This window comes from Haliotis rufescens, unplaced genomic scaffold (genome assembly GCF_023055435.1).
Source record: "Haliotis rufescens isolate VD_foot unplaced genomic scaffold, xgHalRufe1.0.p SCAF_2, whole genome shotgun sequence".
Taxonomy (NCBI): domain Eukaryota; kingdom Metazoa; phylum Mollusca; class Gastropoda; order Lepetellida; family Haliotidae; genus Haliotis; species Haliotis rufescens.
Window position 1 is genome coordinate 1,596,017 of NW_025963890.1, and position 135,075 is coordinate 1,731,091.

Here is a 135,075-nt window from a genome sequence, read left to right on the forward strand (position 1 = left end):
GACAGGGGTGCGAATTACTCCCTTTTTTCCATCTATATAAATGATGTCATAGACTTTTTAATTATGACGGCCAGCGTGGGGTAACCCTGTGATGTTGGAAATCTTCAGTCTGTTATTAGCGGATGTCATTGTCCTAATGGGTGTAAGTGTTGGGTTACAAAAGCGCCTGAATATATCGGGAACATATTGTGATAAATGGAAGTTAACAGTTAATACTGAAAAAGGTAAAGTAATAATATTCCGAAATGGCGGTAAACTACGAAATCATCAAAAGTTTGAAATAGATAACTCAAACCTTGAACGAAATTATAAATATTTGGGTGTGCAATTATGCTATCTTGAAGCATTCGTATAAATATCAGTATCACAGAGCAGAAAATGGTAAAGTCTGTAAAAATTGCTATTTCTTATCACTTTTAAAAAATATCATACGGAAAATGAAGGCAGTGCTCGTTTCCGGAGCAGAACTCCAAACCCGTTGAATATTTCTGGATTGAATTTGCTATACAGATCAGTCTATTGGTGTCTTTTGATGATTTGGGATTTTGAAAAATGCTGAACAGCATTAACTTGTTCTTCACTGAACTGAAGCTATCCGATGACAATGAATCAAAAAAGAAGAGCCAAACTCCATCTTCGACTTGCACCGGACCGGGGGGTATGCCATCTCCCGATGACGCTTGTTAGATATGGCTTTGGTGAAACTTGGCAGGAACAAAGTGTTAGAAGTAACAATTTATTCATATATCTTTTAAACAGAGATGTTCATAAATTAATTACCAAGTGTGCAATGGTCGTATAAATAATAACTCCAAACTTGAATTTCATTGTGCAATAAAAGATATATGCCTGACTACCAATTTCTCTTCAAACAAATGACGTTAAAACTTACAGAAATTCTTTTATTAGATTTTGTTGTTCAAGTCCTTACCTACTGATAGAAGTAGGAAGAATGTACAATATACCATGATCCAAACGACTTTATCCCTTTTGTGTTTTGCCTTTATCATGTCTGCCTGGACTGCCCCGTTCATTCTAGTTTAAGCGATTCTATTCTTCCCAAATACTATTGCACATCTCCCAGCCATGCAAAGAGTCAAATGCTGAATTCATTTTTCTAGACCTAAAGAAGAGTAGCACTTACTTGAAGAGAGCACCAATACTGCGATACATGTGTATTGCATGCTGTACTAGCTGATACTCTGCGCTCTGTCCAAATGTACTAGGGGGCACGGGTGGCCTTGTCGTCTAAGGCGCCGCGGTTCGCTGTGCAGAGTTGCGTCCCTTTGGCACGCCAGAAACCTATGATTGTGGGTTCGAATCCCAATTATGTTTCTAGGTTTATCAGCACCATACCCGTGCTCGTGGGTTTCATCGAAGTGGTAAACGTCTGAAACCTGCATCGCTTCGGGCTTTCCTCCCACGGCGAAACCGCATTATCGGTGGTTCGAGAAGGGAGCTAACTCCGTTTGCCTAATCGAAAGTTCGAGGTGGGCCCACATTCGAAACTAAACGCACTTGTTGTTGAGAATATATACTACGTAAACAAACCCGCATAACGAACTCATAATTTGTCTATTTAATTTGACTTATAATTGGATTAAAATGTACAAATAAGATGGCAATACAGCAGAACTCACTTCTACGTACATCGCCAAACTAGGTCGTGGGGTTATTAATATTCATGAGTTATTCCTTTTATGGAACAAGTTCTCGGAAACGTCTGAGGCTTGTATCATGTCCGAGATCAATTCAAGTGTAGACAAATGTTCAGGCTTATATCGCCACCAACACTTATGATTAGATTGATGTGTTATACTGGAAAAGGTAGAATGAGTGGTATTGCCTCTGTAATTTTAATTTGAAGTAGATTTAAGTTTCTTGCTTGGTAGCTATTTTTGTAAAACTAGTGTGGTCAGCTATGACGCAGTTATTCAAACTTCAAAGACTTTTGTGCCTTTTATGGAATTAATGTCACACGAAATGATTTATAAAGATATTTCCCATCAATATTACAAAATATGAATAATATAAAATGTCACATAATGACAAACGTGAGCCCAATAGCCTAAATGACTTCGTCAACCTTATGAAACCCAGCGATTTAAAAATGTGGGCCCACCTGTTTCGATCACTATAAGACGGGAACAATGTGGGCCCACATTTTAGAAAATGGTTATAAGTAAGCAAAGCTAATGAAGCTAGCGATTTTTTAATGTGGTCCCTCCTTTTGCAATCACTATGACGGAAGAACGTCTACCCACTAGGCGATATACAAATGTGGGCCCACTTGTTTCGATCACCATATATGACGGGAACAATGTGGGCCCACATTTGAGAAAATGATTATCAATATTTAAGTAGAATTTCGCGATTAATAAATGTGGTCCCTCCTGTTGCAATCAATATGACGGAAGAACGTCTGCCCACATTTAGGGATTGATTATCAGAACTAACGAAACAACCTAACGAAGCTAGGCGAAATACAAATGTGGGCCCACTTGTTTCGATCACCATAGATGACGGGAAAAATGTGGGCCCACATTTTAGAAAATGGTTATCACCACTAAACCAATCTTAGAAGATGTACTGATGGAAACATAAATATATAATGCATTCAAACATTTAATTACCTTAAGTTTTACCTTAGGGATAAGCTGGGCATTTAATAGCTGGACCAACAATGTGCAGCGTGGGTGACGCCATTTCTCGCAAATACGAAAACAACGGAGATAGCTCCCGTTTGAAATTAGAGTGACCTCCCTTTCCCAATATGAACCACTGATAATGCGGTTTCACCCCTCCCACATTAAGCTGATACTCCGCGATATAACTGGACTACTGTTAAAAGCGGCGTTAAACCCAACTCACTCACTCACTCACTCACTCACTCACTCACTCACTCCAAATGTACTGTAATGTTTATGTATAATGGGCCGCCCTTTACGTAAAAAAACATCAATTTAAATTGTTTGATGGGCATTACCTAGAAGTTGATGGATGACATGGAGCTTTACAGATAACAACTTGTTTATTTACTGTAAAGGCGACGTTTCGGTATAGATCCTTGTACCGTTGTCAAGCTTGACACACAAAGCAGTGTTGGTTCTCTGAGTCAAAAACTCGGTAACCAACACTTGTCGCAGGAGTCGACTGGATTGGATCAATCATTCACCATGAACTCGAATGTTTTAAGCATACCGTCTCAGCCATAATGCTATTTTTAGTCCGGGCACCTTGACATCAGTGCCTGTGTGTCATTTTGTCCAGATGATATAGCTTGTTGTGCATGCTTCAGTCACTGGTTTGCCTGGCACGATTTTTGACAGTAAGCCTTGATATTGCTGAAGTATTGCTGACTGCAGCGTTAAACATCTACTCAGTCCTCATTACGAGACCCGTGAAGATCCGGGGTAGAATAGATCTTCAGCAACCCATGCCTGCCGTAAAAGGCTTGTGGTAAGAGGCGACTAACGGGATCGGATGGTCAGGCTCGGTGACTTGGTTGATGCATGTCATCGATTCCAATTGCGTGGATCGATGCTCATGATATCAATCACTGGATTGTCTGGTCCAGAATCGATTATTTACAGACCGCCGTCATATAGCTTGAATATTGCTGAGTGCGGCGTTAAACAACCAACCAACCAACCAACCAACCAACATTGTGCGCATTGTGGTCAAGGAACATACAGTTAACAACCCAGGAACCTGACGGAAACCTGTTGCCCCATGTTATCCATCAATGCTTTGTTGTGTAATTTAAGACGGATTCTGGTGATGTTACACGCCCATAGCAAGTTACGATAGTTCGAGTAATGAGATTTCGCTGTTCGTGATTCAGGCATGAAGACAATCATCTGACCGGATGTAAAGCATGGTGCTCTGAAGAAGATCGCAGAGTCTTTGGTGATAGTCTTCAGTAATATTCTTATCAAGGGTTCAAGTAATGGTTCTCACTGCAGAGGAAGTTTGCTATTCTACAATCCCCTTCACATGGTACCCTCAGGTCAGGACACGCCCATAGATGTCCTCGCTGTCACAGTATTCTTTAGTGCAGTGAGTGAGTGAGTTAGGTTTGACGCCACTTTGAACAGTATTCCAGTTACATCAGGTGTGTCAGCTTAATGTGGGAGGAAGGCCCAAAAGGAAAATTATGGAGGTCAGACGTTTACCACTTTGGTGAAACCCACGAACACGGGTGTGGTGCTGGCCAGCCGAGAAACATAATCGGGACGAGTCGGGATTCGAACCCTTGGTCCTAGGTTTCTGGCGTGCCAAGGGGAACCAACTCTTGCGGTGCCTTAGACGACGGGACCACGTGCCCCTGTATTCATTAGTGGTCTTAGTTGGATTTGTCGCTTCCTGTCTTGATACAGAGACACACCAAAGTCAATGTGCTGATGTTATGTTGTGAGTCTTCCTTAGCACTATTACCCCCAAAAGTATAACCCTATCCACACGCTCATACTCTAATATACCTGAGCTTTTATCATGATCAATCATTCACCATGAACTCGAATGTTTTAAGTACACCGTCTCAGCCATAACGCTATTTTTGGCCGGTACTCAGCCATTTATAGTGGCAATGTCGTATAAGACATGCAGTAGGAGAAGTGGCCATATGGCCTTGGAGTAGAAGGTAAGGGAGCGACCTATTCTAGTGGAGCCTAGGTTTTGTATGGAGACTAGATGGTTTTCAGCTATAGCTAGATGCAAAACCAAATTAAAACTATGAGACTAAATAAACAAAATTAAAGGCATCTTGCAACAATATGATTTTTGTGGTAGACAAAAAAGTTTCAACAATCCGAAGCATATTTTTTCTCCCCAAATATGAAATGGTTGGCCATTTATTTACCGCGAATTCAAACTGATCCCTCCCTTGTTTCCCTACCGGGTACCCAGTTGTTGCTACACTGCTTTCAGGGTATCGTCTTGTATTGAATTTCCTCACACATTTAGCTGACACGCCGTGATATAACTAGAATACTGTCCAAAGCGGCGGTATATCCAACTCACTCGCTTACTCTTGTATTACCATAAAGATATGACGTCACACTTTTGTCTCAACAAAATAATTCTGTAAGGAATGGACAATTTACTCACATTCTTACATAGGTTACTAACATAGTGTCCGACCCGTGAAGATCAGTGTTAGAATAGGTCTTCAGCGACCCATGCTTGCAGTAATAGGCGACTATGCTTGTCTTAAGAGGCTACTAACGGGCTGGTTGGTCAGGCCCGCTGACTTGGTTGATGCATGTCATCGTATCCCAATTGCGTAGATCGATGCTCATGATATCAATTACTGGACTGTCTGGTCCAGACTCGATTGTTTACTGACCGCCGTCATTTAGGTGAAATATTGCTGAGTGCGGCGTTAAACAACACACACACACACGTACTTTCTGTGATCGGATTACAACTATGCAGTAATCGAAGATTATAGATAAACAGCCGACCTGGACTAAAGATATGGTAAATGCCCAGGTAAAATGTCCTATGATTGCTCTGATGAAAAGCAAACGGATACAGTGCAATACATCCTTATGACGACTAATTCAATCCTGCAATGCAAATATTAAGCTTGTGCGTTAATTCTAACAAAAAACATATATCGGAATATGGTCTTTAATTTTCAGCACGTACATTACGAATGTACTGGCTGCAGCGATCAAATCGCACAAAATGCACGTACGAATATACACTATACGGGCTAGTTCAAATTCAGCGCAGATGTCCGAGCACGAACTTTCCGTCCAGCATATTTGTGTTGTATACACATATTATTTATTTATTGACATTCACACTTCCAGGCTGTATTTTATATCTGACTAGCAGTATTTTGGTATTTTGGTGATATATATTAACAATATTTCGGTAAAATCACGGCGTGTCATTATAATATCATTTAAGTCACACAGCTGTTGGAACGACACAACTGGGAGTCAGCGAACAGATAATATCTGGTACTGTCGGATACTAGTTGGGGCAAATGTTACTACTTATGTATAGTAGATGATTGTTGCCATTGCAGGAACAGTTGCTAAATCCCACTATATATGTCTACCAGTAGCCAAATACATATAGCCACACAACACGTCACAATGTATGCCACACTTTCTACACGTGGCCACCCAACAGTCCCTCACACGCCGAGAACTTACCATTATGAGATACCACGCAGGAAACAACCTGTATTCCTTAACGCAAGGTTACATAAAGCCTAACAAATGTATGCATCCTTAAAGTGTTTCATGTTTCATATTTATGTCTTGTCGCCCTAGTTCACTAACACTTCTTACCTTGTTGTACTTATTTTACTGCTGTCCAAAACTGTATTATTCTTACTCATACCCTCTCCAAAAGGAGTAAATGATGATGACGATGATGATGATGATGCATGGCAATGGCAGGCGTGATCGTTGGAGAAGTTTCGGGTTGGGTCAGTTTCATGAAGTCTGGCTGTAACTACACAAGAAGAGCACAGATATATTTGAGACCATTTTCGACGTGACTTGTTTTTATCCTCTTCGAGAAGTACGTTTCTCGTTCAAGACAGGCCCATTTCAAGACAATCAGCAGTGGCAATATTCTGAACATTCATGAGTACACTAACATTAATTCTAGAGCCTGTTACATACCGCTGCTTCCTCGTATCTGACCCATTAGCTTGCCATCGATTTTTTTTATAGATTTTGTGTGGTCACTTACTGATTTCTCAACTTAGTTCTGTGCGAACCTATTTCTGGGTTCACCTCAGCGTTACAGTTGGGAAATCACCTGGTAACGCATGAGACAAGAGACATAGATGTTAAACTAAGGTCTACCCGAAATGTATATGCATCTGACATGCATTTCCCCACACACCGCTTCTAGAAGTGTTAAAGCATTGTACTGTTCTTCGTTCCTGAAAGTCATTTCAGCGCCACGACTAGCCGACATTGTTAAGCAACATACGCCACTGCCGTAGTGCCAAGATGGCTTGTGTTCCGTTAAGGAGTTGGACTGATGCATTATCCCGACAAGCGCACATTCTGACCACTACGCCATCCCATTGAAAGTGTGCCTAAAAAGATGCCTTGGTAACATGAAATATCAACTCGCTCGTTTATTTGAGGGCCAAATGACCGCTGTATTAAAACGCGCAAGTTGGTGGACAAAGTTGTGTCCCTTAGGCATGCCAGGATCCGAGGACAGTGGGTTCGATTCCCATTAGCTCGGGGCTTTCCTCCCACGTTAAACTGGCACGATGTGCTCTTACTGAAATAATGTTCAAAGTAGTGTGAAACCCCACTCACTCACTCACTCACTCACCCAGACCATCATCTTCGTTGTTTATTCAGCAAGGCCACGTAGGCCATCGGCCCATGTCACAGCAGTTGTACATCAGCCATTACTGTACTTGAAGTTTACAACAGCAGTCTTGTCCTTAATGGCATAGACTTATAAATGTGCATAGCCAAATTTCTTATGATATTAAACTTATCACTTGACATCAACCCATTGAATCTATGTAAGCAACAAAGAAGGTACCACGTAACCTCCCTATTAAGGCCATCTGTTAGCATGCATAGTTCAGCGGAGTAAATTTCATATTCACAAATGTCTTTAACTGAGAATGGTTATGCCAACATGATGTCTCTGGCATTAACTCAGACGCTGCGTTGACGAGGCAGGGGGATTAGAGAAAAAGAGCCGTGGGAGTCAGGGAGGCTGCTGTCTTTGTCCATTATCTTAAATACCGCAGAATGCCGTATCTTTTGATGACGATTTCAGCGGAACATTTACACAGGCAGGTCACGTAGTGAATCCTTGGTAATTGTGCGGCGTGCTTGTCACGGGGTCATTATACAGTGGCTGAAATCAAAGGACTTCAACTGAATGTTGATCGCCAAGTCTTCAAGAAGAAATGGCATTGGCAACGGAACCTGTGGCGGTCTTTATGGAGAATCGAAGCCAGCATACCGACGGGTGTCAACTCAGGCAAGGAAACTGCTTCTGACGTGAAATAAATTTCACTGCCTTTAATAAGCATTCCTTCAAATAATACTCTATCTTCTAACTAAAGACGTTTTAAAGTGAAAATCCAATGCGCGGACGTCACAGAATTAGATTCGTAAATATTGGCGAAGTCAGAATGTTTGTCTGTATAGCGGGGTGAACGATATGAAGTGTGGACGAAGGAACGGGCGTGTTTGTATCGATCTGTGAGTTTTGATGGCACGCCGCCGCGCAATGATACAGGCGGTAAGGAGTTCTGTTGGGGGTCGAGTGTAGGGCGAGTTCCCTGCGGAGGGAGATGTTTGTAAGGATGGGGGAGGGAACGCTAGTTTTCATCTCTCTCTTGTGGACTATTGCAGCGGGTAAGTTCCATCATTATGAGTCCAGTATTCCCAACTGGCAAACAAGGCTTCAGTTTACAGTGTTTCTTATCGTACATTCATGGCGCAGATTGACTTACTTTAAACTATTGGAACTACCAATATCTGTATTGATCGACAATTGTATATTTTTAAGTTATTTTGGAAGCTTTATCGACGTTCATGGATTGTCTGGGTTCTGTATTAGGTGATTTTATGATAATGTTGGGAGAACCGGCTCTAACGACATAATAGCGCTATATTATTGTTGTAAAACAAACCCTCACTGAACAACGTATCCCCACGACACAGCCTGTGGTCATGCGTTCTTAGTCATGTTTACATGGTAATGTGTGTATATGTGTTACATTGCTATCACATCATCTATTCTGAGATAACCATTTCTATTAATCCGTCGTTTCAAAAAGATGTTATATTGGATTTTATGAAAAGACAAATCTTAACGACCTTGTTTGAAGAACAGAACTCTTATCCAGAAGCATCTAGAAACAGGCGAGTCAAAGTTATCTCCTTTCAAAACAAAAGTGATATTTTGTGTAATCCCGTTTATTAATGGAGGTTTGATGTTGTAATCAAGAACACTGTCGTAAAGGGGGCGATTGTTAGCATTCAGTCTCGTTATCTTGGCTGAAGGAGATTATTTATTGTTTCTGGGAGTCTTGAAATAGGCCTCATGAAATCATTTCCCCGACCACGTGCCATTACGACCATATGTGAAGAAGAACACAGAGGGCTGTGTCAATTTAGACGAACACCACACAACGGGATGAAAGAAAATGAAGGGCAAGACGGAAGGGGTCCTCTTGCAATCAGTTTAAAAAGATGCGTTTCCCTGTCCATCACGTGTGCAAGACCTTTGGTCCAATTACATTAGGCTTTGGCTGAACAGGGGACAAACAGGGGAAACAGCCACTTGGTATTGATTAAATGGTTTTGATCAGTCCTGCTTGTCATGGGAAGATTTATTTTTAGATCAATTTATTTTCATTTGTTGGGTATTGATATTTCTTAATTTGAAATGTGAAAATGAAAATCTACTTCCTTTAGCAGTTAATCCTGGTACGTCATCAAACATGGGTATATTCAAGTGTAAATTATAATTTTAAGAAGCAACGTTTTTATTTGTTTTCTAAATCGTTTTTGAATGTATTTTGCTTTTCTTTGAAGTTTTCTATGAAGAGAAGTGGTTTGTTGAAAAACGTGCATTTAATGTACTATCTGCTCAAAGGAACGTGTAATTTGTAAAAGGACTAAATGGGATACCAATGCATATGACAACATGTAATGATTGTTTATGCTGGTCGTATAATACATTTTTATTATTCATAATCAGACACCATGAACCTTGGATCGCCATGTTGTGAATCGCAACGTTTTCGCGTACCCATATTCCATACCAGTGTACCGAAACATCGGATAAACATGAAATCAATTCTAACCCCATGGCGTCGTAATCTACAACAGTGTTAATGGTGACAGCAGTAAAAGGATATCATCTTGTGACTTGTGCAAATCGAGAATTTCCTGTGTATAAAAGACATATGGTGTTATTCGTGAATCAGGTTTGTCCCACGACGGCTGCGACGATGGCTGGGTGGCCTTGCACCACCACTGCTACTACTTCGGGGTTCTGGAGGGGGATGTGACACCTGCCATCAGCGCATGCAGTGCGAAGGACGCTCACCTGGCCAGTCTGTGGGGCGGGGAGGAGAGGGACTTTGTAGTGGACAAACTGTGGAAGGTGAGTGCGGAGAGACACAGTGTAAGCGAGTGCTTATGTCAGCCTTCAAGAAAATAACTGTCCCGCGTGCAGCAAGAAGCTGGTGACGTTAAGTTAAAATACTGGACCCTTTAATGTATTACACAAGATTGCAAATGTAAAGATAAAACATCTTATCAGCTAATGCGTGCATTAAACTACATATGTCAAGCTATAGTCTTTTACAGTATCTCTTAGCACTAATCACTAAATGTCTTCAGCTAAAAGATGTCAAAAGCAAACGGCCTATGGGTGTACAGTGTACCAAGTAAACTAGACGTATCAAAATACGAAGGAATGACAAGGAGATTATGCCGTTTGGTCGAGCAACGTGTATCTTACCCTGTGTCCTATCTGAATCTGTATTTACCCAAATGAAAACATATTTCTATAAATTCATGACTGTTTAAACAACTAAAAGCGGTTTCACTAATGATAATGCCCAATCTGTAATTATATTTTTCGAACGCCTGTAAACAAATATTGGAATAAAATGTATTGAAAAGTGAACTCCAGTGAGTGCGACCAGCACGTCTATCTGGAAATGATATTGGTCTCACAGACTGTTGTTTTGCCGTTGGGGTATTCCTCGTCGGTAATCAATAGAAACAGCGCTGTGCCAAACCTCGTTTAAAGTCAGACTCATTCCTTTAACGTCACATATATGATGTCCTCCACCAGAGCATGTATGTGCTCGTATATCAGTCTTCCCTTCTGACGTGAGGGATCGGGTTTGTAAGCTGAGTGGCAGAAGACAAATCATTTCTAATAATATCCTGGAAGTCAGGATTGTAAAGGCATTTAATGGACTGTTGTAACTTAATGAACTGACTACACAGAAATATTAACCTCCATTTCGTGATTTGAAAACAGATTTAACTTGTGTATTGATCTGAACCCCGACTACACTTGGGAGAGTACATTCAGCGAAGTAACAAATCACTGGAAATATTCCCTACTCCGTCATGAGCTGTAGTAACTTGTAACACACATTGTTTTGTCCATTAAAGGTGGATGCGTCTCTGGTTGAACTTGTCAATTAAAACGGGAAAACCTTTAAGGATATTCCTATTCCTCTCTTTTAAATGAAGGAATATGTCCAAACAAAATAGACTCTACAAAGTCATAGAAACATACGCTCTGGTAGCATTGTAAATTTACAAGAAAGACGCTAAACTCTGGTAGCACTGTTAATATACAAGAAAGACGCTAAACTCTGGTAGCATTGTAAAATGTACAAGAAAGACGCTAAACTCTGGTAGCATTGTAAATTTACAAGAAAGACGCTAAACTCTTGTAGCACTGTAAATTTACAAGAAAGACGCTACACTCTGGTAGCATTGTAAATTTACAAGAAAGACGCTAAACTCTTGTAGCACTGTAAATTTACAAGAAAGACGCTACACTCTGGTAGCATTGTAAATTTACAAGAAAGACGCTACACTCTGGGAGGTTTGTAAATTTACAAGAAAGACGCTACACTCTGGTAGCATTGTAAATTTACACACAAGACACGGATCAAGGAGTGCCTGATCGCGTCCTGCTCTACATTTAACACTCGTTTTGAGAGAAGGTTAAGGCCGCTTACGTGGCCCTAAAAAGAGTCTGGGGCTCCTCAGAGATGTGTTTTCCCCTAAGGATGACCTCAGTAGCAAGTCTTTTGGTTAGGTTGTTAATATGAACCATCAGCGCAAGGGAATAACCAGTCTTGATTTTCCGCCGAAGCTGGTTCCATTTAGTTTAAATGGCAAAACAGCTGTGAAAATTATGTGTCAAGTATATATATCCTCATACCATGGGCTATAAGGCGATATATCAAGATAAGGTCGGAAATGCCATTTGAACACTGATAACCCCTGCCAATGCATGGAGATGTAGATGGTCATTTCTCATCCTCATCTCATGAAGGAAATGTCCCATGGGTACAGCAGCGGGACCAGTGAACTACTTCGAAAATGTCTCCTCTGCAAAGAAAATTAATTCCAGAGATTTGAGTAGGTTAGGCCATTTGACATCATGCTTGTCTTAGACCTCCTGTCGAATTAGAGATTATGTTTACCATAAAAGATTTAATCGAATCGAATATAATTTTACCTTTGATCAAACTATTTTCTACCAATCGTTGTTGTAATCATAATCAAAGGAACTGGTTTTATGTACTCACTACGTGTGAGATGTACCCGGGGCTGGGTACTGCTTGGCATGAAGTCATCCATTGTCCTTGGTCCTTGTGTAGACATGCACTACCTGGACTGTTTATACAGGGATCACAGTATGAAGCTGACGCGCTCAACTCAGCTGTGTCTCTCTCTTCCATGTCTGTCTTCACATCAGCAGGTTTAGGTTTAGAGTAGCCTGCAGTGTGAAGTGATGAGCAGTTTCAAAGACAATTTCAATATCGAAAAGTTGTTAAGGACAGGTCTTGAAAAACTGTGAGTATTCAAGAATACTTAGGATATTTTGTGCTTGAAGCGTAAGTTGGTGAAGGAAAGAACTAATAACATGACATTCTACTTGTATTTATGTCGTATTTCAAATGCAGAGACACTCTATAAATAAACTCGGTTTAAAGTCCCCCCCCAAAGGCCGGTACTATGCCTGCTGCAGATGAATGTTTACCCAGCCACGGCTTAGGGCTTGATGCCCACGTCACGATAGCCGGACATCGGGTGATTTGGTTGAGAAAAGGGATTTCCTCTTTAGACGTGATGTTCTCAAATTGTTCCCGTGTTAGACATATTGACTGCACGTATTGACTGGGACTACGGGGCTAGCACTCGTGGCCGACTCTGAAGTAGCGTGTAGGTTGTAGGCTATTCAGTGTAAAGGATTCTCGTACGCCAGTGTCCATCACATACGTACGTCTGGACATGCCATATATGTACTCCGTTAGTTAGCTGGAACATGTACCTCCAGCCCGGTGCAAGTCTCGCAATTGGAACTAATGGATAATCATTTAGTTGACGCAGAATTTGTTTGTGTTGACCATAAAACGTGGAATGGTTTGTGAAGACATGTTGTTCATGCTGTTGATTTTTAGACAAATGTTGAATATAACATGTAGATAGTTTGCCTGTATGCCTTTACTCAGTTTGTATTACAAACTCATGACGTACATCATGTAAAAGTAAGGCGGTCGGGTAGCCTAGTGGTTAAAGCGTTCGCTCGTCACTCCGAAGACCCGGGTTAGAATCCCGACATGGGTATAATGTGTGAAGCCCATTTCTGGTGTCCCCCGCCGTGATATTGATGGAATATTGCTAAAAGCGGCGTAAAATCATACTCACTCACTCATATAAAAGTAGGAACATAATCAATAATCAATTAGTTGACGCAGTGGCCAAGTTTGTGTTAACCATAAAAAGTGGAAAGGTTTGTGGAGACATGTTGTCCAGATGATTTCTAGACAAATGTTACATAGAACATGTAAATAATTAGTCTACATGTCTTTGTTCAGTTTGTATTTCAAACTCATAACGTACATCGTATACAAGTAGGACATCGTCAAAACGACAACATGCCCCCTTAATGCACGTGCATTACACAAATACATACTACATAAAGAAGACTAACAGGGTCGGATGGTCAGGCTCACTGACTTGGTTGATGCATGTCATCGTATCCTAATTGCGATGCTCACTGGATTGTCTGGTCCAGACTCGATTATTTACAGACCGCCGTCATAGAGCTTGAATATTGCTGAGTGCGGCGTTAAACAACAAACAAACTACATAAAGTAAGCGAATACCTCGCCGGTATGATGACATGTACACACTAGTGGTATATGCATCCTGTGTCTTAAACAATAATTGTCACTGCTTCTCTGTCAAAACCGAATGAAGATTGAGTTTAGTCCGTCATGTTTCATTCAGATACAGCCACCATTAAGATTCTCTGTAAGTTATTTAGTGGCCCCTGCAAGAACGATTAGTTGGCCAATTGCCCTACTTGCGGGCAGGAGTCCCCCTAAACAGACGGGAGGGACCAATGAAGGATGATTTGTTTCTGAATCTCAGTCACTTTGGGGAAGCGTTCTCCGCCGTGTACATCGATGTATCGATCTGGCTGACCCACACCGTGGTCAGTGAACTTTAGGATGGGGCAGTGCTCAACTGACTTGAGATATGACAGTACATTGACTGGAACGTGACGAAGTTAATCATGTATTTATATGTATGTATGGTTTTATGTATTTATAACTTTCTCATGTTTATATCTTTGTTATTGGTTGAACGATATAGCTGGGATATCACTTCTTTCACTCACTCACTCACTCACTCACTCACTCACTCACTCACTCACTCACTCACTCTCACTCACTCACTCACTCACTCACTCACTCACTCACTCACGCACTCACTCACTCACTCACTCACTCACTCACTCACTCACTCACTCACATGTACCGTGCGTGTAGTATAAAGTCATCCATTCCCGTCCCCGGATGTGTCAATATTCCGATGTATTATTAAAGTATTATTTATTGTCCGAGGTATATAGAGATTAATGAAGTTCCACGATATATTCATTTTCAGAATTCTCTATCAAATCGTTATGTGTCGACGATTTATCGTTCATGCTTCAGTACAGAAATCAATACAGACGAATGTTCAATATCAACTCGGTAATTCCGTGTGCAGTCTGCATTGTGGGGCTGGTCTGTCGTCGCCGTGTAATATACATATAACACCCTTGACGCTGCCGGTAGTTGCGATAGGTCCAACCCCGTTCAATTCCCCGCTCCAACAGGGGAGCCTCGGTCGAGGAAATGACGTCATGTTTGCTACGGCAATAAACTATACCAGCCCGTCGTTAGGAAAACATTACACTGAGTTATTTCAGTAAATGCTCTCATCAGAAAGGAAAATAGGTTCTGATTTCCGTCACATTAAAGTTGACGATATACTTAGCTTAATGTGCATAGCGCCAACCGGCACGTTAATGTGCCGGTACCCTTAATCTATTGTCTTATATTCTACGGTGACTTGTTATGTATAATAGCATTTAGAGCACAAACAAGAGGGTGGCCAGTGTGAAATACCGTTACCAGAGTCAAGCAATACTTTGTATCGATTAGAATTGTGCTTAATTATTCTATTCAAGTGATTTTTATTCATTTGTTATTTTTTTTAAATGCTTTGAATAGAAAGGGAGAAATACTCTGCATGCATTTGTTCATTTGCCTCCAGAATTTAAACGAAATTATTATTACGTAACTATATTCAATAACATCATTTGGCATATTTTCTGAGACGTAATCGACATCATATCTATTGAATGTTATATTAAGAATATCTTCATTAAATGATGTATAACCTCATTGAAGTAACTTTGTGTAACTTGTGCTTATTTGTTTCATCATTTGGTTTTGCGTGAATATTATAACTTTAGTAAAGTGGTGCCATGTTTTCAGCCTGAGGCCCCCCGGGACGGCTTTGTGTGGCACGGCCTCTACGGCACGGCAGACAACGACTGGGCGTGGCGAGACGGCTCCGACTATAAACCAGGCCACCTTGCTACAGCAGTGTCAGGTACAGCGCTATCACATGCTTTTGTGTTGCCATGGAGACAGTAGTATATCTGAGGAATATATAGATTCGTAAGGGGCCGACTTTTTAATATCCTTGGGGGGTGGGGCTCGGATGTTGTCTATCTGTCACGAGAGATATCTCTGCATGCATCTTCCGTACAACATCCTATCGTCATACTGCCGGATCAGTACAACTCCCTATTGTCATACTGCACTACCAGTACATCATCCTATTGTCATACTGCCACATCAGTACAACACCCTATTGTCATACTGCACCACTAGAACAACATCCTATTGTCATACTGCTACATCAGTACAACATCCTATTGTCATACGGCCACATCAGTACAACTTCCTATTGTCATACTGCACCATCAGTACAACATCCTATTGTCATACTCCACCATCAGTACAACTTCCTATTGTCATACTGCACCACCAGTACATCATCCTATTGTCATACTGCCACATCAGTACAACACCCTATTGTCATACTGCACCACTAGAACAACATCCTATTGTCATACTGCTACATCAGTACAACATCCTATTGTCATACGGCCACATCAGTACAACTTCCTATTGTCATACTGCACCATCAGTACAACATCCTATTGTCATACTCCACCATCAGTACAACTTCCTATTGTCATACTGCTACATCAGTACAACATCCTATTGTCATACTGCTACATCAGTACAACATCCTATTGTCATACTCCACAATCAGTACAACATCCTATTGTCATACTGGTACATCAGTACAACATCCTATTGTCATACTGCACCACCAGTACAACATCCTATTGTCATACTGCACCACCAGTACAACATCCTATTGCCATACTGCACCATAAGTATAACATCCTATTGTCATACTGCACCACCATTACAACATCCTATTGTCATACTGCACCACCAGTACAACATCCTATTGTCATACGGCACCACCAGTACAACATCCTATTGTCATACGGCACCACCAGTACAACATCCTATTGTCATACGGCGCCACCAGTACAACATCCTATTGTCATACTGCACTATCAGTACACAATCCTATTGTCATACAGCCACATCAGAACAACATCCTATTGTCATACTGCACCATAAGTATAACATCCTATTGTCATACTGCACCACCAGTACAACATCCTATTGTCATACGGCACCACCAGTACAACATCCTATAGTCATACTGCACCACCAGTACAACATCCTATTGTCATACTGCACTATCAGTACACAATCCTATTGTCATACAGCCACATCAGTACAACATCCTATTGTCATACTGCACTATCAGTACAACATCCTATTGTCATACTGCACTACCAGTACAACATCCTATTGTCATACAGCACCGTTAGTACAACATCCTATTGTCATGCTGCATACTACGGAAGTTATGTGAAAATAATTATTCCGAGTTCTAGTCCTAGATTAGCTGCTAACAACCTTTCTACAATGTACAATTCTTCGATCCTTTTCCTCCACTGTGATGATTACATGCACATGGCCCGCACTACTACGCCATGCCCCGGCACCCATGCTTAAGGAGCAAGCTACCGGACCCGGGGGTCACAGTGAGACCAGGACGGCCTCGTCGTCTAAGGCCTCATTTCACTGCGCAGATCGAGTGAAGTCCATTAGGTGTACTAAAGCTATGAACGTGGGTTTGAATCCCAGATTCACCCTCATGTTTCTTGGATGAACAGCACCGTGGCGTATCACTTCAGGCGTTACCCAAATCAAGTTGACATGCCACTTGATACATGAAATACTGTCCCACTAAACTCACTCACTCACGTACCAATGTCTCCTGGGTATGTTTCAAAGGCGAATATGCAAGGGGATGCAGAGCTCCAGATAAGCTTTTGGTGTTGTGGGTATTTTACCCATGCATTTTAAAATCATTGGGTATCAGTAGTTCTATCTGGGTTTTCAAATTTCTGTTACCCACTAGTTTTTACACATGTGGGTATTTAAGTTAAATATTTAAAAACACTATTCATCTAGTCCCAGCAAACTAACTGTCATCGTGGAGTTTGGCAAGGTTGACGAAATGTCCGTTTATAATTTCAAAATAAGTTGCTGATTTGCTAATCGAATACGCAGGGTTACTTCACCATATTTTGATGATACGCACAGTTTTTATTTTTGTAGCGAATCTGTAATGTCCGTTGCGTATTTGATACGCTTGGATTTTATTTTACTGCATATTTCTGCATTTTGTATGCGTATTTTACGCAGATACGCAGCTTATCTGGAGCTCTGGGTATGGTTCTCGCACGAGCAAACGCGACGAACTGGAAGGGTATCAATTCTACCCATTTTAAACGAATCCAGTGCCAACTTTGCACAGACAGGGATTATTATGATTGTGAAGTTTGTATTTTGTTTCCATTTTGACGTAATAAAATGGCAAATATCTTCTATAGTGGATGTAAACCTGAATAATGACGATCATCACCGATGTGGTAGTCGTCCATGCAGGCGGCTCTGATTACCCGCGAGCATCAGAGCGTGATTACATTAGTTTCCGGGGATGGAGACGAATCGATGCTGTGGTAAGGGCAGGGAGGGGCCAGTCCCTGTTTGACCCCTGCCAGGAGGACGCACTGACGGATGCTCTTCTGGACTCTGCTCAACGTTATGAATATCTGCAGCTATCCGACATGTCACACTGGGGCCATCATGGGGATGTCTCTATATTTGTAATTGTCCGAGTCGTGCCGATACAAGTTATGTATATGTATTTAACTCCTGTGCAAACGTTTCGACTCCCAGCCAGGAAATCAATAACTCGTTTTGATTCTGTAGACGCTGTATGTTGTGCATATCGCACAAGTCGTACACTAGCTGATGTAAACTGGTGTTTTTCCAGGGCGTTAAAAGTAAGCTTGTAAATAAAACAGTTCGTTTTACAAAAACAACAACAACAACAACAACAACAACAACAACGTAACGCAGAACAGGTGACAATTATTTATCTATAATTACAATGGAAGATAATTATGTCAAGAAAAAGCAGTGAAGTGAATGGACGACTAGATTCCTATGTCGCTGTCAGCAACACTGTCCTTGTGAGGAACTGAACCCGGATTCTTCAACGTCAGGAGAAAGGGCTTTACCCACTGGGCCAGTAATAGTATGACAAACACACATTTACATTCATAACAAATTGGAGTGTTTCGCTCGTTAAAGGATTTTCACATAATGTCAACAAATCTTACATCTGTTCCGTTTTATCGAAGTGGCATGATCAGCTTTAAGAGTTAGTATAAACGTATGAACGTGACGTTACTGCTGCAATTACGGTGTTGGCTACACCAACGACTGTAGGAGGTCGGTGCTGTTCCCGATTTAACTCCCTCCGTGGTCTCGTGGTAGCGCGTCCGCCCGGAGAGCGGAAGGTCCGAGGTTCGATCCCCGGCCGCGTCATACCAAAAGACGTTGAAAGATGGTACTTGTTGTTACCCTGCCTGGCGCTTGGCATTAAGGACCTGAACCAAGGACTGGTCGGTTCGGAGTCAGTATACTGTGTCTGAGTGGGGCATTCATGTTAAACTGCGGTGTGGTATCTCAGTGAGCTTGCACTATGAAGCGGCAGCAGTCCGGATCTAGTACACACACACACACACACACACACACACACACACACACACGTGCTATATAAGTGCAATGGTCTTGGACGCGACGTTACATCCGGTTTCACCTCACCTCACCTCACCTCACCTCACCTCACCTCACCTCACCTCACCTGTTCCCGATTCCGTCACTACAGTCGCGGTACCAGTGGAAACCCAAACACTGCAGCGATACTGTCAGACCTGCTTTTCCACTCGTCTGACCTCTATCCACCAGGTCATTGTGGCTAGCGTTTCACTGGACTCACTTGCTCGATAATAGATTACATACCTTATTTCTATTTCCCATGAAAGAAGGCTCAAAATTCAAATTGTAGGTTCTATATACGGAGCGATCCGTTGTATCACTGTGTACACCGTTGTTACAGCAGTTCGTTACATTGTGGCTTTCTATTGACAGGAAGTTCCGGGAACAAGACCAACAAGTGCGGCGCGTTAAAAGGAATAGGCAACTATGCCTTTCTCGACTGCACCATGGATGCCCAGGCCTATGTCTGTAAGAAAGGTACGTCATCCCAAAATGTTGTCTTTTCCGAATTGACCTATTTGTTTGCAAACAAACTTTAGAATGCAATGTCTTTAGCAACCCATACGGGATCGGGTAGTCAGGCTCGCTGACTTGGTTGATGCATGTTATCCTATGCCGTTTGCGTAGATCGATGCACATGATGTCAATCACTGGATTGTCTGGTCCAGACTCGATTAATTACAGACCGCCGTCATATAGCTGGAATATTGCTGAGTGCGGCGTTAAACAACAAACAAACAAACAACACTGTGCAGATAGCCCAAGAATCGTGATCAGGAGGAATTTATTCGAAACAACATTTTGCAGATCCTGGCAGCTAAGAGACGCAACTCTGACACTCCCTTTGTGGTGCCTTTGATAGCCATCCATTGTACTTACATAAAGATGTAATCTCCCTTTTCACGACATGTCGATAATGGTTTTTAAAACAATAATTGATTATTAGAAAACTGTATTTTTATTCCACAGCTCTATCGATGGTATACTCAACCAGTTCCATCGCAAACCATTCTGCCGTCAGCGACCACTTTCAACTGTTCGAGAGACTTGTACCACCAGTGTTATCTGCCCTTCCCTCGGCGAGTCTTCAGATCGCTCAGATAGATGTCGCCTCGGAAACAGGATGTGCTTACTACTGCTTCACGCTCGAGACGTGTTCAGCCTTTCAGTACACGTGTGTGACAGCGTCGGCGTGCAAGACGTACACGTGTAAACTGCTGCATGGTATGTAGTGGACGAAGCCAGTCATTGAAACCATGGAATAGGGATATGGATTCCATATTTAACATTTGTAATTGTAATACATGAACTTCTCTACCAATATAATGAAATATACCGTGAAGAGTGATCAGAAATTGGCGCGGTTTTGAAAACGATATGCAAATGCGTCGTTAATCCCTTTTTGAAATAGTCTGGCAAAATTCACTTTGCCGATGAGACAAATTCAGATATTCACGAAGTAGATTGATACAAGCGTATATATATTTATTTATTTTTAAAATACATGCTTTTCGTTTCCATAGCAGTTTATTGCTGGTGGTGTTGCTCTTTTTAGTCTTTTTTTCGATTTTTCGGGGTCTTTCTTAAATACAAGCCGTCAGATGTTTCACGTTAGATATATTCTGGACTTTTGGTTTCTCGAGATTGCATTTGAGATCAGGTGGCATTTGTGTATCTGAACACTTATCTCTCTGCCAATAAGGGATTACAACAAACAATAATTGTAACTGTCGAGAATCTAGAAACAGTTAACGTATTATATTCAAATTTGATTTAAACATAACTCATAGAAAGTCTCACACAACGCTCCAGGACGGTTATGCATCACTTCATGTATATTGTCAATATTCCGTCCATACGATCCATGTACATTCATTTGAAATAAACGAAATTTAACTGGCACAATATGTTTTAAACAACCTCGCACACATCCCCCAAATGATGTAGAAAGCAGACATCAGGAGGCCCCTATCTAAATTTGCAGCAACTGCAGTAGTTGAAATATCTGAAACATTACGTTGATGTGGAGAATGGAACTCCATGAAACCATTAGTATTGCACAACCCCACTGTCTAGTGTTGTTATTCAGGATAAAACATGGTTACTGTCGGTTTATGAAGTCTCAATTACTGGGTCGGTCCTATCCACCAAACGAAGGAAGGCCATGTCCTACTGCAACAATTTAGCGAAAGAACGTCATGTACTACTGCAACACTTTACCGAAAGAACGTCATGTCCTACTGCAACACTTTACCGAAAGAACGTCATGTACTACTGCAACACTTTACCGAAAGAACGTCGTGTCCTACTGCAACACTTTACCGAAAGAACGTCATGTACTACTGCAACAATTCACGACATAGAAAGAACGTCATGTCCTACTGCAACAATCCATTTCTATGGACAGGGTTAAACAAAGGCTGGCTATCCTTGATGATTTATTCCTGGTTTGGTCAACAGTGGAATGACAAAAACAAATTTTAATGGAAACAACCTACGAACATGTAGAACTTTCAAGGAAAAACAGCCTGAAGTTTATGCATTAATGTCTATGTCTCGTTTCAAAGAACGTTACTCGCGAAATTTCGATGTAGAAGTTTACCTCTATCTGTATGTATTTTTGGTATGTCACTACACTACAAGGTACAACACCTGTGTCCACGTTTAACTCTAGTACGAGGACTGGTCAAAAAGTTCTAAGCCGAACAAACAAAACCATCTATTGTGAAAGTGTTTTTAATTTTATTTTTGAACACAATCTCCCTGCTTTTCAATACACTTCTCATATCGATAGTGAAGCTTTTCAATTCCAGTAAGGAAGAGGTTTTCTGAAGCCACCCTGAAACAAACATTCACGGCAGCTTTGAGGTCATCGTTGTCGTATTAGCGCTTTCCACGAAGATGTTCTTTCAGTTTAGGAAACAGATGGAAATCACTTGGTGCCTGGTGTGGCGAGTAGTGAGTGTGAGGAAGCTATTCGAACCCACATCGCCTCTGCAAGTCGAGAGGTGTGAGAACAGGCATTGTCACGAAGGAGTACAACTCCAGCAGTCAGCATTCCTCGCCGCTTTTCTTTTATAGAATCCCTCAGGCGATGAAGGAAATCAGCGTAGTAGGCACCGGTAATCGTCTTTTGACTTTCTAAGTAATCAACAAGGATCACACCCTTTACATCCCAGAATACAGTGGCCATGACTTTCTTCACTGATCTTGAAGACTTGGTTGCCAGAGAATTGGATAGGTGTCATTCCATGGATTGACGTTTTGACTCTGGATCATATTGGTAAACCCATGTTACTTATCTCTTTTTTAATTTAATGAAATACCCCTCAATTAGCTCTAAATGTTCTCTGGCAATGTCAGTTCTTTTTCCCTTAAGATCAGAATTTAGAAACGTTGGCACCTAACGAGCAGATATCTTAGGGCACTTATCCCCATACACTTGTAACATGCAGTCATGAATTTCTAGGGGAGTACTTTTCTCTACCCTAATGGTTAAAGCGTTCGCTCGTCACGCCGAAGACTCGGGTTCGAATCCCGACAGAGGTACAATGTGTGAAGCCCATTTCTGGCGTACCCCCGCCTTGATATTGCTGGAATATTGCTAAAAGCGGCGTAAAACCTTACTTACTCACTCACTAAAGTTAAAAACCTTATGACAGCTCGGTACTCTTTCTTTTCCATTTTTGTATCCATTTGGATCCCTTTCACGTTCAACAGGCTGTCACTAATATACAAACTGACTCTACAGACCATATGCACTTCCAGTGAACTTCTCAAACAACACACTGCATTGACTAGTTCACTTTGTTATATTATATATATGTTATATTATATTAGAAAGATAGTCAGGCTTAGAACTTTTTGACCAGCCCCTGTATGGTGTCTGGACGTTAGCCATTACCAGTCACACCGCTACAAGAACATCTGTGTCTATGTCCCAACCATGTGGAAGATGAAGATGGGAGTTCTTCCATTGGCAGCGGTGACAGTGTTAGGCAGCATGACTCCTGAGAGTCTACAGGGCTTTACCTGCCCTACACCGAAGGACATGTGACACATGTGGTGTTTCCGTAGGTAACTTACTTTGTTCGAGATATGCCTTTGTTTACCCAGCAGTGAACGGATATCCGGTATGATTAGATGGCAATGTGACTGTTAACGCACCTAGCGCCTTGATGTGAGCTTTGGGTGTATATTTCACAAGGAGCTGAGAATGAAAGTGCACAGATCCACTGACCAGGGTAATAATAACTTAGCGCCATGAACATTCAATGAGGGAATTTGGCACATTATAATCCCCTTGATTTGTAATGATGTGAGAATATATTTAAGAACAATTAAAGAAATGTTTGGTGGAAGGTCACTGCCTCTTCTTCTATGCAAAAGCACAACCTCTCATACTATTGTTGATTTAGGCAAGCATATGTCAAGTATCCTTAGACGTCTGTTGTAGTTTGACTGTCTTGAAATGTATGGTTGATAATGTCACGGAGCTGTGCTCCAAGGGTCAGGGGGTGTCATTAAACAAGAATAACAAGTAATGAAAACGTGGTAATAGGTTCACAAGTTTATTTATAGCAACTAATTGTATCACTAGGTGACAAAATAGAAGATCAAAAACCCAATCTAATCTGACAGTGATCACTGATCACTGTTTTAATAAATCAGAGCAAATACACAAGCGGCTTAGCTGAACAACTGTATTACAGTAATAATTGGAGAGTAGCTAAAACACTTTGACAAGATACAGGCAATATACAGGCAAGATACATAGGCAGTCAATTAAGTCGGCTGCGACCAATTAACACCTGAGTTAATTAACTCAACACTCAAATGAGTGAATAATGTAGGCTAGGTTAAATAGTGAAATAAACACAGAGGGCCTATCCATAAACTAAGTCACTTGGACAATAAATTAGACGAGAACGTCTGAATATCAATTTAGTCTAACAGACTAAAGACGCAGCCACTTTGACCGAGCAAGGAATTATATAATAACAATTCCCTAAAACCAAGACAATCACGGGAAGATTAGTTATCCTCGGATTACTAGAAAAACGGAGTATGAAAAACCCTAGCTGATTAGTTCAGCTCAATGCAACCATAATTAGTCAGTACAAGATCAAAAGTGCCCTGTAATCACATAATAACGAAACCTGAGTTTCAAATCACCACCCAGTCGCGAGTCGACCTATAAACGAACTAACAAAGCCTGGAGAGATCAAAGACACAAGATCCTGACAAAGGCTTTATACTTGTGCGCGGACCTCGGCGAGAACAATCTCTCCTGGCATGCCGGAGAATCCACTAGTCTGGGACGCTCAGCCAAAGGGTGTTTCCTGACATGGAAAAACACGAATAGCAAACTAACTACAATATCCATACGGAAGATGTAAGTATCAAAAAGAAGCGCTGAGCATAAGCTAACCAACCTTATCACTAAAGATTTACAACAAGCTGTGTACAATTATTGAGGAGACAAAAACGATCATAAATACATTGGAAATATCTGAAACTACATGTATCTTTCCCTAATGTTTGAAAATAGCCACAAGAATATTTTCAACACATGAATAAGGCAGCTAACATATATGATATGACATACATCAAGTCAATACATGGTAAGAGTGTGCCATTAGAGAACAAAATATAAGGGTCGTTAATTCTCTAACAAAGAAAGCAATGACATTGTCCAATGACGACAGCCGGACTTTGCCGAAGGGTGTCGGAAATTGGACAATTAAAGCCAGGGAGTGGTGGGTCAGTAGAACGTGACAATACTAGTTTTATGACACAATGATAATAAACTGAACATATTTTATCTTCAGATTTTCTTATTCTCTTTCGTGTTTCACTTCTGGTATTTCATTTGCGTGGCTTCGCTATCGATGTCCTTTGTCATGATTAGACCAGGCACATCTTGTACATCCGGGTGTCTGACACTCGCCATTTATTTTATCAGTTGAAAACAACCTTGAGCTTTTCTGAAGTTTTTCTTCTTTTATGGCAATTAAAACGAAATATATCTTTAACACCCACATTCAAATTATCCATCTCATGGGTCAAGTCGTTTATATATAAGGAGACCACAGTTGGAGACATGATATGGCCTTGCTTCGGTATTGACATTAACAACGAGTGTCAGGTGATCAATTATTTTAACAGATCTTGTAATGTTCTGATACAGTGAGCAAACATTTCCCCGCTATTTCAGCATTCCGCAACGTCAACATTTCTATCCACGTTTTCGCAGGCTATTTCAAGTTAGTAAAAGCTAGTAAAATGTAAAGTTTGTGAAACCAGTCTTCTTTTTAAAATCGTGTACAAAGAATATAGAAACGTAGAAACAACTTCTTCCTTTCCTGAATCCGTTTTTGGGTATCAGAGATCATATTGCTTGAATCCAGCCACTTTGACATTCATTGATTTAAAATGTCAAAAACTATTCACATGGAACAGATATAAGGGATATCCAACGATAAGATAAGGGTTGCCGTAGGTCTTTCTCATGTTTAGGAATATGATCAATACCAGGTTGTGTCCAACTCCTTGGAGTGTACCTTCGGCAAAACAAAAATTAAAAATCCTGAACAGAATGCCTATACAGTAATCTCATTAAAATCAGATCTTAGTTCTCGCTACCGCTGAACAAAGATCTAAGAACACCCCATTACGGGTCACGTCAGACCGACCTTGCGCGAACTTTGACCGACCAATGACTGACAAGAAATCGACATTAGCCAATCAGAAGGCAGCCTTTCTCGTGCTTTATGGCACTTAATTCAAACTGGCGACTTCGCTTCAAAAAATATTTTGATAAATTCTTGATTAAAATTTTGAAACCTGAACAAAAGAACATTCTGGAATTTAGCGGTAGCGAGAACTAAGATCTGATTTGAATGAGATTGACCAATACAGCTATCATTTTCAATTCTTCCGCTATTAATTTGTTTATACCTCCGGCGTTTCTAATTTAGCTTTCTGTACGGCTCTTGAGACATCATCACACAAGATAGAGCTATAAAGTGTGGTATCTTCATTGGGCTGCTGCAACGCGTGACTGTGACTCCACTGTTCAAGCTCGGGCATCACCTGGGCTTGGTGGGCATCTATCTGAAGCAGACTGAACATCGTTCACAACTGTACCCTCACCAAAGACCACTTCTTCTGGAACATAGACTTTTCTGTTGTTTGATATTTATTTAATTTCCAGAAATGCGTTTTGGCTTCCATTTAACTTCTCGAGTTGATTATTCTGTTCCCCCACCTTTCTCTTGTATTTTTTGTTCATTCTCTCGAAGGTCTATCTCTCTACACAATACAGTTGTTTCAGTCTGGATCTTGTGTCATTCCCATCATTACACTTAAACCAAGTTCTTCTCACTTACAGGTACTATCACTGCCTTTGGTGCTCTACCTTCCAATATGGTTTCCTGAAGATCCTTGTGGTGAAAAACCAGGAACTCTTTCGTCCATTACTCTGTACACAATATCAACATATCCAGAATAGGCTTTAGCAACGTTCTGAGTGTCAGATAAACACTGCTGAGTCGTATTAATAGTAATTTCAACCATAACACTTGAGAGGTTCAGCTGACAACTTTTTACCGCTTCCATCGATCAGAATAGCTTCTGGCTTGGTTACTTGTGTCACATGGCCGAACATAGATAAGTCTAGCGTATGGGACAATAAGGAGTTGGGATCGAAAAAGCGACATTCGCACCATATGTGGCAATAAGGGATGACATTGTTACAACTTTTAGGTTTATGTACAGAGACAGTTGTTTGTGAGATACTAAAACATAATCAACTACTGAGGCCTCAGTTGGGCTAATATATCCAAAATCATTCGAGTTAAAACGATCATTAAACATACACAAATGTATATCAATGAGAAAATGTATAAAATGTTCTCTATGGATATTTAGGATAGTATCCACGTTAGTACGATCATGAGCGGTGTGGACATCTTGCAAATAATCTGCCAGGGTGGCGTTGTACAAAGCGATCTTAGCGCTAAGGTGATCGTAACTCCCACACCATAGACTGACGACAGTCGTAGCGCTGAAGTCGTTTTGTACAACGACACCAAGGTCACCGGCCCTTGCATGAAAGTCCTTTTATAAAACACCCATACCATCTGGGGATCCGTTTGGTGCTACATAGGCGGAATTGTTTTTTTTCTGTATCGATTTGTTTCAGTTCCGTTCTGATATATGCCCATGTATCACATTTGTTTGTGGTAGATCGCTTCCATCCTCTCGACGTAGGCAGTCTCAGGTTGCTGCCACCATCTTGATCCTGGATTATTGGACCAGGTAGCATCCTACCTTCATTAGTGAGTGAGTGAGTTGGGTTTAACGCCGCTTTTAACAGTATTACAGTTATATCGCGGCGTGTCAGCTTAATGTGGGAGGAAAGCCCGAAGTGATGCAGGTCTGAGACGTTTACCACTTCGGTGAAACCCACGAACACGGGTATGGTGCTGACAAACCTAGAAACATAATCGGGGCGAACCAGGATTCGAACCCACAATCATAGATTTCTGGCGTGCCCAAGGGATGCAACTCTGCACAGCAAATCGCGGCGCCTTAGACGAAGGGCCACCCGTGCCCCCTACCTTCATTAACTAATGAGTGACTTAAACCTTTATGGTTCATTAGATCCTCATTATGTCATTTGAGAATAACAACATCAAAATGGGTTTACAAAGCCGTCATTAAACTATCATGAGCTGATGTACAATTTTCATTAACGTGTCATTAAAATTTAGTATTCTTTTAAATTCGTTTCTATGAATCCGTTTTAACAAACAAGCACTTTCTCCTCTCTGTCATCTGCCAAGTGCCATGAGTAGTAGTAGCAGTTCTCTCGACTCGAAAGTTGGAGAAGTGATAATTGTCAAATGCATCACTTCTCACATTCGTTTGTTTATATTCTTTACCTGTTTTTGAGGTTCCAATGCAAACCACAGTTTGTTGTTGACCGCTCAATTTGATCAGTTTGCACATATTTTGGGGCATGTTTAGTTCAGTTACTTGTTAATGGTACTCCCAAACCTCAAGGCTTGTTGATGAAGTTTTGAAGTACTAGGACGTCTTTGATACAGGTTTGATACAACCATAGGTAATGGCACATTAGTTAATGGAGGTTAACACGTAACTGAACATTGAAGTTTGAAAAAACAGGGGTCATGGTAGTTAGAATAAATTTCACCAAATACTCCCGGGTCGCTTTGTGACTGCCTGAAAGCAATTCTTCCTGACATCTTAGTGAATCCCCAAGAAGTTATTCCATAGTTTGACTCCGCTGACCGCCCCAAAAATTGTTCCAGATGGAGGTAGGGACAGTCAGTTTGTAAACGATATAAAAGAGTAAGAAAAAGTAGAATTATTACAGTGGAGATAATCAGTAACTTATCACAGTTCACAATATCTCACATGCATTTGGGGGCACAGGTGGCCCAGTCGTCTAAGCAATTCGATGTACAGAGTGGCGTCCCTTGGGCACGTCAGAAACCTATGATTGTGGGTTTCACCGAAGTGGTAAACGTCTCAGACCTGCATCACTTCGGGATTTTCTCCCACATTAAGCTGACACGCTGTGACATAACTGGAATACTGTTAAAAGCGGCGTTGACACCAACTTACTTACTCACTCATGCAATGAATACATTTCCACCATACTTTGAGGTAGCGTTGTTGTGGGACCCTTGTTTCTTGTTTTACTGTCTGAAAGCAATTTTTTTTCTACACGAGGTTTTACTAAATATGACACGTTGCTTGTCAACATGATCGGCAGTGCTACCCTATTGCATGACTTTTACAGGGAGTTTACCATCTTACACAGTGGCTCTTACTTTAATGGATCGTGGGTCATCCTTGGTGACTTGGTAGACAACGTGGCGTCGTGCGCCGCTGACGTCGATCATTGCTCATGAGAACGTTATCGAACTTTCCCAAACAGGAATAATATCCCCAAATATAAAATGATACATATGATTATAAACACGATCATTGATTTGTAAGCTTGTTTGTTATTGTTCACATATGTTCTCATGATAGGAACTGCCTTCACACCAACAAAAGAATCTGGTGGGTACATTTTCCCTGTGTACTCTTCCTTCCTCTTCCCTTTCTTCATCTTAGTCCCGTGTTTTCCTTTCTGACTTTGTGCCTGTCCCTTGTTATGTTCAGCTGTGGATTTGATAGGTTTGCGTAATTCTATCATTGGACAATATTCAGTATTTAAACCTTTCTTCAATTGATTCTTATGCTCAGCTAACACATCATTCAGAAGATTCTCCATATTTTGTATTTCTTCTGTGTAGTCCAGATGCACTTGATGCTCCCCAGTGATGAAATCTTCTTCCACGTGTTCCAGTAAAGCAAAAAGACCTGGTATCTTCCTCAAAGCACGAACCACAGTTTCTTCTAACAACATTCTGTTGTCTTTCAGTAATTTCTGTCCTTGCAGCAAATCAAGCGTCGATGTTTGTAGTGCTTCGTTGATACTTGCCATCTCTCTCGTAACATCAACATCGGTCAACATGTTAGACACGTGCTGGATTGCATCCATTCTCCTCCTGTGCTCCTGCTTCACCTCATCACATGCGTCTTTGTATGTCTGATGGCGAATATTTGACCTGATGAACATTAAACGTTGTTGGGTTAGATACTCTACATTCTCAGAGATTATATGTAAATGATTTCGTATTTGCAGTTTTTCTTTGATTGCTCTTTCAAATGTTTCAAGTTGTTTTGACAGCTCGGATTTGATTCGAACCAGTTCAGTCTCGATGTACCCGACGTTACAACATTGTCTGTGGTGATTCAAGGCACATGTAACACATCCTAGTATCTGACAGTCATGACACACAACCATGATTGTCCTATGATGATCAGCACACAAGGTCTCACCCGAAGGCTCGGACTTCTCCAGGATGTCCTCAAGCAGGTGATCAGTCTCAAAGTGATTTATCCATTCCTCGCTGGATTTTCCCATCCCCAGATACGCTGTCCGTTTACACAGTGGACAGGGAAAGCTAGATTGAGGACCAGTAGTGGCTGATCTTTCCATTTCGCGTCGAATACACTCTTTACAAAACCTATGAGAGCAGGGCAACAGTTTAGGCTGTGCAAGTTTGTCAAAGCAGATTGGGCACTGAAGAAGCTCCTCCAGGTCGACTCTCAAGGAAACCATGTTGAATGTAGTAACCGCTGGCAACAACCTGTAAATCAATTGTTAACCATGTAACTTGTCTGCCCACGCAAAGTAAAGGTAAGCACACATTCAATGCATCACAGCGAATATATTGATATCTTATATATTTTCGATGGGAGTAAGACCATGGAGTGCTGCCCCATGAAATGATTTATATGTATGACTTCAATGCTTGGACATGCAAAGAGAAGAGAGGACTTCAATGCTTGGACATGCAAAGGGAAGAGGAGACGTCAATGCTTGGACATGTAAAGAGAAGAGGAGACGTCAATGCTTGGACAGGCACAGAGAAGATGAGACTTCAATGCATGGACAGGCAAAGAGGAGAGGAGACTTCAATGCTTGGACAGGCAAAGAGAAAAGGAGACGTCAATGCATGGACAGGCAAAGAGGAGAGGAGACGTCAATGCATGGACAGGCAAAGAGGAGAGGAAACTTCAATGCATGGACAGGCACAGAGAAGAGGAGACTTCAATGCATGGACAGGCAAAGAGGAGAGGAAACTTCATTGCATGGACATGCAAAGAGAAGAGGAGACGTCAATGCATGGACAGGCACAGAGAAGAGGAGACTTCAATGCATGGACAGGCAAAGAGAAGAGGAGACTTCAATGCATGGACAGGCAAAGAGAAGAGGATAATACATTGCATGGACAGGCAAAGAGGAGAGGAGATGTCAATGCTTGGACAGGCAAAGAGAAAAGGAGACGTCAATGCATGGACAGGCAAAGAGGAGAGGAAACTTCAATGCATGGACAGGCACAGAGAAGAGGAGACTTCAATACATGGACAGGCAAAGAGGAGAGGAAACTTCATTACATGGACATGCAAAGAGAAGAGGAGACGTCAATGCATGGACAGAAAAAAGAGAAGAGGAGACTTCAATGCACGGACAGGAACAGAGAAGTGGAGACTTAAATGCATGGACAGGCACAGAGAAGAGGATATTTCAATGCATTGACAGAAAAAGAGAAGAGGATATTTCAATGCATTGACAGAAAAAGAGAAGAGCTAAAAATAAGGCTATCATTCGTCTACAGCCAAAACTCCTTGCAACGTGATCATGCGTTGCTCGTTGGCGTATCATACCAACAGCCTGTATCTTTCTGATATAGGGTTGATCTTAGCATGCTACTGTCAGATGGTTTGGATGTGAATGCACAGTAAATATTTCCTTCATTGACTTACCTTTGCATGTGTTTGTGACGGGTGCGACTGGTGGAGCAAGATACATTCACCTTTTTTGCGAACACCTGGTATCATTACTATTTGATAGTAATTCATAACACATTCTCATGATATAGTCGGAATTGTACAATCGAATCTGCTTTATGCAAAGATTTCTATTGGATATGGAAAGGGTTTTGTCGGTTTGATTAATTATTTTATACCCATATTTTTGTAGGCTGGCGTGCTGTAAGTGCAGCCAAAGATCCACTTCAAACTCAAGTTCCATTGATCTGGGTACTGTAGCACGTTCGTTTCTCAACAAATTGTTTTGGTTGTGTTTGGGCGATTGATTCTCAACCATTTTGTAACACTTCTCAGGGTTTGGACCCAACGTGTCCAAATTTATTTTTTGTAACGTTACTTCGTCAGTTTACATCTGTGCTGTGCTTGAAGTTAATTATTCACTTTCTTCAGCAACAAGTTTGGGCCCAAACATCAGTATGCGATTATATTTCTGCATCTGGGAAAAGTGATAGCATTTAAAAATATGTTCTTAAATGACATGAACGTATCAACAGATACCATAAAATATGTTTCTCCTTTTATATCGTTTTAACGTTTCAATATATCTCTTTGAATTGATATAGTGCTATCATGAAGTAGATGTTTTTATATATTTGAAAAAACACTTTGAAAATAATTAAAAATTATTCTTTTAATATCAAATATGTCAGCATAAATTTAGCCGATAAAAGTTTAAACTCCAAAGATTGATATAAACTGACGGTCAAAAGAAACTTTACCTCTTTAAAAAGAAATTACAAAAAATAAAAACACAAGTTCAAACTAGTTTAATTCCAAATACATCGTCCAAACACAACGATTGGGCAGCTGACACGACACGTGCAATAAGGGTATATAAATGATACGGACGGTATGTCTGGCACTCACACTGATGAAAAACCCCACAGAAATGTGACGACTGTCACACGAATAACGCGAGCGGGCCCTGGGGATGATGCAGATGGGAGCCATCCGTGCCCACATTGCTGGCACGTTTGGTTGCTCCAGTGTCGATGTTACTAACCTTATTTAACGTTACAGACAGACCGGGCATACATTAGACAGGCCAAGAACAGGCCGACCAGGGTAACTACGCCCAAGGAAGACGGGTACTTGCATACTTTGTATCTCCGAAATCGACCCTTGACAGTGACGTCATCAGCGACGAATGTCTAAGGGCATATGGTTAGTCGACAGACAGTGGCCAGGCATACATACCTTAGAGAGGACAGTTACTGACACGGCAACATCGTCGTTAGAGATTGAGATGGGCCCAGACTGTACGTGATTGGCTGAGGGTCGTCTTCACTAATGAAAGCTGGTTCTGTCTGTTCAGAGCTTATAGAAGAGAGCGTGTTTACCGCCGAATGGGAGAACGAACGGCGGCAGGTTGCGTTTAGGGGGTCGTGCCGTATGGTGGAGGGAGGAATTTGTGGCAGCAGAGAACACTGCTGGTCATCGTTGACGGAAATTTGACAGCTCAGCGTTACATGTAAGACATTCTTTGTCCGATTGTCCTACCATTTCTACAACAGCTGCCACGTGGTGTCCTTTATCAGCTTGACAACGCCAGACCATATCGTACAGAAGTTCCTTGCAGCCAACAACGTCAACGTGTTGCCGTGGCCCGCACGCTCCCCTGACATGTCCCTAATTGAACACCCCTGGGATGTCATGGGTGGTCGTGTTCGAAAACGACCACATCCTCCAGCCAACCGACAAGAAGTTATCCGGACCCTCAAAGAAGAATGACGATCGACGTATCTCACGTGACGTCATCAGACGACTGTCTTTTTCTGTGCATACACGCTATGAATGTGACGTGTCATTGAACTTTGGCGAATTTAGATGTTTGTCCATAACGTTGAAGGGAGCGGCGGGATAGCCTAGTGGTTAAAACGTTCGCTTGTCACGCCGATGACCTAGGTTCCTTTACCCACATGGGTACAAATTCTGAAGCCCATTTCTGGTGTTTATAAATCACTATCAAATAGAAATGACACCGGGCGTTCGCGAATAGGTGAGCTTACCCTGCCCCACATGCAAAGGCAAGTCGAATGTTCAACGGAAAAAAACAAAGGAACATTTGCTCAAATTAAGGAATTGCATCGGACATCATTTTTGTCACCGAGGCTTCACATTTGGCAATGTCCCCTACATATCTACCATAAAACCTTTCGAAAGCTCTACTGAGGCCTTGAATGTTGTAACCTTGATCAAACAACTGCTGAGCAAGATCCTTTTGGCGCTCTTTGAAATCTTGGTAGAAAGAGCATGCTCGATTGTTTCTCAAAGCTGAGAAATGTAAACACCAAGGCTGGAGCTGCTGGAATATTGCTCGGCATGAAGGAAGGCCTCGCGTTACTCTCGTCTACTGTTATATATATAGCCATTAGGTATAGCCTGGATTTAAGAAACTGCTAGCCCAAAGCGTAAAGAACAATGTAGTCAATCCCGGAAATAACTGGAAACAATCCTGTAAACACGCTCCTCACAGCGGTGTCAAGCGATGGAAAAGAGTTTAGACTATAAACAACCACAAGGTCACTAACAAGGCTGGATATTGTACGAGCGCCTCAATCAACTTGCTACCACTTACACTCATCAGGAATAAGGCCACAATATATACTACCACATATCAATAATCATAAGAAATCCATTCATAAGACTGTATAATAATAGGAAGAAATCCAGGGTATTGACCCCCTCACACGAAGAATCATGTCAGACAATAGATCCCACCACCCTCGCTCTTCCCTCAATCCCTTATATTTACCAATCATAATGGGAGGGCGTGGTTTGATTAACGTTGGGGCTCCTCATGATAGAATTGTGTGTGCACTTTTGCACGCACATATTTGTCTGATGGTCCTCTTGTGAAACGTGTCAAGACTCATGATGAAAACAAGGCATTCCACAGTTTCCGTAAACGAGGATGTGGGACATAATCTCAATGTCGGTGTTGATTGTGTTGATGGTTCTGTACTGCTGGACGGTAAGAAATGAATGTCAACCAAGAGAAGTACCATATCAAATCGGCCCAGACTCAGTTTTTCAAGGAGAGGCCATCTGGACGACCACTGCATCCAGTTTATGTGCAGTGTGTTGAGGACCACAGGAACCCTGCAGAGTCCTTCACTTTGATGAAGTCAGCTGGCATGAAATGTGAAACCAAAGGGTTTCTGTTTGCTGCTCAGGACCAGTCACTTCCCACTTGAAACCGTCAATGTGTAATTTTGCAACAAAATGTAAATATGAAATGTAGATAATGCAATGAATTTAAAGAGACTGTCCAACACATTGTCAGTGGATGCCCCACATTATCTTAAACGACATGATGGTGTAGCTCGATCATTTTAATTACCATCTTTGCAATGCTTGTGGTTTTGACACAGAGGTCCATCCATGGTATGCCCCGGAATATGTAGAGGGCGTCATGGAAAATGATGAATTCAAAATTCTTTGGAATAGGCCCGTTTACAGCCTTAGACGTATCCAGGCCAACAAACCTGATCTCGTCCTTTTTGATAAATCCAGTGAACTCATTTATATCATTGAATTTTCTGTCCCTTTTGACAGTAATGTGATTGACAAGATTCAGGAAAAACATGGCAAACAGGCGGACCTGGCTTTCGAAATGTCACGCTTGTATCCCAAGTACCAAGTTGTCCAACTCATTGTTCTCGGTGCCTTAGGATTAAAATTTAGAACCTCCCAATCTGTTGACTGACATTGGGAGAGCACCCGGGTTTGTTACCAGGAATTCTGACAATCTGGGTAATGTAGAAGGCTGCAGTGTTGGGGAGTCTTCACATTCTCCGAAAAGTTCTGGGTGTGTTTGGCTAGGCAGAAGTCCCATTCGCTGTCTGGGCTGATGATGAGCCTAACCAGCCTGACTGTGCCAGGATCACCCAAACCCTCTTTGCTGCATTTTGTATTCTAATCTGTAAATAATTATAACAATAGTGATAGGTATAAGCGAAAAGGTCAGCGTATCCTGCCCCATCGGTGACACCCGTTACAAACACATGCAATGGCAAGACAACTTTTGATCTGAATAAATGCGGGAACATATGGCACAAGACAAAACTATGGTGGTCGAGAGGGGACATCTCTTTCTCGCTCTATCGCTTTCTCGCTTTCTCGCTCTATCGTTTTCTCGTTGTTAAGCGATATCCCCTTTTGACCACTATAGGGGCAGCATGTGATGTCTGCTGCAATTGGGAGGGAATGCTGAACTTTTCTCACTATCTACTTAAAACATAATTTAACTGTACAGACGTAGGTGATTTTGAAACAATCCACAGATGTTTGCGTAAAATGTAATTGATTGACTGTTCAGTTGTATGTGACCATCACGCCGAAAGCGCGTGGCAGATCATTGCAATACGCTCTAAATAAATCAGGTTAAAATCTAAATATATACTTTTCAAAAGAAGTTAAGAAGACTATGGTTAATTAGTCATGGCTGATTGTATTGTAAAATACAATCTTATGATTGTGGGTGTTTTATAACTTGTTTTCCGTAGTATATGATGTTACACTGTGTCGTACTATTGTCCGTAAATATTCTTTTTGACATTTGACGTATGATCAACTTGAATTGTGTCTCTTGTCGTGTGCAAAGCTACAAGTAAATGTACATGCATATAGTAATTTGATAAACACCGCTGTGAGTGAGTGAGAATGGTTTTACGTCGCTTTCAACAATAATCCAGTAATATCACGGGGAACACCAGATATGGGCTTCACACAGTGTACCCATGTAAGGAATCAAACTGTGTCTTCGGCTTGACGATCGAACCTTTAACCACCAGGCTACCCGACTGCCCCCATCGCTGTGGCGTTGTCACAGTTGATATGAGTACTTGTGTAAACTACACATATGGAGAGACATACAAATTAGTGTGGCCACATAGTTAATGTTGATAACAATATGAAGTGCATTACAATGATTATCTATAACATATGTTAAATCAGCTATCATTGTAATATTTTATGTATATCTTAAGTATAGTTTTGTCAAAATTATGTATGTATGTGTGTGTTTGTGTGTGTGACTGACTCATTGTCTGTGTAAAAAATGTAGCAGATAACTACATAGCCCACGTCAGAACGCACAATTTTTAATCGTACAGTTTAATAGATAGAGAATTATTTAAAAAATATGTATATTCCTGCTTGAGCCAATACTATAATCGGATATCTAGCAATATTTCTAGAAAATATGATCAGTGACTATACTGTTGTAGTCGGTGAATCTTGCTTTTTTACTACAATACAAGAAAATAAACACGTGTGTATATACAAACTAAACGAGAAAAGATTATGTATGTATTTCTAACATATTTATCTACTGCAAGATGTATTCATGTTATTTATTATAGGAAGGGGGTCATGAAGAAATGGTACATGTATAAGGTTGGGGGCGTAAAGTAACGGTACATTAAGCGGGTTAGTCGGCAAAACACGAGACTGTCCTATAAAAAGCCCCCTCTACCCCCACCCCCTCAACTATATTAATGTTTACGTCCATTTACCTCAAAAGTACATGTGCGTTTTAGCGGTATTCAACTTCAATACAAAAAGAAAGTTACTTCCCCTTTTTTATTTACTGACAGATTTGATATCACTACGTTGTGTAATAATAGTATGCCTATCGGTTTGTGTTTTGAAGGGTTGGTTGTGTTTTGTGCCATGTATATCTTGTTATGTTGAGTTTATGACTAGCTAAACTGTGATTTTTTCAGCGATGGATTTAACTTTAAACAATCTGACTTATATTGTATATTTCGATATGATTGATAGTTAGTGTGTGGGTTGATGAAGCGGCGGTAAAATATCTCTTGAACGCTCTCTTAGGCTAGTAGAAATAAATCAAACTTTGTAAGAATCCGTTTTTCATATATCATAATTGATGAATGTTTTCTGCTGATTATATTTCTGTGTCGGAATGTGTTGTTTATCCTGATATTTCATTTATCCTGATATTTCATTTATCCTAATATTTCATTTATCCTGATACTTCATTTATCCAAGGAGAATAAGGTATTCCAAAGGGGTGATCTTCTGGTGACAATGGTAACGGGATCGGGTGGTCAGTGAGTGAGTGAGTATGGTTTTACGCTGCTTTTAGCAATATTCCAGCAATATCACGGAGTGGACACCAGAAATGGGCTTCACACATTGCACTGATGTCGGGAATCGAACCCGGGTCTTTGGCGTGACGAGTGAACGCTTTAACCACTAGGCTACCCGACCGCCCCTCCGGTGGTCAGGCTGGCTTGGTTGATGTATGTCATCAATCCCAATTGCGTGGATCAATGCTCATGATGTCAGTCACTGGATTGTCTGATCCAGACTTGATTATTTACAGGCCGATGTCATATAGCTGAAATATTGCTGAGTGCGGCATTAACCAACAAACAACAAAACAACATTTGTTACCAAGTTCCAGCATGTTATTTGTGTCCATGGCATGGGCTCTTGCAATGGATGTTTCACTTTAGTTTAGGGAAAATGGGTATATATTATCTATCAAACAATGTCTTATTCTTCATGCTGTACTATTTTATGTTTCATAATACCAAAACAGCATGTCTATATATATCAATTTTAGATGCAGAACAGTGACAATGCTGTGAGGCGCCGACGTCAGAGATCTAGGGTACAGGGTGGATGGGCTTCATATCCCACCCCTACCACCTCCACACCACCCCTGCCCCACCCTACCCCTCACACCCAGAGACCCACACATCCCGCACCCTTCAAACACCAGCCCAGAGATGGAGAGAAACAACGTCCCCAACCTACTGCTTCAAGTCAGGGCCACAGTTGCCAGTTGCCAAACTCCCCTCCCCAGACAGCTGATGGACAAGGCTTGCCACGCCCGCAGGCCCACCCTGAGCTGGCTTCTCACACCGCCCTACAGTGCCCTGCTCAACCACCGCCCTCCACATCACAGTGGCAACATATACAGGTATTTACAGTGGGACTGGATAGGGGTGGTAGGGGTAGTATAGGGTAGGAGGTGGTGTAGGGTAGGTAGGGTAAGATAGGGGCGTTGGGTGGTGTAGGATAGGGTAGTATGGGGTAGGGGCGGTGGGTGGTGTAGCGTATTTTAGGGGCGGTGGGTGGTGTAGCGTATGGTAGGGGCAGTGGGTGGTGTAGGGTTTTGGTAGGGGCGGTGGGTGGTGTTGGATAGGGGTTGTGGGTGGTGTAGGGTAGGGTAGGGAGGTGGGTGGTGTAGGGTAGGGTAGGGGCAGTGGGTGGTATAGGGTTGGGGTAGGGGCAGTGGGTGGTGTAGGGTATGGTAGGGGCAGTGGGTGGTGTAGGGTTGGGGTAGGGGCAGTGGGTGGTGTAGGGTATGGTAGGGGAGGTGGGTGGTGTAGGGTTGGGGTAGGGGAGGTGGGTGGTGTAGGGTATGGTAGGGGCAGTGGGTGGTGTAGGGTTGGGGTAGGGGAGGTGGGTGGTGTAGGGTATGGTAGGGGCAGTGGGTGGTGTAGGGTTGGGGTAGGGGCAGTGGGTGGTGTAGGGTTGGGGTAGGGGCGGTGGGTGGTGTAGGGTATGGTAGGGGCAGTGGGTGGTGTAGGGTAGGGTAGGGGTGGTGTAGGGTAGGGTAGGGGCAGTGGGTGGTGTAGGCTATGGTAGGGGCAGTGGGTGGTGTAGGGTTGGGGTAGGGGCAGTGGGTGGTGTAGGGTTGGGGTAGGGGTGGTGGGTGGTGTAGGGTAGGGTAGGGGCAGTGGGTGGTGTAGGGTTGGGGTAGGGGCAGTGGGTGGTGTAGGGTATGGTAGGGGCAGTGGGTGGTGTAGGGTTGGGGTAGGGGCAGTGGGTGGTGTAAGGTTGGGATAGGGGAGGTGGGTGGTGTAGGGTATGGTAGGGGAGGTGGGTGGTGTAGGGTTGGGGTAGGGGCGGTGGGTGGTGTAGTGTATGGTAGGGGCAGTGGGTGGTGTAGGGTTGGGGTAGGGGCAGTGGGTGGTGTAGGGTTGGGGTAGGGGCGGTGGGTGGTGTAGGGTATGGTAGGGGAGGTGGGTGGTGTAGGGTAGAGTAGGGGCAGTGGGTGGTGTAGGGGAGGGGCTTCGGGTTGTGTAGGGTATGGTAGGGGAGGTGGGTGGTGTAGGGTAGAGTAGGGGCAGTGGGTGGTGGAGTGTTGGGTAGTATACGGTAGGGGCGGTGGGTTGTGTAGGGTAGGGTAGGGGAGGTGGGTTGTGTAGGGTATGGTAGGGGAGGTGGGTAGTGGAGGGTAGGGTAGGGGCGTTGGGGGGTGTAGGGTAGGGTAGTATACAGTAGGGGCGGTGGGTTGTGTAGGGTAGGGTAGGAGCGGTGGGTGGTGTAGGGTAGGGTAGGGGTGGCGGGTGGTGTAGGATAGGGTAGTATGGTGTAGGAGCGGTGGGTTGTGTAGGGAAGGGTAGGGGCGGTGGGTGCTGTAGGGTAGGGTAGTATACGGTAGGGGCGGTGGGTTGTGTAGGATAGGGTAGGGGCAGTGGGTGGTGTAGGGTAGGTGTAGTGGGTGGTGTAGGGTAGGGGCGGTGGGGTGTAGTGGGTGGTGTAGGGTAGGGGCGTTGGGTGGTGTAGGGAAGGGGGTAGGGTAGGGGCGGTGGGTGGGGTAGGGTAGGGGCATTGGGGTGTAGTGGGTGGTGTAGGGTAGGGGCGTTGGGTGGTGTAGGGTTGGGGGAAGGGTAGGGGTGTTGAGGTGTAGTGGTTGGGGGAAGGGTAGGGGTGTTGGGGTGTAGTGGTTGGGGAAAGGGTAGGGGTGTTGGGGTGTAGTGGTTGGGGGAAGGGTAGGGGTGTTTGGGTGTAGTGGTTGGGGAAAGGGTAGGGGCATTGGGGTGTAGTGGTCGGGGAAAGGGTAGGGGCATTGGGGTGTAGTGGTCGGGGAAAGGGTAGGGGCATTGGGGTGTAGTGGTCGGGGAAAGGGTAGGGGCATTGGGGTGTAGTGGTCGGGGAAAGGGTAGGGCCGTTGGGGTGTAGTGGTCGGGTAACTACTACCTGTAAACAGTAAAAGCATCAACACAGCCTCATTACTGATGATACATTCTTTACATGAGTACAATACAGTTACTGCCTCTTTTTTTCTGTTCTGAGAAATATTTCATCATGTCTGTCGTCTGTATATATAGGCAACCTATGAAGCATGACATGCAAGAACCAACCTACTTGCTTTGAAAAAGAGTGTACCTTTGATATAAACCCCGCCAGGTGATACGCACTATAACAACATGGAGTGATTTAAATGTAGTTCTACCAATGCCAGCTGTACTTGCTTGTTGATTGACAGCTGACAAGGTGAGCTGAGAGCCATAAATAGATGATATTAATTCTGTATCTATTATACATTCCGAAACTGTTTAGTATGTCAGTCCAGCCGGATGCAGACTGGCTGCTGATGAGGTGAGCCAAGAGTCATAGTTTGATGAATTCTGTGTGTATTGTCAGTCCACCAGCAGCAAGTAGTGGAGTCTCACTCCACCTAGGTACAGCAACGGGGGTCCACGAAAGGTAGGGAAATTGTGGAAGGCTGTCTGTATCTATATAGCTGATGTACAGGACTGTGCAGATCAATACGGTGTACTGTGCAGATCAATATCCTAGGTACAGGGGGGGACAGGCTACTGTATGTAGTGTGTTATGTCTGTATAGGTTGAGACAGGCTAGTACATGTAGGGTATATCTTATGTACAAGGTGGGACAGGCTAGTATATGAAGGGTATATCTTATGTACAAGGTGGGACAGGCTAGTATATGAAGGGTATATCTTATGTACAGGGTGGGACAGGCTAGTATATGAAGGGTATATCTTATGTACAGGGTGGGACAGGCTAGTATATGTAGGGTATATCTTAGGTACAGGGTGGGACAGGCTAGTATATGAAGGGTATATCTTATGTACAGGGTGGGACAGGCTAGTATATGTAGGGTATATCTTAGGTACAGGGTGGGACAGGCTAGTACATGTAGGGAATATCTTATGTACAGGGTGGGACAGGCTAGTATGTATAGGGTATATCTTATGTACAGGGTGGGACAGGCTAGTATGTATAGGGTATATCTTATGTACAGGGTGGGACAGGCTAGTACATGTAGGGTATATCTTAGGTACAGGGTGGGACATAGTCTGTCATACAGACCCTGATACAAATATATCAACTACAGCCCATGCAAGTCTATAATGTTTGGCAAGTCTAGATTACTGCAGTATCAGGGTCTGAAAATGAAGAGAATCACTGGGCTCCCTTTTTATTATATTTTTTATTAAGATAACTGAACAACTGGTTTTTCTGTACGAGATGTTCATTTCAGAGACTATATGTTAGTCTAGGTGGGACTAGTCTGTCTTACAGACCCTGATACAAATATATCAACTACAGCCCATGCAAGTCTATAATGTTTGGCAAGTCTAGATTACTGCAGTATCAGCGTCTGAAAATGAAGAGAATCACTGGGCTCCCTTTTTATTATATTTTTATTAAGATAATTGAACAACTGTTTTTTCTGTACGATATGTTCATTTCAGAGACTATATGTAAGTCTAGGTGGGAGAGGCTAGTACGTGTAGGGTATATCTTATGTACAGGTTGGGACAGGCTAGTACATATAGGGTATATCTTATGTACAGGGTGGGACAGGCTAGTACATGTAGGGTATATCTTAGGTACAGGTTGGGACAGGCTAGTACATGTAGGGTATATCTTAGGTACAGGGTGGGACAGGCTAGTACATGTAGGGTATATCTTAGGTACAGGATGGGACAGGCTAGTACATGTAGGGTATATCTTATGTACAGGGTGGGACAGGCTAGTATGTATAGGGTATATCTTAGGTTCAGGGTGGTACAGACTAGTATGTGTAGGGTATATCTTAGGTTCAGGGTGGCACAGACTAGTATGTATAGGGTATATCTTAGGTTCAGGGTGGTACAGACTAGTATGTATAGGGTATATCTTAGGTACAGGGTGGGACAGGCTAGTATGTATAGGGTATATCTTAGGTACAGGGTGGTACAGACTAGTATGCATAGGGTATATCTTAGGTTCAGGGTGGTACAGGCTAGTACATGTGGGGTATATCTTAGGTTCAGGGTGGTACAGGCTAGTATGTGTAGGGTATATCTTAGGTTCAGGGTGGCACAGACTAGTATGTGTAGGGTATATCTTAGGTACAGGGTGGGACAGGCTAGTATGTATAGGGTATATCTTAGGTTCAGGGTGGTACAGACTAGTATGTGTAGGGTATATCTTAGGTTCAGGGTGGCACAGACTAGTATGTGTAGGGTATATCTTAGGTACAGGGTGGTACAGACTAGTATGTGTAGGGTATATCTTAGGTACAGGGTGGGACAGGCTAGTATATGTAGGCTATATGTTAGGTACAGGGTGGGACAGGCTAGTATGTATAGGGTATATCTTAGGTTCAGGGTGGTACAGACTAGTATGTGTAGGGTATATCTTAGGTTCAGGGTGGCACAGACTAGTATGTGTAGGGTATATCTTAGGTACAGGGTGGTACAGACTAGTAAGTGTAGGGTATATCTTAGGTACAGGGTGGTACAGGCTGGTATGTGTAGGGTATATCTTAGGTACAGGGTGGGACAGGCTAGTATATGTAGGCTATATGTTAGGTACAGGTTGGGACAGGAGAGTACATGTAGGGTATATCTTAGGTTCAGGGTGGTACAGGCTAGTACATGTAGGGTATATCTTAGGTACAGGGTGGTACAGACTAGTATGTGTAGGGTATATCTTAGGTACAGGGTGGTACAGACTAGTATGTGTAGGGTATATCTTAGGTACAGGGTGGCACAGACTAGTATGTGTAGGGTATATCTTAGGTACAGGGTGGTACAGACTAGTATGTGTAGGGTATATCTTAGGTACAGGGTGGTACAGACTAGTATGTGTAGGGTATATCTTAGGTACAGGATGGCACACACTAGTATGTGTAGGGTATATCTTAGGTACAGGGTGGTACAGACTAGTATGTGTAGGGTATATCTTAGGTACAGGGTGGGACAGGCTAGTACATGTAGGGTATATCATATGTACAGGGTGGGACAGGCTAGTACATGTATATCAATCACAGGATTCTCTGGTCCAGACTTGATTATTTACAGACAGCCGTTATATAGCTGGAATATTGCTGAGTGCGGCATTAAACAACAAACCAACCAACCAACTTTGTCTAACAGAATGTAGCTGAGAACTTTTGCAAGTGGAGGCAACTTTGGAGATAAAACTATGAAATCAATTTAGTGAGGATGCTAGATCAGTTTCCACATCTGTACTTGTAGAGCTCTGCACCTTGGGGTCTTTTCTCCATGTTAAGACAGCTGGTTTTGGCCAAAATTGTGTCACTATTTGGGACATCTGACTGCATTTTGGAATGGTATGACAATGTATGGACCAGGCAGACTCTTAAACAAACGTGAAGTCCAACTGACTTAGCATTGACCTTGTGACACATTATATTTAATGTGCACATGACAGGTATTGGTTTATTCTGCGTGATAATTTCTGTATATTTCATTGTTTAATTTTAAAGTATCATTAATTCCTAGCGTATCCGTTTAAGTACTAGGTAGTAAAATACCAAGTCTGACAGTATATTAATTTGCATGTTATTTCCAGAAAGGTATGGTATCCCAAGTTCCGAGGAGCTTCTCCTGGGTGGAGGAGGGACTGCTATGTGGCCTCGCCTTCCCTGACCGCCCCCAGCAGATACAGTACCTGCTGGAGCGCAATGTCCACCACTTGGTCAACCTCACCCAGGACAGGGTCACGCCCACACACAGCTTCCCAGGTTAGTCAATTGGAGGCCCAGTTTTCAGCGCCATATGTATAGGATAAAACATGCCTCCAAGGTTTTGGTTGAAAATATATGACCTTCAAGCTCGGGAAAAGCCCTCTGGCTTTTCCCTCGTTCCCAGTTTTACATTCTACAAAACCTTGGTGGCATGTTTTATCCAACTTATTGACCGTCTAAATGCAAGAAATACCAGAAAAATAACTGTAAAACCTAGGTATTACAATTGAAACACAAACCTCACAGCAGGTTTAGAAGTGACCCATTTCAAAACCTAGGTTTGGAAAGAGTACCACTTCCAAACCAAGGTTTGGAAGATGAGCTGGTTACTAGGGTTACCAGAGGTTGTCAGGAACCTAAGGCAATAAAGGGTAACACGGTGATAGGTTTATAATATTGTTTATAAACCTATGGCCACTTTTGCCTATTGTATTGTAGGTATCTTTGTATTTCGTAATAATAAGCCTCTTGGGAGGTTTTACTTTTTCCAGGTAAGACCTCATCCGAGCTATGGGGTTTTAGTTTTTGCTGGTGAGACCCGGTATGAGGTTTTACTTTCTCCAAGTAAGACCTGATGAGTTTAGTAGATAAAATTTGTACTTGGTGTTTCAAACGTCCAATGTTCGAAAATCAAAGACAAGAAATGAAAGTTTTCATTATGGATGACAGGAATCAAGGCTGCAACCTCACATATCCTGTTTAGTTTTGTAACTCACTGTTTTCCCACTGAGCCACCAGGCCAGGTGATGAAAAGTTGTTCAATTTTATTTGTCATGACTTCAGTTTGTGCTGCATGCACATGGTTTTTCTCTCGCATGCTTTGATAAAATTCCCTATACACCACGGTACTGTATTGTTTCACTAATAGGAATCCCAATGGTTTTTTATTTTTTCTGGTATTTCTTGCATTTAGACAGTTCATAAGTTGGAAAAAACAGTCCTCCTTGGTTTTGGTTGTCATCACAATCAGCATTCTTGAAAGTTCTAACCAGCCACATGGTATAAAACCAAGACACAAGCACAAACTTCTCATGCACCAACTGCTTTCGCCAACAGTAATATACTTGAACAGGCTTTACAACTGTCTCTTTATGATGTAAATTCAACTTTAAACTTTATTATTGGGGGGGGATCCTGAGGACCCTTCAGGATTTCCCCCTTCTTCATGTTTACATTTCCAGCCAAAACCTCGGAGGCGTGTTCTCTCCTGTACATAACTACTTAGCAGGTATTCAGAGTAACATTTTAAAGCCGGCTAGCATTCAACATTGTGTCAGCATTCAGTTGGATTCATGTTTGTTCATGTCGATAAAGTGAGGAAATGTTTCATATTAGTGCCTACACACCAATACTAACCAATTACTGAATACAAGGTTCACTCAAGTACAATGTTTACTTGCAGATCTGAGAGTTGTAAGAATCAGCATCCACGACTTCACAGCCCCGACCCTGGACCAGATCAAGCAGTTCCTGGAGGTGGTCCATCAGGCCAAGCAGAAGCAGGAGGTGAGATGCAGTTGACACACTACCTGCCACCACCCTCTGCAACCTCCACCAAACTAAACAACCCACCCCATCCTCGACATCTTCCTCCCACCCTCCCTCTGACCCCCCTCCCCCTCCACCATCCACCCCAGCCTCCCAACCCACCCCAGCCTCCACCATCCTCCCCTATCTCCACCATGCTCCCCACCCTCCATCATGCTCCCCTACCTCCACCATCCTCCCCTACCTCCACCATCCTCCCCTACCTCCACCATCCTCCCCTATCTCCACCATGCTCCCCACCCTCCATCATGCTCCCCACCCTCCCCAGCCTCCACCATGCTCCCACCCTCCACCCTTCCCACTCTACACCCCACCCTCACCAACCTCCTCACTCTACTCTCACCTGCTACTACCATCCCCACCCTCTTCACTCTACACCCCACCCTCCTCACTCTATACCCCAACCTCTTCACTCTACCCCAACCCTCCCAACCCTCCTCACTCTACTCCCATCTGCTACTACAATCCCCACCATCCTCACTCTACACCCCACCCTCCTCACTCTACACCCCATCCTCCCCACCCTCATCACTCTACACCCAACCCTCCTCACTCTACACCCCACCCTCCCCAACCTCCTCAGTCTACACCCCACCCTCCCCACCTTCCTCACTCCACATCCCACCCTCCCCACCCTCCTCTTTCTACACCCCACCCTCCCCACCCTCCTCTTTCTACACCCCACCCTCCCCACCCTCCTCTTTCTACACCCCACCCTCCCCACCTTCCTCACTCCACATCCCACCCTCCCCACCCTCCTCACTCTACATCCCACCCTCCTCACTCTACATCCCACCCTCCCCACCCTCCTCACTCTACACCCCACCCTCCCCACCCTCCTCACTCTACATCCCACCCTCCCCACCCTCCTCACTCTACACCCCACCCTCCTCACTCTACACCCCACCCTCCCCACCCTCCTCACTCTACATCCCACCCTCCCCACCCTCCTCACTCTACATCCCACCCTCCCCACCCTCCTCACTCTACATCCCATCCTCCCCACCCTCCTCACTCTACACCCCACCCTCCTCACTCTACATCCCACCCTCCCCACCCTCCTCACTCTACACCCCACCCTCCTCACTCTACACCCCATCCTCCTCACTCTACATCCCATCCTCCCCACCCTCCTCACTCTACATCCCACCCTCCCCACCCTCCTCACTCTACACCCCACCCTCCTCACTCTACATCCCCCCCTCCCCACCCTCCTCACTCTACATCCCACCCTCCCCACCCTCCTCACTCTACACCCCACCCTCCTCACTCTACATCCCACCCTCCCCACCCTCCTCACTCTACATCCCACCCTCCCCACCCTCCTCACTCTACACCCCACCCTCCTCACTCTACACCCCACCCTCCTCACTCTACATCCCCCCCTCCCCACCCTCCTCACTCTACATCCCACCCTCCCCACCCTCCTCACTCTACACCCCACCCTCCTCACTCTACATCCCACCCTCCCCACCCTCCTCACTCTACATCCCACCCTCCCCACCCTCCTCACTCTACATCCCACCCTCCCCACCCTCCTCACTCTACATCCCATCCTCCCCACCCTCCTCACTCTACACCCCACCCTCCTCACTCTACATCCCACCCTCCCCACCCTCCTCACTCTACACCCCACCCTCCTCACTCTACACCCCATCCTCCTCACTCTACATCCCATCCTCCCCACCCTCCTCACTCTACATCCCACCCTCCCCACCCTCCTCACTCTACACCCCACCCTCCTCACTCTACATCCCCCCCTCCCCACCCTCCTCACTCTACATCCCACCCTCCCCACCCTCCTCACTCTACACCCCACCCTCCTCACTCTACATCCCACCCTCCCCACCCTCCTCACTCTACATCCCACCCTCCCCACCCTCCTCACTCTACACCCCACCCTCCTCACTCTACACCCCACCCTCCTCACTCTACATCCCCCCCTCCCCACCCTCCTCACTCTACATCCCACCCTCCCCACCCTCCTCACTCTACACCCCACCCTCCTCACTCTACATCCCACCCTCCCCACCCTCCTCACTCTACATCCCACCCTCCTCACTCTACATCCCACCCTCCCCACCCTCCTCACTCTACATCCCACCCTCCCACCCTCCTCACTCTACACCCCACCCTCCTCACTCTACATCCCACCCTCCCCACCCTCCTCACTCTACACCCCATCCTCCTCACTCTACATCCCCCCCTCCCCACCCTCCTCACTCTACATCCCATCCTCCCCACCCTCCTCACTCTACACCCCATCCTCCTCACTCTACACCCCACCCTCCTCACTCTACACCCCATCCTCCTCACTCTACACCCCACCCTCCCCACCCTCCTCACTCTACATCCCACCCTCCCCACCCTCCTCACTCTACATCCCATCCTCCCCACCCTCCTCACTCTACACCCCACCCTCCTCACTCTACATCCCACCCTCCCCACCCTCCTCACTCTACACCCCACCCTCCCCACCCTCCTCACTCTACATCCCACCCTCCCCACCCTCCTCACTCTACATCCCACCCTCCCCACCCTCCTCACTCTACACCCCACCCTCCTCACTCTACATCCCACCCTCCCCACCCTCCTCACTCTACACCCCACCCTCCCCACCCTCCTCACTCTACATCCCACCCTCCCCACCCTCCTCACTCTACATCCCATCCTCCCCACCCTCCTCACTCTACACCCCACCCTCCTCACTCTACATCCCACCCTCCCCACCCTCCTCACTCTACACCCCATCCTCCTCACTCTACATCCCCCCCTCCCCACCCTCCTCACTCTACATCCCATCCTCCCCACCCTCCTCACTCTACACCCCATCCTCCTCACTCTACACCCCATCCTCCTCACTCTACACCCCACCCTCCCCACCCTCCTCACTCTACATCCCACCCTCCCCACCCTCCTCACTCTACATCCCATCCTCCCCACCCTCCTCACTCTACACCCCACCCTCCTCACTCTACATCCCACCCTCCCCACCCTCCTCACTCTACACCCCATCCTCCTCACTCTACATCCCATCCTCCCCACCCTCCTCACTCTACATCCCACCCTCCCCACCCTCCTCACTCTACATCCCACCCTCCCCACCCTCCTCACTCTACATCCCACCCTCCCCACCCTCCTCACTCTACATCCCACCCTCCCCACCCTCCTCACTCTACATCCCACCCTCCCCACCCTCCTCACTCTACATCCCATCCTCCCCACCCTCCTCACTCTACACCCCACCCTCCCCACCCTCCTCACTCTACACCCCACCCTCCCCACCCTCCTCACTCTACATCCCATCCTCCCCACTCTACACCCCATCCTCCCCACCCTCCTCACTCTACATCCCACCCTCCCCATCCTCCTCACTCTACACCCCACCCTCCTCACTCTACATCCCATCCTCCCCACCCTCCTCACTCTACATCCCACCCTCCCCACCCTCCTCACTCTACATCCCATCCTCCCCACCCTCCTCACTCTACACCCCACCCTCCTCACTCTACATCCCACCCTCCCCACCCTCCTCACTCTACATCCCACCCTCCCCACCCTCCTCACTCTACATCCCACCCTCCCCACCCTCCTCACTCTACATCCCATCCTCCCCACCCTCCTCACTCTACATCCCACCCTTCCCACCCTCCTCACTCTACACCCCACCCTCCCCACCCTCCTCACTCTACATCCCACCCTCCCCACCCTCCTCACTCTACACCCCACCCTCCCCACCCTCCTCACTCTACATCCCACCCTCCCCACCCTCCTAACTCTACATCCCACCCTCCCCACCCTCCTCACTCTACATCCCATCCTCCCCACCCTCCTCACTCTACACCCCACCCTCCCCACCCTCCTCACTCTACACCCCACCCTCCCCACCCTCCTCACTCTACACCCCACCCTCCCCACCCTCCTCACTCTACACCCCATCCTCCTCACTCTACATCCCACCCTCCCCACCCTCCTCACTCTACACCCCACCCTCCTCACTCTACATCCCACCCTCCCCACCCTCCTCACTCTACACCCCACCCTCCTCACTCTACATCCCACCCTCCCCACCCTCCTCACTCTACATCCCACCCTCCCCACCCTCCTCACTCTACATCCCACCCTCCCCACCCTCCTCACTCTACATCCCATCCTCCCCACCCTCCTCACTCTACATCCCACCCTCCCCACCCTCCTCACTCTACATCCCACCCTCCCCACCCTCCTCACTCTACATCCCATCCTCCCCACCCTCCTCACTCTACATCCCACCCTCCCCACCCTCCTCACTCTACATCCCACCCTCCCCACCCTCCTCACCCTACATCCCACCCTCCTCACTCTACATCCCACCCTCCCCACCCTCCTCACTCTACATCCCATCCTCCCCACCCTCCTCACTCTACACCCCACCCTCCTCACTCTACATCCCACCCTCCTCACTCTACATCCCACCCTCCTCACTCTACACCCCACCCTCCTCACTCTACACCCCACCCTCCCCACCCTCCTCACTCTACATCCCACCCTCCCCACCCTCCTCACTCTACATCCCATCCTCCCCACCCTCCTCACTCTACACCCCACCCTCCCCACCCTCCTCACTCTACACCCCACCCTCCCCACCCTCCTCACTCTACACCCCATCCTCCTCACTCTACATCCCACCCTCCCCACCCTCCTCACTCTACACCCCACCCTCCTCACTCTACATCCCACCCTCCCCACCCTCTTCACTCTACACCCCACCCTCCTCACTCTACACCCCACCCTCCCCACCCTCCTCACTCTACATCCCACCCTCCCCACCCTCCTCACTCTACATCCCACCCTCCCCACCCTCCTCACTCTACATCCCACCCTCCCCACCCTCCTCACTCTACATCCCACCCTCCCCACCCTCCTCACTCTACATCCCATCCTCCCCACCCTCCTCACTCTACACCCCACCCTCCTCACTCTACACCCCACCCTCCTCACTCTACATCCCACCCTCCCCACCCTCCTCACTCTACACCCCACCCTCCTCACTCTACACCCCACCCTCCTCACTCTACACCCCACCCTCCTCACTCTACATCCCATCCTCCCCACCCTCCTCACTCTACATCCCATCCTCCCCACCCTCCTCACTCTACACCCCATCCTCCTCACTCTACATCCCATCCTCCCCACCCTCCTCACTCTACATCCCACCCTCCTCACTCTACATCCCATCCTCCCCACCCTCCTCACTCTACACCCCATCCTCCTCACTCTACATCCCATCCTCCCCACCCTCCTCACTCTACACCCCACCCTCCTCACTCTACATCCCATCCTCCCCACCCTCCTCACTCTACACCCCACCCTCCTCACTCTACATCCCATCCTCCCCACCCTCCTCACTCTACATCCCATCCTCCCCACCCTCCTCACTCTACACCCCATCCTCCTCACTCTACATCCCATCCTCCCCACCCTCCTCACTCTACATCCCACCCTCCTCACTCTACATCCCATCCTCCCCACCCTCCTCACTCTACATCCCATCCTCCCCACCCTCCTCACTCTACATCCCACCCTCCTCACTCTACATCCCATCCTCCCCACCCTCCTCACTCTACACCCCACCCTCCTCACTCTACATCCCATCCTCCTCACTCTACATCCCATCCTCCCCACCCTCCTCACTCTACACCCAACCCTCCTCACTCTACATCCCATCCTCCTCACTCTACATCCCATCCTCCTCACTCTACATCCCATCCTCCCCACCCTCCTCACTCTACACCCCACCCTCCTCACTCTACATCCCATCCTCCTCACTCTACACCCCACCCTCCTCACTCTACACCCCACCCTCCTCACTCTACACCCCACCCTCCTCACTCTACATCCCATCCTCCTCACTCTACATCCCATCCTCCCCACCCTCCTCACTCTACACCCCACCCTCCTCACTCTACATCCCATCCTCCTCACTCTACATCCCATCCTCCCCACCCTCCTCACTCTACATCCCATCCTCCCCACCCTCCTCACTCTACACCCCATCCTCCTCACTCTACATCCCATCCTCCCCACCCTCCTCACTCTACATCCCATCCTCCCCACCCTCCTCACTCTACACCCCACCCTCCTCACTCTACACCCCACCCTCCTCACTCTACATCCCATCCTCCCCACCCTCCTCACTCTACATCCCATCCTCCCCACCCTCCTCACTCTACACCCCATCCTCCTCACTCTACATCCCATCCTCCCCACCCTCCTCACTCTACACCCCACCCTCCTCACTCTACATCCCATCCTCCCCACCCTCCTCACTCTACATCCCATCCTCCCCACCTTCCTCACTCTACACCCCACCCTCCTCACTCTACATCCCATCCTCCTCACTCTACATCCCATCCTCCCCACCCTCCTCACTCTACACCCCACCCTCCTCACTCTACATCCCATCCTCCCCATCCTCCTCACTCTACACCCCACCCTCCTCACTCTACATCCCATCCTCCCCATCCTCCTCACTCTACACCCCACCCTCCTCACTCTACATCCCATCCTCCCCACCCTCCTCACTCTACATCCCACCCTCCCCACCCTCCTCACTCTACATCCCACCCTCCCCACCCTCCTCACTCTACATCCCACCCTCCCCACCCTCCTCACTCTACATCCCACCCTCCCCACCCTCCTCACTCTACATCCCATCCTCCCCACCCTCCTCACTCTACACCCCACCCTCCCCACCCTCCTAACTCTACACCCCACCCTCCTTACTCTACATCCCACCCTCCCCACTCTACATCCCACCCTCCCCACCCTCCCCACCCTCCTAACTCTACACCCCACCCTCCTCACTCTACACCCCACCCTCCTCACTCTACATCCCACCCTCCCCACCCTCCTCACTCTACACCCCATCCTCCCCACCCTCCTCACTCTACACCCCACCCTCCCCACCCTCCTAACTCTACACCCCACCCTCCTTACTCTACACCCCATCCTCCCCACCCTCCTCACTCTACACCCCACCCTCCTCACTCTACACCCCACCCTCCTCACTCTACAACCCACCCTCCTGACTCTACACCCAACCCTCCTCACTCTACATCCCACCCTCCTCACTCTACACCCCACCCTCCTCACTCTACAACCCACCCTCCTGACTCTACACCCCACCCTACTCACTCTACACCCCACCCTCCTCACTCTACATCCCACCCTCCCCACCCTCCTCACTCTACACCCCACCCTCCTCACTCTACATCCCCCCCTCCCCACCCTCCTCACTCTACACCCCACCCTCCTCACTCTACATCCCACCCTTCCCACCCTCCTCACTCTACACCCCATCCTCCTCACTCTACATCCCACCCTCCCCACCCTCCTCACTCTACACCCCATCCTCCTCACTCTACATCCCACCCTCCTCACTCTACACCCCACCCTCCCCACCCTCCTCACTCTACATCCCACCCTCCCCACCCTCCTCACTCTACATCCCACCCTCCCCACCCTCCTCACTCTACATCCCACCCTCCCCACCCTCCTCACTCTACATCCCACCCTCCCCATCCTCCTCACTCTACATCCCACCCTCCCCACCCTCCTCACTCTACACCCCACCCTCCCCACCCTCCTCACTCTACACCCCACCCTCCCCACCCTCCTCACTCTACATCCCACCCTCTCCTCTCTACACCCCATCCTCCCCACCCTCCTCACTCTACATCCCACCCTTCCCACCCTCCTCACTCTACATCCCACCCTTCCCACCCTCCTCACTCTACATCCCACCCTTCCCACCCTCCTCACTCTACACCCCATCCTCCCCACCCTCCTCACTCTACATCCCACCCTCCCCACCCTCCTCACTCTACATCCCACCCTCCCCACCCTCCTCACTCTACATCCCACCCTCCCCATCCTCCTCACTCTACATCCCACCCTCCCCACCCTCCTCACTCTACACCCCACCCTCCCCACCCTCCTCACTCTACACCCCACCCTCCCCACCCTCCTCACTCTACATCCCACCCTCTCCTCTCTACACCCCATCCTCCCCACCCTCCTCACTCTACATCCCACCCTTCCCACCCTCCTCACTCTACATCCCACCCTTCCCACCCTCCTCACTCTACATCCCACCCTCCCCACCCTCCTCACTCTACATCCCACCCTTCCCACCCTCCTCACTCTACATCCAACCTTCCCCACCCTCCTCACTCTACATCCCACCCTCTCCACATCCCACCCTCCTCACTCTACACCCCCACCCTCTCCTCTCTACACCCCCCTTCCCACCCTCCTCACTCTACGACCCACCCTCCTCACTCTACACCCCACCCTCTGACCCTCCCCACCCTCTATTATCATCACCACCATCCTCACCCTCTTTCCCCTCCACCAAACCTCCCTCCTCCCACTAGTTAAACACAACCAACCTCCTGCCACTTGTTAAACAAAACAAACCTCCACACCTGCAGATACAAGTACTGTATTATTCCTGAGAGAGAGCCTCAATATTTTGATATACAGATATGCATGGCATGAATTAGAATATTTTGGGAACTCTTGGACTCCTATGATCCCATCCTCAGCTCACAATTGGCATAGATAACTGTAATATTCGCTGTGTGAAATGGATGTAATGGTTGCATGGTGGAGCTATTATATTCCCTGCGTGGTAAGAATAGAATATTCCCTGCATATCGCTGTAATGTCTGCTGTATGAAATAGCTGTACTATTTGTGCATGGTATAGCCATGCCGTTAACAGTGCTGCCTTCTCTGAGTGAGTGACAGTAACAGTGTTGCCTTCTCTCTGTGTGTGTGACAGTAACAGTGTTGCCTTCTCTGTGTGTGTGACAGTAACAGTGTTGCCTTCTCTCTGTGTGTGTAGACAGTAACAGTGTTGCCTTCTCTGTGTGTGTGTGACAGTAACAGTGCTGCCTTCTCTCTGTGTGTGACAGTAACAGTGCTACCATCTCTGTGTGTGACAGTAACAGTGTTGCCTTCTCTGTGTGTGTGACAGTAACAGTGTTGCCTTCTCTCTGTGTGTGTGACAGTAACAGTGTTGCCTTCTCTGTGTGTGTGACAGTAACAGTGTTGCCTTCTCTCTGTGTGTGTAGACAGTAACAGTGTTGCCTTCTCTGTGTGTGTGTGACAGTAACAGTGCTGCCTTCTCTCTGTGTGTGACAGTAACAGTGCTACCTTCTCTGTGTGTGACAGTAACAGTGTTGCCTTCTCTGTGTGTGTGACAGTAAGTGTTGCCTTCTCTGTGTGTGACAGTAACAGTGATGCCTTCTCTGTGTGTGTGACAGTAACAATTCTGCCTTCTCTCTGCGTGTGCGACAGTAACAGTGTTGCCTTCTCTATGTGTGTGACAGTAACAGTGTTGCCTTCTCTCTGTGTGTGTAGACAGTAACAGTGCTGCCTTCTCTCTGTGTGTGTGACAGTAACAGTGATGCCTTCTGTGTGTGTAGACAATAACACAGTAACAGTGCTGCCTTCTCTGTGTGTGTGACAGTAACAGTGCTACCTTCTCTGTGTGTGTGACAGTAACAGTGCTGCCTTCTCTCTGTGTGTGTGACAGTAACAGTGTTGCCTTCTGTGTGTGTAGACAATAACACAGTAACAGTGCTGCCTTCTCTGTGTGTGTGACAGTAACAGTGCTGCCTTCTCTGTGTGTGTGACAGTAACAGTGTTGCCTTCTGTGTGTGTAGACAATAACACAGTAACAGTGCTGCCTTCTCTCTGTGTGTGACAGTAACAGTGTTGCCTTCTGTGTGTGTAGACAATAACACAGTAACAGTGCTGCCTTCTCTGTGTGTGTAGACAGTAACAGTGATGCCTTCTGTGTGTGTAGACAATAACACAGTAACAGTGCTGCCTTCTCTCTGTGTGTGACAGTAACAGTGTTGCCTTCTGTGTGTGTAGACAATAACACAGTAACAGTGCTGCCTTCTCTGTGTGTGTGACAGTAACAGTGCTGCCTTCTCTGTGTGTGTGACAGTAACAGTGTTGCCTTCTCTGTGTGTGTGACAGTAACAGTGATGCCTTCTCTGTCTGTGTGTAGACAATAACACAGTAACAGTGCTGCCTTCTCTGTGTGTGACAGTAACAGTGATGCCTTCTCTGTGTGTGTGACAGTAACAGTGCTGCCTTCTCTCTGCGTGTGCGACAGTAACAGTGTTGCCTTCTCTGTGTGTGTGACAGTAACAGTGTTGCCTTCTCTCTGTGTGTGTAGACAGTAACAGTGCTGCCTTCTCTGTGTGTGTGACAGTAACAGTGCTGCCTTCTCTGTGTGTGTGACAGTAACAGTGCTGCCTTCTCTCTGTGTGTGTCAGTAACAGTGTTGCCTTCTGTGTGTGTAGACAATAACACAGTAACAGTGCTGCCTTCTCTCTGTGTGTGACAGTAACAGTGCTACCTTCTCTGTGTGTGACAGTAACAGTGTTGCCTTCTCTGTGTGTGTGACAGTAAGTGTTGCCTTCTCTGTGTGTGACAGTAACAGTGCTGCCTTCTCTGTGTGTGTGACAGTAACAATTCTGCCTTCTCTCTGCGTGTGCGACAGTAACAGTGTTGCCTTCTCTATGTGTGTGACAGTAACAGTGCTGCCTTCTCTCTGTGTGTGTAGACAGTAACAGTGCTGCCTTCTCTCTGTGTGTGTGACAGTAACAGTGCTGCCTTCTCTCTGTGTGTGTGACAGTAACAGTGATGCCTTCTGTGTGTGTAGACAATAACACAGTAACAGTGCTGCCTTCTCTGTGTGTGTGACAGTAACAGTGCTACCTTCTCTGTGTGTGTGACAGTAACAGTGCTGCCTTCTCTCTGTGTGTGTGACAGTAACAGTGTTGCCTTCTGTGTGTGTAGACAATAACACAGTAACAGTGCTGCCTTCTCTGTGTGTGTGACAGTAACAGTGCTGCCTTCTCTGTGTGTGTGACAGTAACAGTGTTGCCTTCTGTGTGTGTAGACAATAACACAGTAACAGTGCTGCCTTCTCTCTGTGTGTGTAGACAGTAACAGTGATGCCTTCTGTGTGTGTAGACAATAACACAGTAACAGTGCTGCCTTCTCTGTGTGTGTAGACAGTAACAGTGATGCCTTCTGTGTGTGTAGACAATAACACAGTAACAGTGCTGCCTTCTCTCTGTGTGTGACAGTAACAGTGTTGCCTTCTGTGTGTGTAGACAATAACACAGTAACAGTGCTGCCTTCTCTGTGTGTGTGACAGTAACAGTGCTGCCTTCTGTGTGTGTGTGACAGTAACAGTGTTGCCTTCTGTGTGTGTAGACAATAACACAGTAACAGTGCTGCCTTCTCTCTCTGTGTGTAGACAGTAACAGTGATGCCTTCTGTGTGTGTAGACAATAACACAGTAACAGTGCTGCCTTCTCTGTGTGTGTAGACAGTAACAGTGATGCCTTCTGTGTGTGTAGACAATAACACAGTAACAGTGCTGCCTTCTCTGTGTGTGTGACAGTAACAGTGCTACCTTCTCTATGTGTGTTACAGTAACAGTGCTGCCTTCTCTCTGTGTGTGTGACAGTAACAGTGTTTCCTTCTGTGTGTGTAGACAATAACACAGTAACAGTGCTGCCTTCTCTGTGTGTGTGACAGTAACAGTGCTACCTTCTCTGTGTGTGTGACAGTAACAGTGTTGCCTTCTGTGTGTGTAGACAATAACACAGTAACAGTGCTGCCTTCTCTGTTTGTGTGACAGTAACAGTGCTGCCTTCTCTGTGTGTGTAGACAGTAACAGTAACAGTGTTGCCTTCTCTGTGTGTGTAGACAGTAACACAGTAACAGTGCTGCCTTCTCTGTGTGTGTGACAGTAACAGTGTTGCCTTCTCTGTGTGTAGGCTGTGGCTGTTCACTGTAACATGGGCAAGGGGCGCACAGGGACACTGTTAGCTTGCTTCCTTGTGGCCCGCCACAACATCACCACCACACATGCCTTGAGACAACTTAGAACTCTCCGCCCTGGATCTGTACAGACTCTCCAACAACAACACTGTGTTCAGGCATTTGAAGACTATTACAAGACTACTGGAATCTGTGATAATCTCAGAGATTGGACTTAAGGATTTTTTTAAAAATTAATAGAAATAATAAATGGATTTTATATGTTGTATAATTCTGTGTGTGTCTAATCAACCAATAGAAGTGAAATCCAGTCCATGTTTATAATACAAAGTCTTCCTGTTTAGTGTGAAGACTGGAAGTGAGTTTATGTTGTAATGAAAGAAGCTCATTGTAATATATTCTGTCATAAATCTGATGTTCTCATTCCATGCTTTTAAAAATACTCAAACCTGGTGAGAGGTTTCAGATTATATCTCGAGATTTGTGATCAATAAATCATATGTTATATCCCTCAAATATCAAAATCAAATTCTATGACAATCTTACAAGTAAAAATGCTGAACAAATAATGACTTACTCCTTATGTTTTCAAAAAAGTAGATATATCTCCTTGTCGTGATTGAATCAGGAGTGACTATAGGATCATGGAATTGTGGGTAGCCCACTCTCCTACCCAGAGTTCCTTGCATGCAACAGCCCAGCAAGTAGTGATAATTCATCACATCTTACACAAACCATTCAACAAATTACATTTGTTTTTCATCTTTTTCATTTTTTAAAAGTCTACATATGTAGATAAACATGTCATAAAACGGTCAACCTCATTAACATCAGATCTAAGTTCTCGCTGCCGCTAACCAAAGATGTGAGGACATCTCATTACGGGTCACGTCAGAATGACCTTTCGTGTACTTTGACCGACCACTGCAATGACTAACAAGAGTCGACATCAGCCAGTTAGAGTTAGCTTTATGGCACTCGTTTCAACCTGGTGACTTCCATTTCAGACTACTCTGGAAAAAATGTTTACACAGTTCTTGATTTTGAAAACTGAACAAATGAACATTCCGGAATATCTAATATAGGGTTGAGATTGTATAGCAGTGCTTCCCACTTACTGTGCAACGCCTCCTCCGTTCAAATGTTTAACCCACAGAAGTGAGGGACAGATAATAATGTTGACGGAATCAGTCATACGGGCCGTAACTGTCGTTCAGAATACCCTGTGTTTACGATTTCGAGGTTGCATGATTAGAAAACACATTCCAACTGTCACTTTCATGATCTGGTAAGCAACGCTTTGATTGGTCAGATGAAAGGTCGTTCTGACCTGACCCGTAATGGGATGTCCTCAGATCTTTGTTTAGCGATAGCGAGAACTAAGATCTGATTTTAATGAGATTGTGAAATGGTAAACTTTCATTGAGAAAATATCCTAAAACATAAAAAACTATTTTCATTGGCACATTTATCCTTTGTTGACAAGGTAGTTGGCCAAGAAGTGTAACTTAAGCTTCAGGTATACTGATCATCTAGGTAACTTATTGGAAAAATTATGCTTAGATGCTCCTAGATCCATATGTGGCACTGTCCGGGGTACGAGTCATCAGAATATTTACAATGAAACAAATTGTAAGTCATTAAAAGACAGAATATACAAATTAAAACTAGTAATGTTTTACAAAATGAATAACCATTTCTTTGTAGGCTTATTCCTAATACAGTTTCGGAAAACACAAATTATGACTTAGGGGAGAAAACTAATCTTCAAACAGTGAAGTGTAAAACAAAGGCTTATGCAGATCTATTTATACTAGCTACAACACAGGCAGAGACCGTTACACAATTTAAGAATTTGCTGCACATGAGGGGAGATAATGGTATACACTGGGATTTAAATTATGGAAGCAATGTCAAATTATTCACAGTCGCCTCAGGCTTGGCTGCAGCGATCTTAACACAGATCAGTATGATAGATATATCTTGGATACAAAAACTTGTTCCTGTGGATATCATACCGAAGATGCTTTACGCTTTTTTTTTTGTGTGCACCTTTACTGTGTTCTTCGAAAAGAAAACTTCATCTTAAAAACTAGCAGATTTTCAGAATTTTCAGAATTTACAAATGAATTTTTTTAATATTAACTGCAAATAGATTTAATTTATATAGACATCTAGCTTGGCTTGTACAATTCATTTGTTACATCTAACCTTTATTTATGTATTCATTGTAATATGTCCTATGTGTAATGGAGCGGTATTACGTAAGCGCTTCGCTTGTTTACCAATCCATTTTCACACTTTTGTGAAAATAAATATGTCTAAACCATGATCTGGGTCATTCAATAACCTTCATCTAGCCAATTCCCTTCCACAAAAACTCTCCACAAAACTGTATCACAAGACTGGTTGTTTTATCTGGGGATGGTGGCAGGAGTTGTAGTGGATGTACTGGTCTGTGTGTGTACTCTTGCAGTACACTGCATTTACAAGCCAATGGCAGAGGCACAAGCAGTATAAGTCCCAACCCCCAAGGATGAATATACCAGATCCCTTGCAACTGTGGCCACCAGTACATTGGAGAAACCCTTAGACCCCTCAACAACACCAGATTCAAAGAACATCACACCTCTGTCAACAAACTAGACGTGAAATCTGCTTTCTCCAAACACATCCTCAAGAACCAAGACCATAACATCATGTGGGAAGCCACCAAAGTCCTGTTAACAACAACAGCTGGCGACAAAGGAAACTACAAGAAGCCATTGACATCAGGAGACACCAGCCAACCATCAACCGTGACCAGGGAACCAATCTGCCCAGTGCTGGGGACTTATTGCTTTGATCTTTGTCGGGGCTAATCATCTAGCTGGCTTCCATTGCTATTTCCATTCTTTAGCCTATCAGTGCCATAATTATACCCCTAGCCTCCCATTTGCCACTTGTCCATTGCCAATTACCAATCAGTGATAATTAAGTCCTGGCTCCCCTTGTTAAGTTTCAACCTTTGTGATCTTATTACTTTTGTTGTTCTTACAGGTACATATATATGTTCTTTGCTTCATAGCATCCATTCACCTGACGAAGGAGTAAGTATATACTGTACTCCGAAACATGTGTTCCTCATAATAAAGAAGTTGACATCCATTATTTATCTACCTTATGTGTATCTTTTCTAAATGCTTTTCACAGACTTAAATTCTATACTTTGAAATTCACTATAACCTGATTACACTAATATTAGATTTCAAGGTGGACACAATTTTATTGATAACAACTTCTTTAGTTCTGTAAAAAGCGACGTTTCGGTATAGATCCTTATACCTTGTCAAGCAGGACTGAATGAGGGACATTGTACAGAATATATATGGTAGGTGGAGGATTAACGGTAGAGGATTAACAGTAACAATGATTACATGCATGAGTGGGATAACATAGGTAGGTGTTGACAACAAAGGGATAATACTGGCACAATACGATGGACAGAGAACACATAGGTGGAAGCCAATATGGGACATGAAGCCAATTATACAGGATAAGTGATTATTGCTTGATGAGTTCATAGTAGGCGGATGGGATGACATAGGCTTGATCTCTGTTGATTTATGGCTTGTGGCGGCGAATGCTTCTGTTAGTATTCGTTTAGTGAAATCATGGAGATTGTTGGAGAGGATTTGGACGTTGTCCCAGTTGATATTGTGATTTGCACAGTTGCTGATATGGTCCGAGATGGCTGATTTAGTGTCGGCTATTTCATTCAACTTCTAAGTAATGCCTATCAAACAATTAATGTTAGATTTACCATTATTAAAGTTGAATTTACTGGTTATATTTATTTATACACAGACAGTTAGAGCTGGGACAGGTAACTCGGGTACCCACAGGAGTACCCGGACCCGTGGTTAGTCACGTGATATATTGTTTAAGGACAAAAACTCACTATAGCTCCGTGGTTACGCTATATGTCACTAATGTTTGCGATACACACATTCCTTTAGACTTGCATATGTTTGAGTTAAAGACAACGCTTCAGTCAACTTCTGTGTATGAATGGTCCTTGTTGTACCGCTACTCCGGATGCACCGCGGGGTAAACCATGGCTCCCAAAAATGCATGAAGAATTTTCCCCTAAAAGCGCGTTAAAGCGCGTTAAAGCAAATAAAGTTACAAATAAACTGATGAAATTTAATTCCAAGTCGATGTACACTTGTGTGTATTTGTAAAACAATTACGTTCATTGTATCCGGCTGAATGTGATCGAAACCATTCTGCCTTTTGTTCTGGTTGTGAAAAAACATATCGTGAACAGATCTGGCATTAAACTCACATAAAATCAAATCACAGCAACAACAAACATAAGCCGCATTGTTTCATTTAATACTCATCTCAGCTTGTTGTGATTGGTAAGACAACATGTGAGATGTCTTCGAAAGAAAATGAGGCCGAGTAGTATAGGTAATAGGGGTTCTGGCTCACTTCCACTGGAGCTGGATTTATATACCTATACCATCACTACAGGGGGGATTTTTTATGCCAAAATGATTATGCGATTTAACGATAGTCATGAGATTAAGTTAAATTGGCTCTAGCTCACCACCACCTGGAGTCAATCAATGCTTCTATTAGTATAAAAATGATGATGTGATTCAACGAAAGTCGTTTTAAAAGAAATATCAATATTAATTAATAATGAATAAAATTTACTATAGCCCACGAGGATATTGGAAAGGTGTAGGAGCAATAAAAAAATTAGCCACCGCGGCTAAGGTATCTAAAGATGTGGCCAAGGATTGGTTAAAGAAACAAGCGATGTGGCAGATATATTTACCGGCACCGCGTTATATACCGAGGAAGAAGTTTGATATTTTTACAACGAATGAAGTTCATCAGGCTGACCTCTTGTTTCTTCCCCACGATAAGGTAAAACGCAAAACGTATAAATACGCTAACAGTAGTGGATGTGGCTAGTCGATACAAAGAGGCTGAGCCATTAACATCGAAAGAATCAACAGAGGTAGCTAATGCACTGAGTCGCATATATAAACGCGGACCGCTAAAATGGCCTAAGCTATTTCAAGTAGATCCCGGTCGCGAGTTTATGGGATCGGTAACTAAACTGTTAACAAAGAACGATGTCAAAATCGTCCGTGGTGAAAGAGAGGCCCACCGCAGTCAAGCTATCGTCGAAAGATTTAACAGGACATTAGCGGAACGTTTGTTTGGCTATCAGTATGGGATCAAAATGAAATCCAAGCGATTGAGATCAACCGAATGGGTGACACGATTATCAGCCGTTGTATCAGCGCTGAATAATGAAGTAACGAGATTAATAGGGAAGAAACCATCAGATGCGATTAAAATGAAATCCGTGACTTCCGAATCTTCAGCACCGAGGAGAGGCAAAGAACGAAAACTTCCGGATAGAGTAATGGTAAGATATTTATACCAGGCCGGTGAACTCGAAGGAGGCCTACGTCGCGCAACCGATCCCATATGGTCCCTTAAGACGTATAACATTAGTCGATTGGTTACGAAAGAAGGAGAGCCTATTCTTTATTATCTTCAAGATGGACCGGGTAGGGCATTTGTACGAGAAGAGTTGTTCATAGTTCCCGACGGTACGGTATTACCACCATAACCATAAGCATAGGTATTTACACCATCATTATCAATCCATCTATTTGTATCTAAGGGGGATAATGATGTCTTGTTCATTCTTAATCCATATATCCTATGATTGTAACTTCTTAAAGAGTTCATCTCGTGTTTGAACGTTCTACCGTTAAATAATGATTCTTTATACTGTTCGTGTTTGATATGCTTTTTTACAACATACTTCTTAACGCCCTTAGCTTTTCTTATCTCTCCATTATCGGACTTCTTTATAGAATACATCTTAGGTCTTAATCCCACATACTACGCTATAGGGGTCCCAGCACATTCATCCTTCATCTTACCTAACACCTTTTTATTTACAACGCTGTGCAGTGGATTATCTTTAGGATAATCGCTCGTGTCGTACATATCTATTTTTTCTGCCATATCTTTATACACATCCTCGGTTTGTATTTCCATCAACAAAGAATCTGTGTCGGTATATAACACCTCGCATCTATCGCCGTATTGCTTCTTAAGTTCGTTGTAATAAAAGTCATACATCAAGTGTTTTGACAAGTCGAGAATACTCATACCGACGTACACCGGTCTGTTGAATTTTATATTACTCTTCTGCATATGCAACGCGGCTAAGTCGTTATCGAATATCTTGCTTCTGTTAAAAGCCGGACTGGCTATAAGTTTCCTGAGTCTTTCTTCCTCATTAGATCTGACTAATTTAACATCAACACGCTTCCTTAGATTCTCCATAGTTTTACCAAATACCGAGTTATTCATGAGCTTATATAGATTCTTTTCGAAATCGCTGGTAGCTATCTTTCTTAAATCTGTGTTCAACCTTATATAGGGCTCCATCCAAGGGCTTTGATCAAACTTTAGAACTCTGTGTATTTTCTTAAGTTTCATACCTAACGATAGATACAACTGGAGATTTCTGTAGTGAACTATATATTTTGTTTTATCCATCAAATTTGGTACAAGTTTTTCTACGTTAGCTAACCTACTATTTCCCATCAAGGAGCGTTGATATTCCGACATCCAATCTTTATTAACCATTAATCTTTCGGGAGCTAGCGGATAACTGTTATGATCTTTATGTAACGAACTTGGATATTCCAAGTCAACTTCTAGTATGTACCCTTTATTCGCATCATTATTATGGATATTATGGATATCATTCACTTCGATATCATTGACCCATTCAAAACCACCCGTGGGTAAAGGTTGACTCATAGCCCATCCATACAAATTGTTAGCGTCGAGATATAATATGTGCGTGTCGGGTTTACTGGGATCGTATCCTTCCACTAATTTATTATTAGCCTTAGAATACCTTTTAGCTGCCATCGATATACCACCTCTTAATCCTTTCTCAATAAACAAGTGCATATCGTAATCTGTTAGTAATTTTAGTTCTACGCCGGTCTTCTTCAACAATGCATCCCACGATAGTCCGGGAATGGAATAGTACCATGCCGGGTCCAAGCCATATTGTTTGAAACACGTCTTTCTAAATATCTCGAATATATCGGCGAGTAACAGTACATCGTTTTTTAAGTACAGATCGTGATAATCGCCTAAATTCTTACAACCTAATTTATCCCAGACCGTCAGAGCGTGTTCATAAACGGCACCTGTTATTCTAGATTCTGTTAAGTTACTATAGAATGATTCGAGGGGTGGTAATTCAGTTTCTTCGAATCTAGACCAATCATCCATATATTCGTAAGGATATACACCTTTTCTCAGCAACAAATGACGAGTTATCTTATCGGTATATTGATTTGTTATCGCAAAGTCATCGGGATTGTTCGCATTAGCTAAATTGTCCAGGGAAGATAACAGAAACTGTACGGAGTCTATGAATCTTAGCCCATTACTTTGCTTTGTTCTAGATTTCCCATCCTTGTCCCTATAATGTATAGGTTTAGTCAACGAGAACGATATGTATTTTTCCATATTGTTAGGAATGCACGTTAAACCACCGTCGGTCTTCGAGATAGCTTGCATAATGAGATGTGAATCGTATCCCCTAAGGTTATGAAACACAACGGGGATGGGTATTGTTTGAGAGTTCATTTTTAGTTTCAAGTTACACTCGTTATGAGCGGCTCCCCGATAATTACCCGTGACGTGGCAATGATCTCTTACGGAATCCCCATCCAGGGGTTTATTACAAACGTGACAACTCGTTGACTTCTTATGAGCACTCCAATCATCCCTCGTCATACGCATGGGTATCTTACACGATAATTTTTCCCTGATTATTCTCTCTTCATTTTGTAGATATTCTAGGAACTTTCCCGCTGCATCGGGACCTCTGTAAATCACGGGCGGGTTTGTTTTCCCATCATACCTTACTTACAACTATATATCCAAACCCACAAGGAATATGTTCTTGAGTTTTGTACGTAAAACTATTATCAGTATTGCTATGGTTGGTATTTTCTATAGGTTTGATAAGCGCTTCGAAGTCGGCATAAATTACGTACGGTACTGACATTTGATTACAATAATGTTCAAATTTTAATATATTTTTTCCTTCTTTAGGCATATCGATCCTGATAGCGGTCTGTCCAACACCTCTACAGTCTTCTTTATGCGCTTATAATAGATCTTGTCTGCTGTACCCATGCAGGCATCTTTCACAGAAATATTTCTTTCCCTTATATTTAGTTTGATCGTATAATAGCTTGTTTAAACTCTTTATCCACGTATAATGATATTTACCATCTTTTTCGATCAGAAATGAATTGATTCTGGGGATATTTTCCGGAGCGGAGCTTATCCTGTGTACAACAATTCCTTTAGAATGTCCGAAAACATTTATAGCTAAATTATTTTGCTTTTCCACCTTATCAATTTGTGATATTGGTGTAGGTTGATCTATACCATCGAAGTTGAGTCCATCGTTTTGGGGATAGCTAGAAAGTCTATCCGGATTTTTGTCTACGGGGAACAATGCAGATCTTATCATCATTCTTAAACAGTCATCGGATTTATTTTTTACGTTAATTATGGCTTTTTTCTTCTTATAATACGGAGGTAAATCTATATAAGATCCACCTTTGAAAGGCATATAATTCGCTATATCTAAATATAAACTATCGATTTTATCAACACCCCAACCCGAACCTCTATTAGTCCAGCGTTCTAAAGTTTCCTGTATCCTCTGAATTGATGTATCTAATGATGAGTTTATAGTATCGGATTCGGTTATAACTTCTTGATTGCTACGGAAATATGGTTCGGTATATTCGGTGCTATCGTCTGTGTTACTTTTACTCAATGTCATTTTAATCGTCAGCTGGTATTTTATACTATGTAAATCATCTAATTCCTCGTTAATTTTACTCGATATGATGGGCTTAATATCGTTAACATCCATGTTGGAATTAATATCCATCTTCCAACCTCTTAGATATTTACCAACGCCGGCGGATGTGGGTACAAATATTAATTCTTGATGTTGATTATCATTATCATTAGGTTGAATATCATTATCAATAGGTTGATTATTATCTAGTAAAGCGATCAATTCAGCTCTTCTCATTCGAGAATAACCTCTCAGCCCACTGTTTCTCGCTCGAACTTTGAGTTCTCTAACAGTCTGGGGTCTGTTGTATTCCAAACCGAGTAAATCCATCAATTCAGCTTTTCTCATACGAGAATATCCACGCAGTCCACTTTGCTTTGCCATAGCTTTTAATTCTCTGACAAAAACCATTGTGGCTGAATGGTATATGCAAAATGAGACAAATGTCTAATTGGTTGTTTTCATATATCTAAATACATATTCTCCCCAACCTATTCCTCTCATTGATGTAATCTCTCTTCCTAGCATTAATAATCTGGTTCCTGACCCTATCAGCACCGTGTTCCTTACATAAACAATAACGACCTTTGACCCCTATCCCGCATACAGAACACGTATAGTTAATGTTTCCGCGCCTGATGTAATAATTGTGTATGCCGCAGTAAAAAAAAATCAACACAGCGTCGGTTACAAAGGGTAGTCTTTCCCATGAGTGTAAACTTGCAGTTATTCATGGTATATACATCTATCATATCATTTGTCTAAATGCAAATCACAGCTACACTGTGAGATATTGATTATGCTATTTATAGATCGCTCTAAACTAGGTCATGGTTTATGCATAGCCACAGCTGTCACTCTGACTTATGCATGGTATAGCTGAAAATCAATAGAGAAGTCAATCCAATAATAATAAATGCGACCTCTCGGTTCTTTTGTTCCTCTGACGGTGTATAAAACTGACTCATTGTTGGTCTTGGTATTGGGTCTAGTTTTTTCCCATAAACGAGGAAGTATTCGTGCATGGCAGATTCAACATCCTTAAACGTTTGAATTGAATGTCCTTCCTTAAGCAGTTTTTCATTAATAAAGTCTAATCTTAATGTCCTATTTCTGGCCCATTGTGACTGGGCTGCTTGGAGTTGTTCTAAAGCTTTATTATGTCTTTTCTGCTCCGAACCTCTCATACTAGAAAATAAAAAATTACTCCCCGAAAAAGCTAGAGCATTAACAATAGCTCCACCGACCATCATCGCAATTGATGCCATATGTATAATAATATAAAATATTCAAATGTTTAATTACTTCATTATGTCTTCCGGGATAAGTCCTTGTTTGATGAGCATATCCTTCGTTGCCATAGCTAATCCAATATCCAGAACCATCATTGGTATGTCATATCCATTAAAATCTAGCTTGGGAGGTGTGGCTTTAGTAATCATTTTAGCCATACGGGCATAGCCAATGGCCAAGCCGGTGACCACCGCTGAATGATACGTCGCGTTTACCAACATTTTACCGTCTGTAGCTGGAGTAGTCATGCTTCTTATAGCATTATATGAGGACTAACCTCTAATTGAACTTGTTGTTGCGGCGGGGGTGACGTTTTCTCTTCTCCGGTCTTATAAAAGAACCATACAACCGCTATACCAGCAACTCCTACTAGTGCCCATGTTTTAATCGGATTAATATTTGAATTATTTATTAATTTTGCTTTCCTCGCCAGCCCACCCTTTCTTCCTGCGGCTATTTTTAAAGGATTCTTTGTCACTCTGGGTTGTTTTTTTGTTTTCTCATTCACATGTGGTGCATTCACATTCACTGGTGGTGGTTCCTCATTCACTTGTTGTTGTGTGTTCTCAATCTGTTGTTCCTCGTTCACAATCTGTGGTGTCACCTGTTGTGATTGTGTTTCCGCAATCTGTTGTGTCTCCATTTATATTATTAAGTGGGCACGTATGTTTAAATTGACAATACCTAGCCGTTATTAAAGCTGTGGTGAACGGAGCTAAGAACATTCCGAATCTATGATAAAACTCACAGCTCACTGCGCTTATAGCGTGTTCGATGAATGGGTCTTTCTCGAGAGATTCGCATAAATACAGGCGATGTTCTGCCGGGATGGGGAGAAACGTACTAGCTACGGCTGTGTATAGTTGTAATATAGAAGACCCTATCGTTTTAGTCATGGTAGCTCCCAGTCTAGACTCGTAACGAGCGTACAGTTTTTTAATCTCTTCGTCGGTCATGTTATCAATTTTTTCGATGGTATAATTTTCTCCCAAATATTGGGAACATTTTCCACCGGCTACCAAAGCGGCGAGTCTTTCTCTATGTTTATCTGTAACTACTTCAGCATGTTGATGTGTTTTTTGATCTGCATCAGATTCTTTGAGCATTTGTTCGATGAGTTCGTCGCATTCCATAATGTAATACCTAAGGAGATATTTAAGTCTAACATAATATAATATGACATATCCAATACAACCCGTAATAATGAACTGTTGTGAAAGAATGAGGATTTCGAACCACATTTTATGTAATATTAACCGCTAATGTTCAATTTGCTATAATTTGCTACATTTTGCTATAATTTGCTACATTTTTGCTATAATTTTGCTACAATTTGCTACATTTTGCTAAGCAATTGCATAAGCAGCTGGTTGATCGGTTTTTAATACGAGTTTACAGTGCTTCGTTGCCGCTAACACTTTTCTGACTTTATCTCGTTCCCCCTTGGTATAAATGACATCATTTTCGCGTAAACATTCCTCGAATGAATCTCGATCTTTGCAATGAAAAAGCGCTACCCATTTGGTCTGCTCTCTGAGATCTTTCAGGACAGAGTTGTATTTTTGAGTAAGTACCCAAACGCTATGTAGAGTATGCCGACCGGAGAATGCTAAATACGAAAGCATATCTTTCTTTTTTGTGAGTTCTTTACTCGCGCTGCAATCGTCTATTACGAAAAGGGTCGATTCTCCTTTGTATCTTTCGTGACATACATCTTGTAAACGATCGCCCGGATCGACTCTGTGTACCCCGTCGTCATTCATTACCCAATCTCTCGATAAGTAGGTTTTATTAACGCTTATAGTCGGGCACAGAATAATGATATGATCGAAAACGTCCCGATAATGACTTTCTAAAATATCTAGAATAAAGGCTGTTTTTCCGCAGCCCGTTTGCCCGCATATGATAGCGCAGTGCGGATCTTTAGGTAAAAGATTATCAATAGATTGCTTGCACGAATCTCCCATTCTGTATATTAAGTTGCGCATCCATAATCACGTACAAATATATGTTTAATTTACCAGCCGCTTCCTGAAGCTTCGTTATCTGTATGGTAGCACCCTCGCTAGCATTTTCTATTCTCCTCCCACTGCCGTGTAATTGATCATCGTCCGTTGTTCGCATGTCGAGCCATAGCGCGTACTTCGTGGTGAGGTATTCACCCATCGATACACTCCCGAGAGACAGATCTTTCACGACCGCGTTAACTTCCGGAGAACGTTTTATAGAAGGAAGTTTTTTAATCTCATCCCACTGGTGATACGCTAGCATTCCTTGGCTATATAGTTGATTAGGAACGCCCTCGATAGTCAATTCTACTTTTGTAATCTTGGGATTGTAGAACTTCTCGGTATTTCTTTTAAACGCATCGGAGGGGTCCTCGAACAACATTAAAATACCCTTTAACGACCTCGTGGGAACGTTTAGATTGATATTCCACATCGTATCTTTTTTGTCCCTCGTGATCTTTCGGTGTCGCAGCACGCGATCGTACAAAATGGCTAAACTTCCCGAATACTGGTTACGAATTTGTCTGGCTAATTCGGGATCCGTTATCATATCGTACTCCAGAGAGATATTATCAATGGAATAGCTAGCATCATCATTAGCAGATCTGATTACTCTACCGTAGTCATTAAAAGTGAGTTCGTATTCTAACCTATCGCCTAGGGATGCTTGATAAAAGGGCATGTGGGAATCTAGTAATTCAAAGTCTAAGGGAACATAGAATCTGTTACCTAATGCGTTGGCAACAGCCTTATCTTTTACGAAGTTATCATCACCATTTTCAGCACCCACGCGCAGTCTCAATGTGTTCTTATTACAAATACCTTGGTACTGTAAGTTTTCCCGCTCTTTATCCGTTCTCCAGAGATCCATGTAGCAATAGTATACATCGCTATCGTCGATACTCAAAACCTCATTACCGCTAATTTTAATGGCGATTTTCTTAACGATAGCACGACCTATGTTCTGAACGGGCTCCCTGTTAACGTCTGTAGAAGTCAAACCAATCGTAAATGCTAGTCGGACAGTTCCCGGAACTAACACATCGTGTGCGCCGAGATTAGGAAAGCGAACCAGAAGCGTTTGATTCTGATCTATGGTACTAGGGTTATTAGTTATAGTTACAGACTGACAAATTGCTTTGACCCCTAATGGATCTCGAAGTCTACGTTGTGGGTTTAACTTGCGTCCGTATTGTGAAGACATTGTTTATATTGAAATTATGTACCCTATGTTTAATATAAAAATGACTGATTTTGATATTAATGACTTTGATCTAAGTACCTTTGATGATCCGAATCGAACTGAAGAGGGTACTGATGAAACCAGGTTTAGTAGTCTTAACGATGAACTTTTACAATCGTCCGTCAATGATTATTACGATGCCTTAAAAGAAGATACCCCAATAGGCCGTGACTATTCAAAGTTTACGATAGATAGTAAAGGAATATTGCGACTGCGTGACTCTCCGGATATTGATCTTATGCATTCTCGTACTCGTAAGCCCCTAGCCTTGTCTACGATAGCTGCTAAACACGGCATCGGCACTGTTCGTGATAAATTAGGTTTTGTGGACTACCGACGACTTTCCGCGAAGACTACTAAGGTTCTTCGAACCGTGCGTGATGAACTCGTTAATACAGATGATTTGGAAGCAGCCTCGATGGTGGCCTCGGACGGACTCGGAGAAATCTTAGATACCTATTACGATAATTCCACGTTACAGGTATCGGAGTTTAGTATTAGGGAATTACGAGGTCTTGACAAGGCAATGCGAACAATGCGGGGAGAACTCATCAATAATATAGCCAAGATATCCGAAATCAACAAGCATATAGCTAAAGAGAAAACAAAACTCGAACAGGCGGGCGTTGAGTTCAGTAGACGCTGCGTAGCGGAAAGATTGCGTAACTTAGAAGACGAAAGATCGGCCCGCCTCGAAGCAGCTTCCAGTAATAGAAAGGCACTTCGTTCGCAAATCAGTCGTATTCGAGAAACTATCGATCAAGTCCTCAACGATGACACTACACTGGCCGATAAAATTAAAACATTGTTCAGAGAACAGGGAATAACAATTGCCAGTATTTTAACCGCGTTGGGATTTATTATATCGACTTTGACTCTCTCGTTAACAGGTGGTAGTACAGGTGGAGGCGGATCACCGCCCAGCGATAAAAATGGTATAAAAGAGTGGATAAAAAAGCATTTAAAAGCATTAGGTTCAGCACTGGGAAAGCTCACTGAGAAAGCCGCGGCCGCACTTCCCGGTATAATAGGGAGTGTTGTTTCCTGGCTATTGAATTTATTAGCTAAGACCACCACTTGGCTTAGTCAAAACTTGTGGGGGTTGATCATAGCAATTGCAGGGCTGTTGTACGTATTCGCTAAGAACTATTTATCCACCAAATCATGAGTAAACCAACCGAGACTCCACCCACTACAAGCGCTGTTTTTTCATCGATATGTTGTTGATTTTTAGCCTCAATATGTGGTGGTACTTGTGCGTCAGTAGATGGTTGTGAAACATGTGGTGTTTGCGGCTTGACTATTCCCTTTTCGCCCGTGATCGTTTGCGTTATTAATTCAACGTTAATATCTGAATTTATACCTGGTTTTTGTTGATCGGTAGCGATAACAATTTTATTATTATAGCCTATCACTTGACCGATCTTAAGTTCCATATTACTCGGAGACATGTATAGTCCCGGCGCATAAACGAAGTCCACTTTGGATTGAGCGTACTGTAATGCATCTTGAAAACGCTTTATAGACGATGGTATGTCAACTGGTGAATTAATGGCGTCCTGCACGTTTGTGACAAACTGTTTTTGTGCATCGAGCGCTGTCCCAGAACCGATAATGGATGTTCGTGTTTGCGATTGTGCTCCGAGAATTGCCCATACATAAGTTCTTATCGATTCATTAAATCTTACAAATCCTGGGTTAGTAAAATTATTTTCCGTTTTATCATTAAGAAATTCATTCCAAGCGTTTGCGGTATCGTTCATTTGTATAAATTTTGTAACAATATAAGCCAAACCACCCTTTAAACTCATAAGAGAACCTCTCCAATCGTTACTCGAAAGTTCCCAGCCATGATTAAGATTATGCAATCTTACAAAAAGATTGTCTATCTGTAAGAATTTAAATGGATCGAATGGTTGATGAGTTTTTTTAACTAAATCATCGCTGACTTCTTTAACAGTTCTTTGTCCGCTGTACGGAACACCTAGACCATGGTTTGCTCCTTTAATGCGCCAATCTTTACTCATAGAAACATTAAATTCATTACAAATACGCTCATACGCGGACCTATCAAATTATTATTTGTGGAATTCCACGCTCGATCCTGCGGTAATGGAGCACTAATTTCTTTAAGTATACGTCTAATCTGATAATACACGTGAAATAATAAAACAGACTTATTTAGCATAAATCCTGGGGCATTAACAGATACGCCACATCCCGTTGTGGCACACCATATGGCAAAGTTTAACTGATTCTGCCAAAATTGCATCGGATTGTGAAACCAATCGTGCACCATTTTATCGCTAGTTGCCGTGACCCTGTAATTTTCAAAGATATCTGGGAATTTAACGAAAAATTCAGCACCAGAGGCAGTTACTATGATCGATTGATTAGTAATGTATCTCGATTTCATATTTAAGTTATGATATAGTATCATTGTATATTTAATATGTATGTTACACTACCTGGAATAACAAATGGTCAGTCTATTGAACTGCTTCATACTATCGATAACTCGGATGGACAACTCGAAGTAGCTCTATGCGACGTAACGTATTACCCACTGTGGACCAATATAAGTGCTGCGAAAGATAATAATAAGATACATATAATAGGTGAAAACAATGGTATTGACAGAGCCATTACTACTATACCTGATGGGTATTACAGCGTATGCTCACTCAATGATGAAATTTTTAAGCCTAATGGAATGAGTCTCACACAAAATGAGTCGAATGGGACAGTGAAAATCGACTCTGGAGAAAACACTGTAATTCTTATCCCATACTTAGAAGTTACACTTGGATTTCATCATAGAATAGGAATTATAAATTCTAACAAACCACGACAGGGAATTAAATTACCCGATTTAGTTCCCTATAAAGAGTTGTTCATCCATCTTGATCAAATAAGCACGACGGATAATATTCAACTAGAAAGTCCTTCAACTCTGCTCAGAAGTGTTCCAGTGAAAAATGAAAAATACAATAGCGGTAGAACGGAATCATTCTCGACATTACAATATAAAAAATTGAAGCGTGGTATTATTTCAGACCTCAAAATTTCTGTATTAGATGTAAAACACCAACCAGTACATATAGGATACTTAAGTGTAACACTCCATATTATATAATGGTTGATTCCATATTTAAGTTATGATATAGTATCATTGTATATTTGATATGTATGTTACACTCCCGGGAATAACAAATGGTCAGTCTATTCAACTGCTTCGTACTATCGATAACTCGGATGGACAACTCGAAGTCGCTCTATGCGATGTAACATATTACCCACTGTGGACCAATATAAGTGCTGTGAGAGGTAATAATAAGATATGGATATTAGATGAACAAAATATTATTGAAAAATTCATTATTATACCTGATGGGTATTACAGCATATGCTCACTCAATGATGAAATTTTTAAGTCTAATGGAATTAGTCTAACACAAAAGAGTCCAATGGAATGTTGAAATTCGACACTGGAGAAAAAGGTGTACGGATTGTAGGGAACTTATCAGCTACACTTGGATTTACACGCGGAATTTTATCAATATTCAAGGCAGCATTTGATGGAGAGACATTGTCCGATTTAGTTCCCTATAAAGAGTTGTGTATCCATCTTGATCAAATCAGTACGACAAATAATATTCAACTAGAAAGTCCTTCAACTTTGCTCAGAAGTGTTCCAGTGAAAAATGAAAAATATAATAGCGGTAGAACGGAATCTTTCTCGTCACTACAATATAAAAAATTAAAGCGTGGAATTATTTCAGACCTCAAAATTTCTGTATTAGATGTAAAACACCAACCAGTACATATAGGATACTTAAGTGTAACACTCCATATTAAAAATAATGGTTGATGCATCAGGCCCTGGAACAGTAAGACAATGTAATACAATTGCGCTTTCCGATCTCGGAGACACGGAAGGATTCGGTAAACCCGGCACCGATGGTAAGTTATACGCTTTACACTTACACGATAATGTATACAATCGGAAAGAAGTCATATTCACGGGTAATCTAGGAGATTTAAGCGATGTCGATGTTAGTAGACTCCTTAAAAACACTTCGTACAATATTACTCGCAACGACGATAATAAATGGACTATGGTTGAAGCAAACATCGAGTGGCTACTGAATATCGTCATTACCCCACCTTATGTGATGATGGGTAAGGGACATAATTTAACTAAGATAATAAATAGTGGCATCGTACTCGCGGCTTATATCCCGTCAAAACGAAAAAGTGTGTTAGTTACCCCCCTGCCAGAAAACCCAGGTCATATGATATACAGTCGTCCGGCCTTAAAAAATGTTACTTTAAATTTGGTTACTGAATTCGAAGATATTAAAGATAACTTGAATGCAATACCTAATCTTTCTACGCTTATTATTGAAGTCTTGTTCGGAGATGCACCGGAAGATGCCTTCGATATATTACCAGGTCTATCGATTAAATGGCAAAAGAAACACCAACGTCAACGTTGCAGTATTATTCATATCGGAGCATCGCCCGTTGCAACCCTCGAGGGGGTCTAAATTATTAAAAGTGACAGTATTTCTCTTTCTAAGATATTCTTGCCGTATAATATACATTTGATAAGATTGATGTATAGTCTCAAAACATTTAAGCAAGACCAATTAAAGACTATTATATGATCGTAATATACACTATGAGTTTATATCCGACGCTCGGTGAAGCATTTGAAAAGATGGATACCGTTGATGGATTTCGATTACATCAAATAAGCGACATAAAACATCGAATAGGGAAGGATAGGGAGTTGAGACTTGGATTGTATAAAAAGTATCGCAGAGCCGTGAATGCTCTGGACGGAGTTGACACCGTGCTTTTAGTATCTGGGATGGGACTCGGTGTAGCGGGTATCGGTTTACTATCAACTATTATCGCTGCGCCTATCGTGCTCGGCATGGAAATAACTGCTGGAGTCTCGGGACTGGCAGGAATAGCGATAAAATTCATTTCTCGTAGGTTACAAAAGAAAGCATTAAAACACGATAGTATTCGGATACTCGCCGAACCAAAGTTGAACAGCATTGAGGATCATATTTCGACAGCAATGGCCGATTGTAAGATATCCAAGGATGAGTTTCGTTTAGTGCTGTCGGAGCTCACCAAATACAATGAAATGAAGCAGGAGATTCGATCAAAATCTCGTAAGACCAGTGGTATTATCGAAGACGAGAAAAAAAAGTTCATAGAACAGGGGAGGCAACAAGCGCGTCAATTATTCCGTGCCAAAACCAAAGAACTGGTTGGAGATTAAAAATAGATTGTTTACTATCGTGTGATTACATTTAGACAAATGCTAACATAAATATATAATAATGGAGAAAGCTATTCAATGGAAAGAATTACCACAAGGTTTTTATTATATCAGTGATGTCAAACCAACCAAATACGGTTATCAATTGTTTCTTATCAATTTACAAAAAGAGTGTAGTTATATAGTCTGGTCTCCTAGTAAAATGAACGAAGAACTTAATAAAAATGTTGAATATCGCTTTATTGATAAAAATAATAAAGAATATTTTTATTACCATTTAGACTCATCTAAAGCAATGATTGGCCCCAGGTATTGGTGAGCTAGGACCAATTTAGCTGAATCTCATGACTATCGTTGAATCGCATCATCATTTTGACATAGAAAATTCCCTCTGTAGTAGCAGTAAAGGTATATAAATACGGCTCCAGTGGAAGTGAGCCAGAACCCCTATTACCTATACTACTGGCCGAGCTTTTATACCGGCACTTAGAAAAAAGTGACAAATACGAACAGCTACACGTGATGCAAGTCCGCTGCATACTGTCACAACTGAGAAACGAGGAACGTGACAGTCAGAAACAATCGAAAATTAGTGACTTTTTAGTAAATAGAAATGTGTTCATACATTACGTCATGTACACGCACCAGTTGCATGGTATCAAGAATTTTGAGTGCAATTTTCCCTTTGCATAATTATCATTATCATTATCATCACAGAACTAAATATATCTCTTATCCACTCAAATCTACGTTTGTGTTTCATTTTTATAAATCGCTCAAGTGACCGTGTAGTTACGCACGTCATGTCAAGGTACATTGTACATAAAGTGCATATAGAGAGCCGGCCGTGTCCGGGTTTTTCATAACTTTGACACGTCATTATTTAATAACCAATCACAGCCTTGGTTGCACATTAGTTTCGTTACAAGGCTGGTTTGGCTGTGTAATGTACTGTCATCGATCGATAATGTGAGTAGGTCGGCGATCGGACCTATTTTCTCCCGAAAAACTATTTAGATTTCATGTATAACATCCAGTCGTAAAATAATACAGACTACTTTGATTAATTTACACAAAGTATTTTTATTTTTTTACGCATGCAGTTTGAATCATCATCCACGATCAGTGTTACATAGATCTACATGTCCCATGCCACTGTGAAATAATTGCGCCACTGTTCCATTCACTACCATCTAGGGCTTCAACGCGTACTCGAGTACTCGGGGCCGGGTCGGTTTTACTGGGACTCGAGTCCGTCATTATTTAATAACCAATCACAGCCTTGGTTGCACATTAGTTTCGTTACAAGGCTGGTTTGGCTGTGTAATGTACTGTCATCGATCGATAATGTGAGTAGGTCGGCGATCGGACCTATTTTCTCCCGAAAAACTATTTAGATTTCATGTATAACATCCAGTCGTAAAATAATACAGACTACTTTGATTAATTTACACAAAGTATTTTTATTTTTTTACGCATGCAGTTTGAATCATCATCCACGATCAGTGTTACATAGATCTACATGTCCCATGCCACTGTGAAATAATTGCGCCACTGTTCCATTCACTACCATCTAGGGCTTCAACGCGTACTCGAGTACTCGGGGCCGGGTCGGTTTTACTGGGACTCGAGTCCGTTATCAAGGACTCGAGTGCTCAATAAGGGGAGATCACTCTGTTTCAATGTTCAATTGTTCATCAATATATTGATTAAAGCTTCAAAAAATATTGTTTGAATAATGTATTCTTTGTAGAAAGTAGATGTACATTAGAACAATTGAGAATGTCACATAAAATAGACGTAATTATTGTTTTTCCTTCCCGACTTTAAGAAATTGAATGTATCAAGGCGATTATTGCTTCTTTGCTCCGACATCAAATGCCAAGTGTATTCCCTTACACAGATTAACAACTGATTAGCTGATATATATGTGTTATTTCAGTGCTTACACATCAAGCGACAGGTCGACAGTTTGGTACAGTTTGAAAACGTGACCAACTTATAGTACTACATTTCAATATTTAGCGGCCTTAGTCTTGCAGCCCAGCAGCTGTGTATACGTGTATATCGTGATGCACATATCGATTTTCTTCGTGCGAATTATTGTTTGTGCTTGTTGGCAGCTGTCGAATGAAACGCTGATCGTCAGAAAAAAAACAACTTGGTTTGTGTTCAATATGTATTGTAGTTTTTGTAGACGTGGCGTTAAGTTTTTGAAGGTCGTGATTAAGATTAGTGCAGTTACAAGCAAACATTAACACTGAACACTTCCATGCACTTTGACAGATAAACAAGTTCCGTGGACGCTCTCTATTTACATTTCAGTGTAGTTCAGTTATACCTATAACATGTTTTAATACTTTTAGATGGCAATTTTGATCTAATGAACCAATATTCTTAAAGGACGTCCTATTTTCGGGAACTCGAGTACGAGTCGAGTTTCACCCCTCGGGTACTCGAGTCCAAAAAATACCCAGGTAGGGTTGGGTAATTTGGGGTCGGATACCCGGGTAGTAGATTTGGACTTGTCCCAGCCCTACAAACAGTGCAACTATAACATGTAAAGGTGTACACACTTATAAACCAATGTAAAGGATTAAACTAACCTGTAAGGTATTTACAATTGTTGACTCCAATATAGAACAGTCCTGCTGGTGCAGAGGCTGAATGTGAAGTGCCAGATGTGATGTAAGAAAGAGGACAAGAGTTTGAATGATCCAATTGGCGTTATTTAAATCAGGCCATGTAATAATGTGGTAGCCCTACCTATCTACCCTTAATTATTCTAGAATGAAACTTGCTATAGAACTAATAATAGACCCAACTCATAAACCATCTGTGTCCTTATAAGTATAGTCTATTTCCAAATGGCAAAACCTGTTGATAGAAACATATATTCAGTATTGTTTTGTTTGATAGGCATTACTTAGAAGTTGAGCGATGACAAAGTAGAGATAATTTATGGCTAACAACTTGTTTATTTACTGTAAAGGCAACGTTTCGGTATAGATCTTTATACCATTGTCAAGCAAGGATCTATACTGAAACAAGTTGTTAGCCATAAATTATCTCTATTTTGTCATACATTAAGTAGTTGAATAGGAAATGGTATACCTGCAATTCTTAAAGCAATTGTTAGTATATAAATATCAATGCAACTCTTACTGTAAATCAACTAATACTGTATGTCTTCAAATTAATGCATCTCCAAATTAATACAACTGCTGGCCCCTAACCACCAATGCAACTCAAAATCAATGCCATCCCATCCCCAGTGGAATGATACATATCCTTACCTTAATCCAATCAAACGCCACATAGTGCCACTTATTAGCACTGAGTAAAGCACTTCCGTAATAACAATAAACAGTGATTTCCTAACAACAACACACAGTTTATATGTTTATTCTGTTGATTGGCATGAAGGAAGTGCCTTTTGACACAGTAAATTATGAGATAACAAAATTCATATGATAGCAAGTCAGTCTCTACCAGTTTATAACAAAGTTAACCTGATGTTGAAATAATCGAAACGATTTATGAAACTTTGTGTATGGAAACAGACCAAATCATGTTTTGGGGATCCTATATTTGGTTATATAGGGTAATTTATCTGGGTGCATTGGTGCAGTCTTAATTAACATGGTAGTGGCTGTGCAGTCCATCTTCTTCAATATTCGGAAACATTCAGTATGACAGTGAAACACGTCCCTAAAAGATTGATCCTGGACCATCTGAAGCTGGTCTAGTCACGCAGGTGCACATGTACCGAGGCCTCAGAGATACTGGAGGGTTTGCTGTGGTATAGGGTACATACTACAGAAATAAACCTGACACACCCTGTATGACACCAACCTGAATCAGCTTCAGTAATTTTGTTTACTATCATTATAAGAACATATTCATATCAGTTAATATGTATTGGATGATTGGTTCAATGAAATCAAAATGGCACTTTACTGTTCTCACATGCTTAATTTGTGTTTTCATCTTTTGAATTCAGTAATTTAAGATAGCTTACACAAGACTTGTCAGCTTTTCAACCACAGGCTCAATGTTTGATAGGCATTAGAAGTTGATGGATGACAAAGTAGACACAATTTATGGCTAACAACTTCTTTATTTACTGTAAAGTCGACATTTTGCCCAGTGATCTCTCATCTGACACACATTACGAAGCCTTATAACGAGAAGGCCCTGACCCAGAAATAACTTCACCAGATGACGTCAACACGAAATGCACGTGCACTTCTCAAGCAGAGCAACCCACTTCTGTGTTTCGTTGGAATGTGAACTGTTTATACTCTAAGATAAACAATAATGACGTCCTTGACTTTGTGTGTGAGCAGAATATCATCTGTTTAACCGAAACGTGGGCAAAATGTTTAGATGACTTCAAGTATGTTTTTCCTAATTTCATTTCATTTCAGTCCGTTCGACCTAAAGAGAAGAAGGCAGGTCGATACAGTGGAGGTGTCGCGGTATATATTAGTGATAAACTTTCATCGTATTTTCAAGGATACATGACGAATCGGTTGACTGTGTTTTTGTTGTATCTAATGATGTACTCATTACTGGTAGAAGGCTAATAGTGGGATGTGTGTACTTGAAACCTGAAACATTGGGCTATAATGAGGGTATTGAAGTTTTAGAAAATTTTCTTGCAGTGCTCATGGACGAAATCCCGGAAAGTGACTACATCTTGTGTGGTGATTTTAATAGTAGAACTGGAACCGAATTAGAATATATTGATTTTGATGCAGTTGATCATCTACCAATGGATGATATTTTGTACGATCAGTATGACAGCCCTGCAGGGCGAAAGAACAAGGACCAAGTCGTTAACAATTATGGGAAATATTTCTTAGACGTTTGTAAGACGTTTGGTTTATATTTACTAAATGGCAGGTTTTCTGATGAAGGGGATTATACCTATGTTGGAGCAACAGGTGTTAGCTCACCAGATTATATTTGTGTGTCAGCATCCTTTTACAAGTATGTATAGGACTTTAAAGTTATAAGTCGCACTGAATCAGACCATCTTCCCATATTTGCTTCTTTTTCATCATTGTTTAATGTAGCAGACACTCTAGATCAGGATTACAGCCTAGGTGAGGACAGGTGTAGATATATATGGAACGCGAATAAGAGTGAAGCCTATATGAATAATTTTGAAAGTGAATTAGTGCAAGAAATGTTAAATGAATTTATAACCTGTGTGGAAATTGATGTTGATAAAGCCGCAGAGAAATTACAGCACATAATACAATATTGTGGAAGGAATATGAAAGTAAAGAGGTCCAAATATATAGGCTTTAAGAAACAACCAGAATGGTTTGATGAAGAGTGTGAACACTTGAATACATTCAGAAAGGTGTCTTCTTCGGAAAACTATAACTTATACAAGAACATTAGAAACAAATTTAAATCTTTATGTAAACAAAAACAGACTCATTTTAAGCAGAGCATTACAAAGGCATTAGTTAATGCTGCGAATGATAGCAACTGTACAACATTTTGGAGACTTGTTAAACGTTATATTACCGCACGCTCGCAGGACTCTAGCATCGCACCCGCAACTTGGGTAGATTATTTTAGTCAGTGAGTTTCTTCAACATCATAATGATAGCTTATGCCCAGACTGTCAAAAACAAGATGATATTTTATCGTGTGATTTTATCGGACAAGATGTTGTAAACGCTCTTCACCATTTAAAGTGTGGAAAATCACCTGGTGATGATGGACTCCCACCAGAATTTTACAAATCAGTTGAAAATGTATTAACTCCATATCTTGTCATTTTGTTTAATGCAGTGTTGACCAGTGGACATTACCCAAAATTATGGTCAACGGGAATAATAATGCCACTGCATAAAAAAGGTAGTAAAAGTGATCCTAATAACTTTCGTGGTATATCACTTCTCAATATAATGGGTAAAATGTTTTCTTATGTTCTGAATAAAAGACTACAATGTTTCTTAGACTACCAAGGCATAATTGGTGAATATCAAGGGGGGTTTAAGAAAGATCATTCAACTATTGATAACATTTTCATTTTCACTCGCAAAAAAAGGAAAAGTATATTGCGCTTTTATTGATTTTCGAAAAGCATTTGATATGGTTGATAGGAGTAAGTTAATGTATATTTTATTGGAAAATGGTATTCATGGCAATTTTTTATGTATTATCCAGAGTATGTATAATCATGTTAAAGCAACTGTAACATACGATTATGGCAAGAAAATTACTGAGTATTTTGATAGTTCATGTGGGGTAAGACAAGGTTGTACTCTTAGTCCAGTACTGTTTTCTTTGTTTATCAACGAATTAGTTATATGTTTGGAAAGTAAATTCCAGGATGGTGTTTTTATCTCAGAGGAAATGTTAAATATAATTGCCCTGTTGTTTGCCGACGATTTAATACTTGTTGCAGACAGTGTATTAAAATTACAAAAGCGTCTTGATGAATTATATTTATACTCTGATAAATGGGGTATGGATATTAATACTGAAAAGAGTAAAATTATTGTGTTTAAAATGGGAGGACCCTTGTCAAAAAATGAGAAATGGTATTATAACGGTGAACGTATGAATACGGTTAACGCCTATAAATATTTGGCACTTGTTTTCACTCCCAAATTAATTTGGACTAAGGCCTGTAAAACTCTATGTGAGCAAGCAAGCAAAGCACTTTGGTCAGTTAAATCGTTAATAAGACGTTATGACATTTCGGTTACGGAAGCATTCTTTATATTTGATAAAAAATTTTGTTCCGATATTAATGTATGGTGCTGAGATTTGGGGATACCAAAAATGGAATACGATTGAAATTGTTCACCGCAAATTTTGTAAATTTTTACTTCACACGGGCTACAGGACTGCAAATGCAGTAGCCTATGGTGAATATGGTAGGTATCCACTTCATACTATTTATTATGTAAAATGCATTAAATATTGGTTTAAGATTTTGCCATACCATACAGATACCCATACCAGTGTTATAAAATGTTATTATCCATTGCTGATAGGACATCTAACTGGGCATCGCATATCAGACTTTTGCTAAGTCATTATGGTTTTGGGGATGTATGGGCTGCACAAGGCGTTGGCAATGCAGAATTATTTGTACATATGTTCAGCGAAAGAGTTAAAGATTGTTCGTTTCAAGATTGGCATGCATCTCTAGGCAGCAAGACCATCTCATTCTATAAACTGCATAAATCTAATATCGTTTGTGAAGAATATTTATCAAATATTAAGCATTGTGAATATAGAAGGCTAATAACCAAATTTAGATGTGGACAGAATACTCTTGGTATTCAACTTGTACGTAGGGGTGTTGCTAATATTGAGGAGGATGCCGTCTTATGTAAACACTGTCATGTAATTGAGGATGAACTTCATGTTATATACAACTGTCCTCTTTATGCAAGTCGGCGGGAAATGTATATCCCAAAGACAGTTAATCATAATTATTTTTGTTTAGAAAGACTCTGTCAAGTATCCAACAACGATGCAATGATAAATTTTGCAAAATTTCTAATGTACGTGTTCTCAACACACACACACACAAAAAGTATCAATTAGGTAACTCTTAGATAAATAAAATGTAAATGTATTTTGTACAATGGGTCAAATGGCCTTATACAAATAAATCTGTCTGTCTGTCTGTCTGTCTGTCTGTCTGACATTTTGGTATAGATCCTTATACTGCTGTCCTTGCTTGACAACGGTATTAGGATCTATACGGAAACGTTGCCTTTACAGTAAATAAAGAAGTTGTTAGCCATAAATTGTGTCTACTTACGCTCAAAATGGTCTGTTTTCCTGCATAATTCTAATTAGGAACGTGATTTCCCCTGTCCACAACATGATCATGTGACCTGGGGCCATCAAGGACGTAGCCATTGTTCATGAACATTAAGTGAATGAAAGGCAACCAAGATTCTCGACGTATGCAGGATGTTTAACCTTTTGCACGGCTATCAGTTTGCCTGGCCCAAACTAGGTGGTCCACTCACTCAAACCGAGTTGTCATGACATCAGCCCTACATTTTACACACCATGCCATCTTACCACTGGGCGGCTCAGATAGTCTTGGCAGGACGGCAGTCATGCTGGCATGTCACTTGACCAGGAAGAGTATATGACAGCTGAAGATCTGCTGGGCTGAATCCAGATACACCTTATCATTATACATAGATTGTCAGCACCACACCCCTACCCATATGCATGCTCGTAGGTAGCACCAAGGTGGTTACATCAAGTTGTGCTTTCCTCCTACATAAAGTTGGCACACTGTGACAAACGGGAAATAATGTTCAAATCGGATCAAACCTAGCTCACTCACTTACCCATGTGGAACCAGGAGAGTAGTAGTATAGGTAATGGGGGTTCAGGTAGTGGTGAGCTAGCCCTTTTCATTATAATTTAGCTTAGTCTCATGACGATTATTTGTGCGCATCATCATATTTGCATAAAAAATTCCCTCTGTAGTAGCAGTATAGGTATATAAATCTGGCTACAGTTGGGTTGCAGCAGAACCCCCATTACCTATACTACTATAGTACCATATAAACTGACGTCCAAAAGAAACTTTACCAGAGTTTGAAATCACTCTTGCTCAAAAACAACAAAACATACATGCATGAAGTAAAGTGTATTGAGAAGATCAATATATCAACATAATCAACACTGAAAATAACAATCATACCGCGACCTAGAATGACGTCAGAGCCCCCCAAAGTTGGGTGTGGTACTAAACTCGAGCTTTCAGATTCATGGACAATAGGCAGAGTACATAAACATTCGCTCACGTTCAATATCAAGTCATTAGTAGCGTGTGTGAACACCAAAATGCCTCAATACATGCAAAAACTCTTGATGCACAGAAAAAGTCATCTGATGAGGTCACGTGGGATTTGACGCCATTCTTCTTGGAGGGCCAAAATCAGTTCTTGCTGGTTGGCTGGAGAGTGTGGTCGTTGTCGAATACGACAATCCATCAAGTCCCAGAGGTGTTCTATGGGGGACATGTCGGGTGAGCGTGCAGGCCACGGCAGGACGTTGACGTTGTTGGCTGTGAGGAAGTTAGTGACAATTCTGGCTGTGTGGCCTCTAGCGTTGTCATGCTGCTAAATGACACCACATGGCTGCTGTTGGAGAAATGGTAGGACAACTAGACGAAGAATATTATCCATGTAACGCTGAGCTGTCAAGTTTCCGTCAACGATGACCAGCGGTGTCCTCTCCTGCCCACAGATCCCTCCCCGCACCATGACACTCCCTCCACCATATGGTACGACCTCCTGCACACAACACGCTGCCGTTCGTTCACCCCTTTGGCGGTAAACACGTTGTCTTCCATCAGCCCTAAACATACAGAATCGACTTTCGTCAGTGAAGACAACCCTCTGCCAGTCACGTCGTTGCCAACGTCGTACAGTCCGGGCCCATCTCAATCACAGACGACGATGTTGCGCTGTCAATAGCTGTCCTCTGTATGGTCTAAAAGCTCTGATTCCATGAGCCCTGAGTCTCCTGGCCACTGTCTGTCGACTAACCCTGTGACGTAAAGCATTTGTCGCCGATGACGTCACTGTCAGGAAGCGATTTCGGAGGTGCAAGATACGCAAGTACCTGTCATCATGGGGCTCGGTCACCCTGGGTCTGCCTGTTCTTGGCCTGTCAGCGGTCGCCCTGTCTGTCTGTAACGTTGCATCAAGTTGGTAACGGCAACACGGGAGCAACCGAAGGTTTGTGCAATATGGGCGTGTGTGGCTCCCATCTGTACCATACCCAAGGCTCGTTCACATTGTTCGACTGTGAGTCGTGGCATTTCTTTTGTGTTTTTTTTATCACTGTGGATGTCTGACTTGCCGATGCAATCGTTTTATACCCTTACCCGCTCGTGCATTTGCAGTTGTCCGTGGTGCACGTGTTTTTCACTTTTTCGCGTGTTATCTCGCAAACATGTAACAGACGATTAACATTTTCTGCATACACTATTGTTGTATTAAGGTCATGTGTTTTAGATAGACTTCATCGAAAAAATTTTTATACTTTGTCTGAAATTTATATTTTCAGTTGGTAAAGTTTCTTTTGGACGTCAGTTTATATTACAGTCAATGTGTAAAATATGATTCACTTAGGCAGTTTTTTAAATGTCAAAATATTTTAATCATTGATCTGTTCATTTGTTTGACAGATTAACTAATAATTGTTAAGAAGTTCAAAACGGCTTAAAAACATCCCAATAGACAAATTATGCTAGGGTAAGGAGCCGAAAGAGAAACAAAATATACATTTCATTCTATTAATCCTCTTATTTTCAGTTACTGGTTGATGAATTAAACATCAAAATGTTTGGAATTTGTGATCATAATAAAATATATGTACAGTTTTTTCAGTTACTTTGTAATTGTCTTGGTGATTGTTTTAAAGTAATTTTACACATTGACTGTAACATATATATATGTCCACTGGTGTTGTAGGTAGCTGGGGTGAAGATGCAGCCTCATGGTTAAATCCAGGGGCGGTCGGGTAGCCTAGTGGTTAAAGCGTTCGCTCGTCACGCCGAAGGCCCAGGTTCCATTTCCCCCACATGGGTACAATGTGTGAAGCTCATTTCTGGGTGTCCCCCTACAGTGATATTGCTGGAATATTGCTAAAAGCAACATAAAACCCTACTCACTCACTCACCCACCTTCCCACTCACTCACTCAGCCACCCACCCACTCACTCACTTACTCACTCACCCACTTACCCACCCACCCACTCACTCACTCACTCTCTGCCTCACTTGCAGGTCGCTGCTGTTGTCCAAGCCGATGCTGCTGTGTGGGTGACACTGTGTGCGTGCTACTTCATCGACTTCCATAACATGTCCACTGTGAAGGCCGCAGCCCATGCCTGCAGTGTGCTGAAGGAGTCCCCCCTCTCGCGGGAGATGATGGACGTTGTGGAAGAATTTCAATCGGCAAAGTCAGGGGTTGGTCCAGTGAATATTACTCACACATTTCTCTCAAATTCCATTACTCATCAGAAGTTCTAATTAAACTTACATGTGATGGCTTGTGCTTGTATAAAGATGTCTGTGCAGGAACGTATGTAAAACATAGGTAAAACATAAGTAAAACATTAGTAAAACATCCTAGTGACAGCATTTCATTTCTGTGAGACAAAAAAGTATAGTTTACAAATATGTGTAGCACATTTTTCACCTGAGAATTTTCCCTTTTAAAAAGAATTTACATTATGACCAAACGTTTTGGTGATTTTTATTCCTAGTGAGAAATCCAATCCAGCATTCACTGATCTTTAAAGGAATATCAATCCATCAATCCATCATTATATCAGATTCCCTGGAAGTTTTCATGGGTTGTGAAGGACCTACTGTGCGCATTAGCGTTCCCAGGAAGTAAAGCAGATCTTAACTACCTCGTCAACAACAACATTGCCTACCTCGTCAGCCTGACCCAGGAGCGCGACCCTGATGTCGACAACTACCCAGGTAAGATATATAAATGACCAGTCAGGAAATTCCCCCAAGAAAAACACTGTAATAATTCTGCTGATTTCAAATTTGTAGTCTCATAATCTTAAATGAATGGTAAAGATCTGATACAATTAAGTATTTGAGTAAAACAGGAATGTGATGTGGTTGATGTGTCTGTTTTTACAACCCTACTGTCAAGGTCAGGGTCTCTCCATACTAGCAGATATGGTGAATTTGAACAGTAAAGTTCTGGTGTGATTGCTGTGTTTTGTCCGTACGTTCTGTATGATAACCGCTGTTGTCTGGCAGACTTGATGAAGGTGGACCTGAAAATGGCTGCATCCTCCACCCCGGACATGGAGCAGGTCGTTGAATTCCTCACTCTGGTGGACCTGGCAGAGGCAGAGAAAAAGGTTGGTACATGTCACAGCAATACAAGACACATGGCTTCCTCTAGTAGTACCCCATCCTAAGATTACAAGACACATGGCTTCCTCTAGTACCCCATCCTTGTTGTAGACAGAGAAGGTATATGTGTCACTAGAATACAAGACACATGGCTTCCTCTAGTACCCCATCCTTGTTGTAGACAGAGAAGGTATATGTGTCACTAGAATACAAGACACATGGCTTCCTCTAGTACCCCATCCTTGTTGTAGACAGAGAAGGTATATGTGTCACTAGAATACAAGACACATGGCTTCCTCTAGTACCCCATCCTTGTTGTAGACAGAGAAGGTATATGTGTCACTAGAATACAAGACAAATGGCTTCCTCTAGTACCCCATCCTTGTTGTAGACAGAGAAGGTATATGTGTCACTAGAATACAAGACACATGGCTTCCTCTAGTACCCCATCCTTGTTGTAGACAGAGAAGGTATATGTGTCACAAGAATACAAGACACATGGCTTCCTCTAGTGCCCCATCCTTGTTGTAGACAGAGAAGGTATATGTGTCACTAGAATACAAGACACATGGCTTCCTCTAGTACCCCATCCTTGTTGTAGACAGAGAAGGTATATGTGTCACTAGAATACAAGACACATGGCTTCCTCTAGTACCCCATCCTTGTTGTAGACAGAGAAGGTATATGTGTCACTAGAATACAAGACACATGGCTTCCTCTAGTACCCCATCCTTGTTGTAGACAGAGAAGGTATATGTGTCACTAGAATACAAGACACATGGCTTCCTCTAGTACCCCATCCTTGTTGTAGACAGAGAAGGTATATGTGTCACTAGAATACAAGACACATGGCTTCCTCTAGTACCCCATCCTTGTTGTAGACAGAGAAGGTATATGTGTCACTAGAATACAAGACACATGGCTTCCTCTAGTACCCCATCCTTGTTGTAGACAGAGAAGGTATATGTGTCACTAGAATACAAGACACATGGCTTCCTCTAGTACCCCATCCTTGTTGTAGACAGAGAAGGTATATGTGTCACTAGAATACAAGACACATGGCTTCCTCTAGTGCCCCATCCTTGTTGTAGACAGAGAAGGTATATGTGTCACTAGAATACAAGACACATGGCTTCCTCTAGTACCCCATCCTTGTTGTAGACAGAGAAGGTATATGTGTCACTAGAATACAAGACACATGGCTTCCTCTAGTACCCCATCCTTGTTGTAGACAGAGAAGGTATATGTGTCACTAGAATACAAGACACATGGCTTCCTCTAGTACCCCATCCTTGTTGTAGACAGAGAAGGTATATGTGTCACAAGAATACAAGACACATGGCTTCCTCTGGTACCCCATCCTTGTTGTAGACAGAGAAGGTATATGTGTCACTAGAATACAAGACAAATGGCTTCCTTTAGTACCCCATCCTTGTTGTAGACAGAGAAGGTATATGTGTCACTAGAATACAAGACACATGGCTTCCTCTGGTACCCCATCCTTGTTGTAGACAGAGAAGGTATATGTGTCACAAGAATACAAGACACATGGCTTCCTCTAGTGCCCCATCCTTGTTGTAGACAGAGAAGGTATATGTGTCACTAGAATACAAGACACATGGCTTCCTCTAGTACCCCATCCTTGTTGTAGACAGAGAAGGTATATGTGTCACTAGAATACAAGACACATGGCTTCCTCTAGTACCCCATCCTTGTTGTAGACAGAGAAGGTATATGTGTCACTAGAATACAAGACACATGGCTTCCTCTAGTACCCCATCCTTGTTGTAGACAGAGAAGGTATATGTGTCACTAGAATACAAGACACATGGCTTCCTCTAGTACCCCATCCTTGTTGTAGACAGAGAAGGTATATGTGTCACTAGAATACAAGACACATGGCTTCCTCTAGTACCCCATCCTTGTTGTAGACAGAGAAGGTATATGTGTCACTAGAATACAAGACACATGGCTTCCTCTAGTACCCCATCCTTGTTGTAGACAGAGAAGGTATATGTGTCACTAGAATACAAGACACATGGCTTCCTCTAGTGCCCCATCCTTGTTGTAGACAGAGAAGGTATATGTGTCACTAGAATACAAGACACATGGCTTCCTCTAGTGCCCCATCCTTGTTGTAGACAGAGAAGGTATATGTGTCACTAGAATACAAGACACATGGCTTCCTCTAGTACCCCATCCTTGTTGTAGACAGAGAAGGTATATGTGTCACTAGAATACAAGACACATGGCTTCCTCTAGTACCCCATCCTTGTTGTAGACAGAGAAGGTATATGTGTCACAAGAATACAAGACACATGGCTTCCTCTGGTACCCCATCCTTGTTGTAGACAGAGAAGGTATATGTGTCACTAGAATACAAGACAAATGGCTTCCTTTAGTACCCCATCCTTGTTGTAGACAGAGAAGGTATATGTGTCACTAGAATACAAGACACATGGCTTCCTCTGGTACCCCATCCTTGTTGTAGACAGAGAAGGTATATGTGTCACAAGAATACAAGACACATGGCTTCCTCTAGTGCCCCATCCTTGTTGTAGACAGAGAAGGTATATGTGTCACTAGAATACAAGACACATGGCTTCCTCTAGTACCCCATCCTTGTTGTAGACAGAGAAGGTATATGTGTCACTAGAATACAAGACACATGGCTTCCTCTAGTACCCCATCCTTGTTGTAGACAGAGAAGGTATATGTGTCACTAGAATACAAGACACATGGCTTCCTCTAGTACCCCATCCTTGTTGTAGACAGAGAAGGTATATGTGTCACTAGAATACAAGACACATGGCTTCCTCTAGTACCCCATCCTTGTTGTAGACAGAGAAGGTATATGTGTCACAAGAATACAAGACACATGGCTTCCTCTAGTACCCCATCCTTGTTGTAGACAGAGAAGGTATATGTGTCACTAGAATACAAGACACATGGCTTCCTCTAGTACCCCATCCTTGTTGTAGACAGAGAAGGTATATGTGTCACTAGAATACAAGACACATGGCTTCCTCTAGTACCCCATCCTTGTTGTAGACAGAGAAGGTATATGTGTCACTAGAATACAAGACACATGGCTTCCTCTAGTACCCCATCCTTGTTGTAGACAGAGAAGGTATATGTGTCACAAGAATACAAGACACATGGCTTCCTCTAGTACCCCATCCTTGTTGTAGACAGAGAAGGTATATGTGTCACTAGAATACAAGACACATGGCTTCCTCTAGTACCCCATCCTTGTTGTAGACAGAGAAGGTATATGTGTCACTAGAATACAAGACACATGGCTTCCTCTAGTACCCCATCCTTGTTGTAGACAGAGAAGGTATATGTGTCACTAGAATACAAGACACATGGCTTCCTCTAGTGCCCCATCCTTGTTGTAGACAGAGAAGGTATATGTGTCACTAGAATACAAGACACATGGCTTCCTCTAGTACCCCATCCTTGTTGTAGACAGAGAAGGTATATGTGTCACTAGAATACAAGACACATGGCTTCCTCTAGTACCCCATCCTTGTTGTAGACAGAGAAGGTATATGTGTCACTAGAATACAAGACACATGGCTTCCTCTAGTGCCCCATCCTTGTTGTAGACAGAGAAGGTATATGTGTCACTAGAATACAAGACACATGGCTTCCTCTAGTACCCCATCCTTGTTGTAGACAGAGAAGGTATATGTGTCACTAGAATACAAGACACATGGCTTCCTCTAGTACCCCATCCTTGTTGTAGACAGAGAAGGTATATGTGTCACTAGAATACAAGACACATGGCTTCCTCTAGTACCCCATCCTTGTTGTAGACAGAGAAGGTATATGTGTCACAAGAATACAAGACACATGGCTTCCTCTGGTACCCCATCCTTGTTGTAGACAGAGAAGGTATATGTGTCACTAGAATACAAGACAAATGGCTTCCTTTAGTACCCCATCCTTGTTGTAGACAGAGAAGGTATATGTGTCACTAGAATACAAGACACATGGCTTCCTCTAGTACCCCATCCTTGTTGTAGACAGAGAAGGTATATGTGTCACTAGAATACAAGACACATGGCTTCCTCTAGTGCCCCATCCTTGTTGTAGACAGAGAAGGTATATGTGTCACTAGAATACAAGACACATGGCTTCCTCTAGTACCCCATCCTTGTTGTAGACAGAGAAGGTATATGTGTCACTAGAATACAAGACACATGGCTTCCTCTAGTACCCCATCCTTGTTGTAGACAGAGAAGGTATATGTGTCACTAGAATACAAGACACATGGCTTCCTCTAGTACCCCATCCTTGTTGTAGACAGAGAAGGTATATGTGTCACTAGAATACAAGACACATGGCTTCCTCTAGTACCCCATCCTTGTTGTAGACAGAGAAGGTATATGTGTCACAAGAATACAAGACACATGGCTTCCTCTAGTACCCCATCCTTGTTGTAGACAGAGAAGGTATATGTGTCACTAGAATACAAGACACATGGCTTCCTCTAGTACCCCATCCTTGTTGTAGACAGAGAAGGTATATGTGTCACTAGAATACAAGACACATGGCTTCCTCTAGTACCCCATCCTTGTTGTAGACAGAGAAGGTATATGTGTCACTAGAATACAAGACACATGGCTTCCTCTAGTGCCCCATCCTTGTTGTAGACAGAGAAGGTATATGTGTCACTAGAATACAAGACACATGGCTTCCTCTAGTACCCCATCCTTGTTGTAGACAGAGAAGGTATATGTGTCACTAGAATACAAGACACATGGCTTCCTCTAGTACCCCATCCTTGTTGTAGACAGAGAAGGTATATGTGTCACTAGAATACAAGACACATGGCTTCCTCTAGTACCCCATCCTTGTTGTAGACAGAGAAGGTATATGTGTCACTAGAATACAAGACACATGGCTTCCTCTAGTACCCCATCCTTGTTGTAGACAGAGAAGGTATATGTGTCACTAGAATACAAGACACATGGCTTCCTCTAGTACCCCATCCTTGTTGTAGACAGAGAAGGTATATGTGTCACAAGAATACAAGACACATGGCTTCCTCTAGTACCCCATCCTTGTTGTAGACAGAGAAGGTATATGTGTCACTAGAATACAAGACACATGGCTTCCTCTAGTACCCCATCCTTGTTGTAGACAGAGAAGGTATATGTGTCACTAGAATACAAGACACATGGCTTCCTCTAGTGCCCCATCCTTGTTGTAGACAGAGAAGGTATATGTGTCACTAGAATACAAGACACATGGCTTCCTCTAGTACCCCATCCTTGTTGTAGACAGAGAAGGTATATGTGTCACTAGAATACAAGACACATGGCTTCCTCTAGTACCCCATCCTTGTTGTAGACAGAGAAGGTATATGTGTCACTAGAATACAAGACACATGGCTTCCTCTAGTACCCCATCCTAAGAATACAAGACACATGGCGCTTATATAGGTATAGGTACAGAAAGTCTCAAAGAACCTTGAACCAAATGGAAACAAAACAAAGGAAATGATTGTCCTGATTCTCTGTGTCTCCAGGCAGTAGCTGTTCACTGCTCTGATGGCCTCGGCAGGACGGGTGCCATGTTGGCATGTTACTTTGTCCAGAGACAGGTCATGACAGCAGCAGAAGCTGTTGACAGAGTCCGTGAACTTCGACCTGGATCACTGGGGTCAAGGTCACAGGAAGTTCTGGTGGCAGAGTATGAAACTTACAGGAGAAAGGTGAGACTGGGTTTACTTCAGCACTGAATCTTCACCAAGGCTATTCCACACAATATTTGGAATTAAAGGGATTAGGAATCGACATCAAAACGTCGCTAAATACAATAAACAAGAAGTTGTTATTCATATCGTTGTATGTTTTCTAACTTACTCACCAACTAGGGGCAGTGGGGTAGCCTAGTGTTTGAAGCATTCACTTGCCACTCGAGGACCCGGGTTCGATTCCTGACATGGGTACAATATGTGAAGCCCATTACTGGTGTCCCCTGCCGTGATATTGCTGGAATATTGCTAAAAGCGGCGTAAAACCATACTCACTCAATTGCTACTCACCAACTTCTAGAATGCCAATCAAACAGTTAACTGAAGGCATCTTAAGTGTTGTTACTAAGGTGAGATAAGTTGTGGACAGGTAATCAAGAGGATGAGGAGACAAATGATGTTGCATCACAAAACCCGAGGCAGAAGCAGACAGATTGGGTGTCTGCCAGACTGTCTTAATCTTTGAAATTGGGCAGCGCGTCAAACACTGGGAGCCCGTTTTAACCCCAGGAAGGGGATTCCCCGCAATGGAGGAATTTTCATTTTGGGATGATTTTGCCGGTCTGTCTTTTCATCATCTGTTTTACGCTATATCCTCGAGCACCAACTTCTACAGTACACAGTAGCGGGGTTACAGGACAGGGTTAGTTGACTGTGACTGTGATGGTTCCTGTAGCACTGAGTAGACTTTAATGGCTGTTGCAGTGTTGATGGAACTGTGTTGCAGGTGCCCCGGAGGTTCTCGTGGTTGGTCAGGGGCAGGCTGTGTGCTCTGGCCTTCCCAGAAGAAAGGGAGCACCTGCAGTACCTGGTGGACCATGGCGTGGGCTACCTGGTGTGTCTGACCGAGGAGCGGGACCCGGACACAGAGGGACTCACAGGTACGGTGAACCACGCCTCATCCATCCTCCTGTGGCAAGGGAGTTAACTGACTATAAAAGTCCAGTTTCCACCCTTGCCGAACTAGGCTTGGATTGTAGTGCCACCAGTGGCTATTACAAGTTATGTCCTGTCTTTATCCCTCCTATTGACCAGGTTCCACCTCTCAGGTAGGTGTACCATGTGATATTGGTGTCTATTTACATGCTAGGTGTACCATGTGATATTGGTGTCTATTCACATGCTAGCTGTACCATGTGATATTGGTGTCTATTCACATGCCAGGTTTACCATGTGATATTGGTGTCTATTCACATGCTAGCTGTACCATGTGATATTGGTGTCTATTCACATGTTAGCTGTACCATTTGATATTGGTGTCTATTCACATGCTAGCTGTACCATGTGATATTGGTGTTTATTCACATGCAAGCGGTACCATGTGATATTGGTGTTTATTCACATGCAAGCGGTACCATGTGATATTGGCGTCTATTCACATGCAAGCTGTACCATGTGATATTGGTGTCTATTCACATGCTAGCTGTACCATGTTACAGGGCTGGAAAAGGTGAACATCAAGATGAAGGACTTCTCGAGCCCCGACCAGCACCAGGTGAACAAGTTCCTCTCTCTCATGGAGCGTGCAGCACAGCAACACAAGGTGACCGTCTCCATGTCCACCATGCTCGGGGCCTGCTGTCCCGGTAAACTTTAAACATTGAGGCACAAGCAGCAGGCCAAGTGTTTGAATGTTGCCTGAAACCCTGCTCCCTAATTAACATAACTTCTTATGCTTCACACAAAGTTCAGAATATATCCTATTATTTGTTTAACCATCACCACATGGGAACTACTTTCTTTGTAACGTCACTTGTTTAGAGGAGCTCTACAGTGAAGATCCGGGTAGAATAGGTCTTCAGCAACCCATGCTTACCGTAACTATGCTTGTCATAAGAGGCAACTAACAGGATCGGGGGGTCAGACTCGCTGACTTGGTTGATGCATGTCATTGTATCCCAATTGCGTAGATCGATGCTCATGATATCTATCACTGGAATGTCTGGTCCAGACTTGATTATTTATAAACCACCGTCATATAGCTGGAATATTGTTGAGTGCGGCGTTAAACAACAAACAAACAAACAAACAAACACAGTGGAACCTCCAGATTAAGTGGTTGCAGGACATGTTGTTTTGTGTTTGACGGTGAATGTACTAGCTTCACATTAAGAGGCTATGTATAACTGATAGGCTCTGACTCAGTATCCTGTGTTTGACGGTGAATGTACCAGCTCCACATTAAGGGGCTAAAACAACTGATAGGCTCTGACTCAGTATCCTGTGTCTGAGGGGGGGATTCATTAAGGGTGTGCGGTAATATCGGTATATCGGTAAATTGAGGTTCATTCTTCAACTATACGTATCACAATATCATTTTATCATGCTCTATATATTGGGTGATTTCAAATAGCGATTTTTATCATGTGTTTGTCATGTATTTTCTTGCTAAATACCTTCACTGCCGAAAGAATGCATCCCGGGCCGCAAGATGGCTGCGTATTTATTGACTGAGTAAACATCATGTTGTACCAGCATCTTGTTATGTTCCATTTATGAACTTGATATATTAATGTATCAGATTTCCCTATGTGTCCAGGCATCTGTTGACTGAATGTATTACACAGTTAAACCTAAACACCTACCCTATATGTCCAGGCATCTGTTGACTGAATGTATTACACAGTTAAACCTAAACACCTACCCTATATGTCCAGGCATCTGTTGACTGAATGTATTACACAGTTAAACCTAAACACCTACCCTATATGTCCAGGCATCTGTTGACTGAATGTATTACACAGTTAAACCTAAAGACCTACCCTGTGTGTCCAGGCATCTATTGACTGAATGTATTACACAGTTAAACCTAAAGACCTACCCTATATGTCCAGGCATCTGTTGACTGAATGTATTACACAGTTAAACCTAAAGACCTACCCTGTGTGTCCAGGCATCTGTTGACTGAATGTATTACACAGTTAAACCTAAAGACCTACCCTTTATGTCCAGGCATCTGTTGACTGAATGTATTACACAGTTAAACCTAAACACCTACCCTATGTGTCCAGGCATCTGTTGACTGAATGTATTACACAGTTAAACCTAAAGACCTACCCTATGTGTCCAGGCATCTGTTGACTGAATGTATTACACAGTTAAACCTAAAGACCTACCCTATGTGTCAAGGCATCTGTTGACTGAATGTATTACACAGTTAAACCTAAAGACCTACCCTATGTGTCCAGGCATCTGTTGACTGAATGTATTACACAGTTAAACCTAAAGACCTACCCTATGTGTCCAGGCATCTGTTGACTGAATGTATTACACAGTTAAACCTAAAGACCTACCCTATGTGTCAAGGCATCTGTTGACTGAATGTATTACACAGTTAAACCTAAAGACCTACCCTATGTGTCAAGGCATCTGTTGACTGAATGTATTACACAGTTAAACCTAAAGACCTACCCTATGTGTCAAGGCATCTGTTGACTGAATGTATTACACAGTTAAACCTAAAGACCTACCCTATGTGTCCAGGCATCTGTTGACTGAATGTATTACACAGTTAAACCTAAAGACCTACTCTTTATGTCCAGGCATCTGTTGACTGAATGTATTACACAGTTAAACCTAAAGACCTTCCCTATGTGTCCAGGCATCTGTTGACTGAATGTATTACACAGTTAAACCTAAAGACCTACCCTATGTGTCAAGGCATCTGTTGACTGAATGTATTACACAGTTAAACCTAAAGACCTACCCTTTATGTCCAGGCATCTGTTGACTGAATGTATTACACAGTTAAACCTAAAGACCTACCCTTTTGTGTCCAGGCATCTGTTGACTGAATGTATTACACAGTTAAACCTAAAGACCTACCCTGTGTGTCCAGGCATCTGTTGACTGAATGTATCACCCTGTGTGTCCAGGGGGTGGCGCTGCACTGTGCAGGTGGGCGGGGCAGGACGGGCACACTGATTGCATGTTACCTGGTGAAGGAGGAGGGTCTGTCGGCCGCAGCAGCCCTGCGGAGAACCCGTGACCTGAGACCCGGGTCAGTCGAGACCAAGGACCAGGAACAGGTCATCTATGACTTTGAGAAGACAATCAGACAGGTAATGAGGCATTTAACTTACAGCATTGTAAATATTATGAGGAAAAGTTCGCAAATTTTATAATTTTCACTTTATATTAACATATACAGTAATAGCATTTCAGTTTAAATGTAGTGAGGGATCATGCAGTAGCATTTCTCAATGACTCTCTGTAGAAGCTGCATCAACTGCCCATGTAAAGCATGCTGTGAGCTGTGTTGTGTGCCCATGTTAAGCAAGATCTGAGCTGTGCTATGTGCCCATGTTAAACATGCTGTGAGCTGTGTGCCCATGTTAAGCAAGTTCTGAGCTGTGCTGTGTGCCCATGTTAAGCATGCTGTGAGCTGTGTGCCCATGTTAAGCAAGTTCTGAGCTGTGCTGTGTGCCCATGTTAAGCCAGTTCTGAGCTGTGCTGTGTGCCCATGTTAAGCATGCTGTGAGCTTTACTGTGTGCCAATGTTAAGCAAGTTCTGAGCTGTACTGTGTGCCCATGTTAAGCATGCTGTGAGCTGTGCTGTGTGCCCATGTTAAGCATGCTGTGAGCTGTGCTGTGTGCCCATGTTAAGCATGCTGTGAGCTGTGCTGTGTGCCCATGTTAAGCATGCGGTGAGCTGTGCTGTGTACCCATGTTAAGCATGCTGTGAGCTGTGCTATGTGCCCATGTTAAGCATGCTCTGAGCTGTGCTGTGTGCCCATGTTAAGCATGCTGTGAGCTGTGCTGTGTACCCATGTTAAGCATGCTGTGAGCTGTGCTGTGTGCCCATGTTGAGCATGCTCTGAGCTGTGCTGTATGCCCATGTTAAGCATGCTGTGAGCTGTGCTGTGTACCCATGTTGAGCATGCTGTGAGCTGTGCTGTGTACCCATGTTGAGCATGCTGTGAGCTGTGTGCCCATGTTAAGCAAGTTCTGAGCTGTGCTGTGTACCCATGTTGAGCAAGCTGTGAGCTGTGCTGTGTACCCATGTTAAGCAAGTTCTGAGCTGTGCTGTGTGCCCATGTTAATCATGCTCTGAGCTGAACTATGTACCCATGTTAAGCATGCTGTGAGCTGTGCTGTGTACCCATGTTAAGCATGCTGTGAGCTGTGCTGTGTGCCCATGTTGAGCATGCTGTGAGCTGTGCTGTGTGCCCATGTTAAGCATGCTCTGAGCTGTGCTGTGTGCACATGTGAAGCATGCTGTGAGCTGTGCTGTGTGCCCATGTGAAGCATGCTGTGAGCTGTGCTATGTGCCCATGTTAAGCATGCTCTGAGCTGTGCTGTGTGCCCATGTGAAGCATGCTCTGAGCTGTGCTGTGTGCACATGTGAAGCATGCTGTGAGCTTTGCTGTGTGCCCATGTTAAGCATGCTCTGAGCTGTGCTGTGTGCCCATGTTAAGCATGCTCTGAACTGTGCTGTGTGCCCATGTGAAGCATGCTGTGAGCTGTGCTGTGTGTACATGTGAAGCATGCTGTGAGCTGTGCTGTGTGCCCATGTTAAGCATGCTGTGAGCTGTGCTGTGTGCCCATGTGAAGCATGCTGTGAGCTGTGTGCACATGTTGAGCATGCTGTGAGCTGTGCTGTGTGCCCATGTTGAGCATGCTGTGAGCTGTGCTGTGTGCCCATGTGAAGCATGCTGTGAGCTGTGCTGTGTGCCCATGTGAAGCATGCTGTGAGCTGTGCTGTGTGCCCATGTGAAGCATGCTGTGAGCTGTGTGTACATGTGAAGCATGCTGTGAGCTGTGCTGTGTGCCCATGTTGAGCATGCTGTGAGCTGTGCTGTGTGCCCATGTGAAGCATGCTGTGAGCTGTGCTGTGTGCCCATGTGAAGCATGCTGTGAGCTGTGCTGTGTGCCCATGTTGAGCATGCTGTGAGCTGTGCTGTGTGCCCATGTGAAGCATGCTGTGAGCTGTGCTGTGTGCCCATGTGAAGCATGCTGTGAGCTGTGCTGTGTGCCCATGTTAAGCATGCTGTGAGCTGTGCTGTGTGCCCATGTTGAGCATGCTGTGAGCTGTGCTGTGTGCCCATGTTAAGCATGCTGTGAGCTGTGCTGTGTGCCCATGTTGAGCATGCTGTGAGCTGTGCTGTGTGCCCATGTGAAGCATGCTGTGAGCTGTGCTGTGTGCACATGTTGAGCATGCTGTGAGCTGTGCTGTGTGCCCATGTGAAGCATGCTGTGAGCTGTGTGCCCATGTTGAGCATGCTGTGAGCTGTGCTGTGTGCCCATGTTAAGCATGCTGTGAGCTGTGCTGTGTGCACATGTTGAGCATGCTGTGAGCTGTGCTGTGTGCCCATGTGAAGCATGCTGTGAGCTGTGTGCCCATGTTGAGCATGCTGTGAGCTGTGCTGTGTGCCCATGTTAAGCATGCTGTGAGCTGTGCTGTGTGCCCATGTGAAGCATGCTGTGAGCTGTGCTGTGTGCCCATGTGAAGCATGCTGTGAGCTGTGCTGTGTACCCATGTTGAGCATGCTGTGAGCTGTGTGCACATGTTGAGCATGCTGTGAGCTGTGCTGTGTGCCCATGTCGAGCATGCTGTGAGCTGTGCTGTGTACCCATGTTAAGCATGCTGTGAGCTGTGCTGTGTACCCATGTTAAGCATGCTGTGAGCTGTGCTGTGTGCACATGTTAAGCATGCTGTGAGCTGTGCTGTGTACCCATGTTAAGCATGCTGTGAGCTGTGCTGTGTGCCCATGTGAAGCATGCTGTGAGCTGTGCTATGTGCACATGTTAAGCATGCTGTGAGCTGTGCTGTGTGCCCATGTGAAGCATGCTGTGAGCTGTGCTGTGTGCACATGTTGAGCATGCTGTGAGCTGTGCTATGTGCCCATGTTAAGCATGCTGTGAGCTGTGCTGTGTGCACATGTTGAGCATGCTGTGAGCTGTGCTGTGTGCACATGTGAAGCATGCTGTGAGCTGTGCTGTGTGCACATGTGAAGCATGCTGTGAGCTGTGCTGTGTTCCCATGTTGAGCATGCTGTGAGCTGTGTTCCCATGTTGAGCATGCTGTGAGCTGTGTGCACACGTTGAGCATGCTGTGAGCTGTGCTGTGTTCCCATGTTAAGCATGCTGTGAGCTGTGCTATGTGCCCATGTGAAGCATGCTGTGAGCTGTGCTGTGTGCCCATGTTGAGCATGCTGTGAGCTGTGCTGTGTGCACATGTGAAGCATGCTGTGAGCTGTGCTGTGTGCCCATGTGAAGCATGCTGTGAGCTGTGCTGTGTTCCCATGTTGAGCATGCTGTGAGCTGTGTTCCCATGTTGAGAATGCTGTGAACTGTGTGCACATGTTGAGCATGCTGTGAGCTGTGCTGTGTTCCCATGTTAAGCATGCTGTGAGCTGTGCTGTGTGCACATGTTAAGCATGCTGTGAGCTGTGCTATGTGCCCATGTGAAGCATGCTGTGAGCTGTGCTGTGTGCACATGTTAAGCATGCTGTGAGCTGTGCTATGTACCCATGTTGAGCATGCTGTGAGCTGTGCTGTGTGCCCATGTGAAGCATGCTGTGAGCTGTGCTGTGTGCACATGTTAAGCATGCTGTGAGCTGTGCTGTGTGCCCATGTGAAGCATGCTGTGAGCTGTGCTGTGTGCCCATGTGAAGCATGCTGTGAGCTGTGCTGTGTGCACATGTGAAGCATGCTGTGAGCTGTGCTGTGTGCCCATGTTGAGCATGCTGTGAGCTGTGCTGTGTGCCCATGAGCATGCTGTGAGCTGTGCTGTGTCCCCATGTTGAGCATGCTGTGAGCTATGCTGTGTGCCCATGTTGAGCATGCTGTGAGCTGTGCTGTGTACCCATGTTAAGGATGCTGTGAGCTGTGCTGTGTGCCCATGTTAAGCATGCGGTGAGCTGTGTGCCCTTGTGAAGCATGCTCTGAGCTGTGCTGTGTGCCCATGTTGAGCATGCTGTGAGCTGTGTGCCCATGTTGAGCATGCTGTGAGCTGTGCTGTGTGCCCATGTTGAGCATGCTGTGAGCTGTGCTGTGTGCACATGTGAAGCATGCTGTGAGCTGTGCTGTGTCCCCATGTTGAGCATGCTGTGAGCTGTGCTGTGTGCCCATGTTGAGCATGCTGTGAGCTGTGCTGTGTACCCATGTTAAGCATGCTGTGAGCTGTGCTGTGTGCCCATGTTAAGCATGCTGTGAGCTGTGCTGTGTGCACATGTGAAGCATGCTGTGAGCTGTGCTGTGTGCCCATGTTGAGCACGCTGTGAGCTGTGCTGTGTACCCATGTTAAGCATGCTGTGAGCTGTGCTGTGTTCCCATGTTAAGCATGCTGTGAGCTGTGCTGTGTGCCCATGTTGAGCATGCTGTGAGCTGTGCTGTGTACCCATGTTAAGCATGCTGTGAGCTGTGCTGTGTACCCATGTTGAGCATGCTGTGAGCTGTGCTGTGTTCCCATGTTAAGCATGCTGTGAGCTTTGCTGTGTACCCATGTTAAGCATGCTGTGAGCTGTGCTGTGTACCCATGTTAAGCATGCTGTGAGCTGTGCTGTGTGCCCATGTTGAGCATGCTGTGAGCTGTGCTGTGTACCCATGTTAAGCATGCTGTGAGCTGTGCTGTGTACCCATGTTGAGCATGCTGTGAGCTGTGCTGTGTTCCCATGTTAAGCATGCTGTGAGCTGTGCTGTGTTCCCATGTTAAGCATGCTGTGAGCTGTGCTGTGTGCACATGTGAAGCATGCTGTGAGCTGTGCTGTGTTCCCATGTTGAGCATGCTCTGAGCTGTGCTGTGTGCCCATGTTGAGCATGCTGTGAGCTGTGCTGTGTTCCCATGTTAAGCATGCTGTGAGCTGTGCTGTGTGCCCATGTTAAGCATGCTCTGAGCTGTGCTGTGTGCCCATGTTAAGCATGCTGTGAGCTGTGCTATGTGCCCATGTTAAGCATGCTCTGAGCTGTGCTGTGTGCCCATGTTAAGCATGCTCTGAGCTGTTCTGTGTGCTCATGTTAAGCATGCTGTGAGCTGTGCTGTGTGCCCATGTTGTAGATGCCGGACAACTTCTCATGGGTTGTGGATGGCCTACTGTGTACCCTGGCATTCCCCGAGACCCGACAGAACCTTCGCTACCTCCTGGACAACAATGTGGCATACCTGGTGTCCCTGACTGCTGAACGTGACCCCCCCGTCACACAATGTCCAGGTGAGCTACCTCAGCCTTCAGTGCTGACACGACAGAGAGATACACATACTGGGCTTCACCAGGTTGCCAGTTTTCATGCTTGTCACAAGGACCAACTGAAGTGGATGACTTCACTATTGCTCGTACTCTTAGGTGCGCTGATGTAGATAGAATATTAGTGTTTGACAGCAACAGTCACAAACCCAACTTTGTGTGCTGGCGATTAGATGCCTCACTCTGGCAGTGTGTCTTCCAATCCTGGATGGGACTCAACCCACAAAAGTACAAGAATCTGTACTTAAGAAAGTGTTATCCCAACTATAACACTTGTTAAAAAGGGCAAAAAGATACATTCACAGGATACATCATGAAGACCATCTGTCTCATCATGCAGCTGTTGCAATGCATAGCTATCCTGTAGCTGTGTTTGACACCAATCTGATGTGCAGGTTATTGCAATGTGTGTACAAATCTGAGAGTGCATGTGTACAATATTTCTTTATTACCCTAAACTGGCTTCCACACAAGACATTGGGTGGGATCAAGCTGCAGTCACATTGCATTACAATTCAGACCATTGTGATTTCATCATGACATCAAATGACATGACTGATCTCTCTGCCACATTTACACACAAGACACTGGTTATTACTGTGAACAAACTGAACAAGGTGGCGGAAAGACCTCGGATGATAAATAGAATGTCCCCCTCATGTCAATCTCATTAAAATCAGACCTTAGTTCTCGCAACCGCTAAACAAAGATCTGAAGACATCCCATTACGGGTCACATCAGAACGACCATTCATCCGACCAATGAGAGCGTCGCTTACTAGATCATGAAAGTGACAGTCGGAATGTGATTTCTAATCATACAATCTCAAAAACTTTAACACAGGGTATTCCGAACGATAGTTACAGGTTTAACGACTAAATCCATACAATCTGGACCATCTATTAGCCATTCCAGAATGGTTTTTTTGTCTAGGTTACAAATTTGTAATCGAGAATTTGTCAAAATATGTTTCGAAGCGTAGTCGCCAACTTGAAATTAGTGGCGTAAAGCACGAGAAAGCTGCCTTCTGATTGGTCATTCTACTGGTCGGTCAAAGTTCGCGCAAGGTCGGTCTGACGTGACCCATAATGGAATGTCCTCAGATCTTTGTTTAGCGGTAGCGAGAACTAAGGTCTGATTTGAATGAGATTGCCCTCATGTCTTTTGATATCATTTATATGAACACTTGATGGCTGAAACTTTCAGATTGGCTTGGAAACTATGCAGAAGGAAGAGTTAATTTTAGTAATGAACACATACTGTTTGAATTTAAAGAGAAGAAAACAATTCACTCAATGCAGTAATTATGGTAACAAAATCTATGCTTTACACATTTAAAAGAAACAAAATAAAACCATATCATTTTACTAATTCAAAAAGAAATACTTAAATATTATGAAATTACAAAATTTATAGCATATTCAAAATATAATTATGCAAGTTTCAATGCCTCCTGGTCGTCTTTGCGTTTATTATTTAGAAACCCTGCATATACTATGATATATGATCTGTCCTGCTACAAAGTAAACATGTGCATAATGTTTTATTGTTATTATTTTTATTTTGGCCTTTGGCCTTAATGGAATAAACTATATCTTGCTATAAAAATAATGCTAAATGTAACACCTAATCCATGCACACTCTATGTATGACCCTGAAATGTAAAATATGATGGGAAATAGAATAATAAACATGATAAACAAATAAAATTTTAAAAACACTCACCGATATAAGTTTAAAATTGTTTGTCCAGCCAAGGAGTTTTAAACTTTTATTGACTCAGATCATGTTCATCTATTTGATATCAAATGACATTGGTGAGATTCTGTATATAGGAGTATGCAGAAAGAAACAGTTTTAGTTCTGCTATGTTGTTGCACTTGTATTGGGGCTAAAGTGACACATCCAAGTAACTTAGTTTGTGGACAGGGGGTGTCTGTCTGGGAAGATGGGAATACAAGTAAGCCTGTAGGATACTTAGAGAAGACCTGTTTTGTAATACCTATGGTCTGTTCCGGCCACAGAATTGGAGCTTGTGTCGCTAAAGATCCAAGACTTCAGTCCGCCCACAATGGAACAGGTGGAGGAGTTTCTTGACATCCTCCACAAGGCAGGGACGAGGAAGAAGGTGAGACTCTCCGCCAGGTGTCCTGTCTTTGCAGGATGCTGTGTTTTGATATTCACTGGAATCAGTTACTGTTACCAGAAATAGCATGTAGGAAGGGACAACAGCTTGGGACAAATGGCAGTCCCTGCTATGTTGATTTAAGTCATTCAAGCACTGCTTTGCCTGTCTGCTTACTCAAACTTTATGATGGACATCAATTGAAAGATTAAGGGACCAACAATTTGAAAAAAAACAAGCCCCTATTTGGCTGGAATAAGATTTCATATGCCTTGCATTGTAAGAACTAAAATAAAATATTCTTTTAATGCAAACAGACTATGTTACAGTGTCCAAAGAATACGGTTTGTAATTTATGTTTTTGTTGATTTTTTTCTATAATTGAGCTCCTGTATATGTTGGGAAATATAATTGTGCTTCTAAACATTAAAATAACAAATAATGATCTGATTTTTTGTTGGATATAAGCATTTGTTTGGTTGCTGGAAAAATGTCTGTGACAACCTGATAGTGTTTTGTTTGTTTGTTTGTTTGTTTGTTTGTTTGTTTGTTGTTTAACGCTTCACTCAGCAATATTCCAGCTATATGACGGCAGTCTGTAAAATAATCGAGTCTGAACCTGACCATCCAGTGGTTGACATCCTGAACATCGATCCATGCAATTAGGACATGATGACATGCATCAACCAAGTCAGCCAGCCTGACCACCTGTTTCCTCTTACGACAAGCAGGGGTTGCTAAAGACCTATTCTAACACAGATCTCTCTGTGAGATAGGGTTGGTGATTACAATGCCTGTGACACACTGAAGAAGAGAGAGTGGAGATTTTAGAGCTTACGGCACACATGTTTGGTAATACTACTTTCAAATGTTTTTTATTTGTGACACATGACCTGTTCCAGGCAGTTGCTCTCCACTGTGCTCAAGGTCAAGGTCGAACTGGGACAATGATTGCATGTTACCTGGTCAAAGTTCAAAGGTTAAGTGCTGCAGAAGCCATACAGAAAACCCGGTGGTTGAGGAGAGGCTCGATAGAGACAAGTGAACAGGAGAGGATGGTTCATGACTATAAACAACATCTGATTGACAGTGGACAGTTCCACGTAGTTTGCTAGCACTAGTACAACTGTCCTCAGTATAGTCTGTATGTCATGACATGTCGTATGTTGTTGTAGAGGACTGAAGTAGTGATAAGTTGAAGAAATCAAATTCTGTATGTCAATAAGTGTCATGTCTTGTGATGTCCACGTGATGTATGTGTGCCTTCACTGGTGTACATCGTCTCCCCGGGGCAAGGGAGATAACTGACCATAAAAGTCCAGTTTCCACCCTTGCCGAACTAGGCTGGAATTCTAGAGTTACACTTTGGCTGGACTAACGAGTCTATGCATGGTCCAATCAAATTGGAGCTAGACATCCGGATGTAAACAACATGGATTTCAACATGTAGACTCGGTCGACTGCAGGATTTGCAATGCATGTGTACCGCCAACTGGAAATCAACAGATATTTTGCAAATCTTTTCATGTTTTCAATCTAGGTGTTCAAGTGATTTGATGTATTTCGTGACATAAGACCAAATTTTATTACAACATAGATCATGATTATCGATTGCTGCCATTTTGTTTGAAACAAATGCAAGTGATATGAGAGATGGAATCTGATTGTCAGTAAGAGGGATATAGAAGGGACATAACTTGTAATAGCTACGGGTGACGCTATGATCGAGCCCAGAAATTCCAGCCTAGTTTCGACAAGGATGGAAAGTGGACTTTTATGGTCAGTTAACGCCCTTGCCTCAGGAAGATGGGTGAAAATGTGCCTTCAGTTATGTACATGTGCCTTCAGACACCAAGTCAGTGATGCTGTTGATATGGGTATCATTGTTATGGAATGTTGCAATCGAAATATACTTTTGTTGAAAGAGGAAAGTTTGTGAGCTTTGTGTACATGTAGACCTACATTCCACATATATCTCTGAAGATATTACTGGTGTTGTGTGCCTTGAGATCATGTGCTGTCTTGTAGCAAGTAGCTGCAATAATATTGACACTCACCCATAATGGTGTGACATTGACTGCTGAACGTGAATTCTTCTTGTTATGCTTTTACTGTTTCTGTTAATATATGTTTCTGTATCATTTTCCTAAAGAATGTCAAGTACCTTGGCAGAGATTTAGATGATGGGTTTTGTTTGTTTGGTTAAAACTCGCAGCACTCAGCAGTATTCCAACTTTATGAAAATGCTAGTGAGTGAGTGAGTTGGGTTTAACACCGCTTTTAACAGTATTCCAGTTATATCGCGTCGTTTCAGCTTAATGTGGGAGGAAAGCCCGAAGTGATGCAGGTCTCAGACGTTTACCACTTCGGTGAAACCCACGAACACGGGTATGGTGCTGACAAAACTAGAAACATAATCGGATTCGAACCCACAATCATAGGTTTCTGGCGTGCCCAAGGGACACAACTCTGCACAGCGAATCGCGGCGCCTTAGACGACTGGGCCAGCCCGTGTCCTGAAAATGCTTGTGAATAACCATCGATTGATATCATGAGCAATGCCCGAGCCCTCATGACATGCAACCAATTATCAAGACCACCTGATCCAGTTAGATGCCTCTTACTTAAAAATAAACGACGAGTGGGAGTTGTTTATCATACGATAAAACACTGCAGGGAGAATAAACCATGAGGGGTTTATTCCTCCTGCAGTGTTTTATTGTACGATAAACAATGACCACAAGTTGTTTATTTCTTATATGAGATATCAACATTATGTACAGCCTCTTTAAGTATAATGGGGTAATTACAAGCTTTATTTACCCGTATTTAAATAATGATGACTCCCTCTATAGAATCCGACCTGGGCAATGTCGGACAAATCCATTTTATGCACAGGTGGTATTTCCCGCGTATTCACACAATCCTTACATCAATTACCTGTACCCTTTCCCCCAATACTGCTCGCCATATCTCTCCCGCCTTTGGATGCGATCTTTCGGCCATCAAATTTATATGTGTTGGCCAGCTACATCTATTGGGAACAACTCACCAGACACTCCTCTCTCCAAAATAATGTCGCCCAATATACAACGTCATCAAGTTGCGAGCACATGTTCGAATCTCCAGAAATGACACCATGATAAAACAGTGTTTTATTGTGAAATAAACCACACTTCATTCTTCATTATTTTTTAGATTTATCGCGTAGCTATCTTATATAAGCATCTCGGTTTGTGGTGACCCACTCTGACATGACTGTCCCACCTGGCCGGAGGTGAGTTAGACTGTGACTGTATGTACTGAAGGAGTGGCACTGGTTTTCATCATGTTGATGTTTCTGCTTTTACAAAGTTCTTTACGAAACAGTTTTGGTGCTAATGAGCATTTTTTAACCAGGGTTTATTTCAGGGAAAATGTTGATGAAATAATACCCTCTTTCAAAAAAAATTGTTTTTCACAAATCCCACTTAATTTTCATGTTTAGTGATAAAGGAAGCTTAAGAATAAGTAAAACATAAGTAAAACAAAATTCATTCAAACTGAGGATGTCATACTCTCATCTTTCCATATGGTTTTAAGATGGGATTTTTGCAGCAGAGATGACATGTTACAATGTCAGGCGCCGTGCTTTAGTTGCTTTTGTTTCAATCAATCTTTATTGTATGAAAGGCCATTGGCCCATATACACATACAGATAAACAATATCATTTACAGCTGTACAGCGCATTATATAATTATTGGATAACTAATATGATGCTTGACATGTAATAGAGGTATTGTAATAACAGTGGTAATAACCACAGTGGCAGTAGTAGTATAAAATACAAAAGGAATGGAATAGCATAGCACGACGTTCAATACAAAAGAATCTATCAGTAATATCATGTCATGACAATTTGACAATTTAAATGTATATGCATTTCTAGTAGAAACAAACAGACAAAAATGAAATGTAGATACTCCTGATCTTGATGTTTGAGAAAGTTACATGCGGATGAGTCGTAGTTGTAAAGATGTAAACAAACTTTTAGACGACACTTTGTCTCACTTATGTATAATGATATGCGTACATTCAAGACTCTTAAATAATTATGAAAATATTTTTGACAACATTCCTAAGTGTAATATATTACACTTAACACGCTTGCATTATTGGGGCACAATCATCAGAGGGAGGGAGACACGCTCTCTCCTCGACTAGTTTGCCTGCCCTAGAGCGCGTGCAGCCACTAGGACGTGAGGGCAGGGTACTAGTCCAGCTCTATCCGACCTATTTCTCATACAGCATTTTACACAAAAATATTTGAAACAAAAACTATTAAAAGCCCGGCCTTTTGTTTCAATCTGTGTTGAAATTATTTTGATGATACTGAAAAGTTGATAAAATTATGATGTTTATGATGTATGTCATTGTTTATATATATACTTACCATTCCAAGATAGACCCGTGAAGATCCGGGGTAGAATAGGTCTTCAGCAACAAATGCTTAACGTAAAAGGCGACTATGCTTGTCGTAAGAGGCGACTAACGGGATCAGGTGCTCAGGCTCGCTGACTTGGTTGGTGCATGTCAGCGTATCTCAATTGCAAAGACCGTTGCTCATGACGCCAATCAATGGTTTGTCTGGTCCAGACTTGATTATTTACAGACTGCCGTCATATAGCTGGAATATTGCTGAGTGCGACGTTCAACAACACACAAACAAACTACCTCACCCTTTGCCTGTCTGTTTGTGAGACTCTTCACCAATGTAGGCCAAGTCTAGTGGCTATACTTGGGTTGGTAGTGATTTATACCCTGCACTTTACATCTTTTGCATATTCTCCAACTGTATTTAAATATAAATATGTGATATTATGATAGCATAAATACACTCACTCACACACACACGCACACACACTCATTTTATACTTTGTTATGTTTTATTTTATTTGTTAGTCAAAGTAAATCCACACTACAGGGCCAGTATAACCACCTTTTTCTGTGCCTCACCACAAAAGACAAGTTGTATTTACCCTCTGCTGAAAATAAATTTACACATTTGTTAACCTGTTTGTTTTTCTTGGTACAGCCATCCTTATCTGATTAAAGTGAGTGAGTGGGTTTGATTTCACGCCGCTTTTAGCAATATTCCAGCAATATCACGACAGGGGACACCAGAAATGGTCTTCCGGGTGATGAGCGAACGCTTTAACCACGAGGTTACCCGACCGCCCTTATCTGATTATAGATGGGACTTAGTGAATTATGTGGTTTGGCAATGAGATATAATTCTCTGGAGTTGAACAGGTAGTAATTCAATCATTGATTTGGAAAAAAAAGGGGTGCACACTACCCAATACATAAAGCAACAAAACCCTTTCAATATTCATAAGAAATCTCTGCCACAAGCAGAGCATGCTCAACTGTACCTCAAAAGTTGTGAAATGTAGACACCATAGGCTGGAGCTGGAAGAATATTGCTCACATAAATTGGGTTTAACGTCGCGTCCAAGATTATTGCTCTTATATACGTAGCGACGTGCATGCACGTGTGTGTGTGGCTGCTTGTACTAGTCCGGACTGATGCCGATTTATCGTGCTAGCCCACTGAGATACCATGCCGCAGTTTAACATGAATACCCCACTCAGACACAGTATACTGACTCCGAGCCGACCACTCCTTGTTTTAGCCCCTTATGCCGAGCGCCAGACAGGGTAACAACAAGTACCATCTTTTAACGTCTTTTGGTATGACGCGGCGGACGCTCTACCTCTAGGCCACGGATGCGGTCTCACATAAAGGGAAAGTGAGCTATTGGAAAGTTAAAGTCATCCCTCTTGTCATAGAGTCATGTTGAGTTGTTTTGTCACTCTGAATCTTTATGCATAGGTCTAAATATGAAACAGACGAGGTGGTCTCAATGGTCTCCTTTATTTCTAGTTCAAGTCACCAACTGACATAGGGACCAATACAGGCGTCTTTATCTGTACCACCAGCTTGCACATCATTGTGTTAGGGGTGAAGGGAGTGGCACTGATAAGCCTAATGGGTTCAGGAAAAGTCCTGTAATCTTAATAGATACGTCTATGGCTGTCGCGCTACTGCTGCAGAACAAAGAATGCTGTGTGATGGTAACATGAGTAGGAGACTGTGGTTTATAGCAGTAAATGATATTCTAGATGATGGAATCCTGACCAGCCAAACCGGTGATTGAAAGCCAGAGCAACATTCAATCGGTCGGGTACAATGACCCACAATCGGTGACGTCACAGAGCCTGGCCACCTGATCCCCAGTCGGCTTCTAACACAAGCACCCGTGAAGATCCGGGGTAGAATGGGTCTTCGGGACCCAAGTCATGCTGTAAAAGTCGACTATGCTTGTCGTAAGAGGCGACTAATGGGATTGGGTGGTCAGGCTCGCTGACTTGGTTGATGCATGTCATCGTATCCCAATTGCGTGGATCGATGCTCATGATGTCAATCACTGGATTGTCCATCTTCCCGAGGCAAGAGAGTTAACTGACTATAAAAGTCCAGTTTCCACCCATGCTGAACTAGGCTGGTATTATGGAGTTACATTTTGGCTGGACTAACAAGTCTATGCATAGTCCAATCAAAATCGCACACCGAAATCGAAATCCGGTTCGTAAACTGTCGTGCAGATTTCGGTCGCTTGCAGGATTTGCAAAGCATGTGCACCGCCCACTCGTTGTCAGCAGATATTTTCCATATCTTATCATGTTTTTAATCAAGGTGCTCACGTGATTTGATGCATTTCGCGATGTAAGACCCGTTTTATCACAATATAGATCTTGATTATCGATCAGATCGTCCTGACTGGGCGCCACCATAGCTGGAATATTGCGGAGTCCGGCGTTAAACAACAGACCAACCAAACCAAACCAACCACCATTTTGTGTTAAGCAAACGCAAGTGATACGAGGGGTGGATTCTGATTGGTCCATAGGAGAGGCTTAGAAGGGACATAACTGGTAATAGCCCCTGGTGGCGCTCCGATCGAGCCCAGTAATTCCAGCCTAGTTCGGCAAGGGTGGAAACTGGACTTTGAAAGTCAGATAATTCTCTTGCCTCGGGTAGATTTGGATTGTCTTGTCCAGACTGGATTATTTACAGACGACCCTCATATAGCTGGAATATTGCTGAGTGCTGCGTTAAACAACAAACAAACAACTAAAGCATGTTGTTATCATGTTTATGATTTTACCAAAAACTTAGATTTGTGAGTCCGTGCGTGCGTACAAAGTGCTTCTTCTATTGGCTGTCTGATTTCAAGTTGAAAGAGTCGTTCGTAAAATCCCCACGTTTCACTGTTACTTCGCCGTTTCTGCTTGTTTAAATTCCACTTCTGTTTCTTCCCAGTGAGAAATACCGATATGGATTATTATTCATAGCGTAGTAAACCTGAGCTGCGTTTTTCGCAAAAAGGAAAGAGACCTAGGATGAGTCGGTTCTTGAGACGTGGGATTAGCAGCAGCTATTGTAATTAGGTGAAAAGAGGCATGTTCATCTCAACAACAGTCCGGGCCATAACACTTTCTTATGTCTTTTTGATTAACGCAGGTACCGTTGGGCCTGTCGCATGACACACGCACATATTGTCCGCGCCGCGCTTAGCAACTGACCGCAGTGTAGCGACATCGTCGAGGCGTCAGATGACATGAATAATACAGACTCTTTAGCCAACGCATATACACGTACGGAATATACACATCCTCAGCGATTGAGTCCCACGATGAGGAAAGCATATTTCAAAGTAGACGCCATTTATGGATAACAACTTCTTTATTTACTGTGAAGGCGACGTTTCGGATAGGTACCGTTGTCAAGTAAGGATCTATACCGAAACGTCGCCTTTAATCCTTAAATTGCGTCTATTTTGTCATCCGTCAACTTCTAAGTAATGCCTTTCAAACAAAATATATAAATAACAAACTAAATATTTCTACTCATGTGACAGGTGACTAGTCAAATCAATAATTATCTTGATAAGTCATTGAGTTCAGGGTGCCGTTGTATAAAATGATCTTAGCACTAAGGTGATCGTAACTCCCATACCTTAGCATACGACAGTCGTATCGCTAAGGTTGTTTTGTACAGCGACACTCTGGTTAATTACAACCCCCCACTTACACGTTATTACAAGTACAGTTACTTCCAACCGTAACAGGTTTTGTTTACCGTATACCAGCACCAGAATGTGCCTGGTTACGCCGACACAGCGATACATTGTAATATTGAATATTGTCACAACAAAGGGTAGTGTTGATTCAATATGCTGTTATCAATTATTCCGGCGTTGTAAATGAGCGGTTACTAGATGTTACTAGATGTTACATGGCCAATCCTCTGATGACTTGGATGTGGATGGCCGAGTGATTTGATGGCCCGGTATGTCGGTGATTGGAAGTTAATAATGCAGGTCTCCTTTAGATAGGAAAGGAGATTATATCTGTGGAGCTCTGCTGGTATATATTACAAAGCCGCGGGACATTAGCGTTGATTACTGGCAGATGATTTACTAATAGACTTGTTGAACACGACAGAGGTGTATCAGTAGTGTAGCACACTGCGGTTGGTAATATTAACATTTTGACAACTATGATCTAGTACATTTGCCAGTCACGATCTGACATCGTTGCCACTTTCACACTTACGGCTTAGCAACGTTGAACACCATGCAGATGCATGTGTGGGGTAGAACGCCGGGTACATATGTGCGTTAGAGCGACGGGCACATGGGTTAGAACGCCGGATACATATGTGCGTTAGAGCGCCTGGTACATGGGTTAGAACGCCGGATACATATGTGGGTTAGAACGCCGGATACATATGTGGGTTAGAACGCCGGGTACATATGTGGGGTAGAACGCCGGATACATATGTGGGTTAGAACGCCGGGTACATATGTGGGTTAGAACGCCGGATACATATGTGGGTTCGAACGCCGGGTACATATGTGCGTTGGAGCGCCTGGTACATGGGTTTGAATGCCGGGTACATATGTGGGTTAGAACGACGAAAACATATGCGCGTTGGAGCGCCTGGTACAAGGGTTTGAACGCCGGGTACATTTGCGGGTTAGAACGCCGGGTACAAAGGTTTGAACGCCAGATCCTAGATGGGTTATAACGCGCGTACATAGGTTAGAAGTCAGGATACATAGACGTGTTAGAACGTCGGATACATAGGCGTGTTAGAACGTCGGATATATTGGTTGGTTAGAACGCAGGATACATAGCTGGGTTGTCCAGCGATTGTTCTTATGAGACATAAACTGACCGCCAGGATACGATGATACACAACCAACCTAGAATCCCTAGGAGACGGAGACATAGCGGAAGATGCCTGCGCAGATCAGCGGTTGACCCATCTGCACTGAACCGGAGAACGTGTGTTCAATTAACTGCTCTTTCTTTCATCTAACGTGCAGCGTTACGACTAGACGAGGTAAATCAGACTTAGAGGTCCTTATCACCGCTCTCTGGTTTGCGTCATCAATTGCTTCCCACCTTTAGTGATGGTTGAAGCATGAGGTGCAACACAAAACAGCGGGAAGTGAAATACTAAATCTACTGTGCGATGTCCGGCAACAAACAAACACTTCCTTTATTATGCAAATTGTGTGAGTAGCGGGTGCTGCCGGGAGCCAGGATGTGCTTACCATTTTCACGAACACCAGGTGTCAGCACTGATGTTCAGTGATCAATCAATATAATTTTCACCGCTGTTTTGCCTTTTAGGCCCCATGGAATCTTTTTCGGCGGATATTCGAGACTGGTTTTTCTCTGGCCCTGAACCTACAGTCATGCATTGCAGCCACGCGACAAGTGACTTGTGCACATGTGCACGGTCCTGCTGAAACCTTGAGTGAGTTTTCTACGACGTTTAACCTTCATGTTTTCAACAGTTTACCAATCAGATTTGCATAATATTGTCCAGTAATGGTCTGACCTATCCGGAAGTAGTCCACCAGTCTTTTGAATCTCAGAAAAGCGTTCCACCACCTTGCCAGCCGATGCAACACCATTGCAATGTCATTCACAGCGCGTTGTTCCATCCTGAATTACATTGATACAAAATGGAAGAGAGATGTTTATTTAATTATCTCTCCAACACAACGAGAAACGAACGCACATTCACTCTCGTGCACACGTAAACGCAAACACATAACGAATGCACGCACGTGCACCATCTACCAATGAAGGAATGAACTTTGTTTTACGCCGCATCAGCAATTTTCCAGCTATTCCAGCGAAGCATCCACACAAACATCAGTCTGCAGACGATAAAGACCAAGATCTACGCTCCAGCGTTGATGCTAACAGACGTAACAGGAATATAGGCATGTAACGAACAGCAACAGCCAACATCTGTGAAGCCTTTACCGCACGCTAAACTTGAGATATGTACAGTTAATTGCAAATTAATATAACTTCTTTAAGACTATGACCTACTTGCCATGAACCACTTACCGCCCCTGGAGCTGAGCCTAAACCATTTATCTAATACCTACCGATATCTTCTGACCTAATTCATTGTAACCTATTATGCATCAGACGCTATGGACTGTGTAAATCGACATGAAGCGGTTGCCATTACTTCAAAATTCTCACCTACTCTACCGGTTCCCCTTGAACCCTACACCCGACTGGCTCAAGTCCGCCACGGTACGACGAGAATAAGCTGCTTGTAGTGGGTTAGCGTGTGGGAACATGTGCTGATAACATTTCATAATAAATTGAATCAGGTGAGCGAACCTTTTAAGCTGCACACCGTTTCGTCTAGTATGTTTTCAGTGATGCTAGGATCTGCCTTACGTTTAGTTGCTAAGTGGAGTACAGAGTAGAACTTTTGAAGCCCGTCATTCGTCAAAATATAGCTACAATCCAGCCCATGACTGATACTAGTATCTGGTCTGCCTTACCTAAGCGAACTACTGACTCTAAAACTGGAACTACAGCTGCCTTGTCCATGCCATTGTTCTATGTACTATACCAAATCCATTGTCTGGAACTACGCTGGCGTATGCTACCATGCTTAAGATAATGTCGGTGACAACATAGTCTTCTGCAACCCATGCTTGTCGTAAGAGGCGACTAACGGGATCGGGTGGTCAGGCTTGCTGACTTGGTTGATGCATGTCATCGAAACCCAATTGCGTAGATCGATGCTTATGATGTCAATCACTGGGTTGTCTGATCCAGACTCGATTATTTACAGACCGCCGTCATATAGCTGGAATATTACGGAGTGCGGCGTTAAACAACAAACAAACAAACAAACACTCAACCCGTCGGTGATAATGTTGTTTAATAACTACCTCACTCAACCTGTCTGTGATAACGTTGTATAATAACTACCTCACTCAACCCGTCGGTGATAACGTTGAATTAAATATACTTAACTCAACGTGTCTGTGATAACACATTACGGTGCAGTAAAACAACTGCCAGAAGCTAATATGCACATCGCGTGACCAGACCATTCTCTTGTTTTAAAACAAACACGCTAATATTGAAATCAAGAGTTGTCACACACCTTGTGATCGTGTACAACATGCGATCTTCCCACAAGGGAAGTGATCGCTTCCACTGCGAGAAGTAAGTTTGCAAACATCGTTTCAGTGAAGCATTTTCCAATTGATGCCAAAACTTTTTAATACTATAAAAGCAAAGATATTAAGTAAGGCAAACGTGAGTTCCATCTTAATATTATTTGGTAGCAATGGCAGATAATTGCCGCTTTTAAAATGTCAGTATTCCCTGAAATTATTACGGAAGCCTTTTAGGGCCATTTGTTTTTTTTTAAAAATAATTCGATACTATCTTGAAATTTCAAGATACTAAGTTGAAATTTCAAGATAATAGGTTAACAGCCTAAGATGTAAAAATACGTGAACAAGTGAATAATCTTGAAATATCAAGATCCTACGGAAGCCGTTTATGGCCATTTGTTTTTGTTTGTTTTTCGATACTATCTTGAAATGTCAACTCAGTATCCTAGTACAAACGTTCCTAATAACTGACTTTACCTACACTTTTGCTGTTGACAAACGTTCTTATAACCAAGTTTACCTACGCTCTTCCTGTTGACAAACGTTCTTATAACCAAGTTTACCTACGCTCTTGCTGTTGACAAACGTTCCTAATATCCGACTTTTCCTACTCTCTTGCTGTTGACAAACGTTCCTAATAACTGTCTTTACCTACACTTTTGCTGTTGACAAACGTTCATAATATCCGACTTTACTTTCACTCTTGCTGTTGACAAACGTTCTTAATGATTGACTTTACGTACAGTCTTGCTGTTGACAAACGTTCATAATAACTAACCTTACCTACACTCTTGCTGTTGACAAACGTTCCTAATAACTGACTTTACCTACTCTCTTGCTGGTGACAAACGTTCCTAATAACTGATTTTACCAACACTCTTGCTGTTGACAAACGTTCCTAATAACTGACTTGACCTACACTCTTCCTGTTGACAAACGTTCCTAATCACTGAATTCACGTACCGTCTTGCTGGTGACAAATCTTCACAATAACTTTCTTCACTTCTAAAACAATTGCAGATTCCGGTCACCCTCGCTGATGACAAATGTTTGTTGATAGCAGCTTTACACGGCCTGACTTGATGAACGTGATTCTGTCGAATTACCTTTCACAAAGCAAGGCTGATAACAAGGTTTTGGGCTAAATGCCCTTACGTAATCAAGCCATTCTATCTACATTCAGCAATCAGCAACTGCCGTTTAAAGTGTCATGTTACCAGCTGTATTCAAATGTCAATGGGCTATTTATTAACAGGCCATTACCACCATGGTTTACCGTTACTCCGGCCCTGTATCAATGAGGACAGATACTAAATTAAATCTTTTCCCCGCTGCTTGAGAAGGCAAGACTTGTCCCAACAGATCAATAATCTGTTACGTCTGTCATCCGCCACAGAATGGCCACAGTGAATTCAACATGCGAGACCAAAACAAGGAAATTCTATTAATGATGTTGTTTTGACAACAGCGGTGTTGTCACGGCGTCAGTAACAACAGCGGACTACCTCAGCATCGTCCCCCACAGGGTCAGCCAAGTCGGAGAATGTTTACCTGAACAAACAGTAGCCCAATCAATAGTATCCCTGCTCAATAGGTAATGCCTTTATGGAGAATTACATTTAATGCCCTAAGATTGCGAAATCAAGTGAATTGCTTCATATTTATTTCTGTCCTAACACGGAGAGAGTCGGCTTATTGACGGCAGACATGAATCAGATGCAACAAAAGAAAAAAATGTCCTTTTATGTGGAGGAGATAAATGCTGATGGCGAATCTCGTCTTTGTCTTGATGACACGTGGTTCCACGCTATACGTATCTAGTGATCAACTCTCTGTAACAGTTCAGTAAATATAAATATTGTTCGTTGGATGTACTAGGTGCCGTGAAATAAATAAAGTGTTGTGAAATAAAATCACATTCGTCGGCTGCTTCTTTCACAGAAATAATTTGTCTCATAATAGACTCAGTGGCTGAAAGTATGTCCTGTCGCTAACAAGCGTAGTGGTTGGTGGTGGTGAAGCGTAATTTGTTCTTGTTGTGATGGTGGTGGTGGTGGAGGGTAGTGGTTGTTGGTGGTGGTGAAGGGTAGTGGTTGGTGGTGGTGAAGGGTAGTGATTGTTGCTGTTGTTGTTGTTGGTGGTGGTGGTGGTGAAGGGTGGTGGTGGTGGTGGAGGGTAGTGGATGGTGGCGGTGGTGAAGGGAAGTGGTGGTGGTGGTGGTGATGGGGAGGGGATGGTGGTGGTGGTGAAGGGTAGTGGTTGGTGGTGGTGGTGAAGCGTAGTGGTTGGTGGTGGTGGTGAAGGGTAGTGATTGTTGCTGTTGTTGTTGTTGTTGGTGGTGGTGAAGGGTAGTGGATGGTGGCGGTGGTGAGGGAAGCGGTGGTGAGGGAAGTGGTGGCGGCGGTGAAGGGTAGTGGTTGGTGGTGGTGAAGGGTAGTGGTTGGTGGTGGTGAAGGGTAGTGGATGGTGGTGGTGAAGGGTAGTGGTTCGTGGTGGTTGTGATGGGTAGTGGTTGGTGGCGGTGAAGGGTAGTGGTTGGTGGTGGTGAAGGGTAGTGGATGGTGGTGGTGAAGGGTAGTGGATGGTGGTGGTGAAGGGTAGTGGATGATGGTGGTTGTGATGGGTAGTGGTTGGTGGCGGTGAAGGGTAGTGGTTGGTGGTGGTGAAGGGTAGTGGATGGTGGTGGTGGTGAAGCGTAGTGGTTGGTGGTGGTGGTGAAGGTTAGTGGATGGTGGTGGTGAAGGGTAGTGGTTGGTGGTGGTGGTGAAAGGTAGTGGTTGGTGGTGGTGAAGGGTAGTGGTTGGTGGTGGTGAAGGGTAGTGGATGGTGGTGGTGGTGAAGCGTAGTGGTTGGTGGTGGTGGTGAAGGGTAGTGGTTGGTGGCGGTAAAGGGTAGTGGTTGGTGGTGGTGAAGGGTAGTGGATGGTGGTGGTGGTGAAGGGTAGTGGTTGGTGGTGGTGAAGGGTAGTGGTTGGTGGTGGTGGTGAAGGGTAGTGGTTGGTGGTGGTGAAGGGTAGTGGATGGTGGTGGTGGTGAAGCGTAGTGGTTGCCGGTGGTGGTGAAGGGTAGTGGTTGGTGGCGGTGAAGGGTAGTGGTTGGTGGTGGTGGTGAAGCGTAGTGGTTGGTGGTGGTGGTGAAGGGTAGTGGATGGTGGCGGTGAAGGGTAGTGGTTGGTGGTGGTTGTGATGGGTAGTGGTTGGTGGTGGTGAAGGGTAGTGGTTGGTGGTGGTGAAGGGTAGTGGATGGTGGTGGTGGTGAAGCGTAGTGGTTGGTGGTGGTGGTGAAGGGTAGTGGTTGGTGGCGGTAAAGGGTTTTGGTTGGTGGTGGTGAAGGGTAGTGGTTGGTGGCGGTAAAGGGTAGTGGTTGGTGGTGGTGGTGAAGCGTAGTGGTTGGTGGTGGTGGAGGGTAGTGGTTGGTGGTGGTGGTGAAGGGTAGTGGTTGGTGGCGGTAAAGGATAGTGGTTGGTGGTGGTGGTGAAGGGTAGTGGTTGGTGGTGGTGGTGAAGGGTAGTGGTTGGTGGTGGTGGTGAAGGGTAGTGGTTGGTGGCGGTAAAGGGTAGTGGTTGGTGGTGGTGGTGAAGGGTAGTGGTTGGTGGTGGTGGTGGAGGGTAGTGGTTGGTGGTGGTGGTGAAGGGTAGTGGTTGGTGGCGGTAAAGGGTAGTGGTTGGTGGTGGTGGTGAAGGGTAGTGGTTGGTGGTGGTGGTGGAGGGTAGTGGTTGGTGGTGGTGGAGGGTAGTGGTTGGTGGCGGTAAAGGGTAGTGGTTGGTGGTGGTGGTGAAGGGTAGTGGTTGGTGGCGGTGAAGGGTAGTGGTTGGTGGCGGTAAAGGGTAGTGGTTGGTGGTGGTGGTGAAGGGTAGTGGTTGTTGCTGTTGTTGTTTTTGGTGGTGGTGGTGGTGAAGGGTGGTGGTGGTGGTGGTGGTGAAGGGTAGTGGTTGGTGGTGGTGGTGAAGGGTAGTGGTTGTTGCTGTTGTTGTTGGTGGTGGTGGTGGTGAAGGGTGGTGGTGGCGGCGGTGAAGGGTAGTGGTTGGTGGTGGTGGTGAAGGGAAGTGGTGGTGGTGGTGGTGAAGGGTAGTGGATGGTGGTGGTGGTGAAGGGTAGTGGATGGTGGTGGTGGTGGTGGTGGTGAAGGGTAGTGGATGGTGGCGGTGGTGAAGGGTAGTGGATGGTGGTGGTGGTGTAGGGTAGTGGTTGGTGGTGGTGGTGAAGGGTGGTGATTGTTGCTGTTGTTGTTGTTGGTGGTGGTGGTGGTGGTGAAGGGTGGTGGTGGTGGTGGTGGTGGTGGTGGTGAAGGGAAGTGGTTGGTGGTGGTGGTGAAAGGTAGTGGTTGGTGGTGGTGAAGGGTAGTGGATCGTGGTGGTGGTGAAGGGTAGTGGATGGTGGTGGTGGTGAAGCGTAGTGGTTGGTGGTGGTGGTGAAAGGTAGTGGTTGGTGGTGGTGAAGGGTAGTGGATGGTGGTGGTGCCGAAGGGTAGTGGATGGTGGTGGTGGTGAAGCGTAGTGGTTGGTGGTGGTGGTGAAAGGTAGTGGTTGGTGGTGGTGAAGGGTAGTGGATTGTGGTGGTGCCGAAGGGTAGTGGATGGTGGTGGTGGTGAAGCGTAGTGGTTGGTGGTGGTGGTGAAGGGTAGTGGATGGTGGTGGTGGTGAAGCGTAGTGGTTGGTGGTGGTGGTGAAGGGTAGTGGTTGTTGCTGTTGTTGTTTTTGGTGGTGGTGGTGGTGAAGGGTGGTGGTGGTGGTGGTGGTGAAGGGTAGTGGTTGTTGGTGGTGGTGAAGGGTAGTGGTTGTTGCTGTTGTTGTTGTTGGTGGTGGTGGTGGTGAAGGGTGGTGGTGGCGGCGGTGAAGGGTAGTGGTTGGTGGTGGTGGTGAAGGGAAGTGGTGGTGGTGGTGAAGGGTAGTGGTTGGTGGTGGTGGTGAAGGGTAGTGGATGGTGGTGGTGGTGGAGGGTAGTGGATGGTGGTGGTGGTGAAGGGTAGTGGATGGTGGTGGTGGTGGTGGTGGTGAAGGGTAGTGGATGGTGGTGGTGGTGAAGGGAAGTGGTTGGTGGCGGTAAAGGGTAGTGGTTGGTGGTGGTGGTGAAGCGTAGTGGTTGGTGGTGGTGGAGGGTAGTGGTTGGTGGTGGTGGTGAAGGGTAGTGGTTGGTGGCGGTAAAGGGTAGTGGTTGGTGGTGGTGGTGAAGGGTAGTGGTTGGTGGTGGTGGTGAAGGGTAGTGGTTGGTGGTGGTGGTGAAGGGAAGTGGTTGGTGGCGGTAAAGGGTAGTGGTTGGTGGTGGTGAAGGGTAGTGGTTGGTGGTGGTGGTGGAGGGTAGTGGTTGGTGGTGGTGGTGAAGGGTGGTGGTTGGTGGTTGTGAAGGGTAGTGGTTGGTGGCGGTAAAGGGTAGTGGTTGGTGGTGGTGGTGAAGGGTAGTGGTTGGTGGTGGTGGTGGAGGGTAGTGGTTGGTGGTGGTGGAGGGTAGTGGTTGGTGGTGGTGGAGGGTAGTGGTTGGTGGTGGTGGAGGGTAGTGGTTGGTGGTGGTGGAGGGTAGTGGTTGGTGGCGGTAAAGGGTAGTGGTTGGTGGTGGTGGTGAAGGGTAGTGGTTGGTGGCGGTGAAGGGTAGTGGTTGGTGGTGGTGGTGAAGCGTAGTGGTTGGTGGTGGTGGTGAAGGGTGGTGGTTGGTGGTGGTGGTGAAGCGTAGTGGTTGGTGGTGGTGATGAAGGGTAGTGGTTGGTGGCGGTGAAGGGTAGTGGTTGTTGGTGGTGAAGGGTAGTTGTTGACTGTGGCGATGAAGAGTAGTGGTTGTTGCTGTTGTTGTTTTTGGTGGTGGTGGTGGTGGTGAAGCGTAGTGGTTGGTTGTGGTGATGAAGGGTAGTGGTTGGTGGCGGTGAAGGGTAGTGGTTGTTGGTGGTGAAGGGTAGTTGTTGACTGTGGCGATGAAGGGTAGTGGTTGGTGGTGATGACGATGAAAGGTAGTAGTTGGTGGTGGCGGTGAAGGGTAGTGGTTGGTGGTGGTGAAGGGTAGTGGTTGGGTGAGGTGGTGAAGGGTAGTGGTTGGTGGTGGTGAAGGGTAGTGGTTGGGTGTGGTGGTGGTGAAGGGTAGTGGTTGGGTGTGGTGGTGGTGAAGGGTAGTGGTTGGGTGTGGTGGTGAAGGGTAGTGGTTGGTGGTGGTGGTGAAGGGTAGTGGTTGGTGGCGATGTAGGGTAGTGGTTGGTGGTGGTGTAGGGTAGTGGTTTGTGGTGGTGGTGAAAGGTAGTGGTTGGTGGCGATGTAGGGTAGTGGTTGGTGGTGGTGTAGGGTAGTGGTTGTTGGTGGTGGTGGTGAAGGGTAGAGGTTTGTTGTGGTTAAGGGTAGTGGTTGGTGGTGGTGGTGGTGGTGAAGGGTAGTGGATGGTGGTGGTGGTGTAGGGTAGTGGTTTGTGGTGGTGGTGAAAGGTAGTGGTTGGTGGCGATGTAGGGTAGTGGTTGGTGGTGGTGTAGGGTAGTGGTTGTTGGTGGTGGTGGTGAAGGGAAGAGGTTTGTTGTGGTTAAGGGTAGTGGTTGGTGGTGGTGGTGGTGGTGGTGAAGGGTAGTTGTTGTTGGTGGTGGTGGTGAAGGGTAGTGGTTGGTGGTGGTGGTGGTGGTGAAGGGTAGTTGTTGTTGGTGGTGGTGGTGAAGGGTAGAGGTTTGTTGTGGTTAAGGGTAGTGGTTGGTGGTGGTGGTGGTGGTGAAGGGTAGTTGTTGTTGGTGGTGGTGGTGAAGGGTAGTGGTTGGTGTTGGTGGTGGTGGTGAAGGGTAGTGGTTGGTGGTGGTGGTGGTGGTGAAGGGTAGTTGTTGTTGGTGGTGGTGGTGAAGGGTAGTGGATGGTGGTGGTGGTGAAGGGTAGTGGTTGGTGGTGGTGGTGAAGGGTAGTGGTTGGTGGCGATGTAGGGTAGTGGTTGGTGGCGGTGTAGGGTAGTGGTTGGTGGTGGTGGTGGTGAAGGGTAGTGGTTGGTGATGGTGAAGGGTAGTGGTTGGTGGCGGTGAAGGGTAGTGGTTTGTAGTGGATGTCGATGTTGTTTAAGGGCGACGCTGGGAAAGGTACCTAAGTTTCGCTGATCACGTTTATTGGTTTTAAATTAATTAGTCAAAATAGACATTGCAAAACATTGGAGAAATAGTTAAGATAGAGAAATATCAGCGCAAATATCATCCGACGGAGACAATGATACATAGGTGAACGATGTGTTCCATGATACACTTCAAGCAGACACTCATTTCTGAATCATACACAAATAGCCGTTCAATAAAAAACACAAACAGATCAACAAAAAGTAAAAAACAAACGCGCTTCAGGGTAAAAGAACTTATTATGCTGTTGTCATAACTGTTGAGTTCAATGAAAGGGCGTATTATTTACATCACATATACACATGCAAGCGATGATTGATTAAACTGAGTTACATTACGATTGAATGTCAGTAGACAGACTGTTTTCACGGCCATAGCTGCAAAGTAGACCAGCACGGCGTGTGGTAATTCATCATCCCATTGTTGACGTACAGTGAAACTAGCGCCGCTCCAGTGGGCTGCGTTAAGCAATCACAAATGCATGTTACCGCACAACACTGTCACTGATCATAATCAAGTAACCAGGACGTGGGATTATTGAAATAATGTTTAAATGATTCCCTCTCTGGAGATTAACCAACAGGTGAACACGCATAAACTGTGGTGTTATTTACCAACAGGTGAACACGCATAAACTGTGGTGTTATAAACCAACAGGTGAACACGCATAAACTGTGGTGTTATTAACCAACAGGTAAACACGCATAAACTGTGGCGTTATTAACCAACAGGTGAACACGCATAAACTGTGGTGTTATTTACCAACAGGTGAACACGCATAAACTGTGGCGTTATTAACCAACAGGTAAACTCGCATAAACTGTGGCGTTATTAACCAACAGGTGAACACGCATAAACTGTGGCGTTATTAACCAACAGGTGAACACGCATAAACTGTGGCGTTATTAACCAACAGGTAAACACGCATAAACTGTGGTGTTATTTACCAACAGGTAAAGACGCATAAACTGTGGTGTTATTAACCAACAGGTGAACACGCATAAACTGTGGCGTTATTAACCAACAGGTGAACACGCATAAACTGTGGCGTTATTAACCAACAGGTGAACACGCATAAACTGTGGCGTTATTAACCAACAGGTAAACACGCATAAACTGTGGTGTTATTTACCAACAGGTAAAGACGCATAAACTGTGGTGTTATTAACCAACAGGTGAACACGCATAAACTGTGGCGTTATTAACCAACAGGTGAACACGCATAAACTGTGGTGTTATTAACCAACAGGTAAACACGCATAAACTGTGGTGTTATTAACCAACAGGTATACGTAAGCACGCATAAACTGTGGTTTTATTACACAACAAGTACACATTAACTGTGGTTTTATTAACCAACAGGTAAACACGCATAAACTGTGGTGTTATTAACCAACAGGTAAACACGCATAAACTGTGGTGTTATTTACCAACAGGTAAACACGCATAAACTGTGGTGTTATTAACCAACAGGTAAACACGCATAAACTGTGGTGTTATTAACCAACAGGTAAACACGCATAAACTGTGGTGTTATTAACCAACAGGTAAACACGCATAAACTGTGGTGTTATTAACCAACAGGTGAACACGCATAAACTGTGGCGTTATTAACCAACAGGTAAACACGCATAAACTGTGGTGTTATTAACCAACAGGTTAACGCGCATAAACTGTGGTGTTATTAACCAACAGGTGAACACGCATAAACTGTGGCGTTATTAACCAACAGGTGAACACGCATAAACTGTGGTGTTATTAACCAACAGGTGAACACGCATAAACTGTGGCGTTATTAACCAACAGGTAAACACGCATAAACTGTGGTGTTATTAACCAACAGGTTAACGCGCATAAAATGTGGTGTTATTAACCAACAGGTAAACACGCATAAAATGTGGTGTTATTAACCAACAGGTAAACACGCATAAAATGTGGTGTTATTAACCAACAGGTAAACACGCATAAAATGTGGTGTTATGAACCAACCTAAATTAATATAAATAAATAAACATGCATGAACTCTTGCAATGGCATTAACCAAAAGGTAAACGCGCATAAGCTATGGTAATGTTATTCCTATTCTTGTAATATGAAACGGTGATTAAAGATTCAACGTAAGATAAAAAGGAGACCAAATACCCACGTGAGGATTCGTGTGGCATCCTGTAGATTTCTATTGGAATCAACTGGTTTGCCTAATTCTATTCTTCAAGGCAGCAGAGAGCCATTCATGAACGCGCCAAACTGAACAATGTCAGAATTTTGTTCGCGTGTTTCATCTGTGTAATTGGCGGAAATGACACATGCTTTAGCCGAAACTGTTTTCAACGCTATACCTGACGTCTGTTACAGGACTAATGGCACTTTAAGATAATGGACACTCGCAGGTTGGGAGGCTGATCCCACCAACGAGGAAGTAGTCATTCCTTCTTTGTTCATAACCCTTTACCTGCAGGAAGTCATGTGTTGAGTCCCGTGACCAGTGGTGTCACACTGTGGGCTGAAGGGTGGGATAAAACCAACAATTAAACCCACCGAGTTGCCATGTACAGTCTCCGTTGTAATTGGAGCTGCTTCTGTTAAATAGTTCAAGTGGAGAACATGCGCGTATGGTTTGGGTGAATGCAGAACAGTATCGATGTATCCAGGAGTGAGTGAGTGGTTTGTTTGTTGTTTAACGCCCCACTCAGCAATATGGCAGCTATATGACATCTTCCCGAGGCAAGAGAGTTAACTGACTATAAAAGTCCAGTTTCCACCCTTGCCGAACTAGGCTGGTATTATGGAGTTACAATTTTGGCTGGACTAACGAGTCTATACATAGTCCAATCAAAATCGCGCACCGAAATCGAAATCCGGTTCGTAAACTGTCGTGCAGATTTCGGTCGCTTGCAGGATTTGCCAAGCATGTGGACCGCCAACTCGTTGTCAGCAGATATTTTCCAAATCTTATCATGTTTTTAATCAAAGAGCTCACGTGATTTGATGCATTTCGCGATGTAAGACCCGTTTTATCACAATATAGATCTTGATTGTCGATCAGATCGTCCTGATTGGGCGCAACCATTTTGTGTGAAGCAAACGCAAGTGATACGAGAGGTGGAATCTGATTGGTCCATAGGAGGGACATAACTGGTAATAGCCACTGGTGGCGCTACGGTCGAGCCCAGTAATTCCAGCCTAGTTCGGCAAGGGTGGAAACTGGACTTTTATTGTCAGTTAACTCTCTTGCCTTGGGAAGATGGCTATATAACGGCGGTCTGTAAAAAATCGAGCCCGACCACCCGATCCCGTTAGTCGCCTCTTCCGACAAGCACAGTCGCCTTTTATGACAAGACTGGGGTGAGTGAGTGAGTAGGTGAATGAGTGAGTCAAGATTTACACCTCTTGCATCAGTATTCACGAAGGGGGTCAGAGATAAGGCCATCAGAATGGTTATCTATGTTAGGGATCGAACCCGGATCTTCAGTATAGGGGCTGTCACTTGATACAGTTGCCTACCCTTCTGCCCCCAGCTCCAAGTGAAAAAATGGGTGTTTGTGATAACCTTGTTCGGAACACAAGGAGAAAAAAAATGACAATGTCGAGAATTAACATCTGGCTTAAAGTAAGTATCCACAAACATTTTGCTGTGTGGACTCTCACACAATAACACTTCCCACACTGTTGTGTACATCGTCCTGTGGTTGTCGTACAGCTAGCCAGGACATGCATCCTCTACATCCTCTACATCCTCTGCACAACAGGGTACAGTAACTGGAATGAGTGAGTATTGTTTTACGCCGTTTTAGCAATATTCCAGCAGTATCACGGCGGGGGACACCAGAAATGAGCTTCACACATTGTACACATGTGGGGGATCGAACCCGCGTCTTCGGCGTGACGAGCGAACACTTTAACTACTAGGCTACCCCACCGCCCCTCAGACTTAATGAATTCCCCCGACAATAGTTCGTGCGGGTGCAGCGAGGCCAGTGATTGAGACGGCGACAGATCGATGGGAGGTAGTGGGAGGACTTTGGATGAAAGGCATAAGTAACCACGTCGCTCCCTCATAGGCTGCAGAATGCTGGCCTCGCGTCTTACGTAAAATTCCGCTCCTCATGTCATGGAACAGCGCTCACAAAGTCTTCTGCCAGGACTCTGTTTATCCTGAAATGAGGGTTTGACGTATTTCTAGAGGTCTGGCTGACATAACGACCGAGTGCGTATCAATAAATGGCTGAATCAGCATATTTTTCTTCTATATCCTTTCTGTCTGTCTGTAATATATTTGTTTGTTTGTTGTTTAAAGCAGCACTCAGCAATATTCCAGCTATATATCTGTAAATAAATCGAATCTGGACCAGACGATCCAGTGATTGATATCATGAGCGTCCACGCAATGGGTGGGTGAGTGAGTGAGTGAGTGAGTGAGTGAGTGAGTGTGTGAGTGAGTGAGTGAGTGAGTGAGTGAGTGAGTGAGTGAGTGAGTGAGTGAGTGAGTGAGTGAGTGAGTGAGTGAGTGAGTGAGTGAGTGAGAGAACTTGTACGTCGCTTGCTAACAATATTCCAGCAATATCACATCGGGGGTCACCAGAAATGGGCTTCACACATTGTACCCATGCGGGGAATCGAACCCGGGTCTTCGGCGTGACGAGCGAACGCTTTACCCACTAGGCTACCCCACCGCCACCGCCGGGCAAAAGAAAGTGTACACCGATGTTTAATGGTGGCTGAAAATGAAACAAACAAGAAATAGTTATTCGATGGTGATGTATTTGACAAGTATGCAGTGACTATTTCCAGCCCAGTAACGTGTTAAAACGTTTGTAATTTTTTGGCCCATTCCAATTTTAGGATTAACAGACAACAGACAACAGCATCCTCAATTTCGCTACAGTATGGTCAGTTTTGTTTGTTTCTTGTTAACGCCGCACTCAGCAATAATCTAGCTATATGATGGCGGTCTGTAAATAATCGAGGCTGGACCAGACAATCCAATGATTGATATTGAGCATTGATCCACGCAATTTAGATACGATGACATGTATCAACCAAGCCGGCGAACGAAGTCACCCGATCCCGTTAGTCGCCTCTTGCGACAAGCATAGTCGTCTTTTACTGCAAGTATGGGTTGATGAAGACCTATATTAACCCAGATCTTCACGGGTCAGTAAAATTAACAATACACAATGTATTGTAACCAGTCGAGCCAAGAATCTGGAAAAGCAAAAAGCAGACCGGTATATCATTGTATCTAGGGTCACGGCCCCGTTGCACAAAGCCATCTCAGCGTTAGGTGATCGTAACTCCCATGCTTTAATATAGTCTTATGATATGCTTTAACATAGGCTTATGATAGTCAAAATTGCTTTGTGCAACGGTGCCCTGGTCGCGGTCTCAGTATGTCACTGTTGCCGATACCAGTCAAATGCAGAAATGTCTTAATCAGCTTTATAAACTTGCACTGACGTCGCCCCATTGTTCTATGCAGGCTTTTCCCCTTTCAGCAAGTACCTGGACTCAATCAAGTTTAAGCCGGGGTGACGCTGAATATCAATAGGGAGGTCTTTCTTTCAAGTAAGATCTGCTTTGAAGCTTACTTTTGAAGTTCATCAATTACTTCTCATCTGATGTTGATATTTGACTGGTTAAACGTCACGATATTTTCGCACGAATCGAACCTGCGTTCAGTCTCAGGGGATGTCGTTTCCAGAAATAGCACGAAGGGGGACAAACCGGAAAATGGGCTTCACACATTGTAACCATGTGTGGAATCGAACCCGGGTCTTAAGACGTGACGAGCCAACACTTTAACTACTAGGCTACCCCGCCGCCTCGGTTGAGTAAAGAAGTTAAAGGGCTGGGACTGGAAAATCTTTTGACATATGTGTCGCCTGCTTCGTCTTTACGGGATTTGGTTGATCGCTTAAAGATTTCACGAAATATTTTTTTTTTACTTGACATTTCTGTTTTTGTGAAGGGATCTGCATGAAGTGCCCCCTTTAGGCTTTCACAATATCAATTAAGATCGGGGACGTAGGTGGGAGCCAAGTCATGTAGATAGATAATGGGGAACAACTACCATGTTGGTTTCAATTCCACGAAAATCAATTTTTCCTTTCTGTGAGCAAACATTTGCGATAGCATTCCTCAGATCAATTATTCAGCAAGGCAAGACCGCCTTGTGTTCCAACAGCCACATTGCCTAGAAGCGGTACATGGGGGAGGGAGGGGGAGGGAGGGGCTGGGGGGTCGGTGGATGTGGGTGGGGGAATACGACACAGCGTACGTCCGTGACACCACCTTCTCAAGTCACCATGTTATGGGAGCTGTGACTTTTACAAGGGTACATAAAGATCATCACTGGTGACCGGGGCTATTACGTTCTCATCCGTTCTGGCTGGTTGCGTGGATCAATGTCAGCAACGATAACCTTGGCACCCTCGACACAAAGCGACCGTAGCACTGCCGCTATCGTAAAACGGAGTTAACGTGTTGCTATCAGTAATTACTCTTCAACTAGGCATCTGTACTGTATTGTAGTATATAAGGGTGTTCTACCACGTTTCCCAGTCTGGGTTTTGGATCTTAAACCAACATGGTCAAGACAATAGGGGGATTAGGGATTAACTGGGGACCGTGTCGGGTAAATGGTCTCATACTATCAGTTGGCTCAGTGGTGTTGTTTTGTTGTTGTTGTAGTTGTTTTACGCCGCATTCCAATATTCCAGCTATATGACGATGGTCTGTAAATAATCGAGTCTGGACTCGTTTTGATAGATGACTACTTCTTTTGAAAATTGCCGAAAAAACGTTTTTTATGAGGTTTACCTTCAGATTAGGATTAATATTTGTTTTGACAAACGATGAAAAATACCATATTTTGGATACCGTCTTTCATGTATTTGACTTCGTCTATGCAAACTTTTGAAATATGTTAGCAGCACTTGAATCATATTCACACTATAAGGTCATTGTTGAATATGATTTTATATATCACAGTAACCTAGCGCTATTAAAATTACTTTCCAATTCGTGATCCGTAACTAAGTGGAATGTCCTAGCTGATTAGGCTAATTCATTAATCATGTTCTTGTTTGTATGTTTGTTTGTTTGTTGTTTAACGCCGCACTCCAATATTCCAGCTATATGACGGCGGTCTGTAAATAATCAAGTCTGGACCAGACAGTCCAGTGATTGACATCATGAGCATCGATCCACGCAATTGGGATACGATGACATGCATCAACCCAATCAGCGAGCCTGTCCACCCGATCCCGTTTGTCGCCTCTTACGGCAGGCATAGTCGCCTTTTATGGCAAGTACATGGGTTGCTTGGCAGAAAAAATTGTCGGTTTTGAGATTTTTATCGGCATACAATTATCTTCTTTTAGTACAGACGATGGGCCCTTATCAGTGGGTGAGTGAATATTGAGTTACGCCGTCAGTAATATACAACTCAAAAGAAGTTAAAGAACACCCGACAATCGTCTATCTGTCATGTCTGGTGGGTCTTCCTGCTGTGGGTGTTCTTTAGCTTGTTTTGAGGAGTATACATCTTGACGGACTGTAAAAAAAAGAATCTGGTCCAGGCGAACCGAATGGAAGCTTGAAGCATGATCCATGCAGTTGTTTGTTTGTTTTGTCTCTTTGTTGTTTAACTCCGCACTCGCAATATTCCAGCTATATGACGGCTGTCTGTAAATAATCGAGTCTGGACCAGACAATCAAGTGATTGACATCATGATCCACGCAATAATTGGTATACGATGACATTTGTCAACTAAGTCAGCTGGCATGACCACCCGATCCCGTTTGTCGCCTCTTACGACAAGCATAGTCGCCTTTTACGACAAGCATAGTTCCTTTTTACGACAAGCATGGGTTGCTGATGAGCTATCCTAGCCCAGATCTTCAAGGGTCTGAAGGCACACGATGTCAGCCCGGGCCCCCATCATTACAACTGAAGTAGACTTTAACGAAAAGTATTAAAATACCTGAAACCTATCCTGCCCGGAATTCTAAACCGTCGGTCAGTATTTCCACGACTCCACAACATACCTTCCCCTGCTGTCCAGCTGACGTCTTGGTGCGTGTGTGTAGGTCCCGCACATGGCTAATCAACATGGCCGATCAACGTCGTTATTACCAGAAACATATGAAGTGGTTATTACGCAAGGTACGCTCCTCAACAGCACATGCCTCGCAATGGGAACCGGCAACATGGACTGCCATGGTGCTCTAATGTGATCTTCGTGTGTTCGGTCAGGGAGAAAATAGTTTATTATTTTGTGTTGCGTCTGATTTAAGACACATCGTAAAAATCTATGAATAGAAAATTTACGTGATTAAATGTTCACCTGTAAAGGCTGGTCGTGTTAAACTTACTTCTCACAAGTACTTCTGACATGTTTTGCGCTCGTGTTTTATGTTTTGTTAACTTACCGTCCAATATCATTAACTAGCAGATCATGTGATTCTACTATTCTTGACAAAACAAATACGGTTTTAGTAAAATATCTTTAAGTTTTATTTAAGAAGCTGGAGTCTCATTTAACGGCATTGAAAGAATAAAGAAGCTTAAACCCACATCAATTCTACCTCCATTTGTTTTAAGGAAATCAGTCAAAGTATGTTTTCGAATGACTTTAACGAGGGCATAGCATGAAAGGAAATATTCCGTCTAAATACTCATTCATGGATACGCGTCTGTGAGGCTACATACATGTGTGTGCACACGGAATTCCCTCAGAACAGCAGTGTTTTCGTTCCACCCAAAGCCCGGCACACACGCCGCACTGACATATACGAGGGGCGTTCAATAAGTTTTGCATCTTCAATATAAGACCAAGTCGCAGAATATCTTTTGCACTTTTATTTTTCAATATAATTTCCATTCACCTCAATACACTTATTCCATTTGTCCTTCAAGCTTTTATTACTACTTTTATATAAATCCGCTGATTAGCCCTCTAACCACGCCTCTGTGGCAGCCTTTATGTCCTCGTCATCCTGGAAGCGTCTTCCACATAGGGCAGATTTCATTTGCCGGAACAGGAAATAGCCACTGGGGGCTAAGTCTGAGCTGTAGGGTGGGTGATTTAACTGTTCGAATCCACATTCACGTATGGCGGCCTGTTCAATTCTCGACTTGTGAACCGGAGCGTTGTCATGCAAAAGTAGAATACCACGTGTTAACATCCCACGGCGTTTCTGGCGAATAGATTTTCGCAATTCTTTCATTACATTAGCATAATATTGTCCATTGATTGTAGTTTTGGGTGGCATGTAATCAATCAGTAATATGCCTCTTGCATCCCAAAATATGGTGGCCATTACCTTGCCAGCCGATGGTTAAGTGCAAAACTTCCTCGGAGGTGGAGAATTGGGGTGCTTCCAGTGGTGGGTCCCAGTGGTGGATCCATGTTTCATCACCTGTCACTAGACGAGAAAGAAATCCAGCTTCATCAGCAGTATAGAGATCTAGGAGGTCTCGACAACTTTAGTTCTCTGATATCGATCTTAAGCTCTGAGGTTTCTAGGTACCCATCTTGCAGATATCTTGGACATACCAAGATGCTCATGAATAATGGTTCCAACAGTTCCAACTGATATTTGGAATTCACTAGAATGTTCAGATACTTTCACTCGTTGGTCAGACAAAATTCTTCTTTCTATAACAGCAATGGTTTCGGGTTGGGTGGCATCTGAAGGCCTGCCCGACCTTGGGTCATCGTCTATGGACTCCCTACCCCTTTTAAGCTGTAGAGACCAACGGAAAATGTGGAATAGTCAGGAGCATCCTTACCCATCACTTTACACATGCGATCATGGATTTCTTTTGCTTTGCATCCCTCCTTGGTCCCTCCTTCATTACAGCGCGTTGTTCATGTTTGAGAGAATCCATGATTGTGACCACCCTTTGGTGAATGAAGCCATCACATCTACTTTATTGTTGTGTCTGGAACTTGTTATGACACGTATCAACCTGATGTTATGACTAGTGTCACACCTGCCAGATGTTGAATTTGTTGCGTAAATACAAATGCCCAAGGTGCAAAACTTATTGAACGCCCCTCGTATATATGGAATACTGTGAGGGACATTCTCGCGATCTCGACCTTTGGAAACGAACTAAATATGCTGAAGAATTCGAGATTGCTTAGTTGATAAACTGCATACGGAACATTGCTTAGTTGAGAAACTGCATGGTAGAGCTTTGCTCAGTTGATATGCTGCACATGGAGCATTGCCCAGTAGATACGCTGCATATGGAGCATTGCCCAGTAGATACGCTGCATATGGAGCATTGCCCAGTAGATAAGCTGCATATGGACCATTGCCCAGTAGATACGCGGCACATGGAGCATTGCCCAGTAGATACGCTGCATATGGAGCATTGTCCAGTAGATACGCAGCACATGAAGCATTGCCCAGTAGATACGCTGCATTTGGAGCATTGTCCAGTAGATACGCTGCACATGAAGCATTGCCCAGTAGATACGCAGCACATGAAGCATTGCCCAGTAGATACGCTGCACATGGAGCATTGCCTAGTAGATACGCTGCACATGGAGCATTGCCTAGTAGATACGCTGCACATGGAGCATTGCTTAGTAGATACGCTGCACATGGAGCATTGCCTGGTAGATACGCTGCACATGGAGCATTGCTTAGTAGATACGCTGCACATGG

General features: G+C 43.6%; 4 protein-coding genes across 4 annotated transcripts; 3 read left to right on the forward strand and 1 right to left on the reverse strand.

Annotated features, from left to right (window-relative positions):
- Positions 1 to 8,248: 8,248 nt before the first annotated feature.
- LOC124115609 (killer cell lectin-like receptor subfamily G member 1) lies at positions 8,249 to 21,276 on the forward strand. The gene is made up of 5 exons (XM_046476665.2): positions 8,249 to 8,369; positions 9,950 to 10,128; positions 15,560 to 15,677; positions 19,730 to 19,834; positions 20,327 to 21,276. The coding sequence occupies exons 1-5, from the start codon at positions 8,306 to 8,308 to the stop codon at positions 20,587 to 20,589; spliced, it is 729 nt and encodes a 242-aa protein (XP_046332621.2). The 5' UTR covers positions 8,249 to 8,305; the 3' UTR covers positions 20,590 to 21,276.
- A 7,673-nt stretch (positions 21,277 to 28,949) lies between these two features.
- On the reverse strand, positions 28,950 to 79,503 carry LOC124115610 (E3 ubiquitin-protein ligase TRIM39-like). The gene is made up of 2 exons (XM_048399479.1): positions 79,403 to 79,503; positions 28,950 to 30,591 (listed from the first exon to the last, which is right to left on the reverse strand). The coding sequence occupies exon 2, from the start codon at positions 30,561 to 30,563 to the stop codon at positions 29,307 to 29,309; it is 1,257 nt and encodes a 418-aa protein (XP_048255436.1). The 5' UTR covers positions 30,564 to 30,591; positions 79,403 to 79,503; the 3' UTR covers positions 28,950 to 29,306.
- On the forward strand, positions 30,797 to 31,501 carry LOC125381855 (golgin subfamily A member 6-like protein 6). The gene has a single exon (XM_048399172.1). It carries the CDS (start codon positions 30,797 to 30,799, stop codon positions 31,499 to 31,501), a length of 705 nt encoding a protein of 234 aa, XP_048255129.1.
- Positions 37,432 to 108,050, forward strand: LOC124115604. The gene is made up of 14 exons (XM_048399478.1): positions 37,432 to 37,494; positions 38,436 to 38,795; positions 44,440 to 44,611; positions 46,017 to 46,120; positions 87,604 to 87,786; positions 88,155 to 88,308; positions 88,603 to 88,706; positions 94,241 to 94,426; positions 95,196 to 95,349; positions 95,908 to 96,011; positions 98,344 to 98,529; positions 103,467 to 103,620; positions 105,678 to 105,781; positions 106,681 to 108,050. Exons 2-14 carry the CDS (start codon positions 38,436 to 38,438, stop codon positions 106,891 to 106,893), a joined length of 2,178 nt encoding a protein of 725 aa, XP_048255435.1. The 5' UTR covers positions 37,432 to 37,494; the 3' UTR covers positions 106,894 to 108,050.
- Positions 108,051 to 135,075: the final 27,025 nt, after the last annotated feature.

Coding starts and splice junctions, on each gene's coding strand:
- LOC124115604 (XM_048399478.1), top strand. CDS start 38,436: ATGCAGAACAGTGACAATGCTGTGAGGCGCCGACGTCAGAGATCTAGG. Junction 44,612..46,016: donor GCCCACACACAGCTTCCCAG/GTTAGTCAATTG, acceptor GTTTACTTGCAG/ATCTGAGAGTTGTAAGAATC. Junction 96,012..98,343: donor GTGCAGCACAGCAACACAAG/GTGACCGTCTCC, acceptor CTGTGTGTCCAG/GGGGTGGCGCTGCACTGTGC.
- LOC124115610 (XM_048399479.1), bottom strand. CDS start 30,563: ATGGTTTCCTTGAGAGTCGACCTGGAGGAGCTTCTTCAGTGCCCAATC.
- LOC125381855 (XM_048399172.1), top strand. CDS start 30,797: ATGCAAAGGGAAGAGGAGACGTCAATGCTTGGACATGTAAAGAGAAGA.
- LOC124115609 (XM_046476665.2), top strand. CDS start 8,306: ATGTTTGTAAGGATGGGGGAGGGAACGCTAGTTTTCATCTCTCTCTTG. Junction 8,370..9,949: donor CTTGTGGACTATTGCAGCGG/GTAAGTTCCATC, acceptor TTCGTGAATCAG/GTTTGTCCCACGACGGCTGC. Junction 19,835..20,326: donor GGCCTATGTCTGTAAGAAAG/GTACGTCATCCC, acceptor TTTATTCCACAG/CTCTATCGATGGTATACTCA.